At 51.4% G+C, this 133,172-nt stretch overlaps 46 protein-coding genes across 46 annotated transcripts; 21 read left to right on the forward strand and 25 right to left on the reverse strand.

Annotated features, from left to right (window-relative positions):
• Positions 1-1,351: 1,351 nt before the first annotated feature.
• KD926_009989 (uncharacterized protein) lies at positions 1,352-3,652 on the forward strand (the record flags this gene model as incomplete). The annotated part of the gene is made up of 3 exons (XM_053102490.1): positions 1,352-1,486; positions 1,552-1,838; positions 2,623-3,652. The coding sequence occupies 3 exons, from the start codon at positions 1,352-1,354 to the stop codon at positions 3,650-3,652; spliced, it is 1,452 nt and encodes a 483-aa protein (XP_052953986.1).
• Positions 3,653-4,580: 928 nt separating this feature from the next.
• On the forward strand, positions 4,581-9,522 carry KD926_009990 (uncharacterized protein; the record flags this gene model as incomplete). Its single annotated transcript, XM_053102491.1, has 12 exons — positions 4,581-4,679; positions 4,736-4,974; positions 5,029-5,146; positions 5,212-5,645; positions 5,713-5,857; positions 5,944-6,111; positions 6,540-6,851; positions 6,911-7,350; positions 7,426-7,806; positions 8,229-8,364; positions 8,417-8,647; positions 8,839-9,522. The coding sequence occupies 12 exons, from the start codon at positions 4,581-4,583 to the stop codon at positions 9,520-9,522; spliced, it is 3,387 nt and encodes a 1,128-aa protein (XP_052953987.1).
• A 247-nt stretch (positions 9,523-9,769) lies between these two features.
• On the reverse strand, positions 9,770-12,267 carry KD926_009991 (uncharacterized protein; the record flags this gene model as incomplete). Its single annotated transcript, XM_053102492.1, has 6 exons — positions 9,770-10,305; positions 10,360-10,665; positions 11,131-11,240; positions 11,290-11,612; positions 11,679-11,913; positions 11,975-12,267. 6 exons carry the CDS (start codon positions 12,265-12,267, stop codon positions 9,770-9,772), a joined length of 1,803 nt encoding a protein of 600 aa, XP_052953988.1.
• Positions 12,268-13,334: 1,067 nt separating this feature from the next.
• KD926_009992 (F-box protein) lies at positions 13,335-14,784 on the reverse strand (the record flags this gene model as incomplete). Its single annotated transcript, XM_053102494.1, has 2 exons — positions 13,335-13,456; positions 13,518-14,784. 2 exons carry the CDS (start codon positions 14,782-14,784, stop codon positions 13,335-13,337), a joined length of 1,389 nt encoding a protein of 462 aa, XP_052953989.1.
• Positions 14,785-15,764: 980 nt separating this feature from the next.
• On the forward strand, positions 15,765-18,089 carry KD926_009993 (uncharacterized protein; the record flags this gene model as incomplete). The annotated part of the gene is made up of 1 exon (XM_053102495.1): positions 15,765-18,089. One exon carries the CDS (start codon positions 15,765-15,767, stop codon positions 18,087-18,089), a length of 2,325 nt encoding a protein of 774 aa, XP_052953990.1.
• A 373-nt stretch (positions 18,090-18,462) lies between these two features.
• Positions 18,463-19,429, forward strand: KD926_009994 (DUF1769 domain-containing protein; the record flags this gene model as incomplete). The annotated part of the gene is made up of 3 exons (XM_053102496.1): positions 18,463-18,628; positions 18,683-19,207; positions 19,287-19,429. 3 exons carry the CDS (start codon positions 18,463-18,465, stop codon positions 19,427-19,429), a joined length of 834 nt encoding a protein of 277 aa, XP_052953991.1.
• Positions 19,430-19,566: 137 nt separating this feature from the next.
• Positions 19,567-20,554, reverse strand: KD926_009995 (uncharacterized protein; the record flags this gene model as incomplete). The annotated part of the gene is made up of 3 exons (XM_053102497.1): positions 19,567-19,755; positions 19,812-20,040; positions 20,247-20,554. 3 exons carry the CDS (start codon positions 20,552-20,554, stop codon positions 19,567-19,569), a joined length of 726 nt encoding a protein of 241 aa, XP_052953992.1.
• Positions 20,555-21,977: 1,423 nt separating this feature from the next.
• Positions 21,978-23,858, forward strand: KD926_009996 (uncharacterized protein; the record flags this gene model as incomplete). Its single annotated transcript, XM_053102498.1, has 1 exon — positions 21,978-23,858. The coding sequence occupies one exon, from the start codon at positions 21,978-21,980 to the stop codon at positions 23,856-23,858; it is 1,881 nt and encodes a 626-aa protein (XP_052953993.1).
• Positions 23,859-24,413: 555 nt separating this feature from the next.
• KD926_009997 (alpha-keto acid decarboxylase family protein) lies at positions 24,414-26,135 on the reverse strand (the record flags this gene model as incomplete). The annotated part of the gene is made up of 1 exon (XM_053102499.1): positions 24,414-26,135. One exon carries the CDS (start codon positions 26,133-26,135, stop codon positions 24,414-24,416), a length of 1,722 nt encoding a protein of 573 aa, XP_052953994.1.
• A 1,154-nt stretch (positions 26,136-27,289) lies between these two features.
• KD926_009998 (L-kynurenine/alpha-aminoadipate aminotransferase) lies at positions 27,290-28,710 on the forward strand (the record flags this gene model as incomplete). The annotated part of the gene is made up of 2 exons (XM_053102500.1): positions 27,290-27,794; positions 27,953-28,710. The coding sequence occupies 2 exons, from the start codon at positions 27,290-27,292 to the stop codon at positions 28,708-28,710; spliced, it is 1,263 nt and encodes a 420-aa protein (XP_052953995.1).
• A 133-nt stretch (positions 28,711-28,843) lies between these two features.
• KD926_009999 (fungal specific transcription factor domain-containing protein) lies at positions 28,844-30,537 on the reverse strand (the record flags this gene model as incomplete). The annotated part of the gene is made up of 3 exons (XM_053102501.1): positions 28,844-29,236; positions 29,301-30,016; positions 30,069-30,537. The coding sequence occupies 3 exons, from the start codon at positions 30,535-30,537 to the stop codon at positions 28,844-28,846; spliced, it is 1,578 nt and encodes a 525-aa protein (XP_052953996.1).
• A 792-nt stretch (positions 30,538-31,329) lies between these two features.
• Positions 31,330-32,949, reverse strand: KD926_010000 (uncharacterized protein; the record flags this gene model as incomplete). The annotated part of the gene is made up of 3 exons (XM_053102502.1): positions 31,330-32,597; positions 32,655-32,821; positions 32,912-32,949. The coding sequence occupies 3 exons, from the start codon at positions 32,947-32,949 to the stop codon at positions 31,330-31,332; spliced, it is 1,473 nt and encodes a 490-aa protein (XP_052953997.1).
• A 741-nt stretch (positions 32,950-33,690) lies between these two features.
• KD926_010001 (mitochondrial 37S ribosomal protein uS8m) lies at positions 33,691-34,191 on the forward strand (the record flags this gene model as incomplete). Its single annotated transcript, XM_053102503.1, has 1 exon — positions 33,691-34,191. The coding sequence occupies one exon, from the start codon at positions 33,691-33,693 to the stop codon at positions 34,189-34,191; it is 501 nt and encodes a 166-aa protein (XP_052953998.1).
• Positions 34,192-34,742: 551 nt separating this feature from the next.
• Positions 34,743-35,961, forward strand: KD926_010002 (NAD(P)-binding protein; the record flags this gene model as incomplete). Its single annotated transcript, XM_053102505.1, has 3 exons — positions 34,743-35,228; positions 35,281-35,826; positions 35,899-35,961. The coding sequence occupies 3 exons, from the start codon at positions 34,743-34,745 to the stop codon at positions 35,959-35,961; spliced, it is 1,095 nt and encodes a 364-aa protein (XP_052953999.1).
• A 4,835-nt stretch (positions 35,962-40,796) lies between these two features.
• KD926_010003 (uncharacterized protein) lies at positions 40,797-41,723 on the forward strand (the record flags this gene model as incomplete). Its single annotated transcript, XM_053102506.1, has 1 exon — positions 40,797-41,723. One exon carries the CDS (start codon positions 40,797-40,799, stop codon positions 41,721-41,723), a length of 927 nt encoding a protein of 308 aa, XP_052954000.1.
• A 1,773-nt stretch (positions 41,724-43,496) lies between these two features.
• bna4 (kynurenine 3-monooxygenase) lies at positions 43,497-45,275 on the reverse strand (the record flags this gene model as incomplete). The annotated part of the gene is made up of 3 exons (XM_053102507.1): positions 43,497-44,681; positions 44,733-44,947; positions 45,152-45,275. 3 exons carry the CDS (start codon positions 45,273-45,275, stop codon positions 43,497-43,499), a joined length of 1,524 nt encoding a protein of 507 aa, XP_052954001.1.
• Positions 45,276-45,722: 447 nt separating this feature from the next.
• Positions 45,723-47,058, forward strand: KD926_010005 (methionine aminopeptidase MAP1; the record flags this gene model as incomplete). The annotated part of the gene is made up of 3 exons (XM_053102508.1): positions 45,723-45,860; positions 45,945-46,346; positions 46,393-47,058. The coding sequence occupies 3 exons, from the start codon at positions 45,723-45,725 to the stop codon at positions 47,056-47,058; spliced, it is 1,206 nt and encodes a 401-aa protein (XP_052954002.1).
• Positions 47,059-47,579: 521 nt separating this feature from the next.
• Positions 47,580-49,511, forward strand: KD926_010006 (putative MFS multidrug transporter; the record flags this gene model as incomplete). Its single annotated transcript, XM_053102509.1, has 6 exons — positions 47,580-47,774; positions 47,834-48,091; positions 48,142-48,286; positions 48,347-48,380; positions 48,441-49,114; positions 49,168-49,511. 6 exons carry the CDS (start codon positions 47,580-47,582, stop codon positions 49,509-49,511), a joined length of 1,650 nt encoding a protein of 549 aa, XP_052954003.1.
• Positions 49,512-50,042: 531 nt separating this feature from the next.
• On the forward strand, positions 50,043-53,453 carry KD926_010007 (EF hand domain protein; the record flags this gene model as incomplete). The annotated part of the gene is made up of 1 exon (XM_053102510.1): positions 50,043-53,453. The coding sequence occupies one exon, from the start codon at positions 50,043-50,045 to the stop codon at positions 53,451-53,453; it is 3,411 nt and encodes a 1,136-aa protein (XP_052954004.1).
• Positions 53,454-53,899: 446 nt separating this feature from the next.
• KD926_010008 (WD40 repeat domain-containing protein) lies at positions 53,900-55,735 on the reverse strand (the record flags this gene model as incomplete). The annotated part of the gene is made up of 1 exon (XM_053102511.1): positions 53,900-55,735. One exon carries the CDS (start codon positions 55,733-55,735, stop codon positions 53,900-53,902), a length of 1,836 nt encoding a protein of 611 aa, XP_052954005.1.
• A 671-nt stretch (positions 55,736-56,406) lies between these two features.
• Positions 56,407-57,103, reverse strand: KD926_010009 (cornichon family protein; the record flags this gene model as incomplete). Its single annotated transcript, XM_053102512.1, has 4 exons — positions 56,407-56,499; positions 56,562-56,628; positions 56,705-56,860; positions 57,003-57,103. 4 exons carry the CDS (start codon positions 57,101-57,103, stop codon positions 56,407-56,409), a joined length of 417 nt encoding a protein of 138 aa, XP_052954006.1.
• Positions 57,104-57,936: 833 nt separating this feature from the next.
• On the reverse strand, positions 57,937-61,826 carry KD926_010010 (putative ATP-dependent permease ADP1; the record flags this gene model as incomplete). Its single annotated transcript, XM_053102513.1, has 4 exons — positions 57,937-58,173; positions 58,259-59,680; positions 59,734-61,423; positions 61,600-61,826. The coding sequence occupies 4 exons, from the start codon at positions 61,824-61,826 to the stop codon at positions 57,937-57,939; spliced, it is 3,576 nt and encodes a 1,191-aa protein (XP_052954007.1).
• A 254-nt stretch (positions 61,827-62,080) lies between these two features.
• Positions 62,081-63,433, forward strand: KD926_010011 (aspartate/tyrosine/aromatic aminotransferase; the record flags this gene model as incomplete). The annotated part of the gene is made up of 3 exons (XM_053102514.1): positions 62,081-62,113; positions 62,197-62,654; positions 62,710-63,433. 3 exons carry the CDS (start codon positions 62,081-62,083, stop codon positions 63,431-63,433), a joined length of 1,215 nt encoding a protein of 404 aa, XP_052954008.1.
• A 498-nt stretch (positions 63,434-63,931) lies between these two features.
• On the forward strand, positions 63,932-66,020 carry KD926_010012 (putative long-chain fatty acid transporter; the record flags this gene model as incomplete). The annotated part of the gene is made up of 3 exons (XM_053102517.1): positions 63,932-63,953; positions 64,015-64,799; positions 64,860-66,020. The coding sequence occupies 3 exons, from the start codon at positions 63,932-63,934 to the stop codon at positions 66,018-66,020; spliced, it is 1,968 nt and encodes a 655-aa protein (XP_052954009.1).
• A 353-nt stretch (positions 66,021-66,373) lies between these two features.
• KD926_010013 (putative purine-cytosine permease) lies at positions 66,374-68,112 on the reverse strand (the record flags this gene model as incomplete). Its single annotated transcript, XM_053102518.1, has 3 exons — positions 66,374-66,511; positions 66,651-67,643; positions 67,705-68,112. 3 exons carry the CDS (start codon positions 68,110-68,112, stop codon positions 66,374-66,376), a joined length of 1,539 nt encoding a protein of 512 aa, XP_052954010.1.
• A 1,555-nt stretch (positions 68,113-69,667) lies between these two features.
• sod4 (mitochondrial 37S ribosomal protein mS42) lies at positions 69,668-70,821 on the forward strand (the record flags this gene model as incomplete). The annotated part of the gene is made up of 4 exons (XM_053102519.1): positions 69,668-69,727; positions 69,797-69,977; positions 70,095-70,219; positions 70,285-70,821. The coding sequence occupies 4 exons, from the start codon at positions 69,668-69,670 to the stop codon at positions 70,819-70,821; spliced, it is 903 nt and encodes a 300-aa protein (XP_052954011.1).
• Positions 70,822-71,117: 296 nt separating this feature from the next.
• On the reverse strand, positions 71,118-71,921 carry KD926_010015 (ubiquinone-binding COQ10-like protein; the record flags this gene model as incomplete). The annotated part of the gene is made up of 1 exon (XM_053102520.1): positions 71,118-71,921. One exon carries the CDS (start codon positions 71,919-71,921, stop codon positions 71,118-71,120), a length of 804 nt encoding a protein of 267 aa, XP_052954012.1.
• A 209-nt stretch (positions 71,922-72,130) lies between these two features.
• KD926_010016 (putative C6 transcription factor) lies at positions 72,131-74,764 on the reverse strand (the record flags this gene model as incomplete). Its single annotated transcript, XM_053102521.1, has 6 exons — positions 72,131-72,226; positions 72,280-73,797; positions 73,846-73,877; positions 73,938-74,145; positions 74,199-74,598; positions 74,652-74,764. 6 exons carry the CDS (start codon positions 74,762-74,764, stop codon positions 72,131-72,133), a joined length of 2,367 nt encoding a protein of 788 aa, XP_052954013.1.
• Positions 74,765-75,436: 672 nt separating this feature from the next.
• On the forward strand, positions 75,437-76,635 carry KD926_010017 (hydroxyacyl-thioester dehydratase HTD2; the record flags this gene model as incomplete). The annotated part of the gene is made up of 2 exons (XM_053102522.1): positions 75,437-76,047; positions 76,155-76,635. The coding sequence occupies 2 exons, from the start codon at positions 75,437-75,439 to the stop codon at positions 76,633-76,635; spliced, it is 1,092 nt and encodes a 363-aa protein (XP_052954014.1).
• Positions 76,636-78,018: 1,383 nt separating this feature from the next.
• On the forward strand, positions 78,019-79,311 carry KD926_010018 (uncharacterized protein; the record flags this gene model as incomplete). The annotated part of the gene is made up of 1 exon (XM_053102523.1): positions 78,019-79,311. One exon carries the CDS (start codon positions 78,019-78,021, stop codon positions 79,309-79,311), a length of 1,293 nt encoding a protein of 430 aa, XP_052954015.1.
• A 337-nt stretch (positions 79,312-79,648) lies between these two features.
• On the reverse strand, positions 79,649-82,585 carry KD926_010019 (uncharacterized protein; the record flags this gene model as incomplete). The annotated part of the gene is made up of 4 exons (XM_053102524.1): positions 79,649-81,118; positions 81,182-81,631; positions 81,935-82,178; positions 82,242-82,585. The coding sequence occupies 4 exons, from the start codon at positions 82,583-82,585 to the stop codon at positions 79,649-79,651; spliced, it is 2,508 nt and encodes an 835-aa protein (XP_052954016.1).
• Positions 82,586-83,215: 630 nt separating this feature from the next.
• Positions 83,216-84,804, forward strand: KD926_010020 (hemolysin III family protein; the record flags this gene model as incomplete). Its single annotated transcript, XM_053102525.1, has 2 exons — positions 83,216-83,389; positions 83,479-84,804. The coding sequence occupies 2 exons, from the start codon at positions 83,216-83,218 to the stop codon at positions 84,802-84,804; spliced, it is 1,500 nt and encodes a 499-aa protein (XP_052954017.1).
• Positions 84,805-85,533: 729 nt separating this feature from the next.
• Positions 85,534-86,667, reverse strand: KD926_010021 (tRNA(Thr) (cytosine(32)-N(3))-methyltransferase; the record flags this gene model as incomplete). The annotated part of the gene is made up of 1 exon (XM_053102526.1): positions 85,534-86,667. One exon carries the CDS (start codon positions 86,665-86,667, stop codon positions 85,534-85,536), a length of 1,134 nt encoding a protein of 377 aa, XP_052954018.1.
• Positions 86,668-87,306: 639 nt separating this feature from the next.
• Positions 87,307-87,939, forward strand: KD926_010022 (uncharacterized protein; the record flags this gene model as incomplete). Its single annotated transcript, XM_053102528.1, has 1 exon — positions 87,307-87,939. One exon carries the CDS (start codon positions 87,307-87,309, stop codon positions 87,937-87,939), a length of 633 nt encoding a protein of 210 aa, XP_052954019.1.
• Positions 87,940-88,280: 341 nt separating this feature from the next.
• Positions 88,281-89,818, reverse strand: KD926_010023 (Zn(II)2Cys6 transcription factor; the record flags this gene model as incomplete). Its single annotated transcript, XM_053102529.1, has 3 exons — positions 88,281-89,111; positions 89,172-89,507; positions 89,588-89,818. 3 exons carry the CDS (start codon positions 89,816-89,818, stop codon positions 88,281-88,283), a joined length of 1,398 nt encoding a protein of 465 aa, XP_052954020.1.
• Positions 89,819-90,339: 521 nt separating this feature from the next.
• On the reverse strand, positions 90,340-91,070 carry KD926_010024 (NudC domain-containing protein; the record flags this gene model as incomplete). Its single annotated transcript, XM_053102530.1, has 3 exons — positions 90,340-90,371; positions 90,421-90,742; positions 90,825-91,070. 3 exons carry the CDS (start codon positions 91,068-91,070, stop codon positions 90,340-90,342), a joined length of 600 nt encoding a protein of 199 aa, XP_052954021.1.
• A 291-nt stretch (positions 91,071-91,361) lies between these two features.
• KD926_010025 (uncharacterized protein) lies at positions 91,362-93,613 on the reverse strand (the record flags this gene model as incomplete). Its single annotated transcript, XM_053102531.1, has 6 exons — positions 91,362-91,413; positions 91,715-91,807; positions 91,857-92,286; positions 92,829-92,961; positions 93,105-93,256; positions 93,466-93,613. The coding sequence occupies 6 exons, from the start codon at positions 93,611-93,613 to the stop codon at positions 91,362-91,364; spliced, it is 1,008 nt and encodes a 335-aa protein (XP_052954022.1).
• Positions 93,614-94,466: 853 nt separating this feature from the next.
• KD926_010026 (uncharacterized protein) lies at positions 94,467-97,037 on the reverse strand (the record flags this gene model as incomplete). The annotated part of the gene is made up of 1 exon (XM_053102532.1): positions 94,467-97,037. The coding sequence occupies one exon, from the start codon at positions 97,035-97,037 to the stop codon at positions 94,467-94,469; it is 2,571 nt and encodes an 856-aa protein (XP_052954023.1).
• Positions 97,038-97,773: 736 nt separating this feature from the next.
• KD926_010027 (2-(3-amino-3-carboxypropyl)histidine synthase subunit 1/2) lies at positions 97,774-99,492 on the reverse strand (the record flags this gene model as incomplete). The annotated part of the gene is made up of 1 exon (XM_053102533.1): positions 97,774-99,492. One exon carries the CDS (start codon positions 99,490-99,492, stop codon positions 97,774-97,776), a length of 1,719 nt encoding a protein of 572 aa, XP_052954024.1.
• Positions 99,493-99,777: 285 nt separating this feature from the next.
• On the reverse strand, positions 99,778-100,925 carry KD926_010028 (maleylacetate reductase; the record flags this gene model as incomplete). Its single annotated transcript, XM_053102534.1, has 2 exons — positions 99,778-100,325; positions 100,400-100,925. The coding sequence occupies 2 exons, from the start codon at positions 100,923-100,925 to the stop codon at positions 99,778-99,780; spliced, it is 1,074 nt and encodes a 357-aa protein (XP_052954025.1).
• Positions 100,926-101,486: 561 nt separating this feature from the next.
• On the reverse strand, positions 101,487-102,916 carry KD926_010029 (putative nucleolar protein Jip5; the record flags this gene model as incomplete). Its single annotated transcript, XM_053102535.1, has 2 exons — positions 101,487-102,369; positions 102,558-102,916. 2 exons carry the CDS (start codon positions 102,914-102,916, stop codon positions 101,487-101,489), a joined length of 1,242 nt encoding a protein of 413 aa, XP_052954026.1.
• A 672-nt stretch (positions 102,917-103,588) lies between these two features.
• KD926_010030 (glycoside hydrolase family 7 protein) lies at positions 103,589-105,079 on the reverse strand (the record flags this gene model as incomplete). The annotated part of the gene is made up of 3 exons (XM_053102536.1): positions 103,589-104,341; positions 104,417-104,803; positions 104,864-105,079. 3 exons carry the CDS (start codon positions 105,077-105,079, stop codon positions 103,589-103,591), a joined length of 1,356 nt encoding a protein of 451 aa, XP_052954027.1.
• A 2,572-nt stretch (positions 105,080-107,651) lies between these two features.
• Positions 107,652-108,943, forward strand: KD926_010031 (alpha/beta hydrolase; the record flags this gene model as incomplete). Its single annotated transcript, XM_053102537.1, has 2 exons — positions 107,652-108,058; positions 108,118-108,943. The coding sequence occupies 2 exons, from the start codon at positions 107,652-107,654 to the stop codon at positions 108,941-108,943; spliced, it is 1,233 nt and encodes a 410-aa protein (XP_052954028.1).
• A 215-nt stretch (positions 108,944-109,158) lies between these two features.
• On the reverse strand, positions 109,159-109,448 carry KD926_010032 (uncharacterized protein; the record flags this gene model as incomplete). Its single annotated transcript, XM_053102539.1, has 2 exons — positions 109,159-109,366; positions 109,420-109,448. 2 exons carry the CDS (start codon positions 109,446-109,448, stop codon positions 109,159-109,161), a joined length of 237 nt encoding a protein of 78 aa, XP_052954029.1.
• A 5,851-nt stretch (positions 109,449-115,299) lies between these two features.
• KD926_010033 (autophagy protein 5) lies at positions 115,300-116,414 on the forward strand (the record flags this gene model as incomplete). The annotated part of the gene is made up of 3 exons (XM_053102540.1): positions 115,300-115,419; positions 115,479-115,908; positions 116,011-116,414. The coding sequence occupies 3 exons, from the start codon at positions 115,300-115,302 to the stop codon at positions 116,412-116,414; spliced, it is 954 nt and encodes a 317-aa protein (XP_052954030.1).
• Positions 116,415-126,855: 10,441 nt separating this feature from the next.
• On the reverse strand, positions 126,856-129,572 carry KD926_010035 (SAM and PH domain-containing protein; the record flags this gene model as incomplete). The annotated part of the gene is made up of 3 exons (XM_053102541.1): positions 126,856-129,264; positions 129,321-129,500; positions 129,570-129,572. The coding sequence occupies 3 exons, from the start codon at positions 129,570-129,572 to the stop codon at positions 126,856-126,858; spliced, it is 2,592 nt and encodes an 863-aa protein (XP_052954031.1).
• Between the last annotated feature and the right edge of the window lie 3,600 nt (positions 129,573-133,172).

Here is a 133,172-nt window from a genome sequence, read left to right on the forward strand (position 1 = left end):
ATAGTCAAGCCTTGGGTTTGACGATACTATTGCCGATATTGGAAAACCATGACTATATAGTATCGTGAACAGCCCTACTGCACATACCAATATGTCGGTCTGGTGGACCGGTTGAGACAACTTCTTGGATGTGCCGTAGGTGGCCCCAAAGCAGTGAAGGTTTCAATTGAGGCCACTGGGCGAATTGTTTGAATCGGCACGAGTATGCCCATTTTATCAAGTATGCCGCCGAAAGTAGAGCCAATATTGCAATAACAAAGTACATTGTAGGTCTTCTCGGCTCCTCTGCGTCTGCAGTACTAAAGACCAAGTAGCTAGCGGCTTCTTTATATTGGGAATGCTCCTCGATAGGATGAGTGGATAGAGCCAATCTGGCGGTGTAATGATTCAAGACGATAGAGCCACCTGAATGATAGGTCGAATACGATTTAGAGATTTCCGCCAAAATTTTATTGCCCGTGATTACTCTGCGATAATATGCAACAGCATGTAAGGAGAAGTGTCGATCTCTCCTGCTTCTTTTCATGTCGAGCATTATCGATTCAATCAAATACCGAAATATAACCCTCACCCCCCTTTTTTTAAGAGATATAATAACACGATTTGTTCTTTTATGCTTTGGAGTGTGCTCCTTCATTCTATCATAGCCTCTACCTTGCTCGGCTCTTTGGCATCAGAAATGGGTACTACAATCTGCAGGAGAAGGTGATTTTCCAGTTCCTGTCCCGTTATTTGCGCACAACCAAGCTAATCAACGCGACAGTCTCTCAAAAAGTCCGCCCATAAAAGATGTATTGGCATCCTCTGACATAGGTGACCGACGAATTCGCACGTTTTGGATCCTGGTCTTATGGAGTCAGATGTCCTGCTTCGCATGGTTGCTGTATTTTTCTTGGAACGCAGGCCTATTAACAGACCAAAAAGCTCCTCTACCAGTTGAGGTACTAGCCAATGATAATATCTACAGTCGTACTAGATATGCAACCACTAACTGACTCAACTCTTCCAGCAAATCTCAGAGCGTTTACGTTATATTGATGTCTTCTTAGCGCTCGCCACCGGCTGTGCCCTCGACGCGACAGCGATTGTCTTTAACTTCAACCGTTTTCTTATTCAACAATTTCATTATTTTATAAGCTTACGGATTTTAATGCTGGCAATGTTAGTCTCAGTCTCGCTGCCTCTCGCCATTCATCACAAGACGCCGAGAATATGGGTTTCTGCGCTCATCATCTGCGGCAGTGGTTTAATATATGCCTTGTTTATTATCATTACGGACAGATTGCACACACTTTTCTCCGACAGGCGCCTCAGTGCTAGACATGGTTCCATGTCTCAATTCGTCAAGCACATGAGCTTAGTCGATATATCATGGACACGCTGCCTGGTTGCCGCATCTGCGAATTTGTTGCTATACCACTTCCTGGCTGCATTCGTCTCGCCTAGCTGGTCTCCGTTGATCCCCATCGTTCAGATTGCCTGTGAAGTAAGCCCTCTGGATGAAGTTACTGCAACCCTCTCCTCGAAAGTTTGACTGATTCTTTCGTGAAGCCCATATTCCATCATCTCGTGGGGGCTGAAAAAACCCCTCGCTATAACATGCTTGTCGCCCCCTTGCTGCATGCTAGCAACTGTTTCGAATGGGGGTTACGGCAAGTGGTTGAGGCCCCAAAGCTCGCTGTGGCGCCTTCAACATATCTCACATTAATAGTGACCAGCCGTCTTCTGCTAGACCTGCATCTGTTGACGGTCTTCCGCTACCGCAAGGATCTGCAATGGGCCAGGAGACATATTCTAGTACCCACTCACAATCTCGTTGGTTATATCATCGCAATACTGTTAGTGGAGAATGCGGGGGTCCCTGTTGCAACGTATATCAAACCGATTGTCGTCCTTTTCATGGATAGTGTAGGCTTCTTGCCGCACATAATCCCATCAAGCTACGCTATTGCTTTTGACCAGGTAAAAATTATCAAATCATAAATACCGTCAGCTGTTGCTGGCACCTCTCTTATCTACCATATTTTGTAGGGAAAGGTCTGGAGAATTAATTAGTTAAAACGTGCGTCTGCCTTGCGCAACCACTCTTGCTATCAATCAAATGAGCAATAGATCATTCTATTTACATAGCGTAAACCCTTGCGCCATTGATTTGACTAAATCTTAAATCATGGGAACTAATGCCACGGACTTTCGATAGTTGCTCCGTTGCAGTGGTGATCCTACATCTTCACTTGGTGGGCCTAGATACCCGCCTCAGAAACTGACTCTACATAGCTGCAGACTAATAGTAAAGTGTGATTTCTGAATAGGAATGGATCAATCACTTGGTCCCTGCAAGGGGGACAATAAAACATATTCGGCGATTCTCTATCTTGTGGTGAAACAGCGGTCAATAAATAAAATCAACACGTAAGAGATCAGCATACCTTGACCCATCGGATACGTCATGCATACTCATGAAATGGTTGCAGGCACAGCTAGTGAATAATTATATACTAGCGTTGGGGGTGCAGCTGAAGCAGAATTTAGAATTCTGAATTTCGCAACACTTGCAAAACATCGACCACACAGCTCGCGTTGGTTGGATGCAGGTAGAAACTGAAACTTAACTCGGGGTAGAAAAATGGACCCCAATCAGCCCCCTGCACGACTGTACTTCTTCACATATCCCAGAACCGGGTCCAATCTACTCACCCAGTTACTCGCCCTGGAGGATCAGCCCAATGTACACTGCCAGGACCAGCCCGATATTGAAGGAATGCGTTTCTTCCTGCCGCTGCTAAAGCTGAAGATCAGGAGCGGGCACTTGGGAACGAATGTACAAGCGCTTCCATCAGACCAAAGAGAAGAGCAAGTGCGGTGCATAAAAGCTTGCTACAGCCGTCTACTTCAGCATATTCGAAACGCCGAGCGAGAGGAGAGAATAGTCTGCTTCAAGGATCACGCCCACTACATCACCGAGCCAGTTGCAGAGACACGCCTGTTCCATGGCGAGAACAGCGTGACTGACGAACTTCCTTGGACTTTACGAGGGCCGGATGAGCTTGAACAGACCGGCTTCGGTCGCTCAGTCCTTAACGAAACCTTGTTTACCGACGACTTTCTAAAGACATGGAAGCCTATCTTTCTTATCAAACACCCCGCGGCGGCATTTCCCTCGTTTTATCGCGCATTGGTTGACACTGCGGGCTGCAGCTTTGTTGAATCCGATCAGGGCCGAAAGTTATACCAGAAGGCCATGGCCTTGCGGTGGGTATACAAGTTGTACAACTTCTACTCTCAGCACTTTTCCAATCTCTCTCGTGAGCATGGAACTTGGCCTGTGGTGATTGAGGCAGACGACATTATTACTCAACCTGAAATCTTGGTCAAACTCTGCACGATCACCGGCCTGGATAGTTCGAGGCTGCGCTTTACTTGGGAAAGCCAAAGTCGCGATGAGCCGCCGGAATGGGAGGCATTTCGGAGAACCCTTTGGAGATCTACGAAGATTGATAAGTCTAGAGCTGTGGGGCATGTTGACCTGGGCGAGGAGTCGGCCAAGTGGCAGCTAGAGTTTGGGGAGGTGATTGGCCGCAGGATCGAGATGTATGTGCGAGAGGCTATGCCCGACTACCTATTCCTGAAGTCGAAAAGACTTCGGATTTGAGGTACAGTCCAGGAAATTTCATTCTGAATTAGGCGGGTGATTGTACCAGACATTGTGTGTTATTGAATGGTTCTATATATTAGTATAGCGTGAATGGACTTTTGTTTTGCAATGGGATTACTCCGCCTAAAGCCAAGTGAAAGAGGTATTATATACAGCAGTAGATCAAGAGTCGCCAATCATATTTCTGCTTGAAGCATGGGATGAAAACTGCTTTACGTTAGCCAGTCTTCATTAGTTCCATGCATCTTTTGTGTATTATCAGGGAGCAAGTCCGCGGGGATCCCAGAATGAAGATCCAGTATGACTCATCTGAATACAGTAGACAACTCGATCAGGTATCTTATCAGACATGTCCCTTACCGTGAATTTAAAAGGAGCAAGATCTTAATTGACAATTATAGGTTCTAGTTATGGATGGGTCCTGCAGCTTTGTGGATAGTAACATGTAAGGGCAGTAGCTTACTGGGATTTAACATTCTACGTCGCCCAAGCCTTTCTTACTACTCAGTGTTTATTTTTATTCTCTTCTTCGTTGGTAAATTCATGATACTGTAGCCGATTTATCACAGTACTTCTATAGACGTTGTTAATCTCCTGATGTGTTACCCATAATGACAGGCCCCGACACCAGGAACTCAAGGGCCATCGTGGTAACAACTTCACCGATACCCTCACCCTCAGCCCCATGTGGCAATAACGAAAACAAAGAACACCATTCAAACAATGCGCAGAATACAAACGCACTCAGCTCAGCAGAGGATGAGAATTTGGTAGATTGGATGGGGCCAGACGATCCAAACATGCCCCTGAACTGGCCCCGACAACGAAAGGCCCGCATTATTGTCGTGATAACCGTATGCCGGTTCATGGTGTAAGAAACTCATAACCAAAGGAAAGTTGTTCTCGCTCATTTATTCGGGTCAGAATGCTCGCGTCTTCAATGATGTCTCCTGCCCTGGGGCAGATTAAAGCCGAGTTCAACGACTCTACCCAAACCCTTATCACCTTCACCGTCTCGATCTATGTGAGAGAGCCCCGATACCGTCCTAGAGAGAAGAACCTCTATTTAAACTCTTTTAGATCATTAGTAACGCCGTCGGTCCTTTGGTCCTTGCCCCGTTGTCAGAGACATACGGTCGCTGCTGGATCTACCACGCCGGAAATGTCATGTACACTGCGTTCTCGGCGGGGTGTGCGTTGTCGCCCAACGCTTCGGCACTCCTGGCCTTACGCCTCCTGGCGGGATTAGCCGGCAGTATACCAGTGACCACTGTTGGGGGAACTATTGCGGACATGGTTGTCCCAGAGCGACGTGGCTTGTATGCAGGTACTCGTCTTCATACCATGGGTGGATAAGGCTGATAGAGTGGTAGAATCAACAGCATCCTCGGGGCGACCTTGGTCTTTGCGCCGACTCTGGCGCCGGTGGCAGGCGGCTTCTTGGCTGAATCCCAGGGCTGGCGCTGGATTTTCTGGTTAGTCACAATTGTGGTATGACCGCTATCACAGACGGGGATGGACATGCGCCTATATTAACGCACGCATGCAATCAACAGAGCGGTCTGACTACCATGCTCGGCTTTGCGCTCCTACGAGAGACGTACAACCCCGTTCTTCTCCAACGCAAAGCTGCACGTCTGCGCCAGGAATCAGGAAACGACCAGGTCCACACGCACAACAGAACAGACGAGCTCCCCTTCATGCAAAAGCTCGGACGCGCCCTCCGACGCCCAGTGGTCCTGCACCTCGCCAGCCCCATCCTGATCATCGCATCTCTCTATCTCGCCTTTATCTACGGCGTCACCTACCTCCTCATCACGTCTATGCCTCTCGTCTTTCGAGATGTCTACGGCTGGGGTGAGGGAGCGCTCGGCCTCTCATCTCTCAGTCTTGGAGTCGGTTGCTTCATCGGTATTTCTCTAACCGGCCGATACAGCGATCAGATCTACCAGCGCCAGAAAGAGAGGTCCGGTGACGCCAACCAGGCGGAGTACGTCGATCCTGACTCTCGAAATCCTTTTCCCCCTTCCAGAGCTAACACTTTCCACCATCCTTAGATCGCGCCTCTTCTTCCTCCTCCCGGCAGCAGTCTCCCTCCCGACCGGCCTCCTCATGTACGGATGGACGGTGCACTTCCAAACCCACTGGATCGCCCCCCTCATCGGCACCGCGACCTTCGGCGCAGGCATGGCGCTCGGAACCGTAAGTTTCACTGCCATCACATATACACTTCTTATTCCGTCATTTCCAGTCCCAACCGCCCAATCTCATGCTAAAGTGTAGTATAGGCCGCCATGTCCAGCTACCTCATCGATGCGTTCTCCACCTATGCCGCCAGCGCCCTCGCCGGTGGTCTGCTCCCACTCAGCGGGCCCGGGATGTACGAGAGACTCGGCTACGGGTGGGGGAATACTCTTCTTGGTCTCCTATCTGTCCTGTTTGGGGGCGGCTCGCTGGTACTTTGGGCGTTTGGGAGAGAGTTGCGGGAAAGATACTCTGTGGATCTGGAGTAACCATTCATTTGCAGCTAATTCATGGCATATATACGATGAAAAAACCCGTAGATTTGTTGAATGTTATCATGGGAAGAGAGAAGGTTTTCAGAAGGATTGCAGAGCTCTTTAGATAGTCATGAGTTGAATAGATTTCTATATAGTACAGGGCTTTGAATTTCATGTGTTGGTAAATATATACCCATGCATAATGATAGGTTCTTTGCCTGCCCTTTACCGGCTTTCCCGATTGAAATATCCCTTACCTCTGATAGCTCCAAAAATGACCCCTCACTCTCATAGCAATTGCCAGCTTCTCAGGCTATTTAAGGGAAAGAGTAGGCACAATATTCGATTTAGACATGCGTCTCAACAAAAGACGCACAGCTTAGACTCGAAGTACCCTTCTTCCTCCTTTCCGTTCGCCTGAAGTGTCTAGCCCAACCAACACGATGGCCATCAAAGTCAGCCCCAGCGATCAACAAATCGAGCAAAGACCCGACATCGAATCCCAGATCCTCAACGCCCTCTTCTCAACACCATACAGCTGTCTATCGTTGAAGCAATTGAGCGGTGGGCTGGGCAATTTCACATTCCAAGGGACTTTAGAAGTACCACTCTCACATAACCGGAGAAGCGTTATCATCAAGCTAAGTTTGGCACACACCAAAACTGGCACCTTGGTCTTGCCGACAATCCGCTGCGTACGTCCCACATTCCTTACTGCACCCTTATCCCCCAACTTACAACGCACAACTATCAGGCAGCCGAAGCCGTATCTCTCTCAATCATTTACGGCTGCGACTTCACACACAACCACCTTGAAATTCGATCTCCCCGCCACCTTCATCTCGACACCTGCACAAATCTCCAGGTCATAGAGGATATCCCCAACATTGGGACCCTACGAAAATTCCTCTTTCTCAACAATGTGCTCCCTGACTCAACCGCAAGACTGATAGGCCACGGCCTCGGACGATGGCTCGCTGCCTTTCACGCGCGCGATTGGAGTCAGGCTGGTGATGACGCAATAGCGACATTCCATCGGAACACAGCTGCTCTACGGACACTAACAATGCCATACGAATACGCGATGAGTCTGTTCCCCAATGATTCGCTCGCTAGAGCGAGCGTCTTGCATGCGTTCTCTCCGGATCACCCCAGCCGGCTATGCATTATTCATGGGGATTATACTACGAGAAAGTACGTTATAACAACTCCCATCCTCCCAAGGGGGCAATCAAGTAGCTGTTCCAGCTAACTAATCTCCGAATAAAGCTTTCTCGTCCAGCCAAGCAAGAGCCCGAAAGACGTCAATTTGTCAATTGTTGACTGGGAACTCTGCCGACACGGCTGCATCACAGAGGACGTAGGCTCTATGATCACATCCCTCTACGTTCAGTGGCGGTTTGAGGGCTCGCCGTGCGCTGAGTTGATCCTGCGTGGGTTTATTCGTGGATATGGTCTGTTGGACGAGTCATTGGTCTTTAGAATGGCTGGTTTGATGGGAATCCATCTTCTCATGTGGGAAAAGCTGGGTCTGATGAGCGGGGGAAATGTGGACACACGGGCGCAGGAGCTCCAGGCGCATGCGAAGGAATTCTTTATCAACGGGGCCCAGAAGAATATAAAGTGGTTGATGGATTGTTTTTTGGGCCAGTTTCTGAGGGCTGAGTAACAGTCCTCGCTGGGTCCAGAGGAATATTGACTGGTATTCACATCTGAAAATCTGAGGATTCATATACAAAATGAATATCGGATCGATTTCTAGTCAATCCGATTGTATCTGGAATAAATTCCGTATACGAAGCTCTATTGCTTACTTGGTCGAGCCTCGAATCACAACAGTAGGATCCGGAGTAGGGCTTCGCAAATACACTGTACTATGTGTCTGACGGAAGTTACCTGGTGTTAGCAGACGATACTGCGAATATTCATCCTAAGGCTCGCACCCGAGACTGACAGGTTTCATCATTATAATTAAAGAAACTACTGGTCATACCTTAGAGAAGGAATAGATCCCATAGACCTAAAATGCCGCAAGGGGTTAGCCCTTACCCGTCTGATGCCCCAGTAGACAGGTCAATAGCCATCTCTTATGTCAGCATTCCCACCGACATCTTCGCGGCGGTTTCGGCCGCGAATGGTTTTGTTGAAGATGAACGAAGCAAAGTTTTCCTTGGGGACGCCACCGCGGCAGATCAAGTCCCGATACTTGTCCGTGAATCCTTCCCAGGGAGCGATGCACTTGAGGGACGGTGGCTTTTAGCACAAGCCAGTGCAAGCATGGCGAATGGCCGGAGTTGCTGCGAAACTTTGTCTCGAACTCGGTATCCACCTAGGACGCTTCTTTAATGGTGCTCTCGTACACCCGGATCGATTCACCGATGTGAAGCGGCTGTTCGCCTGTGTGTATGATGTGGACAGGCGATGTAGCTTTTACTCGAATCTGCCCTGGACACTTCATGATAGAGACATTGATATGTCCACCCTTCGACTAGTGCGTCTGGCTACCATCACATTTGATTATACCTGGCTAATCCTTTTTATTTAGGACCCACAAGAATCTTACCTATCCACCATGATATCCTTGGACAAAAGCCTCTCGGAGACATGGACTATCATACACGCTCCATCATAAAAATCGGATGCAAACCATGAACGCGTCGGTTCCTCAACTTTCAACTCCAGAAGCTCGTCGCCAGTCTACCGACCGGTGACTTCACGCCGTTCGAGCCGACAGTAAAGCCACCACCCTGGCTACAGACCGGTCTACAGCGGTTCTGTCGTCTTCGTGTGCACCACATCAAAATGCTGAATTACATTGGCTCGTTTGACTCACTAAGAGGTCTAATCTCCCAACCACAGGCAGCCAGAGCTCTCATCAGCTCTGCCACGGAGTCGGTGGAGCTCCATCTCGAAATGATGAATGACGGTGGAACGAGTCCGCTCCTAATACCTCTGGCAATCAAATTTCTTCTCTCTGCTGTCTCATTCATGATTTTGGTGGTCTCGCATTATCCGGAAGAGTACGGACCGTTATGCACCAAACCCTTTCACGCCGCCATTGAGATACTCCACAACGCGCAGCAAAGCCGTAAAGACCCGAGTCTTGACGTGAGCAGTACACTGGAAGAGCTACGAAGGATTGCCGAAGTAATTCAATTGCCATCACCGCCACCACCCAGGCAATTAGCGCCCGTGACTTTGACAAATGGCAAACAAGACACCGACAATAATGCTCATCTCAGTCAGGCATATGGACCAAATGTGTTTGATGAACTTAAACCTCCAGAATCCAGTCTCTTCTCCATGTTAGGGGATGTCAATGTGGCGGCAAATGATATGTTGTATATGGACGATATATTTAGCTAACTAGGCCCTGTCACGGATGGCCTAGAGTTCGGACATGTAAACCACGAATTTGTATGTATGCTAAAACCAATGAATTGGTCTAAACGATAGGCTCTGGTACAGGTCCATTGTTTACATCAGAAGGTCCCTTAATCACGAGCCCTCATTCACGCTGGCTGCTCTATGCGCCCTCTGGAACGAACATCCAAATGTCGTGACAAATGTCACCACCACTGACTCACTATGATTCCGACAGTCATTGCAGAGGCTATGTAACAGTCGAATGTATATCAAATGCGTGCCGCTGAAGGTGCATTTTGCACGAGAAGATCTCGTCGCAGACATTACACGTTATCTCAGATTGCGTGGAGACATGACGAAGATGTTTTCGCTTGATGTGCTTGGTAACATCTCCATGGCTGGAGAATTTGTACGTTCGCTTTCCAATATCTAAATCTGGCTGACCAAGACAGATGAAACAGAAGAGAGGTCTCTTAATACCCTTCTCAGAGGGCTTGTCCTTCATTACCGATTGAATCGCAGATACCAGTCCGTCATTCATCGGAGAAGAAGGCCGCGTCGATTGTATCTCTCCTTTGACACCGTCATCTGGTCCGGTGGCGGCGGGCTCTGTAGGGGAACGCTTATCCTGCGGAAGACGGCAGGTATCACCTTCTTCAAAAGGGGCATAAGCAGCTACGGCATCAATTGCTTCCGTCCGTCTAGTCACTTCCTCTTCGAGTGTCGGGCGAGGTAGGGTAAGGAGACTCTCAATCAGTCGCTTCTGAGGCAGTGGTATCGCTTCTGAACACTTGAGAGGTTATTCTTCCTCTGCCAGGTCGAATCCAGACAGCTGACGTCTGATTTCCAGCATCGGTTGCTCGCGGTCGTACCTTGCCTGAACCTGAGTGAGCAATGCGTTCCTTGCTCGCTGCCTGGCACCGGTGATCTCTTGGCTAAGCTTTTTGTACATTTTGTATTTCTCTGTCCCATGGTGATTCGACAATGGGCGCCCCATTTGGCGACTAAGCTCGTCACGTCGGCGGATTAGGCCAGCGATTTCTGGTTCTTGATTGATGGAGGACGACTGTGCGGTAGTCAATTCCTGAGGGCGATTCGGATCGATGGACCGGCTCATCCGGCATGCGGCACGCATGATGTCGTCTTCAGGGTCGAGACCACGAATCGAATGATGGCAGGGAGGTTTTTATTGATCCTTCTGCTGAGATAGTACCGCAAAAGGGTGCGGGTGTCGGCATGATGCATGATAAGATTGCGCAGTGAATCACTAACAGCTCCTAAAGACCGTTAGCCGGTGTATAACAGTCACTCATGCAATATAGAACACACTACTACTGTCCAATGCGGTTCCAGCTCCGTATCGCAAGCTATATGGACGCGTGACCTGCGGAAAGCCGGTAATGACACCCATCTTCTTAACCCAAGGCTCAATGGTCGTATACAAAAGCGGCCGATCAATGGATATAGAGATGCCTTGCAGCGTTCTTTCTGACCTTCTGAATATGGGAATATAATCCAATGCTGGGTCCAGAAGCAAAGGGAGCTCATTACATCCATCTGGAATCCGAAGGCATGGGATTTGGCTTCCGGAGATAAGCATCTCCTCACCTTCGACACGGTCAAAGGCACGGTCCGCAAAAAGAAGTCCTAGCAGAAAAACGTGGGGGCTGAGGACAAGGGAAGGGTCAAAAATTATTTCCGGTAAGACATATGTGTTTCTGAAGGACAGGTCAGAGGTAAATAATAGTATAATAACCAAGGACTTACGCATCCTTAGCACCGAGCCATTCTTTTGTAAACTCGAAAGTAAATTCAATGATAGTCCTATGAGGTCCTCCCTGGGGGTCACGTAGCAAGCTAACGTGAATATGCCGATATCTTAAACTCAGACTGGCCTGGGGACGGTTTTTTGTTAGCCCGGCAAGCTGCAAGAAAAGCGCAAGCTCAATACGGTGATGGCCATGTCCAAACTTCTTCTTTGTTGTGCTGACGGTTGTCTCTACAGCCTTGGCCAAGTCATCTACATCCATTGGAGGCTTATCACGACCCCTTGTGGACAATTTATGTTTTTTGGCCAGACTTCGGAGCACCTAGTTGTATATTAGCTCCACGTCTTGTGTGCATCTTGTATTAAGGCAAGAATTGTTTGAACATACACGGCGCATCTGACGGTTCATTTGGTTTGTAATTTTATACGAAGTTGCTCTTTCGAATACCAGACGGAAAACTTTCCAGAAGGTATCAAGTGAGCTCTTACATTTGATTCCTGGGCGCCGTCTTCCATCCTTTCCGCGTCGTAGATTGAGGACCCAATCCAGGAATGTATATATGATCGAAATCGACAGGCGTGTAAATTCTTCCTGGGGATCTTTTCGAACAACAGCACAAAACCTGCATGAACCGGAGTTAGAAATCAAAAAGCGCGATATCGATCGATGATGTAGAATCATACTGTGACCATTTCTCCTCCACTCGGTTGAGCAGGGCAGTGGTGCCCTTCCCATAGTCCTCCTTCGTGTAATCTGTCTCATTAAAATTCGTAAGCTGCTGGATATAGTATTCTGGCGGATGCTCGTTATCCGCAAATAGAATTGCCGCATCATTTAAATCGTGAGCTTGCGAGCCCTCATCTTCAGGTTCAGTTAGGTCGGTGTCATATTGACTATCTTCAGTGCTCTCTCTTTCGGAAAGGTCGCTGTCGTTAGACGAGTGATCATCATCTGTCGCTCGATGGCGGCGAGCCATGATAAAAAGTCTGCCTCGCAATGAACAGTGAAACACGTTTTGATGTGACGCTTCCTTGTAAAGGATCTGTGGTACTAAGTGCTCAGGCGTAGATTGGGTTAGAACAAATATAATTGTATTGATGAAGGGACACAAAGGTATTTAAGTGGACGGCCACCGTTTATAAATCACTTTCGAAAAGTTGCCATTTTTGGCACGCTTCAGAAAGAGCAGCGAAGTGTATGGGAGTTCACATTGGCCGGCCTCAGAAAAGTGTGCCTGAATGTATACTGCGCTGCGGGCAAATGAGATTGGGGTGGGTCTACTCTCGGGGCTTGGCGGTGCGTGGATGTAAGTCCACCAAGGCGTGGTGGAAGGCGTGGCAGATCGACGGCCAAAAACGGCGTCGAGTGCGGCCGTTTTAGGCAGCTTGTTTGCCGTCTTCTAGTTTAATCTAGTTATTTAACGATCGAGTTATTTGATATTTTCCTGTTTACACAGATACAGATAATAGGGTCTAAGCAAATAGGACTTTTTTTTATCCCTTCAATCTACCGTATATTTAAGATAAGTTGTTTACCGTTTAAACGTGTCAGTTATTCTACGCGACTAATCAGGAAACCCTTAAGTTAAAATTAAGTTAAACGGCTTGTTTATTGATTGCCCTACATTTATTGCGTTATGGTTTAGATAGAATATCCCTTACCCGAATTAGTCAATTTATATTTATAGGTAGGATAAGTATACTGAGGCCTAATTGATATACCGTTTAATCTAAACCCAGAGTATGTACTGACTTGTTTCAGCATAACAGGCTCTATCTCTTGGGAATGAATTGACAGCGACGAATGCGCCTCTAAAGAATGGACCTGTTCCTTCTTACTATATAGCCCTCGTACCACTCTCGAGGTCCTTGTCTCCCGGTTCTTACCAAGGAAACGTTGAATTCATATAAATATATAGATTAATTGCACCGTACACATAATCGCCCTGGTTCAGAATACCAATCACCGAGCGGCAGAAGGTGTAGACATAATTCGTTAGATTCGTAAGATCCGGGTGGATGCGTGGCGAAACAGCATTTCGTTTCATGTCTTAAGAAGTTCGTCGATATCAAGACGACGATAGTAAGAGATGTGTCCCATGTCCATCCAGTAATGCGCTATGCACTCGGGGTTGATGAGAATAAGTTGCGAGTCAATGAAGGAATCTGTGCGAGTCAGAACCAAGTTATAAACACCGCAGACACAAAGATATTCGGTGAGACCTACCATCCCTAAAACCGAGGCCAGCTACGTGGCCTCGACTCTGCACGATCCTTGCTCCTTTGAAGAGAGCTTCATCTGCAGTGCGAACAAACCCGCCAGGACCAATGTCGTTTGAAATAAAGGTAATCTCTCCTCGCGGGACATTAGGGTCTCCTGTGAGCTTGACCGCCTCTAAACTGCCCCGATGAATAATCTCGTCACTGTCGGATGGCGGTTGATCAAGATGTCCGCCGTCCGGGTCACGTTGCAAGAAGAGCAAAAATTCACAGCCGTGCGCAGAATAGTCCCCAACCCAGATTCCCTGGTAGGGCTTCTCCCGCGTCGGAGTATACAGGTGCGGATCGAGTGTCGAGTAGGTTGACAAGGTTTCACTACGGCCTGCCGTGAAGATGGGCATGCCAAGGCGGAAATGGGCCCATCTTCTAATCCGGAACGCATGTTCAGACATCGTCTCCAGATTCGGAGGGCGACATGTGCCATTTGCCAAGTGAGGCTCGACATCTCGGTAGACGTGGTAGTCACTCGGAATGGTAAATGGCGGCCACAATTTGTTGGGATCCGGCTCTGACGGGTTTTCCGCGGAACAAAGCGAGAAGGCGTTAAATACATGCTGCGTCTCAAGAGCCATAGGCATGCGGGTTTCCCCATTCAGATAACGCCGTTCGCCCTGGGGGTTTTTAAGGAAAAGGACGGGGTCGTCCAGCCAGAGACTGGCTTTGGGATGGAAGGGTTGGACCATGACATCGGGATTCCAACTCCACATGTGGAATGGTTGGCTCCGTCGTTCCGCAATGACACGATAAGCCTCAATGACACCCCGTCGATGATCGTAACGGGCCAAAATCAAATTCCCCGTATGCTCCGTGTCCGAAAACCAGACCTTCTTCTGCGGGATGAACCAGCACGGGTGGTGGGCAATGTAGAGACTGCGAAATGAGTCGAAAGGGCCCGCATCCTGGATCTTCGTGGGCAAGTAGGAATTAATCAGATCCGCCCATAGAAAGTCGTAGGTAGCATGCTCGGCGAGAAATCGACAGGTGGCCGAGACACGAGCGAGATCCAGTGCCGAGAGATGAGATAGGATAAAATGAAGGATCTCCGGCGGGAGCTGCAGAATAGGAGCTTTTCCCACGTCGAGGGGCTCTTCAGAGAGAGGTCGAGACGCTAGCGACCGTGGCTGCTCGTTCACTTCAATTTCCACCGTTGATGTCTGGTGATACTTCCTTAAAGCCGGGTCTTTGTTGTCCAGGTCCATCGACGCCACGGCCATCAGGGTCGTCTTTGGTGGAAGACGAAGAGGAAGAGACAGGGGGGTTAACAAGGAACGGACTCAATCCCACTGGCCGAGTGACCAGGCGATGAGCAATATAAGGTGTCGTGGAATGGAGGGGAGGAGACGGAGGTGCACGGAGAATGATAGGTGAGAATCGGCATAGGTAAAGAAGACAGCTAACAGGCTTGATACGAGTCAGGAATCCCAGGATGCAGGTGGTACGGTGTACTACGGTGTTGGTGGTAGTAGAAGGGAAGTAAGGTCGGAAAGGAGGAACGACTCGGGAGAGCTGACTGGATTGTGTGCGTGCACATGACGTCATCTACAGCACTGTCGACACCACCCAAAAGGCGACTTGGGTAGAGAGTCTAGGGTTGTAAGTGATGCATTGTGCTCTGTGTTTTATTCCTTGATCTCTCATTGTGCTGCTGCATGACAGAAGATACATGGTCGGTGACTCTCCACGAGGAGGGCGACCATTTGACAAACCTCGGGCGAGAGGGCGATAAGATAACGAACCTAAGAAGCTAGCCAGACTCGAGAGATCCCCACGTCTGTCGGGAGACAAAAGGCATTATTATGATTTAATCTGATTTATGCAAGGGTGAGTGCTGCCTGAGGGTTCAGGCGTCCCCGTGGTCGGGCCATTTGTTTACGTCCCAACGAGGCAAGAGCGAGGGAGCGCGTAAGGAGGCCGTAATCCCGATGGGGACTTCCGGGGTAACCAGCCGTGTTTGACTTTTTAGTTTAGGCAGTCTGTTTGTTTGTCACTTCTGCCTGCGGAGTCTCTCGAATATGGAGGATATCTTAACTTCTTAGCACCCCGTAGTTTTTGTTGTTTATTGTTTATCAGACAATCTGCAGCATTCTGGCCGCTCCTCGTTCCATGGCTCCCGTCGAAATATATTAATTAACCATCACTTCGGTCTTGCTTGCAACCGCATCTACCACCGCCTCACACCCCCACATTTATAACCATGGTGATGGATACCAGGCAGTCTCGTCGAAAGAGACGAAACAGTGCGATTTCTGCCTCGGATCTATGCTCCTCTACTACCTCATCCAAGAACACTCGACAGACCAAGGCGTCAACCTGCGAGACTCCCCGCCAGTCAGCCAAGAGGGTCCGTTTTTCCGATCCCGGTCCTCAGCTGCAAAATGACTTGACCTATTCGACCGGGCTCACGCCTGCGATGCTTCGCACGTCGTTTGATGACTCGGCAAACTCAGACGTGCCTCGTACCCCGAGTCGGGCGGCGCGACGACGCTCAACGCCGCTCCCGCGGCGCCGTTCGTTGGATCCTCTGATGCCGATGGACCCTGTTACTTCCGAGCGCGTGGTGCAGTTCACCCCGTTGCGGCAAATCCTGGACTCTCGGACCCAACGGCGAATCCGTCGGGTCGGGCTAAGTGATGAGATCAATAATCTCGAACGCGAGAAGCGGGAGGTTGCCCAATACGAAAAGTCCCTACAGACCCTGTTGCAAGAGAGGGATGCTCTGAAAAAGGAGCTAGAGTCGAGTAAGAGAACTCGAGACACTCCCGACAGCCTTCCCTCGGGCGAGGATACTGTGTGCATGTCACCCCAGGCGAAAATCGATCATTTGGAATCCGAAAACGGTCGCCTGCGGGAGGAGATCTCCTCGTCCTTTATCCATCGCTCCGATACCGCGCCGTCTGAAGGTGACACTATCAGCATCGAAGATAGCGGGTTCGAAGGGGATACGATACTCATGTCCTATTCTCCGGATCTCCGTGGGTCCGACGAACATCCGACGCTTGGCTTACATGATCTTCCTCCTCTAAGTCCTGAGCGTTCGGTTCATGAATCCTCTCCCGCGGCGCCCGGGTCTGGACACAGCCGAGACGGAGAGATCCTTGCCCTTTCACGGGATCTCGAAGCCGCGAGGAAGGAAAAGAAAGACCTGTTTAACGCGTGTCGAGCTCGGTTTGCCTCTTTGGAGGGAACTCCATTGGAGCATCATCTGCGCCAAACCTCCCCGCCACCAGAGTTCTTCGATCAGCTTGTGCCTAGTCTAACAGAAGCCGTCTCACGGGCCTCTAATGCCGTTGGCGCTCTTGATTCAGTCAAAAGGGTAATCTCCGGTCTAGGTTTCCCTGGCGAGGACGTGGAAGAGATCGTCCACGAGATGCGTGATAGGTTCCGCTCAGCCCGCCTCCAATTAGAACGTGCGGTTCCCGGTGAAACCGCCAACGCTGGCCTAAACGACGGGAATGCTACCTTGGGCGCCTTGGTGAAGCGCGTCGAATTACTTGTCGGGAGTCTTAGGGAAGAGCAAGTGCGCCATGAAGGCACCGTTGGCCGCGAGAAAGCCTTGCGTAGACAGTTCGACGATTTGTTAGTGCGGTATGAGGGCGCATCGAAAAAGATTGGAGACCTCGAAGCCTCTATGGCTGCATCAGCCGGAGATATGCTCCATACGAGAATGCGACTGCAGGAGCTTGAACGTGAAGGACAGGAGCAGATCGTCGGGATTGACCGACTGAACGTGGCGCTTAGCAAGTATCGCGATGAGGTCAAGAGTCTTGAGCAACTTGTGACGGACCTAGAGAAAGAAAAGGTCTCGGTCAACAAGAAACACAATGAACAAGTCTCCGAACTGGAGACTAAAATGGCGGGCGAATTGGAAGCCCGCCGTGCAGCGGAATCGGCTCTTGCGGAGCGAGAGGCACGGATTCATGGATTGGAAGCGACCGTCGAGCAGAATCGGATTCGCGCGTGCGACCTAACCGCGAGGGTTGAGTCAATTGAGCGAGAACGTCGACAAACCATTGAGAGCCTGGAACAACAAGCGACCGACCAACTGCAGCGCCACCAACAGGAAGTGGGATCGATGAACGTCCGTGTTTCAGAGCTTACGACATCGCTTGAAGGCGCTAAATCGGAGATGGACAAACTCCGTCGCGGCAACACAGATTTGGAGGAGCAATTGCGTCTTGAAGTCGAGGCCCGAGATAGTCTGCTAGACAGATGGGCTGCAGACCAAGCGCGGTCCTTTGCCTTTATGAAGGAAACAGTCAATGCAGAGCGGCGGAGAGCGAAGGTCCGCACCGCCAATTTCGAGCTCAAGTCGGACGAGCTGCAATCCGACAGTACGAATCCAGGCAGTGAGCCGATCACTCCAGTCAGCATGACACGGTTTGTCGACGTGGAGGTCGGACGGGGAAAGCAGCGGAGAACATTTGACAGTGGAATTGGTATTCTTACCGACGACCTCCTGGATGAGGCTGGTGAGAATGACGATCGCAGACTGCTTCCTTCTGATCCAGCCGATCTTTAATTCTCTTTGTACTTTCTTTTCTTTTCTTTTTCTTTTTCTTTTTTTTTGGAATGAGCAATTTGCGATTCTTTCCTTTGCTGTATGAGCAGTGTACTCTTGCTGTAAACTCGGGCTTGGATCTCGGGTGCTTTGTAAAGATAGCCAGAATAGTTGAACAGAGAATGAAAAGTTCGTTGATCTATAACTAAAACCACAGTACCGGAGTACTCCGTAAGTACTTTGTTGGCGTGAGGGCGAACCATGGATGATCTGTCGATGACGTCGTGTCGATCCTCAGTCAACTGCTCTCCATGGGTCTCGACTCTTGTTTCTAATGCTCTCTTATCAACTGTTAACCATTAGATCCATTCATACATATAGACATACAGAAACCATGTCGGAGTCCGGCGACGCCCAGAAATACCGATTAAAAGTCACCGCAGGCTCCGAATACAACCCAGACAGCCATCGCATTGTACCCGTCAACGAAAACCAACCGCTGTGTATCGACAACGAGCATGCCACGATAAGCCTCTGCGTGCGCATCCAAGACTACACCGGTATTTTCTGTCTACCCTCATCCCATTGTAATACCTAACTAACGTTATCAAAAGGCTATCCCGACGATTCGCCCCGAACTAACCCCTACTTCACCCACCCTCTACACACATCCGACCAATACTCCATCTCCTTCGCCATCGTCTTCAAACACCCCGTCCCCGGCACCGACCTGCTCTTCGGGAATAACTTCGACCGCCCTATCCGTGACCGTCTGCCTCCCGGCTTCAATGCCGCGCTGCGTCTCGTCCGCTGGTCTATAGATCCGACGCTTGACGGCGATGCGTACGCCGATCAGCCGTACTTGTTCAGCCCGGCGCTGGCGACGTGGAACCAGTTTCGGGTTGGAGAGAAGGTAAAAGGGGGCGTTGAGGTTCCTGTCTTGCATGATAAAGAAGGTGGTGTAGTAGAGGAAGGAGCGGATGGGGATGGAGTCCAGATCAGAGAAGAGCTGGGTATTCCTGGGGATGTGACTGGGAGGAGGAAGTGGTTTCAGGATGAGGAGAAGAGGGAAGAGTTTGTCTTTGAGGAAGGAAGGGCTTACTGGGTGGACTTTGGGAATCCATATTTAGGGTTTAATGGTATGGCTCTTTTCTTTTTCTTCCTCCTTGATGTTTTGTTGGAGTGGAGCGTTGGATGAGTGGTTAATTTGCGGAACAGATTTCTCATTACGTCTCCCCGGTTTCAACATTCATATTCTACAGTATATAGACGAGGATAACCACGAGTTGCGATATGTACTGAAGAACAAGACTACGGATGAAGTCTACTTGGTTGTGCTGTTCACGTTGGTGCTGCAGTGATTGTCTAGCCATTGCTAAGCTATCTGCGGGCATGTCCATGGCGCAGTGCCTTTATGAAAGACAATTGAATTGAATGAATGAGCCCAGCTTTCAACAACCGCTAGAAATCCCGCATCGTTCCTCTCTCGAAAACAAGCCTAAGTAGGAAGCTCGTGAGTTTCACCGTCGGCGTAACTGGCCAAATATCGCGTAACCAAGGACATCGAATCCACGTCCTGGGAAAGAAAACGGTATAACCGCGACATTCGGACCACGAGCTCAGGGCCTTTGCAATATGCCGTCAAAATCCTCCCTCGCCATCGACCCATGAACGAGATCAACATCACCTTGAGAAATGTTGTTAGATATGTCGCATGCAGACAAAGAATTTTTTTCGACTTACTGGAATAGCCATATGATGCTGAAAATCCGCTTGATTCAGTAGGGTTCCCATCGTAGCAACGATCGTAAGGAGTTCAGTACGCAGGATTTGCTTCGGATCCCCGTCGATACTGCTGCACATGCATATCTTGATATGCGGCTGCCCTGGCAGGGTCCAGTGAAATTGGGATTCCCATTGGTCATTCCATTGGGGTATTTGCGAGAAATACCTTTCGCTGAACGGTATTGTCCTGTAGAAGCATGAACAAGGTTAGCCAGGAGGTACGGTTTCGGCTTTGAGCGTCTTCACCTGGCGCAACGCCACCCAGTCAGGTCGCTTAGAGGCCTTGCATTCTCCAGGGTTCCAATCCTTGGTGCGGTCTCTACCTCCCAAAACAGACGGTCGCTCATCAGATTACTCCATGCGAGTATTCCTTGCGGAGAATATACAACGCACGCATCTAGCCGGTTTTCTCGGGTTTGGTGTTCGGCATGTGTCTCGCCTACTCGCAGATTCTTCGCATGCTTCGCCATCTGCTCGGTCGTCCATGGTGTGAAGTATCGACCGCAATCTCCTGGGCTGTTGGCATCGAAGTATTGGACATTTATTATCATGTTCTCAAGATCATTGCCGGATACGAATGCCTGATTGTGGTCTTTCAGCACCTGGAATAATTGGCGGAGAGCACATTTGATGAAGAATCGATCGAAAACACGTTTTCTCTGTTCCCGCGCGTCGTTGGAGTTTCCAGGGGAATAACTCATGTTTGCAGATGTATTCGATTGTGTTAATTAGAGGGCAAGTTGGGGTTGATTTGAACGAAGGCAGAGGAATATACTAGAAGGAATGAAAGTAGACGGCGACATCTATATAACATGATGAAGGCCTGGTTTGTAGTAAAACATCCGGCAGGGACCAAATGGCAAGACAGCTGACAACAAACCGTACCGCTGATGGTCCATTTGTTAAAACAAAGATGAGTATAAACTAGGGCAAACGTAAGTTTCTATTTTTTGTTGGTCGGGGCTCTGGATGCCAGATGAACATACAGCTCAGCGCAGCCCGACTGGCAGACCATCGTTTGCACCCCGGTGGGTCAGCTCCTGCTAGGAGGCGAGGACGTCCTTCCGACGCCCAATCGGCATTCTGTTCTTGCGTCTGCAGGCTATCGGAAGTGGGCTTGACTAGTCCGGACCGTTGATTCGTCCAGGTTTGCTGCAACCTGGCCTCTAGGGACTGGGGGGACCGCCCACTGCAGGGACAGGAGAATAGTGATACATGGTTGATGGATTGCGTCCTACCGCAGGAGGCCGTGTATGACAGGGGTTCGTTCCTTGATCTGATCTCTGACGATGCCCGATACAGAGAGCGAAAGGCCAATAGGAGATCAAGAATCGGGCCAAAGTAAAAGGTACTTCGTGCAAGGGGTCTGCCGCGGCTAGACGACGATCAACAATATGAGGCACTAGGGAGGCGATAAAACGGCGTCAGGGCTTGAAAGGAAACCCACCCATATTGGATGTAATCGTCATAGCCATTCTAGAATGCCCGGGCTGAGACGGAGGGAGCCACGTAGGGATGACCACTCGTAAGTGGTGAAGGGAAGGTGAAACTATTAAAGTGAAGCCGCGGATCCGACCCCTGAAACCGCTGCCTCAGGCCTGCCCCCCCGTGTCCCTCCACTTTTTGTCTCTCCTTTCCACTTTCCACTTTTCCTTCTTCTTCTCTTCCTTCCTTCTTCCCTTCGTCTTCTTCTCTTCTTCCATTTCTTGTCTGTCGGTCCTTCTGCTCAAATCCCAATCCCATCATTGATCCCATAATGTCCGATCCGTACTTTGCCCTGTCGAATTTAACTTCTTACTAGCTTTGTTCTTTCTCCACTTCCACTCCTTTGGATATCTCCGCGTTGATTGTTTGGGTCTGTTTACTCTGTTGATATCACGTCACCCGCTCCCCTCACGTCAAGCGCGTCCCGTCCTTGTTGATTTATCTGCATCCCATCCGCGTCCCAACGTTGCGACCTGACCAGCGGATTCGTCGGGCCCTCCTACTTCCGCTGCAGACACGCTGCATTTGCTTACCCCTCAAGCTGCGACCTGCCGCTATCCCACCTCGTCTCATCACCCGCCCTCCTCTCTTCGCCTGAATACTTCGCCTGACGTGGCTCTCCCTTTCAAACGAGACGTCATGAATGACACTGGCGCTCACCCAGGCGTGAGGAATCTCCTTGCCCGGTTTGAGACCAGCCAGAGCAACACCACCTCGCCACCTGACCGCGGTCGGTCTCCTGTCGATTCGGAGTATTCGGGCTCGGCCAGACCACTCTCTAAAGTGCGTGCCAGCTTTGTCGCCGTCGACGGTTCGCAGTCTCCGGCTGCTGGTCTGCGGAAGACTAGTGGTCGCAGTGATAGCCCCGCCGCTCCGCTTCGGGTCAGAAGCTTCAATTCCGACGACGTGCCCAGCCTGAAAAGTCCGCTGTCGGCATCCTCCCCCACCAGCAGCGGCTTTCCAGCGGAACCAACTGCGATGGAGAATGGGAACGACTCCAAGGATACCGGCTCTCAGGGACCGTCTGAGTTCCCGGCCGTTGTGGTTGAAGAAGGCATGAAGTCTCCGGTCAAGGAAGCTGTGTCATCGCACAACAAGGAAAACCAGCCTGTTTCGGAACCTGCTGCCCCTGCCCCTCCCGTTGCCTCTCCCGCAAAGACCACCAAAACCGTTACCAAACGACCCTCGACAATTCAGGTGGGAAAGGCCGCCGCTACCAATAAACCGGCGTCTAAGCCGGCCCCTGCCACCGGTCAGAGATCTTCGGCTCAGCCGCGTACTCCGACCTCGCCAGCAAAGACCGAAAACGAGAAGACCCGGACGGCTCGCTCCCCGAAGCCCCCTACTACTGCGGCCAATAAAGCTTTCACGCACAAGTCCAGCCGGGCGTCCTTGAACCCTGCGGCGACCAGGACTACTACTACACGCCCTGTCCGCGCTTCGATGCCCGCGCGCGAGGCCACCCAACCAGGCGTTTCTGAAGCGTCTCGCACCACCAAGCCCCGATCCCGATCCCCGGCCAGGTCTACCCGTCTGCCGCCCTCCGCCACGGCCCCAAGCTTGTCCTCTGGCGCGAGCAAAGCAGGCACCACGGGAACGGCCACCTCTCGACTTGCTCGCAAGCCGTCGACCCTGAAAAGTGCCAAACCTGGGACCCAGCAACGCGCAACTACCCCCACTGCTTCTAGCGTGCGCAAAACCTCCCGCCCTTCCCCTCCATCTGGAGGCGAGCGGCCCCAGTCCCGAGTGAGCAATGGCAGCTCTAAGCCTGTCGACGAGAGCTTCTTGGCTCGGATGATGCGCCCCACCGCCAGCTCTGCCAGCAAGACCCACGAGAAGGTCGACGTGAAAAGTCCTCCCCGGACCTCTAAGCCGACTCGAGCACCGGTGAAGAAGGTTGCTTCCAAGGCCGAGATCCGCGCGCCCCGTGCCAAGCCTGTTGAGAAGTCTCAGCCGACCCCCGTTGAGAAAGCGAACGATGCCCTGCAGAAGAAGATCTCCACGGAGCCGGTCATCAAGGAAGAGGCAACCGAGGTCGTTTCCGCCGAGCCTCCTAAGCCCGTTGAGCCTACTGCGGACTCTCAGGAGAAGCCTGCCGAAGCTCCCGTGGAACCTACCGAATCCACCATTGAGGAGCAGCCTGCCGAGACCCCTGCCGAGACCCCTGCTGAGACTTCTGTTGAGACTTCTGTTGAGCCTGCTGCAGACTCCGTCGAGCCCGTTGTGGAGGTCTCCACCGAGGAGCACGTTGAGCCTACCGAGCCTTCGGTGGAACAGACCACTGATGCTGTTAAGTCGGCCGTTGAAGAGAATGCGGCTGCTCCCGTTGAGCCCACCGACGCTCCTGTCCAGCCTGTGGACCTGGATGAGAACGACTCGCATGTCGAATCCCAGGAGGCTGCCGAGCCCGCAGTTCCCGAACAGACTGTGACTGACAAGTCCGCCAGTGACCTTGTCGAATCTGCACATGAATCGAAGGACACTGACGAGATTGATATCGCCAAGTTGTCCCTGACCTAGATGAGACCCTCAAGCTGCTAGCAGTATGGATCCCTTTGTCAGCTTGAATATCAAACAGAAAACCCCATGTTTTCTTCTTTTCAATCTGCTCCCATTATCTTTCAATTCTTGTCATCTACTTTCTTCGTTATACCCTTTTCATAGTCGTGAAACGATCAGTAGACAGATCTTCGCGCAACTTTTCTCTATTTCAAGCTGGATTCTTTTTCTTTTTCTTTTTCTTTTTTTTTTTTACTTGATCTGTGCCTGCAGGTCTCGGTTTCGGGAAAGCATTTGTGTTCTATGGTTGGAGCAAGGCCGACAATGTGTGCAAGCTGGAGCATCTGTATGGTGGAGTTGTGTTTGGTCCCATTTGGTCTTGTCTTAGCGTTATATACTGCATCTTGCATACATCAGAGTTCTCCAGGACTAATTGTTTTCAATTTTGTTTCGAGATTAGTGTCGTCTTTTAATTGAGATTTTGGGGTCAACTACAGTTGCTCTCATGTTCTGAGTTTCTTGATGGGTCCGATGAAGGCCTTAGATATTTGAATTCTAGGATACAGCCCTGGCTATTTATTGTTTCTGTTCCTTCGCGATTTGACGGTTTATCAGGCGCTCCAAAAGGCCCGTCACGTCTTCCCTGTCCATGAACACTTCAATGACCCTCAATCCAGTTCCAGACTGAATTCGATCATCGGAAAGCACGGTTTGTAGCTCCTGATATGTTCTGGCACTGAAGTTGTTCCCTAGCTGACTCTGGTCCGCCCCAAAGAAGCCCAGTGCGTGGTCATGCCGCCACGCCGCAATGTCGTTATACGCCTGTTTTCTTCCGTGGATCGCCCGCTCGATGGTATATCCCGCATTATTGATGATGAAGAGAATGACGTTGAGCTTCTCGCTGAGTATCGTGCTGATTTCCTGCACGCTCATCTGCAGGCTTCCATCGCCAATGAAGAGAATGGCACGGGCGTTATCATCCTTTTTCAATTCTCGCTTCGCAATCGCGGCACCTAGTGTCGCAGGGAGCATGTATCCGATCGAGAGCCAGGTTACTGCGCCGAAAAGACGTGTGTCTCGAGGGAGCTGGAACTCCCGTCCTCCGTGCGATGCAGTCCCTGTCTCGGTGAGGATGAGATCGTCTGGGCGGAAGAGTGGGTTGACGAAATCATAGAAAGTCTTCTGCGTGATCGGTCTATCAAGGTTCATGGTTGCTAGGTCGGTATGGCGGAGCTTAGGGGGGCCGGTGACTCCGGCAAGCCGAGCGCCGTCCAGGTTCTGCAGCAGTCGGGGCAGAAACGAACGTGGCAGTTCACGGAATGTCTCCTTGCCAACGAGGATCCGGTCCGGTAGAAACGAAATGGAAACCGATTCCCGCGGGATGGTCGCGAAGCCCTGCGTGTTGGTGTCGCTGTAATGCGGACCTAGGTTGATGATCAGATCGGCCGTCTCGAAATACGTCTTCCATTCTTCGCTTGCGAGTGGCCCCGAGTAATGGCCATAGACATTCGGCAATTCTTCGTTCACCAGGCTTTTCCCGAAGACCGTGGTCCATGTCGGCCACCCGGTCTTTTTAACGAGTTCATCCACCTCGCTGAGAATCCCCAGAGGTCGACACTCACCGTCGACCAGGATCAGCGGCTGTGTTGCCTGGTAAATGCGCTCCTGGACCTCCTTCAGCAGCCCATCGTCCTCACCATCCACTTCCAACAACCCCGGCACCTCCAATTCAAACTCCAGCCTCTCCGCCGATACCAACACATCCACCATATCGTCCGGCACCTCCACATAGACCGGCCGACTGTGCAAAATCGCCTGCTTCAACGCCCAATCCACCTGCTCCGGCACCGTCCTCTCATCCACCAAATTTGTCTGCGCCACCGTCACATGTTCCGCCATCTTCCCGAACCGCCGATATTCACCGTCCGCAAATGTATGATGCATCAGGGTGCGCGAGTCCTGCAGCGCGCGCGCCGGCGTCCCGACGATATGAATCACCGCCGCCTTCTCGGCATATGCGCCCGCGATGCCATTGATGGCGGACAGCTCGCCCACGCCGAAGGTCGTGATCAGCGCCGATTGGCCGTTGATGCGCGCGTACCCGTCCGCGGCGTAGGCGGCGTTCAGCTCATTGCATGTCCCCACCCAGTGCAGACCTGAGGGGGTCACGAAGTCCAGGAGTCGGAGGTTGTAGTCGCCCGGCACACCAAAGATCGATTGGACGCCTAGCTGGCGGAGACGCGTGAGGAGATAGTTTGCGACGGTAATAGTTTTGGTTGGGAGCTTGCTTTGCGTCATGGTTCTTTCTGATCTAGATCTGGACTGGATTGAGATATTATTCCAGCGTAGATGTGAGTGCGACGTTGAACTTTAGGAGTAGATGGTAAGTAGGATGAATATATGATAGTCTAGAGAGAGAAATGAGCTAAAGAAATAAGAGGAACAATCCATGTCGCATTTGGAGTATGTATGTAGACGTAACTCACGCCCTGCGGGAGACCACCTGACTCTCTTGACCGAGGGTAACCTCATCTAACCCCTCCTCCAATTCCATTTGCTTTTAACTATTTCTTTCTTCTCTATTTTTCGATTTTGATGAGATCCGAATTATAATTAGTCACACAATGAGATCAATATTTACTAACTCCTCCTATTGAAATATGTACGGTCCATATAGATATAGTAGGTGTATATATGCCCTTCTGAAGTACTACCGGTACCCGAGGGCGGCCTAGAGGTGGCTAGCATCGGAGTAAAGTCAATCGGATCGGAGTGCTCGGCGTAAACCCAGACCTATCGGCACTTACCTAGCGAATGACGGCGCTTCGAGTCGGCGGTGGCATATCGACTTGGGGTAGCTAGTCTAGATAGACGTCATGGGATTGGCCAACACCGCATATATAATGAGTGTCTTGGGGTTATCGCATGCGGGGATGATTGCGGGTCCGGTTCGGGGTGAGGATTGATAGATAACTAGGGAGGCTGTTGATTACGTATTGATTAGGGAGATTGAATTGGATTGGATTGTGGTTCTGGTAATGGTTTACAAGTAATTGATTCTGGTTGCTTTGTACATAGTAAGTGTTATTATTGTTAAATTTAGTGTTGTAGGTACTGTGATTAAACTATGTAGTTTTGTAGTATATCAGTGATGCTAATGCTAATTTGCTTTTACTGAGGAATCCAAGCATACAATAGTTATGTTAAGGAACTCATGTTACGCGAGGTGAAACGATCACAGTCAATGGTTGTCGAAATTGTAGGAGCTATAGTTGTTTAGTAAGTAGTGAGATCTCGCCGACTACTCCGATATCTCTCCGTATGAACTAAACGGGCTATATAGAATTGACGTTTGCCTTCAAGATTAGAAACATAAATTCCTAACTGCTCAACTGTTAAGCCTGATAATATGCTTCAACGGCATTGTTACTCATGATAAAAACCCAGTTACCATGTCTCGTCTATCAATCGCCGACATTGACTCTCTCCGGGCCAATTCCGCCCCTATCCCCTACACCGTCGCCCCAAACACATCCTCCGAGTTCTTCAAGTCTGCGCATAACCATGAGAAGCCCAAATCAACCCCGCTGGACCACCACTTCAGCCTCGAGGGTCAGGGGTTCCAGGGCTCCGCGATGAAGAGATCCGCGAGTCCGCAGAGTTCGCGCAAGATCACCTCGCTTGGGACGGGGCGGCCGACGGCGGAGTATTATCCGTGGGATGCTCTGGCGTTTGAACTAACCTCGATGGCGTCTTTGCGAAACGAGAATGGGATCGAGAATGCACTTCGGAACGGGTCCGGTCCGGAAGTGGCCACGCAGACGATCGGCAAGCACGACGCAGGATATAACCTATCTCTTGCCTTGAACTATGGCCATGCGGCTGAGTCGCCGCACCTGCTGCGCTTTGTGACCGAACACGTTGAGCTCGCACATAACCCTCCCTATGTGGACTGGGGTACGGCCCTCACGGCGGGATCGACGTCTGCGATTGAAGATTGCGTTCCGCATTTTCTGTAACCGTGGGGATACGATCTTGATGGAGGGGGTATACGTTTCCTGGAGCGGTTGAAGTGGCCGGTTTGGTGGGGGCTCGTATTCAAGGGGTGGACATAGATTCGGAGGGGTTGAGTCCGGATCATCTGCGAGAGCTCTTGCGGACTTGGGATGAGGAGGCACGGGGACCACGGCCGACGGTCTTGTATACAGTTCCGTCGGGGCAGAATCCGACGGGTGCAACGCAGTCGGTGGAGAGACGGCGGACGATCTATCAGATTGCCGAGAAATATGATCTAGTTCTGATCGAGGATGATCCGTATTATTTTCTCAGACTGGGAGATCGTCCCGACGGTATTCCTTCTTATCTGCCTCTCGACCGGGCAGGCCGCGTTGTTCGACTTGATTCTGCATCCAATATTCTCGGCCCGGGGCTGCGCGCGGGCTGGGTGACGGCGAGAAGGCTGATAATCGACAAGTTCCTGGCCTACCACGAGGTGGGCACCGTTGCGGTGAGCGGCCCAACGCAGTTGATGTTGGGGAAGCTCCTGGATGAAACGTGGGGTCACCAGGGTTTCTTCTTCTGGCTTGATCGTCTCTCCCTCAGCTATCGTTCCCGCCGAAACATTCTGCTGGAGTCCTGCGATCGGTATTTGCCGGGGGAGATTTGTGACTGGATGTCGCCGGAGTATGGGATGTTCCTCTGGATCAAGTTGGATCGGAAAATGCACTCGCAATTCCGGAGTCAGACTGAATTTGAAGATGTGGAGTCAAAGCTCGCGGGTATAGAGGACCGGATACTGAAATGCGGGCTCCAGGATGGTGTACAAGTCACCAAAGGGTCTCTTTTTTCAGTGCAACAAGGTCCTCACGGATGAACTGCACTTTCGACTGACCTTTGCGGCTGCCCTTGAGGATGATCTGACCGAGGGTGTGAGAATATTTGGCAATGCTGTGATAGAGGAGTTTCGTTAGTCCTGATGCAAGTACTTAATTAATTGATAACACCACCTAAACCTCTGTTAACCCTGAATCAAAAGCCACCAAAGAAGGGTGGTCTGCCAAGCTCTGCCAGAATCCGGTTTCAAAATCCCAAAGATCTTGTCCTAGAACACTTGCCCAATCATCGACCCGTTGTTCATCTGCTGCCATATCAGGCGCTGGATGTAGCGGCTCTGAATAAAAGGATTCGAGAAATCGTTGAATCGTTTGTGTAGCCTTGGTGATCAGTCCGTAGATCGGGTCTGCCTCCCTTACAATTGCTCCTATCTGGATTTCAGCCACGAAAATGCTGAGATCTTGCAATATTCTTGTCCTTGATTTGCCGAGCGGTAGTGGCGTACTTTGCTGCTTGAGCATCGCAAGCAGGACTATACCAGCGGCGGGTAGACCATAGTGTGCAATCTGACTTGCTTAGCTATATCTCCCTAATAGACATAAGCATATCTTGGGGGAGTTCCAAGGTTACCTTCCAAACAAGCCCGGTGCCAGAGTTAGTAAGTTGGTCTCGATTGAGAATAACCTCAACGACCAGGGCAAGCATCTCTCCGGCGATGGTGACTACCGAGGAGTCGGGATCGACAAGAGTGGTCAACAGTAACAGGCGAAGCAGAAAGAGAACATGGAGCTGATTGAGCCGTACACTAATCAAGAAATCTTGGTCGAATGGTGACTTTCGAATGTACTGTCTGATGCTGCCCTCTAGTCGGAAATGCGGAGGCAGTGCCCGCCACTGAGCCTCGGCCCGATCTTGAATAGCACTACTGCTGTTAGCCAGGTTCATTTCGACTATCCGAACTGTTAGGATATACCTGATCTTTTCTGCACTTGCATGTGGCTTGTCTCGAGCCAGCTCGAGAATTTCCTCCTTCAAGGAAGCGCACAGAGCAGACCAGCGTGTTTCTTCTGTATAACTAGGCTTTGCATCCGGGTCCCATTCTGTCTTGTCCTGTGAGTCTGGAGAACTTGAGGGAATTTGAAAGTGGCAGAAACGCTTGCTCATGCGTGGCGGCCTCCCCAGAAAGATGGCAATATTCTTGTCTGCCGAGTAGATCCTCGCAAAAGCCGTCTCTCGCACCTTCATGAGAAAGGGAGGTGTCTCTGTTTTGGTCTCGATGTTCTCATGGTAACCCAGCGCAAACATGGAAGACATGACATCCCCGAGTTTGCGCCAAGGATGATAGCCTTGCTGCATGAGCCGATGTTTTCTCCACATGGGTGTGATAAGTCAACTTACTTTGAGCGCCGTCGACATACGAGTGTATGATGAAGTTCTCGTATTGTAAGATAAGCTGTACATCATTCAGACAATCGAGAGATAGAGCGATTTCCAGCGAGGCGTCACTGAACATCGTACAGAGCTGACGGAGAGCATACTGCTCTTCCCGTGTCATATATAATTGGGGAAAGAAGGGGATATCGTATGTTGCTCGACTCACAGCCGAGAAAAAGATGCCTAGAGCCTCCCATCGCAGATTATTGCCCACAGACTGAGCCATGAACTCAGAAAGGCTTGTGCTAGAACCAAACTCCAAGGGCTGTGCTGAATTCCGGAGAAGACGCCTTGCGAAAGCCATATACCAATCTTCGTCTTGTGAGAGGGTTGACAGCGAGTGAATAATGCTTCGCGAATATCCTTCCACAAATGGTTCGGCAAGCGCAAGGTTCGCTCCTTTCGCAAGCCATAGAAGGACCAGACCGTTCATGGCTGTCAATGGAAATGTGTTTAACAACTGCCTGAGGATATCGAGTCCTTGTAGCAGACAAGTCTCGTCGGCCAGGTGGGGATATGGTGATTCTAACAGAGTCGTCTCAGAAGAGTGTGGTACTCCTGCAGTAGGGCTTTGATCTAATGAAATGTGGTCGAATATCGTAGCATGACTCGAAGACCCTAGATACCCAGGGTTTGGGTATACATTAGGCCTGGGGTTGAAAGAAGATGTTGGAAGTCCCGATGAATGAACCCTTTTGGAGACGCCTGGGGATGATGGATTGGCTAGTCGTTTCTTTTTGAACGGGGCGACTCTGTAGATACACATGGCTGTTTTATTGTTGTTCTCACAACGCGTGCATGTTGGTCGCTTGTGGTCGCAGGCGAGTTTGGCCTTCCTACAGACCTCACAGGCTGCAAGTCGTGATGCCATAGCGAGCTAGTGTAGATGTAAATCCAGTTTACTCCGTATGTTTGAGGATGGGTCGGTGAGAGAAGATCGGAGGGATCGGAGTCATCGGAGTAGATGCGGAACCGCTTATCTTATCGCGCTAATAAGCCCCAAGCAGGAAATGTTAACAGCATAAATATCTCTGACTCACTAGTTCCAAGCTAGTATGGTATACTGTGTTAGTTACGATGGAATAGTGGATTATTCGACCTGGATATAGTGCACTACAAGTGATTGACCTCCGTACATTCTGCCATCAAGCGTACAGATAAGGACAAACCCTAGACAGAAAGAGAAATATCACAATAAACAACTTCATTCGCCCGAATGGAGGATTCACAACTTCTTCTCCAACTTTTTCAAGAATCTATTCACGCCACTTTCAACTCGCGAGGCGTTTTCCTCCAGCTTCCGAGGCCGCTGCCCGGGGTTCTGCATCGCTTGATGCGTATATTTTTGGGCATGAGAGGTAGCCTCTGCCTCCGTAGGTCGATAAAACTGTTTATGGATGTCGTACTCGCTATTTGTCGATTGACGTCTTGGCGCTGGGTCGTAAGAGTAGTTCGAGTAACCACCTACCGGAGGTGGAGGGGAGGTCGGCTGGGTGTGAGGGTGTGACGCGTACATGTTTTGTGTTTGACCATACAGATGTGTGTTGGGGTCTTTGGGAGGAGGTGCGAACGACATCGTCTGGACAGGTGGTGCATTGACAGCTTGATTGGCGCTGGCGACGAACGAGGGTGTATAGGACGGGACTCCGGGCGGGCTCTGGATGGAGGATCGAGAGGAGAATGAACCGGAGTGTGTGAGCCCCGCGCTTGGGGGTGGAGAGGCGTAGCTTCCCGGCATCGAGAAAGGTAATCCCTGGGTCGCAGGAGGAGGGGATGCAAAGTTTCCTGCGCCCGAGAGCAGGGACGGAGGACTATAGGGAACGCCGTTGTCGGCAGCTACGGCTGCTGCAAGCCCGGTTCCATCGGCACCGTCGGCTGGCGGGGGAGTTTTCTCACGGTGCTGAATCGGCTCGGGCGCGGCTGGCGCGGCCGGGTTGTATGGGAGAGGGGTGAACTGCGCTGGATCTTTCTGTTCATCGATCGAGGGTCCTCGCCCGGCGTTCGATGACGGAGGTCCGTTGAGCGGAGGCGGAGGGGGGAGAGCGCCCGGCGGTATCATGGATTGGAAAGGGCTTGCAACAGTTGCTTCGGATTGAGAATTCCGAGTTTGTCCGTTCTGGTAGGCGGGATCGGTAATGGCTACACTCTCCAGCTGTTGTACCACCGTACTCGTGGCCGTCGTTTGCGGTGGCGGTGGAAACGGACGACGGTCTGTCTCGATCTGGGAGCGGGACAGACAGCGCTCCGTCAAGTCTAGGAACTGGGTTGCGTCGTCCGACGTCCAAAAGTAGATGTCCAACGTGTGAAGAAGCAATAGGTCGTCGCTCTTCTCGCGAGGATCACCATTCGGTAATAGCCATTCGTAGGCGCTGGTGCTGGTGCAAGGCGGCGGGGGGAAGGCTTGCTGTCCCTGAGACTGCACTTGTCCGTCCACCGTTAGTGTACATAGAGTCGGAAACCTGGTTGAGTGGCGGACATGAACCCGATCCAGGGCTGATAATGACAAAAGTCAGCGGATGGCGGCGTGCCAAAGCAGTGGTAGTAACTGACCTCCATTGAACGAGTCCTGCTCGGGGGCCCCGGGGTTATTCGCTACTTCAATCCGTATCTTATGGTGGGTGGCATTGTAGTACAGATAAAGGTACGAGCCCTTATCAAACCGATGATGCAAAGGCTTCGGGGTGGGAGCTGTGAAATAGTAATGAATGTCGGCGAAACTAGACGTAGTCAGCCCAGCTCATGACATGCGATCGCATGCAGACATTTGCAGCGCAAATGGCAGCCTGCGGGGTAAAGTGTATTCTCACACTGTCAGCATTCGCTCTTCACCCTGCAATGGCGGCATGGTGGTCTGTCGGATGTCGGGGCTGGTTTGCGCGGGGAGAATGTAGAGACAAAAGAAGCACGGGGATCAGGAGGAACAGAAATCGGGGACATTGTGGTATATATAGGCCTCAAACGAGGGGAAACAAGGAACTGGCCTCTGAGATGCAGCGTCGAGACCTCGGCGGCTACGAGGGCGCTTGGAGATGCATGATCGGCCGGTGATTAGTTGATTAGCTGCAGCTAGCAAAAGGAACACCACCACTAGAGGGTGGTAGTAGACTACCATCTGAGGGACAAGGGAGAGACAAATTCTTCGGCATATTGCATTAAATGATAGGGACACGGCCAGTGCCCGATATATAGCTATGGAATATTCAATCTGGTCAGAGTATGGTAAAGAATTAAAGAAGAATGGAGACGGAGAAAGCAATGTTGACAGCGGTATTACATAAGCACCCCCGGAGCTTGCGCCGGCGTTTTGGTTTGTCCGAAAATTTCTCATTCGGGCTTCTGCAAGATCGACAACTTCTCTGCCATCGTCCGCGTCCCGTTCTTTCGGATTGTCCTTGTGCTGGGTGTTGTTTGTGTAGGAGCTTGTGTAGGTGCCGTGGACCTGAAGCCTCTTGTTTTGCAAAGTCCTTGCAATTTATACCTTGCGGGACGTGCTGGATGTTCGTGTCGCTGATCTCTTTTCGCTCATCAGGTACCGCAACTATCAATCTACCGTCAACGTCAACAATCTCCCAAGACCCGTCCCAACATGTCTCTCGTCAATCTCTCCCACGTTTGTTCGCATTTGAACAATGCCTCCAAGGCCCGTCTTGGGCTCACATCGATTCCGAACTCGAAACTCCACCTCAAACTATGCCTTGCCCTCCAATCCGGTGGCTACATTTCTTCGGTCGTTCGGGGCGGTCCGACTCCTCCCCCTCAGCACACTCTCCTCGGCCACCCAGACACTACCAGCGTGGAACCCGTGACACAAACCAACGTTGCGTCCAGACGACTCTGGCTGGGGTTGAAGTACTGGCAAAGCGAACCCGTGCTGGGCAAGTTGAAAATGGTCAGCAAGCCTACACGACGAATCTCGATCGACGTCGCCGGTCTTCGGGAAGTGATCCGAGGAGACAAGAGCGGCTATGTGGAAGGTCTGCGGTCACCCGGTGAAAGTCTGTACCTGTCCACGGACCGCGGTATCATGGAGGCGCGAGAATGTGTGGAGAAGAAGGTCGGAGGCCTGGTCCTTTGCCGGATTCAGTAGATTATTTCGGCCAAAGATGGAGCGTTTGTTTTATGAATGTTGTGGGATTTGCATTTATACTGGAGTTAGGATTGTCGCAGTGTCTTATCCCATAATTTGGTATCTGATATTTGCGATTGCTGGGATAGATACCTTTGTACAGTAACATAGGCTCGACTTCATGTATTACTTAGATTTACGGACCTTTTCCTTCATTAACTGTTTATTATTCACTCTCTCGTATTCTGTTTTGGTGCAGACAGATGTAGCACATGTGGAATGTTCCGTCTCGATGCGATTGTCATGTGTCTCCGCCCTTCCGCCTTCCGCCTGCAACAACGGCGGTCAATCGCTTCCTCTTCTATGGAAAAGCATTCAACGCCTCCTACACGAGACCGATCTTTTCTATTCCTCTCAGTCATCAGCGCTCCCGCCATGTTCACTCGCCTTGGTTTGTCTCACTAGGCTGATTGGCAAGCGTCGTTCTATACCGCACGTGACGTGCGCCAGGGGTGTGACGCAAGGAGAAGCGACCTCAATCTAAGAAAGCAAATCGAAGAGGCTTTTGCATCATGTCTGGAGATGGACTTGCATTGAAAAAAGTCCTGTTGTCCGGGGGCAGCGGCTTTGTGGGTGCCGCTATCGCCAGAGCACTTGTCGAGAAACATCCCCAATGTTCCCTGACCATCATCGACTTGAACCCTCCTGGGTCTACTCATGTTGTGCCGGAGGGTGTTTCCTTTTTCCGGGTTGATGTCACCAACAAGGAAGAAGTTCGCCAGACAATTCAACAGATCAAGCCAGACATTGTGATTCACACAGCCGGGATTGTCCCACGCGTCAGCGAGCGATTCGCTAGAAGATTAGAAGGTCTCACTCAAAAAGTCAATGTCGAGGGAACCAGGAACATGCTGGAGGTGGCGAAAATGAGTGGAGTCAAGGGCTTCATTTACACCAGCACTTGCTGCGTTGTGACCGACTATCTCGACATGCCGTTTCCGAACATCGACGAAAAATGGCCGGCGTCTCGTTCGTCACTGATATATGGCGAATCAAAGGTTTGTCGTCATCTGAAGTAAAAGTTCATTACTGACATCTGGCATTCAACAGGCTGCTGCGGAGTCGCTGGTTATCAAGGCTAACGACGCGATGGCTACCTGCTCCCTCCGGCCTTCCGTGCTATGCGGACCCGGCGACAGCTTGCTTGTTCCTTCGATTCATGCATGCATTGCCAAGCGCGAAACTCCTTTTGTCATCGGGGATGGGTTCAACCTATGGGACGTCACCTATGTCTCTAACGTTGCAGATGCCCACGTCTTGGCTGCCGAGAACCTGATGTCGTCAAGGACTGCCGCCGGCGAAGTCTTCTTCATTCAGAACAACGAGCCAATCACTTTTAGGGACTTTTGCCTCTCTGTATGGGCTCACTTTGGCCATATCCCACCTTTTGAACTTCCAGTTCCCAGGGCATTAGCCTACTTCGCGGGTTTGATGTCTGAATGTTTGACCTGGGTCATGGGGACAACAGCTACTCTGAGCCGCGGCAGTGTTAAAGATGCATGTTCCGTTCGCTATGCTAGTGGAGAAAAGGCAAAGAGAATTTTGGGATACGAAGCTCGTATTGGACTGGAAGATGGCATTCGCTTGAGCTGTGAGGTACGTGCAAACTCAAAGAGGCCTGCAGTTGTCCAATCGTCAAACTAATCTGGTTCTTACCCGGGGTTCTAGGATTATGCCCGGCGTCTAGGCGTAAGCTTACCGGCTCAGAAGCAATCCGAAAAGGAAGAATAGTCATCAAATTGAGCCAGTTTCCTGGACCGTAGTAGCCTCGTGAGGCAAAGAAGATAGAGACAACACCTAGTAAGGTATCTATCTACTCCTATCGACCAATCGATCCCCACGGGGTAACCTGATCACCCAGGCGCGGTGGCACGCGTTGGGGTTGATCAGACCATTTCGCCGTCGCTTCCCACTGTCGGTTGAATGAACACTCATATATTTCCTTTAACTTTCCGATTGTCTACTAGATAGTCACAATACTTCGAGACTTCAGAGTATCCCGCTGCGTTATATTCAGTACCTATCTGTATTAATAAAGTACTACAAACCCTCATAAATAACCTAAAAGATCTGAATAAAATCATTGATCTCAAATCTTCTTGCCTAACTTTTACTAGTATAGTAAGGATTTACTGGCATCTATTAACTCTATTCTATTCATAGAGGGATTATAACTTCGCGATCTCTATCGTGAAGAAAGCTGGCTGTAGTATATTAACTGAGGAACAAACCCCTTTTTTATTTGAATAGATTTGAAAGAAGAATACTCTTCCCATACCTCATTAAGAGGATCGTCTTACGTTGTAATTGCATCATAGCCTCAGTAGACAGTACAGCGAAACGGCACCGAGATCAGTCTCCCTGACGAGACCCGGATATCACGACAGTTGGTAGCAGCTGCAAGTCGAACCGTATAATCCCCGGGAGTGGAGTGCTGCGGCGCGAGCGTGGGACGAGGTGCAGGAGCAGAATGCCAAGTGCCTAGGCCTCAGTCTTGGCCTACTGTCCGGTGTAAACAAAAGCCCAAATTCCTGGCCACCAAGAACAGAGAAAAGGGTTGTTGATTGGTAAAAGAGGGAAGAGTCGCGAGTGAGGAAGTTGCTACCGGAGACCAACATTCAATGTAGGCAGGTAAACAGGAGATACCTTCTGCCGGTGTCCCTTCTTCCCATAGTACATTCAGTAGGTAGGCCATTTTAATGTCGGGTCTTTTCGATGAGCTATCTTATTTTCTTTCTTCTTCTGCTTGAATCAGTCACATGTTAGAAGCCATTCGGCACTCAATACACACACACTATTGGTCATCCATATCGTCATTACATAGCTGATCTGCGAGCGAATTCTGCTCTCTTAGAATTCAGATATACCTTATGTTTCCCAAGTTTGCAACTTCATCGTCGAGATCAGACGCCTTTTGAATAAGATCTCGGTTCGCAACTTCCTTGCCTGCTGCGTTGGTCCACCCATCTCCGGTCCACTTGTAAATCTAATCTGTCATACAGCCAACTGCATATCTAGAATCAGAATAGATAATCACATCAAGTCTCGGATATGTCATCAGATCCTGATGCGTGTCAAGAACTTGGTCAAGTGCCATAATTGTGCCTGTAATTTCAGCCCGCTGATTTGTAGGTGTTGGATATTCAGGCAATGATCGGGTCCAAATTTTATTTCTTCCGTATTTTGGCTGGAGAACAGCAGCAGCAACGCCTATTGCTCCTGGTTGTCCATTGCCTCTACAGCCACCATCGGTATAAAAATTCATGATATACACCATGGTAAAGGCAAGCTCTTGACAAGGACACAATTGATTAGAGTATACACAGGAGTGTGTTGGCGGCTTCACTATCTCTTGTAAGTGTCTTGAATAATCAAAAAATGAACGACCATGCTTTTATGATATTTGACACATAGTCTGGAGACTAGGCCAAATGAGATCCTCTAATAATTTCATGGAATCATCGTAACAGGATCTTCCATTATCGTCAGGATCGACATTTCACGCATGCTCTGTACATGGATTGGATATGACGGGGTCAACAGGCAAGGTGCCTGCCGTTTTGTATCCCAAATATCTTAGACACTCGCCTTTTTTGAGGTTAATTATGTGTTCTCTAGGACCCGGAAGTACGGGCAAATGCCTCTTCTGCTCTAGTGTCTGTCACCTCTGCTATCTGCGAGTGTTAGAATGAGAGCTCCGTCGCTCAGAATGCAATAATTGTATAATACCGTACAAGGATCAGGCCCGTAGAGTACCTAGGTAGATAGTAGAGCTCAATCTTGTTCCAGGTGACTAAAAATTGCGCTGGGTGGGTATAGTCGCAGTTAAGCTGGCATCACTGTTGTTGCCGCTAGGGTAACTGACGGAAGCCTCAGGCTACCCACATATTCCACGTGACTAAGATCACCTCTGTAAGTAGGCGGTAGGTTTGGTTAGTTACTTGAGCAGCGGAAAGCTACATTCTGCCATCTCTTCTAAATTACTACTTTTCTAATCATACATTCTAAATTCGACTGAGCTATAACTCACTGAGAAAGCAGCTGAGCGCAGATTCCATTATTGGCAGTCACCTCCTTTTTTAGAAAAAAAAAAAAAAAAGGCGCTTATTATTCTGGCTGCCATCTCAGGCAATCCGGAAAGGAAGAACGGTTCCACGTATATCAGACTACTTGGCCGGTGTAACCCTGTCATTGATGACGAACAAAGAACGTGTTGATCTGAACACGACATGCATAGGCGGTTGCAAAGCACGGGTGTGTCTCGACTTTGCGCTCACGAGATGGTTTCCTGGGGATCCTATGGACTCTTACAATACTGACCATTTATGCGTACATGATGTTTCACAGGTTGCGCTGGATCGAAAGACAACCCCCTGTTGGACCTTTCATCTTCCCACGTCCCCCTCTTCCCCGCCTCGAACACTATTATTCTTTGGTTTTTTGTTTTTCCATATCCTTGATGCTGAGTGGCGACACGGGACGGCGGTTTCTACCTTTCTACATGTTCTGTTTCGGGGTGGGAATCGTCTGGTCTGCTCAGAAAGACCCCCTTGTTGCACAAAGAAATTTCCAATAAGCAAAGCTGAGCGAATTCGATCATTGGGCTGTTTTCTCGATCGATGACCTGATTTCGTAGGATTCATTTGCAGAATCGTCCACCCATAGGACGAGAATAGGCCAATACGATGGCTTGCAGTTTGGGCAACAAGGCCTGCAGTAATGTATGCCCAACTGTGTCGAGAAGTATCAGAATCCCAACAGGACAGGTGAGGATCCATGCTCTCCACAGTAGGATCCCAAATTTAGGCCGCCATCAGTCCGACTCTGGCGCGTGCTCCATATCCACAATTGCCATTATCCAGACATCGTGATAATAACATGGACTAGTAGCCCGTATGCCTAGAAGTCTGCTCTAGATGGGCCGGTGATCAACATCAATTCCGGTAACCCACAACAGCTGAGTGAGGGAAAACGATTTTCGGTGAGAAGAGAGCAATTGTCTAGATCACCAGGAGAATCAGATGGGATGATGGAAAAAAGAAGGTGTGATGGCTTGGGGGTTCTGAGGCCGACAACCCCTTAGGCCGCACGGGATCTCCCGAGGGTGTTTCGCCCTTCCATCGACGACCCTTCCTGATCTTCCCTCTTTCTTTCCCTTTCTTCCCACCCCCGCTGTCAACTCAATCCCCAAGACCCTCTCTGCGATCTCATTGATGAATGATCTCTGATGGGGCCAAGCCTCGAAACCGAAAACCAAACAAAAAATTGACAACTTGTCGTGGTGCCTAGTGGATATGCAATTATGCATGCGCCCAGCTGGATCCTGACGGACATTGCTGCCCAAACCCCCCCCCCAACATGCAGCCGCCAATCCTGTGCTCTTCTGCTCCTTTTTCTCCATCTTGTTGCTCTATCTCCTATGTGGTGGATACGATCAACAGCGGAGACCGATGCTGTTCTCCTCTTAAACGATGATTCCAGTTCTCTACCGGGTTCATCCATGGGGTTGTCATCCATGCACTTGGTTCGGCAGACTACTGGCTCATTGGTCCCAGGTTCTTCCCTGACCCTTACTGACCGTCAGATAAGTAGTAGTTAATGTCTCATCTTCATGCCGTCACCGAAGGCCCTGTTTAGCCTCCTTTAGCTACCCTTGTCTGAAGGAGACTTCAGCGGAGAAGATCCGACCTAAATCGATTGGTCATCGTCTACAGCGTCAACTCTGTCACCTGTATGGTATTCTGATATATCCTCCGGAAGGCTTGTCCCCGACAGGAACGGCATCTTGCCTACGGAGTACCAGCACGCCTTTGCCGCTAGTGTGGAGTTCAACATACCCTGCCTGCCCTTTTACCTTTTTTATTATTATTATTTGTTTTAAAAATTATTCTATTCTATTTTATTTTTAATTCTCAAATTATTGTCTCCATTGTTTTAATTTTACATATCATTGCTCTTACTCCGTACTCTCGTGGAACCGGGAGAAGTCAGAGCTTATCTGGTGTCCCAACGATTGGGCCTTCAATTCCTGCCCTTGTTTGCCTCTCCTCACTATATTAACCCGCGGCCTTCCACCCCCCCCCCCCCAGTGAGGTGTCAGTCGAAGTCCTTTGGAATAAACCAAAGGCCCTCGGAACTCTTTACAAGAACTCCACATATTCTATGCCTTGCTGCTCGCAACACGTCTTTTAGTTCCGCAACCTCATGTCGCCAGTCCTTCCACCCCAAATAATACCAATGTCTTCGGCCTTCAGTTATTTCTCTGGAACATCCGGGAGTGGTGGCTCTTGCACTCACTCGATAGGTAGTGATTCTGACACGTGGTCCCGTCATAGGTTAGCTCTAGCGATGCATTCCCCTCCTTCGTACCGTTCTGGCATACTTTCAATAAATGTGGTCTTGAGAAACTCACCATCTACAGCGGTATTTTACCCCAACGCTCGCAAATTTATGGAACTTCCGGCGAGACTCCCGTGATTTTTCATCCAAGGTATCTAGACAATCTGTGTGCTTTGCCCTCGTGCTACATTACTGGAAAGAGGTCATGTCGTACTGAGACCGCCTGCATGGCTTTTCCCAGCTCAAAACAATACTCGGCCCATCGTGAATGTGGTCCAATAGAGGCTCAGATTGCTGTCGCAAGACCATCGAAGCACGTGTCGCCCGATCTCGAGTTCCCGATGCCCTATAACGGGCTCCCAGTAACGGCACACACGCCAAGTGGGATTGTTGCATCGTCGAACGGCTCGCTGCCACGCCCACCTTCTTTGTACCGCGAATGGGATCATCCTGCACGCCTCCCCGCGGAAGTCCTTAGACCAAACTACGACTTCGGAAAGCCCGACAACACAGACTACTTAGTGGAAAGAAACGGTCGACGTGCAGCCGACAAATTCAAAGGCAGCACTCGTTATCACTCGCAGAGACGACCATCCAACCGAGATGAATTCGATGGTCCCCATCAGCTTCTGGAGATCCCATCTCCACGCATCGTCGCGGCGCAGGCAAGGGACTTACCTCACCTTCCTACTAATCTTGATGTCTCAGAGCAAGACCGCATCTTGAGCGCGGTCAATGAACGATTATCGCAGTGCGCATTTGATTTCGTTGCGAAGTATCAGTTTCCGATTCCATTGGAACCGGATAAAAGACAGGTGAGGGTCCCCTCAGACCGTGAATGGACTGAGTGGGTATATCTCCTAAAAAGGTTGGCCACCAAACGCCGCATTCCCGCCAGGGTGCTCTATAATGGCCAGATCAAACAATTAGTCACCATACTGGAAAATTCCCTGGAAATGAGACATGCTGCCAAACATCAGTCTAGACCCATCAAGGATGACCGGAACGTACTCCAGCTCATTTCAGCTGGGACTCAGGTGGCGAAAATCCTTAAAGATGCCAATGCTATGGAATATTTGGACCGTCTATATCTTGATACGGAGAAACGCATCCACGATCGACGCAGTCGTCGGGTAAAATTCGCTAGCCCTTGAAGGGGGGTTGATTTTCTCTCTACCAAACCTTCAAATGATGAAATTCCCCCTTGGAATGGCCAATTTGTTTCTTCAGCCTCAACCCCGGACCCTTTTGGAACCATCCAGCCGTTTATGATCACTTTATTTTGGAATACTTCCCCTCTTGTCCCTTGACAAGTCCTTTTCAGGATTGAACCTTATGGACCTTCAACTTTTGAACCCTGGACCACCCGGACTTTCCGTTATCCAACCGGTTGGAATGGAGGCCGTTTTTCATGTTTCAACGGACCCGCATGAATGGAGCAATAATCCTTGCATTCCAAATATGGAGTTATATTTGCAGCCCCTGAGTTATCCCGGAAGGGCCGTGTTTGCCGATGCCTACATGGGTGATGTGATGATGAATTTCGAAACCGTTTCGGACACCGTGTAGTGTGCACTGTCATTGCGTATCTCACTCGAAAGATATTTCGACCATGGCCTATTCTTACTATAGTTTTATTGCTGGCCTGTTGCTGGCCCGTTATTCTCGTGGAATTTGTCGCAATATTACATGTACCCACCCACGTTTGATCAGGCAGGGTCGGCCTCTGGAAATAGCTCTTACATGTACCCACGTCTGATGTCAGTTGGTTTTAGATTTGGATTTGTTTATTTACTTCTTGATGATTGACTTCTTTTGTTATTTATCCACGACGCGTTGAAGATTCTTGTTATGGTGATGCTATCTGATTTTTGTTGATTGACTATGTGTGCGATGGGATATGACTTGTGTGAATCCGATGTATGACCCTGGAAATTATCTTGGAACCCCCTGTCCGGCGATTCGGTGTTCTGTCTCTGGGATAGAAGTCACGACCAAGGACAACCCACTGCTTGAGAAAGCGCAACTTTGCGCCCCATGACTGTTAATTAAGGAAACGGAGAAAGGAAGAAGACCGATCAGGTGGGCTCTATTTTTTTGTCTCGGCCGTGTCTTACAGTCTCGAGCTTTTCACCCTGGAACTGAGCTCGACACCTATAGACAAGAGTTTACAGAAAGGATCGTGTCAGGCGCATATCCTAGACAGAAAGGAAATGACAGACCCTGATCCTTGTTTTCTCGGAACTTATTAGATTGGTTGAATCCACGAAGGATCTGCTGACGCCTACTTGATTACTACCAGCAATCTACTTCAGGTAGAGCCATCCAGCAGGACACATACATGATGAGGTGTCCATATGTCTCGGCCCTCGGAACTTGCGCCATAGTGTTATTGGGTAATATATTTTCAACTAATGCCAGCAGCATGATAAATGTTGGAATTTGAGGTATTGAAAGCAGTATTGAAGATTAAAAACTTATGAAATCAAGTATCACTATTCTAATGATCATCTAACTACATAGAAAGAAGCCTTATATATATGCGAAATGCAGTGATCAGAATGGAGGAATCCTCCGGTTCGATTGCAGGAACTCGCCGGCAGGAAGATGGAATCTCCCGGATTCATGCGAATACCGGGATCTTCCACAATAAACAGTTGTTGACAAAAAGATATACATAGGTTCTATGGTATAAGCACTGCATTCTAAAAAGAAAGTAGCAAAAAGAAAGTAGCAAAAAGAAACAGGCGATAGCAGCGACAGTATGTTCAAAATCAAAAACAATATACATAAGAATCAAAAGAAAATGGTAGCCGCGCGTGCGGAGAACAGTTTCTCTCTTTTATTTCCCTGTTTTCTCGCCCTTGCCCTCAACCAATACAAGAGGGCTCGTTGATCCACACGATCATTATAATAACCATGTCAGATTAGGCAGTACCTCGGGAAAAAACACCCCCGAGGCGTCGCAGCGAACACCGTAGCACAGACAAGGGCGAGTAAGAACCGGGATACTTCCACGCCAGAATACTGACGGCTGCAGCACCAGAGACTAGCGCAGAGACGAGTCCGTAGCCTAACAGGCGACTCTGGCGTTGGACAGCTGTAATGACTTCCGAATAGCGCTGGTTGCTGAAACTGACCCGGGCGTACTGCGTTTGCCAGCCCAGGCTGGGGAAATGGCGGTCTAGCGACTCCTCGATCGTCTTGCGCAGTCGGTAGAGCGGCAACTTGACGCCCCAGCGCATCTCGAGGTAGTTTTGCTTGGAGAGATCGTTTATGGCGTGGGTGTCGGCTGAGCGCTGATCGGTGTAGGCCTGGAAGGCGGTTTCGCGGGACTGGCTCCGTGATTCGAGGGTTGCATCCAGATCGTAGACCCCGTGCTGATCCAGGGAATCGAACAAGATGCGGATGTCCTCGAGACCGGCGTTGAGGCCTTGGCCGTAGAACGGAAGCACGGCATGGGCCGCGTCGCCCACGATGACCACGCTAGACCCGTAGTGGTGCGGCTTACACTTGATGCTGATCAAGGGGAGGTGGGGGTTGATGGTAAATTGCTCGCGTAGGGCCTCTGGGGTAATCAGGTTTGGGCAGACGCCGGGGAAGTGAAGATCGAAGAACTCCAATAGGTCCTCGGAGGAGTCGGTCAGTTGCGCGTAGTGAAAGGCCGGGGCGAACAGCGTGCAGGTAAATGATTTGTCGGCGGAGGGGATAGCGATGAACATGAACTCCTTTCCGGGCCAGATGTGCAGATGGTTGGGCGAGATGCGGAAGTCGCCGGTCTCGCTGGGTGGGATGCGAAACTCGCACCATAGGGTGTCGATGTACTCCTGCTGGTAGTCTACACGCGAGAACTTCATCATATGGTATCGCGACGCCGAGTGCGCGCCGTCAGCGCCAATGAGATAGTCAAAGTCCACCTCGATCTCGGGGACGCGATTGCCAGATCCCGACGGGGGAGTCTCTCCCGGCGTCCGCCGTTCGAACCAGGCTTTGTTGGTGCGAAAGTCGGCACCTGTCAGTTTGTGATTGAAGTGCAGCGTGACGTTTGGCGTGCTCTCAAGCTCGTCGAGGAGCGCATTGTTCAGAGCGCCTCGATCGACAGCGTTGATGGCCTGATTGGGTAGTCAGCCCCTGTACGTTTCCTCTCCCTCCTGGAGACATACCCGGCCATGAACGTCATACTGCTGCGCATCCTCCCAGAGCTTGCCATTGCCCCGACCATGGATCATGCGGCCGTGCATGGGAATCGACTCGTCGAGGACCTTGTGGATCATCGATTCGCGATTCGAGGACCGCATGGACGTAATGCCTCGTTCAGAGAGTGCGAGGTTGATGGACTTCGTGAAGTTCAATGGAATGGTATCAGGGTCTCGAAGATCTATGGTACCCTGCAGTGTGAGTTCAATTCAGAATGATGATATATAAGGCAATGCGAATGTGACATGTCGATTCGCGATAACTGCAAGTGGGGTACATGGCAGAGTCAAAATGCTGAATGATTGGTCGCAACATATGCAAACTGACAATTAAATGCAGTGCAGCCAAAGACATGAACTTGCATCAAGTCCAGAGGGAGACTTACCCCCTCGCAGTTCATATAAATCAACGTCGTCGCCTCTCGCCGCAGCGTAGAGTGCCGCAAGCGAGCCTACCGGCCCCGCTCCGACGATGACGACCTTTTGTTTTCTCGACGAACACCGTGCCATTGTGCTTGCGGCAGTGAATTGAAGATTAGGTAAGGGGCTGCCCCTTGCGTCAAACAACAGTCGCTAAAGAATGGAAGAGATCATAAATCCCCAGAAGTTTTCGAGTCACGAGAGATCGATAAAGTTGCGTCACGCCCGCCGCCCCACCGGATTCCTGATTCCGCTTAGCGTGCATTATCATCCCAACCAGCCGGATTTGGCTGCCGCAGAATCACGTGGTAATTGACGCGCGCCTCTGGATCCGCGATAACACCATTCCCGTACGCTAAGCGCGATAAGACAACGACACTAAGCCCCCTTGGGCGATGGCACTAACCTAGTTGTGGTTAGCCCATGGGTAATCGTGCCAGCGCGAGGAGTTCTTTAGTTTTTTTCCCTCTATTCGCAACTTTCCGCCCTTTCTTGACTCTACTCGATCGATTACTTCCCACCTGAGACAGTCTCACCATGACAGCTGAAGTTGCGTCGCGGAAATGTATGGGGGTGGAATGCGAGAAGAATGCCGGCACTCTCCAGTGTCCGACATGTCTCAAGATGGGCAACGAGAGCTTCTTTTGTTCGCAAGACTGTTTCAAGCGGAGCTGGGTAGGCTGCCTTGCGTGACCATTGGGGCTCACGTGTGTCCCCCGTGAGCTTCTTCCGAGTCCTTGCTAACCGCCGACAATCCAGGGCGAGCACAAGACCCTCCACAAATCGAAGAGTAATTTCCTCACCAACCTGTTCCCTCCAAAGGTAGTTTCTGAACCAGATCCAGCAACGGGGCAATTCAACCCTTTCCCATCCTATCCCTTCGCCGGATCTTTGAGACCCGTTTACCCCTTGTCGACCACGAGAACGATCCCCAAAACGATCCCTCATCCCGACTATGCCAAGGACGGCATCCCTCGCTCGGAGCAGAAATTCCTGGGCCAGCGGAATATCACGATCTTGAACAAGGACCAGCAGGAGGGAATGCGGAAGGTCTGCCGCCTAGCTCGTGAGGTTTTGGATATCGCTGCTGCGGAATTGAAGCCCGGCGTCACCACCGACTACCTGGACGAGGTGGTGCACAAGGCCTGCATCGAACGCGAGGTAAGTCTCCCATAGTCGAAACATGACGGGATACTGAAGGATCCAGTCCTACCCGTCGCCCTTGAATTACATGCATTTCCCCAAGTCCGTCTGCACCTCGATCAACGAGACGATCTGCCACGGCATTCCCGATCAACGCCCTCTGGAGGACGGCGATATTATCAACATCGATGTGACCCTGTACCACAACGGCTACCACGGCGATCTGAACGAAACCTACTATGTCGGAGACAAGGCCCGAGCGAACCCGGACGCCGTTCGCGTCGTCGAGACGTCGCGAGAGTGCTTGGATAAATCGATCGATTTGGTGAAGCCCGGCATGCTATTCCGGGACCCCGGAAATGTGATTGAGAAGCATGCGAAGAGCCGCAACTGCAGTGTGGTCAAGAGCTACTGCGGTCACGGTATCAACCAGCTGTTCCACTGCGCGCCCAACGTTCCCCACTACGGTAAGAACAAGGCCGTGGGTACCGCCAAACCCGGCATGTGCTTCACGATTGAGCCGATGATCAACATCGGAACTCACCGGGATCGCACGTGGCCCGACGACTGGACCAGCACCACGGCCGACGGGTCGCTCTCTGCGCAATTCGAGCACACCCTTCTGGTGACGGAAGACGGCGTTGAGGTTCTGACGGCGCGTTTGGAAAACTCGCCCGGCGGTCCCATCCCTATGCCCGTCGTTGATGAGGCCTCGAAGACCGAGGCGTGATCCTCCTTATTTGATAGCGTGTGATTAGATTCGGCTGGATAGAGTGCTAACTAACGACTGTTTATGCCTGGTTGGAGTATTGATTGGATAAAATCTTGGACGGGTTTTCCATTCGCCTTTGTATTCGAAACGTAGTATTGCATCATAGCGAGAGGTCGAGATTTTCAAAACAAGCTCTTTATCCCATGGACAGTCCTCAGAGGTCTATAAAAAGCGCACTGACCTACTCCGTCGAGCGGAGCCAATGATTCAATCTCATACAAATCCCGCATGGACTCGGGCTCCCGAAACGGGCTAGTGCCCTGCCGAGCGAGGGGCCGAACAGCCGAAGCAGCCAATCAGCAATGAAGGATTTCCATCTCTTCCGGGTTTGTCAGCCAGGTGGGGATTCTTATCATCACGTGTACGATAAGGCACAGCGGAGTCATCTTCCTTCTGCTGAATCTACTCTTCTCATCCTGATCACTATTCCTCTAGGCCTTGGATGGTAGTGCTGGAGTTTGAGTGAGTGTGTCGACAGCATGTCTCCAGAAAGGTCTCCCACAGAGACTTCCCCATTGCTGGGGCCTCAAAGCAACGGCAATGCTGGTCAGCCTCCCTCGACCGGGGCAATCCCCAGGGATCCCGAGTCCGCAACACAGTCCGATGCACAAAACAAGGATGCCGCTGAGAACAAAAACAAGCTCGCATACATTGTCCCTGCGGTCTCACTTGGGGTATGACCTTGTATGTCCCTATGGCCTCTGTGTTGGAAAATACTGAAAGTTATGACTAGATTTTCTTGTCGGCAGCCGACCAGACGATTATCATGGCCAGTTACGGTCAAATTGGGAGTGATCTCCAAGCGCTCAATTTGACCAGTTGGATCGCGACGTCATATTTCTTGACTCTCACATCTTTTCAACCTCTATACGGTAAATTGAGCGATATCTTCGGCCGGAAGGCCTGTTTGTTGTCGGCGTATGCCATCTTCGGCACGGGCTGTTTGTTCTGCGGTCTGGCACAGAACATTCATCATCTGATTGCTGCTCGTGTATGCTCGTTTGAAAGAACTTCATCTCGACTACGCTTACATTGTCTTAGGTTTTCCAAGGTATTGGAGGCGGTGGCATGACTACCGTGGTCAGCATTCTCATGAGCGATCTTGTTCCCCTCCGAGATCGGGGAGTGTGGCAGGGAGTCGTCAACATCATCTACGCAAGTGGATCAGGAATCGGCGCACCCCTAGGTACGGAAGAGTTTTACTGTTGATATAAGGGCCAACCCAACTGACTCATTTTTTGTCTAGGTGGAGTCTTAGCCGATTATGTCGGTTGGCGATGGTATGTGCTTCATTTCCTCATCTAGCGCGACGATTGCGCGATCACTAACCCCCAAATTAGGGCCTTTATTGCTCAGGTTCCACTTTGCATAATTGCTTTCATCGCTGTGTCTATCATGCTAGATCTGCCTTCGCAGGAAGACACTCACTGGAAGACTAAACTCCAGCGCATTGACTTCCCCGGCGCGATCGTCCTCGTTGGGGCGGTTTTCAGCTTTCTGCTTGGTCTTGATCGAGGCAGTAATGTATCGTGGTCTCTGCCTATCACCATTATTTCTCTGAGCGTATCGGCGGTTCTCTTTGTGCTCTTCCTCGTGATTGAGATCTACTACGCCCGGGAGCCCTTCGCCCCCGGGCACATTATCTTTGACCGCACATTCTTTGCCGCCTACTGCTGTAACTTCTTCAGTTTCGGCGGCATTATCGCGTGTCTGTTTTACATCCCGCTGTATTTCCAGGCCGTCGATGGCGTCTCGGCCACTGCTTCTGGATTACGGCTCCTGCCGAGTATCCTTACTGGAGTTTCTGGTTCGCTATTTGCTGGGTTCTTGATGAAATGGACTGGGAAGTTTTATTGGCTTACCGTGACTGCGTATGCGTTTCTGACTTTGGGAGTGACACTGATCTTCCTGTTCTCAGGAGGAGTTGTCGAGAACCTCGTTGCTATGATTATAGGAACAATGGTTCAATCCTTTGGTAATGGCATCGGTGTCACAACCACTCTGATCAGTCTGAGTAGGTCGCCCTTTCAGTATGCAGGTCTCCGCATCTTCTAACCGGTCCTGCAGTATCCAACTCGACACCCGAGGATCAGGCAGTGGTCACTGCCTGTTCGTACCTGTTCCGATCTCTGGGATCAGTGATTGGGCTGTCCCTGTCCTCCACAGTGGTACAGCAAGTCCTGCGCAGCCGACTGAGATACGCCTTGCGCGACAGCGAAGACATCGATCGTATTGTCGAGGGCGTGCGTCAGAGTCTCGATTTCATCAAGACTCTTGACCCGGCCGTTGCAAAGGTTGTTCGCAGCTGTTACGGATGGGCAACGAACACGGGGTTTTCTCTCTTGATTGGCATCGTGTTCTTTGCCTTCGTCAGCAGCTTCTTCATTCGTGAGAAGAAACTAAGTCGATGAGTTATAGTTATTTGAAGGGGTTGTGTAAACTTGCTAACACAGGTTTATACCATGCATTAAAATGCTTCGAGTATACTGCACATAAAAGCAACAGAGACAAAAGCAACAGAAAAGAGTATATACAATTTCGATTTCGAGGATTAGCGTCTTGCTCTGCATCTGGCTATAGATGTGTTTTCCCGAGATATACCAAGTGACTGGATTTTTATTTGCGATGCATTTAGTCAATTGAATAAAAGTATTGTGACATGTTCTGCCATCTGGTCGTAGAGGATACATCGTAGAGAGATAGTCGAGTCGACGATCAGCGCGGCGAGAAGGCGGTCGAGCCGGAGCCCGGCCGCCTTCCTCTTGCGGGAGAGAATAATGACAGCTTCAGCTTCTCCCATCTCTGACACCACCCCTCCTTCCCAAGGGCCTTCTTTTTCATAATTAGCGAGCCTCCGAATTCCCTGCCTCGCGAGTCCTACATGAGAGTTCGATAATAAGAATGAGCTCTGTTCCCTAGTTGGCGCACAACCTTGGACTGCCATGTCGGAATCTCACTCTCAGCCGGACTTATCACGATATCGCCCGGTCCTCTACCTGCTCACGGGGGTTGTAGCCGCATACGCTCTGGTCTATGTGAACAATCAGCTTTTGTCATCTTCATCGTCGCAGTCATCTCTTCGCCGCCGGAGAGCCGTTCGCCGCTCGAGACGCAATGAGCCCGAACAACCCGCGGCCGTCGAAACGCCCTCCTCCCGGGCGATTGCCCATCTGGAACAACTGGAACGTCAAAATGGGGTCTATGGCACATTCCGCATAGAAACTGAAGATGGACGTCGTGTGGAAAGCGGACTGCTCCCGTCGCTACTGGCAACACGGGACCAGCTGATGGAGGAAGTCGGGGTCCCTGAAGCGCATGCCGAGCGGATGCGCGAAATGATGGAAGACACATTCTTGGAGTCCTTTCTGGCGCTGGACTTCCCACCGACACATACGTTGACTGACGGAACTCCGGAGCGGGAATACTTGACCGAGCAGCTGCAACAGCGAGGGATCTCGCGCGCCGGTATCGAGCGGGCATTGACCCGGTTTAACGAGGACAGCAATTACGGAGAGGAACTGCGACGGCGTCGGCAGAATGGCGAGCGAGTCACATTATCCACGTCGACCTTCCCGGATGAATCGTCGCCGGCGATAAACATGGATGGCGGCGAGACGGTGGTCGATGATCAGAGCGTTTTTTCGTGGCGCGACGGCAACAACGAGACTTCACCGACACGCGAGGGCCAGAACTTGCTCAATCTACTGTACCACATTGCGGAGGACCAGGCCCGGAGGGATGGGTATATCCACAGAGGGGTGACGTGTAACAGCTGCGGAGCCATGCCCATCCAAGGCATTCGGTATCGCTGCGCGAACTGCATCGACTACGACCTCTGCGAGACATGTGAGGCCATGCAAGTACATATTAAGACCCATCTATTCTACAAGGTGCGCATTCCAGCACCGTTCTTGGGGAACCCGCGGCAGTCCCAGCCCGTCTGGTACCCCGGCAAGCCATCCATGCTCCCGCGCAGCCTGCCTCGTTCTCTGGCAAAGCGTCTGATGAAGGAGACCAGCCTGGAAAACACGGAACTGGATGCACTCTGGGACCAGTTTCGTTGCCTCGCAAATCATGAATGGATCGATGATCCAAACAAACTCTGCATGGCGATCGACCGCAAGACATTTGACCGGTGTTTTGTTCCGAACACCTCGATCCGCCCTCCCCCACCTAGTCTCATCTATGACCGGATGTTTGCATTTTACGATACCAATGGCGATGGCCTTATTGGCTTTGAAGAATTCCTCACAGGTCTCGCCAGTCTTAATAACAAGAGTATTGATGAACGGATGCGCCGCGTTTTCCGTGGCTACGATATCGATGGCGACGGTTACGTCGAAAGAAAGGATTTCTTGCGGGTTTTCCGTGCCTACTACACCCTCAGCCGAGAGCTGACCCGGGACATGGTCGCAGGGATGGAAGATGACTTCCTGGAAGGCGGCGCTCGAGACGTCGTGCTAGGTATGCAGCCCATCAGTTCCGCGTTCCCTGGCAACATCCCCTCGGGCGAAGCGTCTCGAACTGGAGAAGGAAAGCGTATGAACTTGGAAGGGGATATGGATATTGTCGACAGCGAGGGCGTGCTACGACCGGATGGCACGGACACCGGGAATCGCCACTCTGTCGTCGGGGACTCTGCCGTTCGAAACAGGTTCGGCAACGTGCGCCCGTTGTTTCCGTCTGTACGGCTATCGACGCCTACTGGGCCCCGCGCCGCGGTGAGAAGGAGTGAAACTTTCGATCATGGTGATGATGGCAGTTCCGACGATGCGTCCAGCTCGTCCGTGGCCACGGACCGCTGGCCTCCCGCTGAGCACATCCTTGAAGAAGATGTGGTCCGAGCTCTTGGGGCGCCTGTTCCCCTCGAAGAAGTCACCGACCCGGTCGACAGAGCTCGCATCGACACGGCCGTGTACAACCGGATGTACGATGATGACCAGCGACAAGTGAACGATGTCCGCCGGCACGGCATCGATGAGCGGTGGCGACGACGAGCGTTCTATACCGACGAAGAAGACGGGGCAGCGGCTCCAGAGGGCTACGAAACCGACCCGGATGCCGAACGATTGTCTGACGAGGAGGCGCTCGATGATCATTTTGAATCTCACCCACCGTCCCCGCGATCTCGATCATCATCCAAAGTCCGCTTCCAGGACGATCTTACAGACGACTACGATGTGAGATCCAATCCGTCCACGTCCTCACGGAGCATATTGGTTGGTGAGAGGTGGGGAGGGTTCGAAGTTCCCGAGGTCGAAAAGGATGTAGGAAAGGAGATCCTCTACCAAGTCACCCAGCAAGGCTTCAACGAGTTACTGGATATTCTCTTCAAACCCAAGGAAGACCTGCTCATGGAAGCATACAACACCCGCGTGGAGCGCAAGTTCTGGGCCCGAGAGATCGAGCTCGCCGCGCAGCGTCCTGAAAATCAATTTGACCAGATGTTGAAGCGGGAAGAGAAGCAGAAGGTGGACGAGGAGATCAAGGAAACCGAAGACGATGAGAAGAATCCATTCAGCGACCGACCACTGGAGGAGCTCCTCGACCGTGCGGGATATTCGATCCGCAGCCCCCCTCTCCAGCCTCTGCGAGACAGCCCCATCTTCGCTCCCCGGTCCCCCGAGTTGCGACTACCGGATGACGACGTACGACCGACAGACCTCGCCCAGCCTGACGAGGTGGAAGAAGGAGAGGACGACGACGACGACGACGACGACGAAGAGGATGCAGAGAGCGAGGACGCCGATCGACTTGTGGTCTCGAACCCGCTCGAGATGCAAGCCAACGAATTGGCGATTCCCCCAGCTACCCTCCCACCAGGCTCTTTGACAATGGAAGGTAGACAACCTGCCGTCGTGGACACGGATTTCGATCCTACGCTGCCGCACCACCGTCCGAACGAGGACACTCTGCATGCCTATGACTCGGGCTCCTACTCATCCTCGGTGCACACCATCTTTGACGACGCTCAGCAGCACAACCTTCCCCCCGAGCTGCGCTTCCCACCCCAGGGCCCGACCTCTTTCTTCGGAACCTCGTCAGCACCTGCTTCTCTGGCCGCGTTCTCGCCCGAAGCCGAGGCCACTGCGCCTAAACACTCTCCCTCGCCCATCCATCCCCTCCCACCCACTGCCAGTCCATCACCTCCCCACCGAACCGGACCTACGCAACCCCCCTCCCAACTGACACTGTCCCGGTGGGCGTACCTGAACTATATCGAGCGCCAAGCGCACCTGCGCGGCGGCAGCGGTGCCAAACTGAACTTTGATGAGTTCTCGCGGCGCATGGGAGCCGATCGAGGTCGTCGGTTAGCCTTTGTCGCCAGCTGGATCGAAATGGCCAGCTTTTAATTAACTGGGTATGGTGCCTCCTGGTTTGACTGATCTTTCTGGAAGAACTTGGGGATATTTGTACAGTAATACTTAGTTAATATCGAATAAGGGAGATTGATATTCATAAATCAAAACAAAGTTTATGTTTCGTGCACCCACGTCATATGGTATCGCTTGTTCTGGGCTTTTGAGCGGACCTGGAGTAGGTCAAGCAGTGTGCATGGACTTTTCGAAGCAAGGACCTTCCCTCGTATCGTTATATGATGTTTTATGCCGAAAGAAGATATCCACATTCTATTTTATATCAATTTACAAAGCCATACATTTAGACGCCCAAATCCACATACCTCGATGGGTGGTTTATAGTATCTAATCAAAGATATCGTAACGAGGAAAAAGGAAAAGAAAAGAAAAGAATAAAAGGACAAGTTTGATTGAGATACCTTCATCGCCAACCAAGCCAATTAATCCCAGTATTTAATCAACCCATCCAACCCACCCGTCACCAGCTTACTAGTTTCTTGAGGATGCCAATCCAAACAAGTCGTCGCACCGCCCTCCTTACCACCGGCCATGATCTTATGATACATCTTGCCGGTCTTCCAGTCCCAGAAGCAGACGTAGCCGCCGCTGTCGCCGGAGGAGATGAACTGGCCATCGGGCGAGATCTTGAGATCGATGGCGTAGCCAGCGTTGTTGTGGCCCCGGAAGCTCTTTTTGCGGTTCTGTCGGAACTTGTCGGTCGCGCCGTACACGACGATCTGGTTGTCGCCGGACTGGAAGGCGACGTATTTGCCGTTCGGGTGCGGGGTGGCGCGCGTGAGCGCGAACATGTACGGCTCGGCGATGAATTTGATTGGCACCGGAATGCCGTATTCCCAGGCGCGTAGGGACTTGTCGTCCGAGGTGGAGATGAAGCGTCGGTTTTCGTCGACGAAGGTGATGGTGTTGATGGCTGCCAGGTGGTGGTCGTATTCTTGAACCAGTTCGCCCGAGCGCGTGTCGAATTGCACGATCTTCTTGTCGGACATACCGGCCAGGAACTCGTGCGAGAGGTCGGGGTTGGGGTTGAAGCGGACGACGTGCGGCGTCTTGCCCGTCGAGAAGCGGCCCAGGCATTTCCCGTACTCGGTGTCCCAGAGCTTGATCTGGCGGTCGTAGGAGGCCGTGAGGAAGGTCTTCCCTGACGGGTGGAAGTCGGTGTCGGTGATGGCCTTGCTGTGGCCCGAGAAGGTGCGCAGCAGTTCGCGCTGGTGGTACGCGTCCCAGAGCTTGGCCTTGCCGTCCGCCGCGGCCGACAAGAGCAGGTGACCGGAGTTGGGGATGAACCGCAGCGACGTGATGGCCTTGGTGTGGGACTTCCAGGTGTGGATGAGTTTCTTGGGCACGTAGTTTTTGATGCTGCCCACGTCCTTCTTCAGATCGATATCCAGGTCCTGCGGGACGTGCATATACGTGCGGCCCATGTAGTCGAACTGCTCGGTGCCGTGGAACTCGGTCGTTTCCACCCGGGAGGAATCGTTCTGGTAATCCGTCGCCTCCTTGCTCATGGCGGGCATCTTCGACGGCGCGATCTCCTCCACGTATTCTTCGTCGCTGGCGAGTTCCTGGTCCGCCAGTGCGACCTCCTCGTCGTACACGTGGTCATCATCCTGATATTTCGCCCACGGTCCGAGATATGCGCCCGCACCCTCGACAATGCTCGGATCTCCCTTTCTCTGTCGCTTCGCTCGTAGCGCGGCCGACGTCTCCTTGGACGGTTTCATCTGAATGACATCCCGACCGCCAAACTGTGCGGCCTGGTCGAGATTGCCGACAAACTGCTCGGGGAGCGTCGGGTTGCGCGAGTACCCTAGACTCTGGAACGTGCGATGTTGCGCCGCGAAGGTGGCCTCGCTAATGGCGGCCTCCTCGGCGAATCCCGTCGGTACGTTTTTACGCTTGAGGCCGTTGGCAGGCCCGTCGGGTTTGAAAGGGTTGGAGGGACCTTGCGTAGGCCGCGCGAGGTCATCGTAGGTTGCGTTGTAGGTGAGGGCCGTTGACGAGGTGTTAGCCAGCATCATCTGCAGGTGCGCCTGGTCCTGTAAGATTGTTAGATACCGGTGAACATTAAAGGTCGATTGGGCAAGGAAAATGCAAATGTCAAGGGAAGTGTGAGCTAGGAAAAGCTGGAGGGACCAAACCTCTGTGTTCACTTCTGGAGCAGCGACAATCTTGGTCGCCGAGGGGGCAACACCCTGGATCTGGGGTGTCGAATCATCATCACTGGAATCGTAACCGGCACCTAGTAACGAAGCCATGGTGGATGGGGGGATATCGGGGAGAATTGAGGAAGAGAGTTGGAAGGGAAGGAAGAAGAATACAAGTCCGGCAATTTTACGGGCGGCGACACCGCCCCGTTGCGAAGATCCCGCAGTTTCACACCAGAACTAGATAATGTCTACCCCATGAGACCGATTCCAGTTTACTCATGAAATACTGTCATTCGAGTCTACATTTCTATCTTATGGTCACTGCACATCGAGGGTATCGTACGCTCATCGTTTGTCACACCGCTAGAGGTATATACAGCACACATTAAGACATCAACATGAAATAGAACAGATCAATCAAACAGGGACACGCAATAAACATCCATGCCACGCCATCGTGAATAATGTCGTGTTTCAATCTCCAGCAATCATCATTAGTATCCCAAACCAAAAAAGGCGCAATCTCCAACATGCCGTTCCAGTTGCTCCTATTGCTACATACTCCGGCCAGTCCACGCGGCCCCAACGATCGATCTACGGGAGAAGCTCCCATTGCTGAGATGGCCACAGTGGTAGACGGTTACGGAGTCTCAAAAAGCCAGATGGAACCGTTGTCGAATCCTTTCTCTTCCCCCACGACAGGATCGACCTGCAGCACATCACGCGACACGTCCGCCGGGACGCCCACCGCGCATCGTATGTCCCGTCTCGCCGCGAAGTCAGTGGGATTCGTCGCGGATCAGGGCGACGATCATGCTGTACAGGTAGAAGAAGAACATCAGCAGGTGGAAACCCAGTTTGATGAAGGATTCCTGTGCAACAGGTTAGCGAGCCGTTCCCTGTCGGTATGACGTAAACCCGGGTGCAGACTGACCTTCTTGTGCACATTCAGCTTGCGGAAGATCTCGGTCGCATCCAGCAAGTGCTGGTTATCGTAGATCCTACCCGACACACGTCTGGTTAGCCAACTATCCATCACCCGCAGGGAGGTCGGGGTGTCCGTCGAACAAAACGTACTTCTTGGCGTTGAAGGCCAACAGAGGCAGGTTCAGCACGATCGCCAGCCAGTAGCCATTGATCACGAAGAGGAAGGTCAGAAATCCATGAACGGCGGCTTCGGGCACAATGTAGGCGTTGAGACGGTTGCAGAGGTCGATAGGGTTGATGTAATCGCTGTGGTTGGGAGGACCGGGTTAGCTTAGCTCGCTAACTTATCACTCCGGCGCAATCGAGTGCCAGTGGCCGATTGCGGCGCAAAAACACGCGGCCACAGAATGCCAGGATTTAGAAGAGGCGGAATGCAGGGGGAACTTACCATTCAAGATCGCTGTACATAATAGTGAAGAACACTTGCAAGAACAGGTTGACGGCGTTGATCAACACCGCCAACAGGTAGAGCCACGCTTCACCGGACATGGTGGGAAGAAAAATTGTAAACTCGGAGGGATGTATTGGGAAACTGATAGAGGAAGAGGAGAAAATGAAGGAAGATACCCAAGGAGCAGGGAGACGGGAACAAGGAGAGCAAAGCTCGGAAACGGAGAAAGAGAGGGAGAAAGATGGAGAGAGGAGAGGGAGAGGAAGCGAGAGAGCGAGAGAAGCAGAAGAGGAGCAGCAAAGTTGGTGTGAATCCCAAGGCGGTGAGAGCCGCGGCGAAGATGTCACGATCTTCCACCCCTCGACCACTTCACGTGGTGCACACTACTCTGTAGTAGTAGTATACCTTCTGGACTACGGACTACGGACTACAGGCAGGATATAGAAAGACATGGAAAGCGATCGAATGTCCAGACACTGTGTAGGTTGTGTAGACACCGATCGGAGCCCTCGAGGTCGATCCGCCCCCCAGCCACCGCAGCGGGACAGGCTACTATGGGGGAGAGAAGCTAATGACTAGTTATTCCTGGGTGGCGGGTTTGATCGGTCGTTTTCCTGGTCACTCAGTACAGCATAAGCAGATGGATTCCGCAGATGCTTCTGCTGTGGATGGAATTCGATCCGCGATGAAACGATGACGTGTGCACGTGCTCTCCGCACCAACACATTCCTGAGGCATCCCAAGTGACATCTCGATCTTGTCATTAATTGCATTACCAAAACACACATTATTGGGTGGCATTCGCACAGCTGTTACCGTCAGGGAACTTGGCAAATGTTATGCGAGAAAATGACAAACAAACAAAAACATAATAATAGCACAAAGGTCCTTGGGACGGCGTATATACACTACATTTGGCGATCCAATTCATTCACCGCTTCTCGACCAACAACAGATGCATAGCAGCGTAGGCAATCACAATAAACGCCCCCGAGATGATGGCCAGTCCGATCACGTCCGTCCACAAGGCGAGCGTGTCGAATCCGAATGCGCTCAGAATAGAGGCTCCTGGAACTTCGATGTCTAGTCCGTACTTATGATCGATGAGGGTCAGGAATGTAACCTCGTTGACAATCAGAGCCTCGAAGCCGTAATGGAAGATGGACAGCTGAAGGATCATTAGCATTTTCGTATCGAAAAAAGAAAGGAATGAAGGAATGAATGAAGGAAAGGGGCGGGGTCAGAGAACGTACCGTTTGCAGCCACAGAGCAGACTTGGGAATTGCATCGTGATTAAGCAGCAGGCCGGCAAATAGCAGACTGAAAAGCATCACCAAGCTGCCGATCAAATTGGCCACTCCGCCGTCGCGGCAAACGATGCCAATGAAGAGACAGATGTTAGCCGCCGCCAGGTTGAAAAGCACCAGGACCAAGAGGAATCGGAAGAATTCGGGCCACGCCGGGATCAACCCAGTCATGGGATACACAATGATGCCCATGATGATGGGAGGGAGGATTCGCAGGGGCACAATGTCAAAGACCACCTTGGAGGCGAAATACGTGATCGGGTGGTAATAACCGTTGGCTCGCTCGCGCACAAAGAGCAGGCGTTCCGTAGAAAAGACCGTCAGGCTGGTGAGTGTGCTGAATCCGAACAGCGCCAGGATAAAGAAGAAGAGACCTAGTCGGTTCTGGAAGCCCTTGATGTCGTCCGTCAAACCGTAGAAAAGGTACCCACATAGCACGGCCAAGAGGATTGAAATTGCGTAGTGCGTGAGCATCAACATCGGGTTACGATATAAGTTGCGCCAGGTCCTTTGCGAAAGAATGAGAAACTGTCGGAATAGACCGACCCGGGCATAGTTCTTCGGCACTCCAGTAGGGCGGTCGGACAGTATGTCAGAATTGGCCGATCCGTTCGCTGCGCGTGCATTTTGAACTGCGGCGACGATCTCGTCGTGAACGGAACGGGCGACATCCGACGTCGTATAATTGGCAACGAGGATGTCCAGGTCGGTTTGGCCGGGAGCCGCCGGCGGCAGCTGATCCGGATCGTCGAGAATCTGTGGAGGAACGTTGCCAGGCTGACGCGAAAGACGTAGCCACTGCTGTGTATTCTCCGCGCCGTCATCAATCGGTGCGTCCTCCTCATCTGTCTTCGGCGTAGGGGGCGTCTCCATATCCTTCTTCCGGGAATAGAGCTGTTTGTCCTGGCGTTGCTTGAGCGAGACCCGTCGCTTACTCTTGGGTCGGCGACTGGCATCCACAGTGCTGCTAGAGTTGTCCTCAATGCTCGCATTCGACGCACTGGCGACAGACTTGACGGCTCTCAGGCTACTCGAAGCGGTCTTGGGAGGATCAGTACGAACATCCAACAGAGGCGACTCGATTTCCTCGTGATGGGACCGAGTAACACTCGCATGCATGGTCATGTCGACGAGATAATCCGCAATGTTGAAGCCTGGGGGACAAGAGTATCCGGAATTATCGAAATATCGCTGACAGGTTGAGAAGGGGCCGGAATACACAGTCTTGCCTTGCGCCAAAAGAACAAGGCGGTCGAAGAGAGCGACAATATTCGATCGGGGTTGGTGAATGGTGAAGATGACCGTCCGGTTGTAGGTCTTCGCCAAAGTCACCAAGCATTCAACCACGTTGAAAGCGTTGTAAGCGTCCTATCGAGTCATGTTAGTGGGCTGACTCGACGAGGGTTTAAGAACAAACTTACAAGTCCGCTGGTCGGCTCATCGAGGAACAGGATGCTGGGACTAGTGACCAGTTCGCAAGCAATTCCAACCCGACGCTTCTCGCCACCGGAGATACCACGACCTTTGCCCTCCTCAGACCCAATAAGCTGGTCTTTGATGTGGAAGATTCCAAGCTGCTTTTCAACCTCGAATACCCGCTGCTCTTTGGCTGCGCGGCCCATGTCCCTCGGCAAACGCAGGAGCGCGCTGGTCAGGATGGTCTCGTGGACGGTTAGAGTAGGAAGCATCGTATCCTCCTGATCCACAAATCCGATCATACCCTTGAAGTCGTTGTCATTGAGCTTTTCGCCGTTAACGTAAAAGTTGCCCTGAACAGCACCCCGCTTGTTCTTTCGTGCCAGGATGTCCAGAAACGTGGTTTTGCCAGCGCCCGACGCGCCCATAATGGCGGTGATCTGGCCCGGTTGCGAGGCACCCTGAATTCCAGAGAGAATCTCCTTTCCGTTCAGGTAGTATGAGACGTCATCCCAGTACAGAGCTGCCGGTCTGTGTTCCGCCAGAAGCTTGGCAGCCTCGTCATCCGAGTCGTCGGTAAGAGGAAGATGAATGCGTCCACGGTAAGACCGGCGTGACAAGTACCACACAGTCAAGATGACCGCAACAACGAAAAGCGCACATCCGGCGATGACACCCGCGATCAGCGGAGTGTTGATCTGCTTGACCGGGCGGGTATATCCTGGAACGTCGGTTCGGTACAAACATTCGCCGGCGTCGCAGTTCAGAGTGATGCTTTCGTCTCCGAAAACACTTTTGATCAGATCATTCATGGCTGGCTCCTGGAACTTGCTACCATCTTCCGGGCCTCCGCCTTCGGTTGACACGGTCGAAAAGGAAGCCGGACCTTGGATAGACTCCTTGAGGAAATCGCCAATGTCGATAGAGCCTTCCTCGCCGCAGAGCATGCGCCCGGGGATACATTTGCACTGGATGGTCTCGCATCGGTAATGGGTTTTGTTCTGGTTGTGGGTGGTTTCCAGGCCCCATTCACACTTGTCCAAGCCGCAGTAGAACGATTCCCTTTGATCCACCCAGAACTGGAAGTTACAAGTCTCGTCCTCTGCCTCACAAGAGAAAGTCACTTGAGGCTTTCGCTCCTTCAGCTGGTCAAGAATCTTGCGGTTCGTAACATCACACATCTGGAAGTTCTCCTTGACCGTGACACCTTGCTTGTAACAGACACCCCCTTCGCTTTCCGGCATCATTGCATTGCATGCATTATCCGTCTGACAGACGTTGCAGTTGATTCCACCCCAGCCATCCTCGCAGGAGCAATACTTGTCCTTCCGAGGAGCTCTTTGGTGGCCGTCTGCGAGCGAGCCGCAGACCGGTTGCGAACAATCATCACCGCCAAATCCCGGAGGACAAACACATTTTCCGGTAAATTTGTCACAAGGAGCAAATTGGTTGCACTGGAAAGCGTCTAGTTGGCAGTTGAAGCAGGGCGGACAGTCCTTAGGACGGTCGATGAAGGAGAGAAGCGGAGATTGGAGGTCAGCGGTATCGGTGTAGTTGCTCTGGGCCGCGGCGATCGATGCGGAGAACGAGAGCAATGTGGTCACTGAAACCCCAACTGATGCCTGTAAACGCATCGTGGACCGGCCAAAATAGTCGTGCGTTGAAAGGCAATCGCCAGTCTTATCGCTCGTCGGGCTACCTGGGAGAACGGAGCGGAGAGCGACCAATGCGGAGTAGCCCGATCACTGGAGGAACTGGTCGGGAGATTGCACGCCGCGAGATCTGAATGAAGACAGGCTCTAGAGTGGAGAGAGTATGTGTGATGAGTGATGGGAAAATAAGCCGAGTAGTATGAAAGGCAAATGACTTACCGGGGCAGGTAGGGGGGAAGGAAAGGAGCGGTGGATGGCGAAGTTGGCAGTTGGCAGTTGGCAGGGGACTGGAGACTGGAGAGGCTGATGGATGGTGAAACGGGGGCGATGACGATACCGCGGTGCCTGGCAGCCTGGGGCATCCCTCGGGGTCCCGCCGTCACCTGACCTGTCAGGGCCGGCCTGGGCTCCAGGCCTGAGGTGGTTCTCGACGTCGTCGTCTTCATACGTGGGTGCGTACGGAAACTGTCTCTGGTCTATCTCATCTCCTTCCTACGAAGTCGTCCTCTGTACGATCCTCTACAGAGTCCTGGCCCTGTCGATCGTTCCCCCTTCCTGTCCCCATATCTTCTATATCACATCACGTGACTCGTCCCTCATCTGCCCCTTGACAGTCCCCAGAAAACCCTCCACAATTAACAATCCCCAGAGAATCAGAAAAACTCCGCCCAAATACTGCAAACCCCAGCTTTCTAGCGCCATGGTCCAAGCCAAGGAATTCGCCGTAGAACAAGTACGTTGCCCCCGGTTCCACCTGTCTTTTTTATCTGTCTCCCCCGCACCGAGTCACATCTAACCCCGCGGTGTCAATTAAAGTGGATGGACAAGTATGAACTCCAGGCCAAATACAATGTCGCGGAGACCTGCTGTGCCTCTGTTTCCGTGAACGACCTCCAGGAAATCTCGGAAGACAAGTCTACAAGCCCATTGGATCTCTCCTCGAAGCTGACCTACGGTGCCATTCGCGGGTCCGAACGCCTTCGGAGCACTTTGGCCAACCTCTACTCCGTCAAAACGCCCACGCCACTGCCATTGGATAATGTCTTGATTACACCCGGCGCGATTCAGGCTAATTTCCTTCTGTTCTACTCCTTGATTGGTCCCGGGGATCATGTCATCTGCCACTACCCCACGTACCAGCAGCTCTATTCGGTCCCTGAGTCGCTTGGCGCAGAAGTGAGTCTATGGAAGTCCAAGGAGAAGGATGATTGGAAGCTGGATATCGATGAGCTGAAAGGACTCATCCGGCCCAACACTAAGTTAATCATTCTCAAGTATGCCTTCCCCGCCCGCCGTGTTTGGTGTCGTACCTAACGTTCCGTTAAACAGTAATCCCCAAAATCCGACCGGAGCCGTAATCCCTCAAGCCACACTAGAAGGGATTGTCAAGGTCGCGCGAAGCTCATCAATCTATATTCATGCCGACGAAGTATACCGCCCAGTTTTCCACTCCATTACCCCGATGGACCCGGACTTTCCGTCGTCTCTATTGTCTCTAGGTTATGAACGAGCAATCGTGACCGGATCGCTGTCGAAGGCATACAGTCTGGCTGGGATTCGGGTCGGATGGATTGCCTCGCGCGATCGGTCATTGATTGAAGCCTGCGCTGCTGCCCGACACTACACCACGATCTCCGTGAGCCAGGTGGACGACGCGATTGCCAGCTATGCCCTGGCACCCGCCTGCATCCACGGACTGTTAAGACGAAACATCGAATTGGCGAAGACAAATCTGGCGATTCTGGAGAAATTCATCGAGTCCCATCGGTGGGCATGTGAATGGGTCAAGCCGCGAGCGGGCACGACGGCATTTGTGCGCTTCAACAAGATGGGAAAGCCCGTAGACGACGTTGCCTTTTGCGAGACGCTGCTCCAGCAGACTGGGGTTATGTTCGTTCCGGGCAGCCTGTGCTTTGGCGAAGGGGAAGACTTTATAGGGTACGTCCGAATCGGGTTCGTGCAGGAGACCGAGGTGTTGGAGAAAGGGTTGGAGGCACTTGCATCGTTCATGGACGACGGATACGATGAGGTGCCGGTGGTGAAACGGAAATAGTTGGCCTCATCGCCGTAAACGCCATGGCGTCATCATCCACATGTGACGCCAAGAAGGGGTCATTCTTCTGCCAGATGAACACAATGACAACCCTCAGGGACAAGGTGGACGATTAAACTCCTGCAGGTGGGACCAGGGGGACACTAAGAACATGGAGAGTGTTATGAATCTGCTGGTGCCGAGCATAACTCGCTCTCTGCTTAACCGCATCCGAATATGCCGCGAGCGTTTGAAATAAACCGAGGCAACTCTTCCTTCATTTTCCACCCGCCGAACAGCCACCCTGCCTTTACCATTTGCTCTCTTCATGTTTCCCCTCATCTTCCGCTTCTCCTATTTATCTGTCTCGCTTTCCTCTTCCCCGTGAATTCCCCAGGGTGTTTGCCGTTGCTACGTTCCCTCCTGCCGATCCCTCGTTCTGACCCACTCCTTGGCACTCATTCCTTAAATTTCTCCGTCATACCACACTCTTGAACATCAGTGTTGTCGTTGTTCACCATGTTACCCATCTCTATTCCCGGTATGTCGCCATCATTAGGACCTCCAAACTGTATTCCGTGACATTAATTTTGGCCCACTAGACATTCCTCTCTCTCTTCTTACGCCCGCCGCCGCCACCACTTTCGCATACCTGAATGCCAAGTATGCGCTATTCTATGATGTCAAATTGATCGGTGGTTTGCTGAAGGGCATGGTCAAATCCCGCTTTGCTTTTCGCCAGGATAGCGTAAATCTATTCTACACATTAGAGCAACATGCGCTCGCCCCCGCTACAAGAGACTCCGAATTCATCGTCTACGACGGACGCTCGTGGACCTTCCACGAAACGTATGTGACGGCCCTGCGGTATGGTACCTGGCTGAAGAACGTTCACGGAGTCAAGCCGAAGGAAGTCGTGGCGATTGATTTCATGAACTCCTCGACGTTCGCGTTCTTAATGCTGGGCCTCTGGAGCATCGGTGCCGTACCCGCCCTGATCAACTATAACTTGGCGGGGAAGCCGTTGTCGCACTGCATCCAGGCCTCGACTGCTCGGCTGCTCATCGTTGACGAGGAAGTCCAGCCATCCTTCCCACCGGACCAGATGGAGATTTTAAATTCGCCCGGTTTCCGTCCAGGGAAGGGCTCGGTGGAGGTAGTCATCTTCACGCCCGAGGTGGAGGATCAAGTCCTTCAGACGGAAGCCACTCGGGACGACGACGAAGCTCGTGGTGGCGTAGCGCTGCGAGACATGGCGATGCTGATCTACACCAGCGGTACCACCGGTCTTCCCAAGCCAGCGATCGTCAGCTGGAGGAAGTGCTGGAGCGGAGGCGCCTTCGTGACGAACTGGCTTAGTCTGTCGAAGGGTGATCGATTGTTCACGGTAAGTGGAGCCTGCGTTTTTGCTCCGAAGCTGTGATGCCTGCCACTAACGCTAGCACAGTGCATGCCGCTCTACCACTCGTCGGCCTGCATATTAGGGCTCGTTACCTGCATGATGAGTGGCACCGCCATCATCATTGGCCGCAGATTTTCCGCCCGGAGCTTTTGGCGTGAGGCACGTGAGAACAACGCAACTATCGTCCAATATGTCGGCGAAACCCTTCGATATCTACTGGCCGTCCCTCCTTCAATCGATCGCATCACCGGGGAGGACCTCGACAAGAAGCACACGATCCGGGCGGCGTTCGGCAACGGCTTGCGACCCGACATTTGGAATCGCTTCAAAGAGCGATTCAACGTGCCCACCATCGCCGAGTTCTACGCGGCCACCGAAGGCACCTCCGGGTCCTGGAATCTTTCCTCCAACGATTTCACCACGGGAGCCATCGGGCGGAACGGTGGCTTGAGTTCGCTGATCCTCGGAGGTGGAATCGCGATCGTTGAAGTCGATCACGAATCCCAGCAGCCCTGGCGCGATCCCAACACCGGCCTCTGCAGGAAGGTTCCACGCGGCGATCCCGGCGAGCTCATGTGGGCGATCGATGCGCGCGACCCCGGCGACAAGTTCCAGGGCTACTTCGGCAACTCGAAGGCCACCGAAGGCAAGATCCTCTTCGACGTGCTCCGCAAAGGCGATGCCTATTTCCGTACCGGCGACATGGTCCGCTGGGACAAAGAAGGTCGATGGTACTTCAACGACCGTCTCGGGGACACGTTCCGCTGGAAGAGCGAGAACGTGTCCACCAGCGAAGTGGCCGAGATCCTAGGCGCCCATGCCGACGTGCACGAGGCCAACGTCTACGGCGTCGCCTTGCCCAACCACGACGGCCGCGCCGGCTGTGCTGCCGTTGTCATGGAGCAGCAGCTCCAGGCGACCGACCCCTCCATCCTGTCCTCGCCCAGTCCGACGACGCTCGAAAGCCTGGCCGCCCACGTCCTCCAAAACCTTCCCCGGTACGCAGCGCCGCTGTTCCTGCGCCTCACGCCGCAAATGCAGGCGACGGGGAATAACAAGCAGCAGAAACACGTACTGCGGACCGAAGGCGTGGATCCGTCCCTGGTCACGTCCTCCGACAAGCTCTACTGGCTCCAGGGGAACACCTATGTGCCTTTTGAGCGGAAGGACTGGGACCGGCTTCAGGCTGGGCAGGTGAAGCTGTAGATTCACCTGCTCTTTTCCCCAGTCTCGGATAGGTCACCGTTAATGTGCTTGTTTTACGTAAATTTCATGATTCCTATCTCACTTTATCTGCACCCGAGCTTTCGACTTTCCAGCTCCGCCCCCGACAATCTTTAGATACCCTGCCACTTTTGATCTTTCAATTTCTCTCTTATATTATCGATAGCCTAGCTGTATGTCTATATATTCTTTTTCTATCTCCGACTCGGCTTCGCCTTCAACAGATACACGAGTAAATCAGACATTTTATCTTGCGTCGCTCTTATGCATATCATACATATTCGTTCACGCCTAAACAGGACATTTCTCTCGCCATCGACATGGACCATAAAAACTCACCGTCCAGTCATTCGTAACTCGACCAACCGAAGACCCGGATAACACACGGCCGTCAATCCCAACGCAAGCCACATTCCAAGGTCACAGTCCCCGGAGAGCGATCTGGCTATCGGTCCGACGAAGTATGATTGCGACTGCATTGCACGTACGGTCAGTTTCTTCTTTCCAACCACAGCAAACGATTGTATGGATAGTGAGGAACAGCAAGAGAGGGTGCAGTTGAGAGGAAAGATAAGCAAAGAAATCGAAGAAAAAAAGACAAGGGAGACGTACCATCCCCAACACCGCGCCTACACAACCCACCACGAAACTCACCCCAGCCGCCAATCCCATCGGCAAACGGTGAACATCGTCCACAACGTCCCAATTATACGTCTTACCCCGACGGAAAACACACCCTTCCTCTACAACAATCACCAACCAGACCACAATCCAGTAGCTCATCAATGGCAGGAAATTCTCCATGATTTCGCGCAGGTAGTCGTGCGCTACGACCGCGCATGCCGTGTACACGATCACCTCGAGGGTGGTCAGTAGCGGGCGCGGGATGCGCGGTCCGTACCGGCCGAGCATCTGGAGATTCAGGCCCGCGGAGTAGGTGCAGGGAATATTGTTTGAGACCATGCCGAGAACGAGGATGACGGAGCAGAAGCGGCCGAAGCCATGGAGCGGGGAGAAGGAGGTTACGAGGAGGCTGCCCTGGGAGGTGAGCGAGGCGTCGAGCCAAGTGCTGTTAGTAGAGAGGCCGGTGGCGAGACCGATGCCTAATAACGTGGTCGTGACCATGGCGAGGCCCATGCCTGTGCTGACGGAGAGGAACATGCGCCATTGACTGGTGGCGGATGAGAAGTAGACGAAGTAGTCGGCGCTGGAGGGCGCCCAGGTGATGGCGGAGGCGAAGCAGAGGGAGAAGAAGGAGAGGCGGTTTGAGTTGCTGGTGGTGAGGGGCTTAGAGGAGACTGGGGACATGGTGGTGTTGAAGATGGGACCGGCACAGCCGACCATGACGAAGAGGATGGACAGCTGGACGATCCAGGCGTATCGCGTGTAGAAGTGGAAGAGGTGCATGCCGAAGGTTGCGATGAACCAGGTTAAGACGGCCACCACGATGATGCCAACGGGTGCTGCTGTATGGCCGTCGGACACGGCGAAGATGACCTGGCCTCCGAGGATGACGTTCACCATGCCGTAGCCCAGCATCGTGAGGACGTTCAATACGCAGCAGACCTTGCTGAGGTAGTAGCCTAAGAAGTATCGAGTCGCTACCTGACAGTATTATTAGCGATGGCTATAGGAATCGAATGCTCTGAGCTGGACAAATTCATACCAAGGTGCGGTGGCCACTCTTCGGACCCCATGTGCTCATGAAGCCTACTACCATACTTCCCAAGATTCCTCCAAGAGCAGCACACATGGCGGCATTACTCCAGTCGAGACTATACCGAGCGGGACCGTACAGTCCCACTATCACGTTGTTTGCAGTCAATGAAGAGTTCAGCCACAGCAGAAACATCCGATTGTAATCATCGGGCCGTGGAGGGTGCCGTTCATCCTCTCCGACTCGCTCAATTCCTCGCGTTTCCAACCCGAAGAGCCGAGTCAATGTATCCGCACATTTGCGGTACTTTGATAGCAGCACGATGGTCCCTTCGTGCGAGATTTCGACTGCTATCACTTTCGTCTTCGTCTCTTTAGATGGTGACTGCAAGTCAGAGCTTGGCTCTGAATCCGCCATTAAAGTGGTATGGTCAGTGTTCAAGTGGATAAGACAATATGTATAAGATCGACACGAGAGGATATATAGAGTAAAATAAGCTCGCGGGTCTCTCGTGTCTAGTACGTCATCAAGCCGTGAAACATTGCGTCTTCTCCTTTTTGCACGGAGACGTAACGTCGATCGACGCCATTATATACCTGCTGCCTCAAGGCGCCAAAAGCCCGGGAACTCGAGCGGGTCTGTCAAGACCTGGAATCCCAGAGAAGACCGCACATTCAGCCATAAAGCATACCAAGAGAAAGGACCGAAAAATGGATGCCTAAGCTGCAGTGGCATCAATTGTCAAAGAAGCCAATTGAGGTACATGCTCGTTCTGGGCCCGCGCCCTCTCTCTGCGGATTGTTGGCCGAGGTAGCCTAGAACTAGGGAAGCTGCATAATCGTTTGGGTTTCTGCAGATTCCCTTGCTCAGATGTTACGCTGCATGCAAGGAACTCCCGAAAATGCTGGGTCATGTGTTCGATGCTACAGTCACCCTGGAACTGCAGCACCAACGGCAAGGAAGCATACAGACTTTGGGGTAGCAGAAGACACATGCATTCTATGTGGTCGGCTGACTCAATTCAGTTTGAAAGTATTGGTCAAACGGTGTCATATCCCATTTTATCAAGGGGTTGCGTCTCTCACACCTGGCCAGACCAGACTGTTTATTCTTTCTTGACAGCCACATGAGGTCTGGGGCTGAAAGGCGCTCCCGGATAGGACATTCGACAGGTTTTGAACATGACCAAGTAAAATGGGAGCTGAACCAAATGCCCAGGAGAGTAGGGTTTATTGCATTAGCCGGTGCAAGCAAGTATATAGGCTTGGTCCAGAGTTTTTCAGCAAGGTCAACGCTTGGTTTGCGCCTGGTTTGCGCCTGGTTCTAGGCTGATGCATTTCGAGAAAGAGCAGCGTCAATGCATTTTCACAACCCTAATTTCAAAGATTTCGCCCGTTCAAAGCTGGGCTAGTTGCACGAGAACCTGTCAGAATGTGGCGATGTTGGATGCTTTCAAGCGTTTATTGAGTTTATTGTCTCAAAAGGACCTGTCATTAATTTGCTTGATTGAGACCAAAGATGACAAGTCATTCGATGGAAGTGATCAGTTCATAATCATTGAAGACGCCAAGGTTCAATATAAGGTTCAACAATAGTAGTGAATTATGAGAAATTGAATTTCAGGTATTCTGGTATATATTCATGCAGTGGGTTCGAGAACTGCTTATGCTGCTCTGATAGATAGAGTGTGGTGGGAGGGAATACTACTTAGCGGACCGGGGTCGAGTCATCAGATGAACATCTATGCAGACTCAGAATATTTGATCACGAAACCAGGAAGATGGATGATAGATGATGGAAGAAAGATGGGAAGAAAGAAGAAAGAGAAGAAGTAGATGAATCGATGCTGATTGGGCGGGCTTACCTCAGCCACGCTAGGCCCGAACGGGGCGGACATCGGCGATGGAAATTCTGCGGTTTTGCTTCGTCTTTGGCCGCTCATATCAACTCCCCAAAGGTCCAATCCGCCATCATGCTTCCCCGACTCCTCCGGCCGCAGAGCTCGCTGCGTGCGGCTTCCTCCTTCGTTCAGGTAAGACTTTTCGGCTCATTCAATAACCCGCTCAAGCCGTGGCTGTTCCTGACCTGAATTCGTTGCTAGAAACCTGTCTCCGCCCTCCCACGCTTCCAGTACCGCAGCTTCCACCGTGTTCCCAAATTGACGCACGATGACCACTTCAAGACCAGTGGCATCTCGGAATTCCTGTCTCCCGAGGCGGTCGATTTCGCCTGGACGCAATATCAGAGTCTCCTTGTCGACAAGCTGAACCTTTTGACGCAGGGTGAGTGGTCTCGTCCTCGCGTTTTCAAACCGGGAAAGACTAGAACAGCTATGTTCGATCGAGTTTTTACACGGGGGAATTGGAGATGAGGATTCAGTGGCTGATATCAACTGGCAGACACCCCTGATGCCGACGCGAAACCCGGAGAACTGCTGGTCAAGTACTCCCGCCGTCCGGAGATGGCCTCCGTTTTCAACTACGCCTCCATGGCCCACAACAACCACTTTTTCTTCAACACCCTGGTGAGTAACAAGCAGACCGAAACTCGACCATTCGGAGATCAACCTAACGCGTCGATTGTTCAAAGGCTCCCACCCACACCCAGATCCCCGAGAAGTTCGCCAAGGACATCATCGATACCTGCTCCTCGGTTGAGTCCCTGAAGCTCGACTTCCTGGCGACCGCCAACGCCATGTTCGGACCTGGATTCGTGTGGCTGGCCAAAAACCTCGAGCGGGAGGGCCTCATGCACATCTTCTGCACCTACAACGCCGGCTCGCCCTACCCGGCCGCTCACTCCCGACGACAGTCGGTCGACATGGCCACCCACTCGCCGGACGCTCCGCTGGGCAACCAATTCGCTGGCGCGATGGGCGCCCACTCGCAGAACCAGAAGAACCTGGCGCCCGGAGCCCTGGACGTCCAGCCCATCCTGTGTGTGAACACGTGGGAGCACGTCTGGATGATGGACTACGGAATCGGAGGTAAGGCCGAGTACCTCGAGCGGTGGTGGGATCGGATCAACTGGGAGGTTGTGTTGGATAACTACAACGCGGTCAGCTCGGTCCAGGGAGGTCGGCAGACGGCCAACTGGAACCGCAGCCTGAACATGCTGCACTCATGAGAACCCGGAAACAAGGAGCGGGGAGCATAAATCGATTTTTTCTATTATGTCTTGATAATTGTATTATATACTACCAACTTGCCTGGTTTTTCTCTTTTTCTGCTTATTATCATGTGTCTAAAAAAAATTCAATGTACAGCGAATGATCGCCCATAGAAAACCAAACAATATCAACCAAGGAAGAACTCTTTCTATTCTACACAGATCTAACATCTACTTGTTTATCTATACAAATGCTATTACTACAAGCCCTCAACCACAAGACCAGTAACTCAACTCAACCCAACGATCATGAATCACCACCGCTCCACCTCCCTTATCCTCTGCTCAAACGCATCAATCATCGCGGTCGCCATCTGATGCTCCACAGCCTTCATCATCGTCGCATGCAACTGACTCTTGAACTCAAACTCAATGCGCAACCGCACCGTCGTCCTCTCCGCTTCAGGAACCAACTCCCACTTCGTACTCAAATACTCAAAGATCCCCTCATTCGCACCGGGGAAGATGCCCCCGAGCAGGCCACCGGACGACTGACCCTGGCTCTGCGTGATCCCCTGCCCTCCTTGTGGTTGCCCATCCTTTGAATCCACCCCGAACTTCGCTCCGCTGCGCGCCTCCACTACCCACCGGCTCTCGTCGCAATCTACCTTCGACGTGAATGTCTCGCTGATCGGTCCGTATCCGACCGTCAGGAACGCGCGCGACGGGTACCCAGTTCCCGGGTCGCGGTGCGTGACCGTCGATGCCGACAGGAAGGGGAGGAAGTCGGCGTAGGATTCGACGGAGGAGATGACGCGGAAGAGGCTGGCGGGCGCGTAGGGGAGGGTGCGGGTGGCAGTGAGGACGCGGTCTTTGGGCTCGTTGTTGTTGGAGCCGCCCGAGGGGAGGAAAGAGGAGAGGAAGGGGCGGGTTTGTTGCGCTGGGGTTTGGGGTTTGGGTTGAGTTGCGAGGCGTGGTCGTGGTACTCGTAGGTTAGATGGGTTGGTGATGGTGATGGTTGAAGGACGAAGGCATTGCGAGCTGGTGCTGAGGTGGGATCGGGACTCAACGAACGAGTGGATGCGCCGGCTTAAGACGCGCGTTGTGGAGGGTTTCATTTTGGATGTGATGCTGGATTTGGTGGCGTAGCAGTGAGGAGGATGAAGGAGTGGCTTTTCTAGTATCCGTGGTTTTTTTTCCTCCCCGACTCCGACTCGGGTCCACGCGGGTCGTGCCGAGGATTGGATCTAAAGGCAGTAGAACTATAGAATTCATTTCACCTCGTTATAGAATGGCATTGATCTCATCTTTTCTGTTTACATCAAGACTACACATTTTCAAGCATTTTATCTATCTCCCCCGGGTCATTCCAGAAACTCAGTCCCCGGTCCTCTAGACCTTGTATCTGCTGGTCCCAAAGACCCTGTGAACCGGTTAGCATCAACAACGAGAACAAGATCTGAAAAGAGAACTCACCCAGTCAAGGTTTGTCGGTGCGTCAAGCATGTCTTCAATAACATCCAATGAAACTAAAGGCGGTTGCATGATGCTTGTTGCGTCGGCCATCGCGTCGGCGTCCAGACCAAGAGCATCAGGCGGATTCCGTATATCTTGCCAGCTTCCATATGGTGGAAGTTGAGCTGAGAGATTGTTAATGTCCTCTTCCTGAGATTTCAATTCTGAGAAGGAAGAGTTCTTACTGGATGTTGCTCCGGGAGTTGGCTCGCTTGCCATGCCGTGGAGCTGGGGTCCTCTTTGCAGAGAGAGAAGCTGGTTCTCCTTCTTTACCCTACGCAGCATCATTGTCAGAGCAGTGTGCGCCTTCTGTGCATCTGCTGACTGCTGCAGGGACTTTTCCAAGATGCTATGAGACATCTCGAGCGATGCGAGGAGGTCTTCTCGGCCCTTGATAACCACTGTGACATCGTTATTTGCATGGCTCAGTTGCGGCCCCGTGATTTGGTTGGAGGAGAGTTCCAAGCAGATGATCATCGCAGCGAGCAAGTAGTCCGCATATTGCAGAGAATTAGGAAACTGCCTGTCCCGATACAAGATCCCCCCGGGCTGGGTCTCGTGGTACAGATCTGCCTGGTGTCGAAGGATCTCCTTCGACGCACTCATGCAGGCCCATCGAGAGTACGCATACCGAAGATCGGTGTGAATTTCGCCTAAATACCTCCGATGCAACACGCATCGCGCCTTCTGGTAGAGTAGCTCTAAGGTATACCGTCGGAGGATCATCTCCGCCGGGTCGGCGATTGACTGGTCGAGGGGGCGCAATTTGAAAGCCGGTGTGATCATGTTGTGCGCTTCTTCGAGACGTCGGTCAATCTCGAGAGTCTGCTCGTAGGTGACTGGTTCTCGGGAATACGCCAGGTCGGAGATCTTCCCAAATACCGACATGATCCTCGATTTCACTCGAGTATACGATGTGGCCGTCACCTCGTTGTCCGGTTTGGGCGGCGGCAGCTGCTCCATATCCTCGTAGATGTCTTCATCCGAGAGGTTTCGTGGCGGTTCAACGTCGTGCTGCCAGTCTTGGATTGTTCGAGGCACGCCTACTTGAAACGAAATGAGGCTGTCCAGTTGACACAGAATCGACCATACCCGCCGTCTGAGTTCCCCCTCGAAAGGGGAAATACTGGGAAAGTGCTGTGGGTCTCGATGGTATCCCATGCGCATGGCCAATCTGATCGTGATCCCGAGCATGAATGAGACGCCCACCTGGGCGTCGTAGGTGCGGTAAAATTCTCCCATCGTACATGTAAACAGCGCTTCGACCTTGTAGCGCCCGGGCTTGGTATAGTTCGACTGAGCTAGACACTGCGCAGTTCGTTTGCGAAACGTAGCAAGTGTTTCCATCGGGCCTTCGAGAGGGCTAGGTAGCGGCTCTTGAAGACGCTGATGGATGGAAACCGACAAGGTTAGAATACCGTAGAGTAAACCGAGCCATGGTAATGAAACACTTTCTGGCTTTTGCCAGAATGCATTATACTAAACCATCGTTAGCTACGGAGCTGGCCAAGAGAACGTTTGAAGTACCTCTCTTTGAAAAGTGATGATATGAAAAACGACTGCGCATCATTCCGACTTGTAAGTTTCGTGCGTAATAGGCATAGTTTGCCTAGGCTTACCTATAAAAGGCTCCTTGCTAGTGAAGAACTGAGAGATCAGCCGGTCGGCTACTGGTCGCGATGGAATATCTGCGAGCAGCTCTTCCTTGCTTGCGGGCTTGTTCAGTCCAAACAGTAGAGTCGGCGAGGCCATATCAAAGGAGTCTTCTTCGTCCTCTTCGTCAGATTCATCGTCACTTCCTTGGAGATATTCTTTGACCCCGTTGATCTTTTCGCCCAGTCTCATTAGTACAGTATTCACATAAGGAGAGGGCTACATACTTCCTCAAGTATGGCACTCCAGTGCGCCCCGTCAATATAGCTCGTGCCCGTATCTTTGACAAGAAGCTTACTAGACGCACCACTAGGTGAGTTCTTCGTTTCCAAACTCTCATGCGACACGGGCGTCTCCAGCATGGCCTGGTTGCCATCCTGGGAACTACCGTTCTCCTGATCTACCAGGAGCTCAGCATCCTCTGAGCTATGATTATTTTCCTGTTTTTTCTTTTGCGTCAGAGACAGGATAAGGTTTTCCAAATGCTGTAAACGGTCTTGAACTTGAGTTGGACTCGTATGACCGCTCAACGCTCTCCCTCGAGGACCGCGCCCGATAAAGGTGCACGCATGGGGTTCGCCTCGTTTCTTGCAATTAGTGCAAGGGTGCGTCCGACAGCATTTCAACCTAGCGGGTTAGTTAGTGTTTGTCAACCGCACTTTAGGTGGCGTATGACTTACTTTCGGCTTCGGCATGCCGTGCACGACAACTGGACTCGGGTCCTCTTTTTCTCCTTGCTAGCAGCAGCCGAATCTCGAGATCGAATGTCAGACATAATTTGCGAGTTGACCATTTGAGAAGTAAGTAAATTTAGCAATTCAACAGATGCCAGGCTGGTGGAAAGAGATGGACGAGGCAGCGACATGACGGCAACGTATTCCTCCGGTTTTTGGGGGCTATCTCCGACACTAACCCCGATGTACTCCGTACAGTGTACAGCCAACAGCCAACATCCTTGGTGGTTGATCTTCTGTTGGATTACGAAGTACAGAAGTGTTGATTCCAATCGGCTGCATCATGATCTCATTTGTGAAAACATTCATACATCTTTCTTCTGCATTCTCCAAGTATGCATCCACAGGGACTCAGCCTTCATTCATATTGTAGCGTCTGAGTCCTTGGTGCTTAATGGGAAACCATAAGTGCATTGACAACAGGATATCCTCAAGTTAGCGACTTGGCCAATTGCAAGATACAGACCGTAAAATGTGGATGAAAGTGAGGATGAGGATGATGAAGAAAAGAAGAAGAAGCCGGCGAAGGGACAAAAAGCCGAGACGGCTTCTTGCCCGAAGCGGCTTAGTGGGCCTCGGAAACGGCGAGGGCCAGGCAGTTCCGAGACCGGGGCTTTTCGAGATATCCTCCTGTCTTCTTCTTTTTCTCTCTTCCTCTACTTCTATATACTACCCAGAGCGATTGCCTCCCTCACGATTACCCTCTATATAACCCTTTGAACTTCTCAATCATGTCCCTTTTCACTGCGACGCGATGCGCCCAGTTTCCATGCTCCTCCCGGCGCGCTTTCTCGGTCTATCACCGTCTCCGCACCGCAACTACATCTACATCTACACCTGATGCCTCCTCCATTGCTGCCTCATTCCTCTCTCGATTCCAATCCCTAGGCCCCCAATCCCGCACCCAAATCCTTGACGCCAACCAGCTTCAACTTCTCTCTCTAACTCTTAACCGCCCTTCTCTCTTCCCTACCTCCACTCCTCTTTCCAATACATCCCCCTCTGTCTCCGTACCCGCAAACACCCCCGTTCCCCCCGGCTACCACCTCGTCTACTTCACCCCTGCCTTCCTTGAGAATGAACTCGGCCCCGACGGCACGGACGTCTCGTATAACCCGTCCGCGCCGTTCACACGACGCATGTGGGCTGGCGGCGAGGTACACTGGCCGCGCGGCGCAGATGGGAACCCGAACCCGTTGCGCGTGGGCCAAGAAGTGCGCGAGACGACGAAAGTACTGAGTGCGGAGCCAAAGGTGGTGAGGAAGACGGGAGAGGAGATGATCGTGGTTGGTGTGGAGAAGGAATTCAGGAATGAACACGGCGTGGCGCTTTTAGATCGCAGGTAGGTCTTTCCCCCCTCTCTTTGATATACTCACTTGAGCCTCCCGGGGAGCCATCGGGAAGGAGCTATATATAAGGTTCTTAGTTTGCTCATAATATACATAACAGGAATTGGGTGTTCAGGAAGGCATTGACCGCCCCGGTGGCATCGACCTCATCTGCCTCGGCGCTGGAGGTCTCCTCCAAACCGGCCTTCTCGTCCACCACCGCATCAGGGAACACGCATACTCGCACCCTGAGGCAAACAGCTGTCACGCTGTTCCGCTTCTCCGCTCTAACCTTCAACCCGCATAAGATTCACTACTCAACGCCTTGGGCCAGAGACGTAGAAGGCCACAAGGACATCGTGGTGCATGGGCCGTTGAATCTGATCTCCATCTTGGACCTGTGGAGGGATACACGGACCTCTGCACCTGGTGCTGATGGCGATCTGGTTATTCCGGAGAATATTGCTTACCGTGCGACGAGTCCGCTGTATGCGGAGGAGGAGTACCGGGTAGTCTTGGATGAGGAGCAGGGAGATGGGGTTGCTCGGGTGAGGATTCTGAGACCGGATGGGGAGGTGGCTATGAAGGCGGAGATCTCTTGATTGACCTTGAATGCTTTATTGCCTTGCTTTGGGTATCTATATAGGACACAGAAACCGCAGGTGGGTTGAATATCCAACCCGAGCATCTAGATGGGACCTTGAAAAAAATGGCAGTGCCAGTGGTCCGAACTAGATGATCTGGATAATCGAATACTTGTTTTCATTGATCAGCTCTAAAGCTTGACTCATTAATGAGTCTTCATTATTGTATATGCTAGCGTTATGTATATGAAAGACACCTTGGTGGAGCAAGACAAAGTGACCCCTCAGGAGCGTAGAAAGAGCCTGTCTGGCAACACGACTTGGTCTTTATTGTTCTTTCCTTTGTCTAATGATATCACGGGCAATGCTCTAGGATGATTGATTAAACTTTTCATAGAAGCGTTATCTGATGTTGTACAGGGTGGCAGGGTGTTGGTTTATCGGTCGCAAACAGAACTATATACTTACATTGAGGCTGGCGGCAAAAGAAGTTACAAAGTGAGAACTTTTGGGAATCACTCCCATTATGACCTAAAACCAGGGGAAAACTAAATTAAGAACTGAAAAATATTCAAGAAGAATACAGATAGTAAAACACCGTCTTAGAAGATATTTCCCTTATAAAATCGAATGGCTGTTTGGATTGAGATACTGTTGGCCATTACCATCCGAGAAAGCAAATGACCGTCGTGCTTGTGATAATCAGAGAATCCTCCTGAATGACATGCCATCAACTACGTAAATCCAGAGTCTACTACCCAAATCAATGAAAGGCTCCTTTGACACTAGAATCAGCGCCCCGAAGCCGAAAGACAACTTACAATGGCCGTCTCCCGCTCTCCCAAACCAACTGGCTCTCCTTTCATTTCACGCCCTGAAGACGAAACAGACTACAAACGAGCCATTGTAAGCTCCCTTCTGCAGACAAATAAACATTTGCCTTGTGGACCGTGTGAATTGATCGCCAGCAGCTCCGGCGCGTAGGTCGATCGAGCTCATTAGGCGATTTGCTACGAGCCCCGTCGGACCACGGCGCTTCCAGCTGCATCGCATCTGCACGGGATTTATTTTGGGCATCAGGTTGGCGGCTATAGTTAGAAGGCGGATGGATTTGACAATTTTGCTCGCGTGCTTCTCTCTCTCTCTCTCTCTCTCTCTTTCTTCTGTTCTCTCTTCTCTCGCAGTTCATATACACACTCTTTGTCTGCTTCATTGTTCGACAGTTCAACACTCCTTTAACTAGTCCATTGTTGTCGATACCCTTGTTTTATACATTCAATTTCTCGCTCTTTGTATACAAAGTGCCACTGCCATATCCTTTGACCGTCATATAATTCAAGATTCGTCCTAAAGTCCGCCATTTGGCGATTCAGACCCCCTTTAGAGAAAGTCACCGCCACCATGGCCAAATCGACACTCAGTAACATCCATCGAGCGCCGTCGACCACGACATTCCTATTGCTTGCTCTAGTGGCGATTTCGATAACCCCGAGCCACGCACTCAGTGTACTCCTAGAGCGTGCCGCAGGCACTTGTCCGAAGTCATATTCGCGCTGCGAGAACGCAGGTCTCCCAGACTCCTTCTGCTGCCCGTCCTCGTCGACATGCGTGAGCCTGGACAGCGGATCGTCGGCCATCTGCTGCCCCAAGGGTCAGAGCTGCGAGTACATCCAACCCATCACCTGCGACGTGCAATTGCAGAACGCAACGCTGCATCAGACCAACGCCATCAAAACCACCCGGCTGGATGATAACCTGCCCAAGTGCGGTGATTCCTGCTGTCCCTTTGGATACAAGTGCAAGGGAGGCGAGATGTGTGAGATGGACACGGATGCGAAGTCTGCCTCATCCACGAAAACATCAACTGGAACGCCCACGACGACGTCTGCTTCGTCCAAACATTCCGCCACCACGGACTCAGACCCCTCCTCGACATCCGACCCAGCAGTTCCCACGCTCGTATCGCCTACCAACCCTAAGGTGTCATCCTCCCTCTCTTCCGACTCCAACTCCACTGCCGCCGCCCTAGCCGCCACATGTCCATCATACCCCAGTAAAGCCGTTCTGGCAGGCTTCTTCCCCGGCGCAATCTTCGGAGCCGTGCTCGCCGCCCTAGGCATGATCCTCTTCCGACGCTGGCAACAGCGACAGCTCCGGGTGTCCGAGAAAGTCGCTCAACACACGCAACGCACCTCCAACGGCACCTTAATCGGGATCTCCAGCCCCATCCCAACAGAAGATACGTCGTACCGCACCGATTTCCTTCTCCGACGGTCGCGATCCTCAAAACGCAACTCCGAGGGCGCTAGATCCGTGCTCCAACGCACCGGCACCCGCGTCAAGAGCCTCTTCGGTTCCACCCCAAAGATCACCGTCCAGCCGCCACAGTCCGACGACGTGCCTCAAGTGCCTCCCATCCCGCCGATGCCTGCCCCGCCTCCCCTGCCTGTTACGCCGCCGCGTCAGGTCCGTCCGGCCCGTCTGCCCAGCACAGAGAGTATCCGCGTGTATACGCCCCCTGGTGTGTTTGCCAACACGGGCGTGCTGAAACCAGACCCGTATCCACCGTTTCGTCCGGACACGACATTCACGGATATGATCGATCGGGTGGGGTTTAAAGATAATAAAGGGGATCCGTCGTATCGGGTGACGGCTAGCTCACAGGATAGTCCGGGGACGAGAGGGAGGCTGTAAATTCTTTGTTCTTGGTTTTGTTTTTTGTTCTTGGGTACATCTTCACCCTTATTTTTTTCTGTTGCTTTCTTCTGCATCTGCGTGCTCGTTCAGTTGAAAGACATTGCGGTTGCGTGTTCCTTATGTTTATATAGATTCCCCCTGGAGATATCTCCTGCCCGATATAATATGTGCATAGGTGTGGGACGAGTTGCCTTCGAGATATGAGCGAAATGAAACTCTTGTCATAGTTAGCATTCCTTAATGATATGTGTCGATGAAGAAGAACAAATTCACATTAAGCAGCAAGTATACTATATTACAGTGCGAAGAAAATTATATAGAAGAGCATCAAACCTCACGAACGCGCTCTCTTAGCTTTCCAGCTGGCCACTGCTCGTTTGACTTCCTTGAGCAGCCCAACAACTAGAGGTACCCCGATGGGTCCCAACAAGGGGAGATAGACTGCCACCTTGTGTTCGTCGGGGAAATAAACCTGACCGACCATGCTTTTCTCGAAGAAGCTGCGCTCGGCCTCCGACTCGGCAACGCGGGCGTTGCTCAATGCCGCTTGGAAGCGACCCTCTTGGAGATGAGTGCATGCGGACGCTAGATGACTGAGGGTCGTGGACACGGAGGTCGCGACCGAGGCGGGGATGGGAATGGAGGGCAAGGACTCGGTAAGACGGGCGAGAGAGCCCATCGTGGAAGAGGCGGAGAAAAGAAGGGTTGCGGCGCGAATGCGAATGAGGGTTTGCAGGCGAAAAGGAAGGGAGGATGGTGTAGTAGGCGCGCCCAGTAGGGTCAAAAGCTGGTGGGAGAAGGTCAAGAAAGCCGGGCGGAGAGACTCCTGGGGCAGATATGAGGGATTGCTGGGATTCTCGGTCATCCTGGACAAGGGAGGGTTGAGAAGAAAGGCCCCGCCCCATTGAGGGATGATCCAGCTGGTGGCGCTGCTCTCCTTCACAACCATCGGGGATTGAGAGGGATCAGGCACGTAGAGAATGAAATTGATCGTGGGGCCGCTACCAATGCTAGGGCTCAAGGGCCATTCGGCTGCGTTGATGAAAGCGCTCAAATCTTCCGTCTTGAGGGTCCACGCCCCCTGCGACTCGTCGTATTCCGGGAGAGGTGCCGTTGGCGAGAAGCCCGCGTAGAGCTGCACCTGAGTGTCGACGGTAAAGTTGCTGATGGGGGAGTAGGCATCAAGGAGAGGCGAAATATACTCCTCCACGGCAGCCTGAATATCCCACGACGAGGGTTGCGAGCCTGGCGTAAACAATGAGAAGGCCAGGTGATACGTGTCTGCGTGCTTCATGGAGCGGCGCAACCGCCGGCTGATACTCTCTGCCAGCTGCGGAGAGATGGAATTGAGAAGCGCAGAGGGCTGCTGATTGTTCGACGAGGCCGGGGTGTTGGTATTAGCGCTCACGACATTGTTGTCGGACAGCACATGCGCCACGATGGCTTTCTCTTCCGTGAACAAATTCTGGAGCGTCCCTGCGATGTATCCCGAGAGTGGCGGGTTGGAGGACGACGGAGGGGGCACCTGGCTGGGCGGGTAATAAACATCCAGCTGCGTAGTGTCGGCATGAAGCTCCGACTGAGGAGCAGTCAAGTTATCGCGCGCGAGTAGACGAACGGTTAGCGCGGTATCGGCCTTCCCCTCTTCTCTGTCGTTGGACAGCTTGAGTCGGAGATGATGCGCGGAGAACTCATTCAGGTCATCGAGGGCGTGTTGCGTGGCCCGGAGAAGATGCTGCGCGTCGAACTCTGGAAGGGATGGGGTATCGAATCGAATATCAAGAGGGAAAACTGGGCGACAAATCTATCGATTGTTTGAAAGTTTGATCAGCACGGTTCTTCGTCCATCATCAGGTAGGTGTCCTACCTTTCCATCGGCCCAATCCACCATCTCCTCGACAGGCAATCGAGCGCGGTAGATGGACGTCGTTTTCCACCAGATCGGAAATCCCAGGAAAATTATGACGGCCCAGAAGGCAGCGATCACTTTGAACCGCGTCTGAATGGCCTCTGGCTTCTCCGGGGGAGGAGCTCGCGGGGCGGACGGAGTAGCCATGGAGTCGGCTTGGGGAGTCAGCGAGGAAGACCCCCGGTCTTCATTCTTATCGGTCATGGTCAGGACATGCTTTGGCCGGAAACTAAGGGGCGATCCGGTTGCACTGTAGTGTGCAGGGAGTGATGATGGAGAGGAGGGGGGAGTGGAAGAGCGACGGATGAAAGGTGACGATGGTGGAGGACAAGTAGTCGACGGGCGGAACAGCCCTGCGATCGCCGAAATCACCGCAATGTAACTCCGCCATCCATACCCCGTTGTAGACTATCGTATTTGAAAGAATGATTGAGATTATTTGGTTACAAGAATAATTGCGATGTTCAATATTTGGTTCATAACAGACACACTTTATTCCACCTCTAATTAGAAAAAAAAAGAAACCAAACAATCCGGGTATCTTGATCTACAATATAAAACACGCAAAATGACAAACCCCAAACACCTCCGCAAATTTTGCTCTAGTACTCCTTTTCGAATAGCTTCTGGATGGGTTTTGCGGCCTAGTGTATTGCCTGTTAGTTACCAATCTAAAGGAGGATCCATACGGAAGAAAGGGGGAATGCATACATCGATAAACCGCTCCAGATCCTGGTCTAAGCTGGCCAAATCATCCTTTCGCTTGTTGTTTTCAGCGATCAAAGCCTGCTTGCGCTTGAGAAGCTCCTGGCGGGCTTGCTCAAGTTTCTCACGCTCGGCATGTTCATGATTGATTCGGGCCACCATGAGTTCGTGGGCATCGGAGTCGTTGTGTTCGGGGAAAAGGGCCAGAAACTCCTCGACAGGGATGAGCGGAAGGGCGAGATATTTGTGGCTAGGAAAATAGGAATTATATTAGCGATGACAAGGCGCGACAGCTGTGCAAAAGACCACCTACTCATAAGACTCGCAGGCGGCGATTTCACCCGTCAAATGCCGTTGCTCATAGTACAGGTTCTGCAGCTGAAGATGTAACCGGTCGATCTCCTGGCGACCTTCGGCGGTGGATTGTTTCGTCTCACGCACGCGGAGAATTGCCTCACGATTCTGACCACGCAGGCGAGCCAGCAGAGCAAATAACCGTTTTTGTTCCTTCGACGCGGTCAGGGCTGCTTCTTGCGGGTCGGGGTCTGCGGTCGGATCCAAGGCAGCCAGCAAGCGCTGGCATTGATCGCGGGTCTCGGCGCTGGTGGACAACACGGGCAATAGCGAGGGTTCGGCGACTAGGTCACGGACAGCCATGGCGGCAGGTTTGGATCAGGTAGTTGAGGATTGAATTCAGGGAGGGGAGCGAGAGGCGGAACGACGATGAACGTGGATGCAATGCGGTCGCTGATGGGCTGGACGGCGCCGCTGGTCCGGAGGGTTGAAAGTTTCTTCAGTTCTGTTGAATGCAGGTTGAAATCCACGAGGATGGAAGCAATCGCGAATGAACTGGACGGGTAGCAAGTTGGAATGAGGGCGAATCTATCATTGGAGGAGATTGGGAAGGAGAGAAAGAGGGCGGCGTCTCGGCGAGAAATTAATTAAATGTTAATTGACGCCCCCCACCTGACTTCCCTCTCTCACTTCCTATCTCTTCCTCTCTCCTCTCCTCTTCTCTCCTTGTCGGTACTCTGTTCTGGTCCATTTTTAAGTCTTTCCCCTCCTTTTTTTGTCCAGTTCAATATCTCTCTCCTCTCCCTTGCATTGTATTTGTTTGTGTTCTTGGCTCTTCTTTTCTTTCTTCTCTCCAACAATCTCCGACCTTCGGGCCCCCAACCACTCTTAGTTTCCTCAACCCAACAAACACTCTTTTACCCTCGCAGTCGTGACATGTGCAATTAGTCTCGCCAATTCCTGACCGGTGGGAATCTGTTGGACGGTATCATCATGACCTGCTCGGCACAATCTATGACCATCGAGTCTTACCCCGAAGCCTCGACAAGTGCGTACGCCACTCCCTCCGAAGAAACCGCTCTTCTGCGGGACCGACGCCGAAGACACTCCTTTCATACGGCGAGGAAGCTTTCATGCGACTACGATGCCGACGCTGTGTTTCTAAGAGTGAGTACCCTGGCCGGGTGGCGCTCTCTTCTCCCGTCCTGTCCTTCCCGCCACGGAACATTTCCCCCTGACCCAGACCTTTCTTATAGGTTGAACTCTTCCTGGCGGAGCTGGAACGACGTATGCACTGGATCGAAGAATATCGTCGCTCTCATATGGTCCAAGTCGATTCCAGTCTACGCCGCGGATATGCAACGCTCGAAGCCGTTCGTGACTCTTGCTCCCATGCCTCAGGGGAACTCATGGGCAGTGGCAAGAAGAGAGCCAAGATTTTGGTGGAGACCCTCGAAGATCGCTATAACGATGCTCTGGCAACCAAGGAGACCCTGGAACAGAAGGCTCAGGTTGGAATTCGCCTGATGGAGACCTTTTTGACCGAACTTGAATCTCGAGCCCACGCCGTGCGGGACCGAGGCATCTACGGCGCCCTGGACGACGGGTGGAAGGCGGTCGATTCGAAGCTGGTGCATGCTCGTGAGGTAGTTGATGAGGGCATGGAGCGTGCCCGGAAGGCGAGGGATACTCTGCGCGAAAACATCGACCAAGCCATCTTGCTGGCCAAAGAGCAGCGGCTGATCACTTATGCGGATCTTCCCCACCCGTGGCGAGTCAACCCGCACATCTTGCAGGGTTACCGGTTCACTTCCTCCAAGGTGGAATGCTTCACTTCGATGTTCACCTGCTCCAATGAGCTGGTCAATATCTGGTCGCATTTGATCGGCCTGTTTATCGTTCTGTCGATCGCCTTCTACTTCTACCCCCTGAACCCCAACTTCCATCTCAGCACCAACACGGACGTGTTGATCGCGGCCGTATTTTTCTTTGCCGCATGCAAGTGCCTGGTCTGCAGTACCCTTTGGCACACCATGAGCAGCATTGCCAATCAAGGTCTGATGGAGCGGTTTGCTTGCGTGGATTACACAGGCATTTCGATGCTTGTGGCGGCCTCCATCGTGACCACCGAGTACACGGCCTTTTACTGTGAACCCGTGTCCCGCTGGACTTATATCCTTCTCACCATGTCCCTTGGGATCGGAGGTGTCATCCTGCCCTGGCACCCGACGTTCAACCGGGCGGATCTCGCATGGGCTCGAGTAGCCTTTTACGTCTCGCTGGCCCTCACCGGATTTGCACCGCTGTTCCAGCTGACCTACACGCGAGGCTTTGAATGGTGCTTGTACTTTTACGCGCCGGTCGTGAAGAGCGTCATGGTATATTTTGTGGGAGCCTGTGTCTACGCTTCTCAGGTGCCCGAGCGGTGGAGTCCCGGGCTCTTCGACTACGTCGGAGGCAGCCACAACATCTGGCACTTGGCCGTTTTGGGTGGCATCCTGTTCCACTACTGCGCCATGCAGGATCTGTTCGCCAATGCTTTCCAGCGTGCAAAGGGAGAATGCCCCAACCTTGCTGGGTAGAGCAGATAGAGCTACAACCGCTTCACATCGACGGTATCTGAGCAGACGCCTCTGCGTATCCGTCCCGGCCTTCTTGGCCTTTCTATGCCACACCTGATTCCACCATGGTCTCTTTTTGGTTGTCGGCATGTCACTCCGTATATTCATTCCGGTGCCCCGGGTCTTACTCTTCTTGTACATACATTTTTGAATTTGATATGCCTGAGAGCCGTGGTCCTTTGCGCCCATGCTTCCCAGGATATCAAATTGGTACCTTGTATCTACGGTGTCCCTTCCCTCTGGTCCCCTGGGGTTAGTCCTTTATCACTAAGCGTTACGTTTACGGTAAATAGAGAGCATTGTCAGAGTTCATCAAAAGTGTCATTCGTCGGCAGATGCCGAACTGTTCTTGACTTCATGGAGATATTCTAGAATCATGTCTATACTGCATTCAAACTGATTTCTATCCGTCGTGACATCGTGAAATTTACCATCTCTATCTTGGATGGTTTATACGGTTGGGCGAACTTTGAACCCGGAGCATCTCGTGGAGATCGCAAGTTGGCACAAGTTCAAACTCCGCGCCGGCAAGCATGGTTCTAGGCCTTGACGGAACGGCCAAATGCGTGGCGACGTCTGTCGAACAGGCTTCGTGGAAATAAAGTTCAAATTCGAACCCAATACTGAAAATCCGTCTGAGAGCGTGAACTGACTCGCAATGGACTGTAGGCCGTGCACAATCTAGGCAAATCACGATTCGCTCTTCTCATCACTCGCAGGAGCAGCATCTGCCCGCTTGAGGAAATGGCCCTGGATCCAGGCCCGATACATCTTCAGTTTCTGTTGGCGGTTGACAATCAGACGGTTATCCACGGCCAGTTTCTGGATTTCAAAGGCCCCTGGCTTTGCCGAGTCATTCGTCGCAGCCGACCCCGACTCCTCGTCCCCTTTCTCCGGCAGGCCCTTCTCGGGAGTCCACTGACCCCACATCTGACGCAGTTGCTCCTTGTCAAAGAAGTACACGCGCGTGCCGTCACCACGGATGTAGAAGTTCTCACCCATGTACCGACCCTTCTTGAATCGTACCTGGGCCAGGTCACCCCGGCCGTAGTCACGGAACAGGACCCGACCGCCGGGCTTCAAGACACGGTATACATTGCGAATAGCCTGCTCCCATTGCTCGGGTGCCAGGGCGGAGAAGATGAAAATCAAAATCACTACATCCACCGACCCCTCGGTCAATCCGGGCGGAAGGCCGTTCTGAGTCTCGTCGGGTTGGGCCGAGACGTCCCACACGTCGGCGGTCATGAATTTCGGGTTATAGTGCTCACTGTCGCGCATGACCTGAACGGCGGTCTTGGAGAAGTCGCACGCATGCACCATGAGCTCCTCGTTGGCGTTGTTCAGCAGCAGCGGGAACGCCGTGTTTCCAGCGCCAGCGCCCACCTCCAGCACGACCTGACGACCGGCCCCGGCGGTTGTGACATCCGCTAGAACGGGGAACTCCTGGCGCAGCCATTTGCGGTCCTTGAAGAAATTGGCCGTGTTGTTCTTGTAGAATAGATTCCACCACTTGGCGGGGTCGGCGTTGAAGCGGGCGCGGTCGAAATCGGAGACGGGCGATTCGCGCTGCTTGGCGTACTGGGTTTCGGCGAAGGCCTTGAAGTTGTCGTCTGGTTCGACGTGGTCCCAGGCGTTGAATTCATAGACGTCGTCGCCTTGTTCGAGGTAGCGCGAGCCGAACTGGAAGGGATCGGTGCGTTTGAGGTTGTTGGCGGGGTCGTGCGAACGATGCGGGGGGACTTGAGGCGGTTGCACGATCTGAGCAATGCTCAGGATATCCTGGGGATCGGGAGGTGAGATTGGAGCTGTGGAGTCCGACATGATGGTTTCTCTTTCTGGGAAGGGGATCGAGGGAAGAAAGAGAAAGAAGGTCTTTGAGGGGTAAGAAAAGGTGGCCCTGAATGGAAAACCTTGCGGAGAAAAAAAAAAAAAAAAAAAAAAAAACCCAAAAGGCAAAAAGTTAAAAACCCAAAGGGAAATTGGCGGGGCCCCTGGATGCCTTAGGCAATGAGCGGGACTGGACCCGAATGTGGGTGCCTGAGGGATCTGCATGCTCGACCCTGGCAGGCCTCAGGCAGCAGGATACGAATCTCACGGGATTCCCCAGTCCCTCCGTGTCTGTCCTTTGTCCTTGTCACTTCTGCTCTCTTCCTCCGTCTCACTCCCGACACTCCTCACTCTACTCTGCATTCCTGCCCACAGCTGGTAATAGGCTGTGCGTTGTGTGATATCTGGCCTCTTTGTCCATCTCGGAATGACCTGACCTTTCGTCATTCTTATTCTATTAGCGCTGGCATGACCTACTACTTACGGACTACATAGCCGTACTATCACCATTCATATACAACCGTGCATCGCCATTGATTCTCTACATTTCTACACTTCTGCTTTATACACATATTGACAGCCACAAGAGTCAATCCCACTATTTAAACCTAAATCTCCTCTAGCCCTGAGAACATGGTCATATTCAGCTGGCTCTGCTGCATCCCCCCAAGCCCATCTCCTCCCCCGCTCTCAGCCTCGTCTCAGCCTCATCCTCATTCCACCACCACAACCACCAACGCAACAAATCATGCCTCAGGGGAAGAAATTGGCTACACCTCACCACCCGACCTCCCAGCCTACACGCCTCGCCGCGACAGCATCCACGAAAAGACACTAGAATTCCACATGCGCGATCCCTCGATCTCATCTGCCTCTGCTTCGTTTGACCAGAACCAACAGAGTCAACACTCGGACTACCCCGACGAAAAAGCCCACTACCAATACGACCAAGATCCTTCTCTCAACTCTCCATTACGGAATAGCAACCGCCCCGAGGACCTCTCGTCCGACGTCTCTTCAGCTATTTCGTTTACTAGTAGTTACGGGAATACGTCCACCGCTACGAGGGAGACGCCGCCGCCGCCGTATTCGCCTAGGGAGGGGTCCCCTGTCCCGGGTCGGTCGAGGTCGGTTTCTTCGGTCTCTGGACGTGGGATGGGGTGGGCTGTAGGTGTTCCGACGCAGATGATGCAGATTGCGCAGCCGAGGCCCGTGTTCCAGAGACGGGAGACGTTGATGCGGAGTTTTGTTGCGAGGAGGAGGTAGAGGGGAGGGGGGATTAACTTTGAAGCTTTTCTATCGTGATTTGGGCTTTCTTCTTTTGTCGGTTTTTGTTGACAATCTTTGATTGGATGGGATGGATATGCTTGGATATACTAATGTTTACGATCATGATGGATGGATTATGTGAGGATAGTCAAAGTGCATGGGTTCTGGCGTTTGAAGGAGGGAATCGTTCGTTATTCTATACTATACTATACTAATACCTTCTGTCCTGGTTTAAACCCAGGATCGATATCAATCAATATGATATACAGTTTGTAAATGATCATAGAACCCGAGGTTTCATCAACCTACCATAACCCCCTAATTCCAGCCAATTTACATCAAGATCTACCATTCAATTTAACCATCATCATCCGCTCCTGCACATGACGCAGTAAATACCCGCTCACCTGCGCCGGAAACTCTAACAGCACCAGAACACGCGGATCATCGCTGTATTCAAGATACATGCAGATAGCGGCACACTCGGACTTGATCCTCGTTTCCATCCACCAAAAATGCGCTGAGTCGACCATGCCCAGCCACCAGGCCAAGATGAGCAGAGCGGGCGGGTCCTTCGCAAGCACCCGATCGTAGAACGGGCCCGTCAGCCGGCCCACGAAGTTCATGTATTTGCTGAAGCTGCGAGTGGACCTTTCTGCGGACAGAAGTGGGGTGAGCATCCGGACTGGCCAGTGGTAGGGATTCGTCTCTTCGGTGTCGGTCTCGTTGATGTCGCAGAGGTCGGCGAACGCGGGGTCCAGGCCTTCGCGACCGGTTCGGTGGTCGTCGAACAGCGGGTTCTCGTTGCGGGATGTCATGAACATGTCGAAGTAGATGCTGGTGGCGAGCCAGCGGCGGCTGAGGCCGAGGAGGTGGCGCAGGCCGCTCTGGAGCAGGAGCCAGTTTAGGGCGTTTGGGTTGTCGGAGAAGACGAAAGAGTTGTGGGGATTGTAGGTCTCGAGTCGGAATGAGTGCACGGTCATTAGGAAACAGGCCGAGAATAGAGGGTCCATGTTGTGAGAGCCGACGTGAGAGATCTCTTGCGAGTACTGGTTGATGGCCTTTTGCCAGTGGTATGCCTCGACGGCTGTGTAGGCGCTTTTATCCGGGAGGATGTGGCAGAGATGCGTTGTAGCGATCCCGATGATGCCGTGCATGAGGAACGGGGACTGGGTGATGGTTAGGAAGGGTATGAACTTTGATGGTTACTATCTCAAGGGGGCGCTGACTTGAAGTGCAAGTTGAATCGTTCTACTCCAGAGAAAAGCTTCGGTGCTCCCGTCGTCAACTGTGGGCATGGTATGTTCATGGAAATGATGCAGTGAGCGAAGGTTGTCGGACAGCTTCCCATCCTTAGGGTTGAGCTGTAGCAGCTCATTGATCTTCTTTGAGATTGCCGATAGTGACAACGAATGTGCGCTTGAGTCTGGCGACACCAAACTGGGCACTTTCTCGACTAAGTACGTGACAATGTCTTTGTCATGCTTGTGGACCGGCTGTGGCTCATAGAAACAGTCCACGCCGTGCTTGCGGCATCGCAGACAGTGTGGTTTAGTTTCGTCACACTAAGAAGAGTCAGAAACTGCTACACAAAACAAAAGTCTTTAAATAGAGAATCTGGCAAAGTAGAACGGCTTCATAGTACCTTGATCCGTCGTTCCTTACACTTCGCGCATCCACCACGAGACTTCCGATGGGCCCGTCGAGCATAATAGACGTTTTTTACGGCCCTACCAGAAGGTCCAGTCCCAGGCTTGTGCAGGGTTACTCGGAAAACACTTTGCTGGCCCTGCAGGGCCCGGGATGACTTTGAGGGGCAAGAGCTGCTGTGCGACGACGTGTTTTTGGGGGACGTGTTGTCTGAGGCTGTTGACATTATGGGCTAAACCAAGCGGCTGATCTAGACAGTCACCTTGCTGCTTAGCGATCATAAGACGAGGTTATCGATACTACTAACCCAGAAGAATTAGGGCGAGCCAACAGACAGGCGTGGTATGCAAAATAGCCGAGATGCTGCATCCCCATTTGCCCACCGGACAAGATGTGTGGGGTAGCCCATAGAATCCAAGGTGAATAGACCCCTTGTTATTGTGCGAGCACAGAAAGAGGGTGTCAGATTGACAGCTGGGACAGAGATGAAGGAGCAGAGAAACCAACAAGACGTTGGGGTGACACGAGGCTGGCACTAGTCCCAACCAAGTAACCCTCGTATCGTAAACCGGGGTTCATCTACAAAGACCAGACAGACATTCAAAGTATTCTGCCAAAGAACAGAACGGTAGGATATTAATTCAATGCAGCTCATATACTATGCATGGTCGCGGGACTCCGTTCCCTGAGAAAGTAGACACGCTCATAACTTCATACACCATTCATAAGGGTTCCAACACGCTAGCTTCAACCAATCTGGGCGTTCGAGAAGTCCATTTCTACAAGACTTGTTAGAAAAGCTAAAAATCTGGTAATTGGACCACATACCTGGGTGTTCGGCCTGGAACTTCTTCAAGATTTCCATCTTGCGCTGCTCGTCGCTGCTCGGTCCGCCCATTTCTTTCTGGCGCTGGTCGTACATCATCTTTTCAACCATGGCCCTCGTTTCTCCGTCGAGATCGCTCAACTTGGAAGATTCGGGGGTGATCTTGCTGACATCGATCTTCGGCGCCGAGGTCACAACGTGCGGCCACCATTCCACCTTGTTGGCCTTGTCCAGGTGGACCGCCACTTCCTTTCCGGGGGGATTCGACGTCGTCTCCAAAGTCCACGAGCATTCATCCACGAGAACGGGGTGGGGGAAATCGCCCTAGATGTTGCATTAGCCTTGTGACCTTCCCTCCCTACACACGATAGCGTATAAAGTTGAGAACGAGACGGAGGAAGAATACCTCAATGAACGGCTCCTGTCCCTTGATGGCCACCTTGATTTTAGATTTGGTCAAAACCACATCCATATCCCGCCCCTTGATGTTTCCGGGAATCGAAATCGTCACGTCCACATCCTGAATGCTCTGGGTCCATTTGTACGGCAGCTGGGCCTGTTCGGCCTCCTCCTTGGCCTTGCGCTCTCGTTCTTCGCGTTCGCGCTCGGCGGTCTCGGCCGCGGTGGGATCACGTTCCACGTCGGTAGACATTTTGCGGTGATCGGGGTTATTGAGGGAGAGAAGGGGTAATTATGGTCGTAGCTCCGGAGTAGCTGTGGAGGGGTAATAGTGGGGTAAGCGAATGTTTCGATGCGGTGAGGCAGGAGGGTGGATTAACCTTAAGTTTGCCAAGCAGTCCGCTGCAGTACAACGGAGGTCTGAATGGGGGTGTAGTGTGTACGGAGTAGTGTGGAGAAATGAAGGGAGTCGTGACGGAGAAAAGGGAAGGTCTGGAGGTGTTCGAGCATCTTCGACTGTGATTTCATCCGCGGGTGGACCCGCTCAAAATGCGGCCTCTAAACTGCTTTGGGCTCCCACGTTGATTTCCCTCGATCTAACTTACTGTCAAGTTGTCAACTCATGCCATGTATTATACATTAATGTCTTGACGGGCTTCTTGGTGTTATCTCTGATATGCTCGTCTTGGTTTTGGTGTCAAGTTTCTCATTCTCCCCGAATTAGCACCCCGCGATATCGCATCTTTCCTTCTCTGAGCACCTGCATCGATTCCTCGATACCCTCCCCAGTCAATGGGAAGGTCTGGGTAGTTGGAGCAATATTTTTCTTTGCGGCAAATTCCAAAAGAGCCCGAATACTATGGCAAGATGCGACTAGAGCGCCTTGAACCTGAATACCTTGGAAGCACAACTGCAGCGTGGGGATCGCAGATGGCAAACGTCACCGTCAGCGGATAGATGGAGCTGGGCGAGTCCATCAGGGGAACCAGGCTGAGATGGGGTTAGCCATGGTCATGCAGAATCTCCTAAGATCACATACAACTGGTAGTCCGAGCTGCCACTTCCACAAAGCAGTAAATGCTTGAGGGGCTTCAGGTCCTGCGGCTTCTCTCCTGAGCGAAACACATGATACTCAGAGGCACCGTACTCCGTGGCTTCCTGCATTTTTGACTCGGAGCTGGAAAGAACTACAACATGATATCCCAGCGCAGCGGCAAGCTTGATGGAAATATGGCCCAGTCCTCCGACCCCCATGATACCCACTCGGTCTCCAGCTTCGATGCCAAACCGGGTCAAGACAGTCCATACCGTGGCGCCAGCACACATCAGCGGTGCAGCATCGACCGAATTCAACCCTTCCGGGATCGGGAAGACACAGTTAGCATCCCACACAGCGCCTGAGATCAATGTCCCATTATCGAAGTCGCTGACTCCGTACACCTTCCGCTCTTGGCAGTATTGATCCCAACCTGGACTGGCGTTAGAGAGGAAAGCCGATATATCTTGAAAGAAGAAGCTCCTACCGGTAGCGCAGTTATTGCAAGAGGCGCATATGCTGTGAGTGAGTTTCAGGCCTTGCCTTTTGTTATTTAGTATGCTTGAAGCTGCACTTCGGAAAGTGTCACTTACAAGGCGCGCGGTTAGTATCGCAATGTGGGCAGTGACATCACGCCCTATGTGGACGATTGAATAATTGTTTCAATGCAATCATCAAACAGAGGCTGAATCTCTGTGTGTAGTAGACTATAGCGATTGAGAAATAGACAGTATGCTAGGAAGCCGGAACGTTGTTCGAGCACTGCCTACCTGAGTTTCTCTAAACGTAGAGCTTCATAGATATTACACACGCAAGTAATGTATTCAATAGATAAACATGACACTCATCAAATTACCTTAGGTAATTCAACTCCAATTCTCTCGTCAGACTAGCTATAACCTATCCAACCAACCATCAACTAAACGCATCCCATCAATAGTCATACCTAACAACATTCATTGTCCCAATGCGTACCACAGGGGCAGTTATGTAAATCCTCCCTCCTCTTTATCTCCTCCAGCAACTCGATAAAATCCTCGTCTCCCTCTCGCGCGCGCTCCTCGAACAGGGCCATATTATCCTTCAACCAGGTCGTATCGCCACCGGCCTAGAAAGAACCCAGCAGTTAGCATACCCACCGACCCCCAACAAAACGACTTCTAACAAAGCAACACAGATATCAAAAAAAGTAAGACCTGCAGGAAGAACAAAAAGGAAAAGGAAAAGGAAGTGGGGAAGGTGAAAACAAACCCTCGGCAACAAAACCCCACACTCCAACCCCGCCGTAATAGCACCCAGAATAAACACACGATTCAACTCCGTCTCCTTCCTCTTTCCTTTCTCGGTCTGTCCGACGGATCCGATATTCACAATGTCGTTCCAGGCGGATTCGATCTTGCGTGCTAGATCTTCGAAGTCAGATGTTGTTCTGGTTCCGCCGGATCGGACGTGTGCGAGGATGCGGTTTATCCGTCTCTATATTCCCCCAATCCCGGTTTTCCAGGACGGTTCTGTTAGTTGATGCTTGGGCTGGGATGGGCTGTAGGGGATTGGGGAGGAATCTAATGTAGGGAGCAGGTAAGAAGAACCTCTTTCCCGGCGATGTAATTACACTGGCGAGTCGAGTCTACGAACTGGACGTTGACGAAGAGGCTTGGGGTCGTGAACTTGCGGGTGTGGATGTGCGTGATGGATTGGGCGAGGGCGTCTCGTTGGGGTTTGGAGAGTGGAATGGAGTGTTCGATTGTGTAGAGGGGCATTTTTACTATGCTTCTTGAATGGGGATAGGTGCTGTGTTTCGGGGGGTGATTGATTGATGTGAGTTGGGTAGAGAGGTAAAGTAAGAAATGCTCAGGATTTATGTAGGATACATCTATCTACGGGTAGGCGAAGGAGTATGCACGAGTTCATGTGCCGAGAAACCCCTCATTGACTCGATGCATTGAGCTAAAGCCCCGACAGTCGGGCGAGACTACATACCAGCTCTCTTCCGGCCGATATGAAAGTCTCCGAGTCTGACGATCCGTCCGACCAAGTCTCTAAGAAACGAATGAAGGGGGAAGAAGGATTCATTATCACGTAATTTAGATAGATGCATTTGTGCAGGGCAAATTGTCTTACTGGAGTTTGTTTGACTCTGGTATCTCACATATGGCAAAGTAATTCGACTCTTGGGGTATGTGGCTCAAACTAGCGCTGGATAAATGCTTTCAAATCAGGACCGAAAGATGGCAAAACACATGCATTGAGTTCTATCATATGCCAGCAGACAGAATATTCTGTCATCGAGATGCTTGGTGCTTGCAGTTGAGAGTGGTGTATAGGTATTCTTTGTCAACCCGACGCTTTGATGCTTCCTGCGCATTCAGGTCGATTGAAAGCGAGAATAGGGAAATTTCGAAAGCGAAATCCAGAGTCAATCATCAACTCGGTAGTAAAAAAAAAAAAAAAGGAAAAAGAAAAAAAAAAAAAAAAATTAAGAATAACAAATAAGTAAATAGCAAAAGATGCGTAAAAAATTCCTCCACAACGCCGGTGAAATAGACAGATCCGAATACTGCTCAAATGCCCGAACCGAAACACCGAAAGTAAATGCAAAGAAATCCCGAGAGCCTACTCGGTACTATCTGTAAAAATATCCTCCAAAAAAATTTCTGTCCCGGATGCATCGACGTGATTGCCGGACTGATAGGTTGAAGAAGAGGCGTGGGCGTTCTGGGAGACATCCTCCACTTCCTCCACCATAATATCCGGCTGCTCAACGGCGTCGAAGAACTGACCCGCAAATTCGGCAACTTCGTTGGCCATCTTGGTCTCGACGATGCCCTCGAGCATTTTCATGTCTTTCTTCCATTGCTGCTCCCGTCGCTCTCTCTCTTCCTCCACACGACGGCAGGTTCCATCCCGCTCCCGGATCCTTAAGCAGTTGGGGCAGAGGTAGTTCACTTCGCAATAAGTGCAGTTGCACGGAGGGTTCGCTTCGATGCATTCTTCGCATACATGCACCGAGCAACTCGTGCATTCCCGCAGGACACTGGCGCACCGTTGTCGCTGATCGCCGACGGCGCGGTACTGGGGACAGAAGAAGGACTGACAGCCCTGCCATTTCGTAGGTTCTATCGACCACTCGCCGTAAACCGACGCGGGAGACGAAGAGCGCGATCGGTTGGAGTTTGAGATGGAAAAGCTCCTAGATCGATGAGGCCCGATAGGATGAGACGAAACCTCCGGCTGGTCGAGACTCTCGGCGATGCCATCGGTGGGTACATCCTCAATATAGCTGCTAGCTGCCGAGCCGGCCGCGCGTTGAGTACGATACGGCAGATCAAACTCAGGCGGTGGGTCAGCGAACTGAAGGGGTGGCGAGACGTAGGATGGGGAGCCCAGTTGAGAGACTCCTCCAGTCCGAGTCTGAATGGCCATTTTCTCCAATGTCAAGTCACGATACCCGCAGATCCGTAGGCGAAGACCGCGGAGGTCGTGCTCAATGCACAAGGGCTTAGAGCAGCTCTTGCAGTGAACTTTCCATTGCGGCGTGTCGTAGCATTCCTGGCACAGGTTCCGCGGGCAAGCGGTCGGGTCTCGGTCTGGAGGGCCAAGCAACCATTTCATCATGGCCAGATGGCCTGCTTCCAGCGTGTAGTCCGGCTTTTGGGGATCGCCGTAGGCGTATTTGGGAAACGTCTTACTCCACTCGTTGGCTGAGTACTCCATATCCTCCCATCCCTGCCCTCGGGGAAGAGGTGCTGCTCGAACTTGATCGACATCCCTGTTCGGCGTCCCGATGCTGATGCCACCGCCGCCCGAGAATATGGGCTCCGTGCAGCACCAGTGAAAGTTCAGGTTCGGGTACGGAACCGCGGTGTGCTGGTTCACAGCGTTGGTTCCCGTCAGGTAGCTGGGAGGATCTTGCATGAGACAAGGTGAGTGAACCGCACCCGGCGCCCACCACAATTCATCCGGCGTTTCCTCGGGGGTAGAGACCCGGGGACGACAGCGAACATATGGCCGATCGTAGGCGCAACTGGCGCAGAGGGTTTTCCGACAGCCAACGCAGTGCATCAGAATACTGCACTGCTCACACCGCTCCGAGATTGGCTCGCAGCAATGATCGCATCGGATATTTTCCACGAATCGCCTGTGGCTCCAACGTCGGTGCGCCGGCAGGGTCTTGCCTTCGCCATAGTCTCTTCCTTCCCCGGTCCCCAGAGGTTCGCCATGGCACCCCGTCTCGCGGTGCTCCCACAACTTGCCATCCTTCTTGGGCGGGCGAAATCCATGGTCAACGGGGCCTATCCAGTTCTTCGATCTCCATAGCCGATCAAAAACCACCCAGACCTCGGGCGATCCCTGAGGAACCCTCATGGACACATATCCCCTTCTTCTATGGCATCTTCCCGCCGGGGTAGAGCACCACGCCGTATCAGTCCAGATCCCTAGCCTGTGGCAGAGATTAACCAGTTCATGCGTTGGCTCCGAATCCGAGTCCTTCCGCGTTAGAGACGACGAGAGATACGGTCGTCGCCGATGATGGCGGCACCGGTAGGTATACAAACTTTTAAGGGCGAGATGTTTGGTGCACGGCGAGCTGCCGATGTTCTGCTCCACACTTACATCGTATTGCAGCCGAAACATCATCAGGTAGGGAATAAGATGGTATTTGAGGGAGACATTTTTGCATCCACGGACCGACAAATGTTCCAAGGTTTCGCGTCGCGAGTGTAGGACGGTCGAGATAAGATTCTGCCCGGATACCGCCGTATTATCCAACTCCAGACTGGTCAGACACGGGCTAAACGGGATGACCACGTGCATCAACAGCTGGTCCAGCGCGTAGGGTCGTGACTGTCGAGAGACGATCGCATCCGAACTGCCTGGGACCACCACGCGCAGCGGAGATGGGTTGCTGGATGGATAGAACAGGCGAAACGATAGCTGCTTCCATGCTGTCGGATACGATCGGAGGAAGGATCGGAGGTAGGCTGAAGAGTGGTAGAGCTTAAGGATGGTATTGGTCGGGATTTGAAGCAGCAGAGATTCGAGGATGGGGGCGTGGGTGGTAAAGACTCGCTCAAAGGTCGACAGCGTTCGCTGGGCTGGTATCACCGACTGCTCCAGCGCGGATGCTACCAGCACTTGGCTGGGGCCGGTATCGTCCATGGCGCCTAATCCGGGTGTATCCATCGCGGGTCGGGACACCGTTCGTCTAGTATTTCTTTGCTTCCACCAGATATCCAGTCACCGTGCGAGAAGTCCAAGTGACGCGAGCTCGCGAACGCAGCGGAGAATGCGGGAGGCGCAGGGACATCATAAGGAGAGAGGAAGGGCGACCATGCGCAAGGACAGAGCCGGGATCGAAGCTAGTCGGATGCCATGCGAGGCGATTCAAGGGAGGGAACGACGAAAGCGAGAGGAAAGGCGAGAGTGGGGGGGAGGATAAGAAGAGCAAGAGCAAGAGCAAGAGAGGAGAGGAGAGGAGAGGAGAGGGGAGGGGAGGGGAAGACTCCGTAGAGAGAGAGAGGAGGGAATAGGCGCTGAGGGAGTGTGACAACTCACGGTTGGGAACAAATCCAACTCATTCCGGGATCTGCCCGGGGCTGCATCATGTGATAGGTCGCCCCGAATGAGGAGGGCAGGTTGGGTCGGTCCTTGCACAAGAGGAGTTTATTATTATTAGTTATTGGGTTAATCTATTGCTTCGTGATGAATCCTTGCGGTGGCGTGGTCTATACCCTGTTCGAGTTCGGCCCTCAGTGCAATTGCAAATCCAATTGGGGTATGATTGACTTCTATCCGTAAAATGATTCCCGTTTCCCTCATAATCATGGCCAGACTTTGGGTCCACCGTTTCGACCCCTTCTTCAACGGGGGTTCCTCACTACTGAAAAGTAACCCCAACTAACCTCCCTTAGGGCCGAGTCTAGTGCTTGTCTATTGATCCGCCCACCGTATATCCCCTTGCGATGCCCTTGCGCCCTTCCACCACCAGCGTACTATCCGGGGTTTCCTTCTCGTCGTCTTCTTCATACTGGATATCGAAATCGCTCCCCAGCCCCTTCCAGGTCCGATGCGACCGTAGGAATTCCGCCCCTGGCGAGATCGTGTTGCCGATCATGGCCACATCCCCCTTTGCGCGCCGGGCGAGTGCTCGCGCAGCCGACGGTCCGCCGGTCGCAGAAACAGCGTCGTCGGCGGTAACGCGGGGTGCAGGAGTCCGCATGGGACGCGAGTGCGAGACATACCGTCCTGTCCGCAGGTCGAACTCGGGCGGCGCGGATTCGTCTTCCGACATCTCGTCCTCGTCACCGTCCGCGTTGGCGTTGGCGTCGGCGGACGAGGCATTAGGGTCCTCAGCGGGCTTGTCCAGCACGCTTTGGAAGTCACTCTGCCACGCTCCAGTCCAGACCCGTTCGGCATCTCCCTGCAGCGTCATTTCCAACTCAAACGGCGTGATCACCGGCTTCCAGAACTCTTTGCTGTCGACCAGCGAGCTCTCCCAGCATCCAATCACCACCCAGCCCCCAATCTCGCTGAAATTGGCCACCTTGGCGGCGTTCAGCTTGCCCACCACAAACAGATAACTCTTCTTGCCGGCCGCCGCGATCCGTTCCCGCACGTGATCTACGATGTGCAGGTAGTTCTTCACGCTGAGCGTGTTGACCAAGATGCCGAAGATCGGCACCGTGCTGAGAGAGGTCAGGATGGCGTACCGTCGCGACAGGGTGGCGGCTGTTGACGCGGGCAAAGGCTTGACATTCTCGTTAGCTAGATCATTCGTGGGATAGATGTAGATGGAAGCAACGCGGGATGCCAGGGTCAAGAGGAGCGCGGTAGGAGGGTCGGAGATGTGGAAAAGCTGCCACTCCGACAAGGTCTCCGACGAGTCGCGCACCGAATCGGGCACGGTGCGATTGGGGATGGCGGACGACGGATTGTGGAGCAACTCCGTGGCGAACAAGTTGGTGTAGCCCTCCTCTACCAGCCGGGAATACAGCGAAGACACATGGTCATTATAGGTGACGTCGGCTGCAAGGATGACCTTGGTGGTCGGGTCGGGGTAGGTCTCCTTGAACGCCCGCACAACCGGCTCCAGCGGCAGAGGCTTGTGCGTAAAGACGTGAATCACCGGCAGTCTCGCGGTTGGAGATAGGCACGATCGTCCGTAGTGCACGACCACGTCGGCGTCGACATGCTCGGCTGCCACCTCGTCGACACAGCAGGTTCCGTAGGATGTGTCCGCCAAAATGTACAGTCTAGGTGCCGGGTCCTTCGCCTCCACGCTGAGCTGAGACACCCCAGGGGCTAGTCCATTCGCATCGCCGGTCTCCGTCCCATTGCTCTGAGCCTGAGAGCCATTGTCCTCGCTTGTATCGGCGACGTCGCGCGTGTCCAATCCCCGACTGAGCAGCTGGAAGACTCGCGGAGCATCGGGAAGCATGTCGTCGGGGAACTGGAGAGCGATGCGCTTATACCGAGCCTGGCGAATTTCCTTCAGCGTGCGATCGATGTCATAGGTAATCGACAACTCATGGTCCGACAGCGATCGAGTGGTATCGTGCGATGTGACGGGGTCGGTGGCCTCCAGGATGCGATCATCCGGAGTCGACAAGACGGGCGCTGCCTCCATTTCGGAGCCCATTTCGACAAGATGGAGAGGCTCTCTAGGATAGGGGAGGACTAATAAAGGCAATGCGATTGCAATCGGCGGGGTTTGTCGAATTGGCGAAGCGTAAGAAAGTGGCGGATATTTTTTTTTTCTTCGAGGCCCAAAGAAACTCCCCACTTCACCCCGCCATCCGCGGAGCCAATGATGCGGTCGCCAATTACGGATCCCCTTATGGCACCATTCTTTCAACAGGTAGGATTGAGAGTGGAATTTCCTGAACTTATATACATGAACGAAAACCATCATGGAATTCCCTCCTCAGAGGTCTGCTCGTGCCGGCTCGCCCGCCCAAACACGCCGGATCAATTCACGGATCGGAGTGCGCTCAATCTCCCGCGGGTTCCAGTATGGGTTGCCCACTGCTATATCGGCTGCCTTGTCAACGTCTTCTTCCTTCATACCAAAGTCTTTCAGACCTGTCTTGACCTTCAGTTTCGCTAGAAGGACATTGAGACCGTGGATAGCATCCCCGTTGCTGTCGGGAAGGGCCTCGGCCAGCTTCTTCATGGCCTCGGGGGTCTTAGGAGCGTTGTAGGATATCGCATGCGGAAGAACGGCCGTGTGTGTCTCAGCATGAGGCAGATTAAAGCTTCCTCCCAAGGTATGGCAGAGCTTATGATGGATGGACATCCCCACGCTGCCGAGGCAGGTTCCGCAGAGCCATGCACCGTAGAGAGCCAAAGACCGCGCGGATGCAGACTGAGGGTTCTCGACAATCTCCGGCAGAGCGGATGCCAGTGACCGAGTGCCCTCGAGCGCCATCAGGTTTATGACGGGGTTCGTGTTACGGGCGTAGAGTGCCTCGACTATCTGTAGCATCAGTACTCGGGGGCTTGCGATACTTGGATACATGATAGGTATAGGACGGGAACACACTCACCGGCATGAGCAATGGCATTCACACCACTCGTCGCGCTCATTGCCGTCGGCAGCGTCATGGTCAAGTCAACATCGTAGATCACCGTTCCAGGAAGGATCTTAGGATCCGAGCGAGTCTTCTTCAGCCCGTCGGCCGTTTCGCCCAAGATCGGGGTCATTTCGCTTCCTGCATACGTAGTCGGGATGCAGATGTGCGGTAGACCAGTGCGAATGCTGATAGCCTTTCCCAGTCCAATGGTGCTTCCTCCACCGATGGAGATAGCCACGTCCGCGCCCTGGGCTTGAGCGTACTCCAGCGCCTTGTCGGTGATATGCGTCGGCGTGTGCATGGTCGCCTCGCTGAAGATGCCGGCGATCTGACCCTTCAGGACGGCCTTGACGCTCTCGGCCTGGCTCACCTGCTGGGGCGTCGTGAGCACCAGCGGCGCTTTCACGTTCAATCGTGCGATCTCATCGGGCAGTTTCTGAAGGGTGCCGCTGCCAAAGATGACACGGCCGGGGTTGGCGTTGTATTCGAAAGCGTCCATTTCGTGGTTGTTACTGAGGTAGTATACTCGTGCGGGAGCAAGATCCTACTATGTGCGCTGCAGGATTCCTAATCAATGAAAATGACAAGGCGGAAATCCTCCGCTGGTTACCACCTCTAGATATATGCAAGCCGTCGCATACGGAGTACTCCCCAGTAGCCGACGCAGCTTGATCATCATGATTAATCCTCGCAGCTCCCCACACCCCACCGGAAAACGCCTCAGGTCATTGGGGCAATTCATTCTACCGTGGGTCTGCCTCCACGGGACTCGGCAGTTGCGCTTTGGTCGACTCCGGATTTCAGATGAGTAGATTATTGTTTCATTCTGAGTTCTATGGAAATTAGGAAGGTCGACAGGATAATCTCATTGAGAATCCTCTTGATTCGCTATCATTAAATATGTAGGCAGGCATGATGCATAACAATTGAACTATTTTGTTGAATGTACAGCTGCGTCCCCATGGGTATACGCACGCATTGCTTCCTGTCGCTTCGTCGTAATACTAATGATATCCTTCCTGTCCCTGTAGAGATGGTACTCGGCTTGTAACCGATTCATTTAGTCCATATCATGGAAGGCCATGATACCAGGAGCCCCTCTGCGTTCATTCTTGTTCTTCTTGCGTTGCTTCCGGCGCGACTGATCGGCGCGGCTCTCTTGCTCGCTATCATCGGAATCATCGCCGTCGTCATCGTCACTGTCGTCGCTGTCGCCCATCATGTGTTTGCCGTGGAGAGCTCCGTTCACCGATCCCGCAGCCTCATGCCACACCTTGACGATCTGTCCTCCTCCAGTGACCATGCGACCTTCGACGTCGAAGTCCACACCGACCACACCCTCCGTCTCGTCGTGCATCACCTCCGACACAACCTTGTTGGGCCCGATCTTAACGAACTTCACCTTTCCACTGCCCATACCAACGGCCACCATCTTGCCCTTACCCATATCCTCAGGAATGACGGTGAGAGTCTCCAGCGCCTCGCCGCCGTCGGCGTCCCGTTGCACATAGATCCGTTCGTCCTGGTCGTCCCACGCGCCCTTTTCCCAGAGCGTCAGCACCCCGCTGGAGCCGCCCACGATCACCTTCTCGCCGCGGCTGGTCCCCGACGACGGCAGTCCGCCCATGTATGTCGAGCTGGTCAACTCTTCGCCTTGGTCTTCGCTGCGCACCATGACGCCGCGTCGAAGATCCGTCACGGCCAGCGTCGTGCCGCCCGTCGTTACCCATTGCTTACTATATCCTGACGTGCTGGTGTCGGATGCCGGGAGAGGCGTGAGAGAGGAGACGTAGTCGTCGTGGGGGTGGTGGCTCTGCTGCGGCCGGGCGGACACTTTCGAGTACGGAATGCGAAGGTCGTAGAGGTGCAGGGCGCTCGAGTCGGTGGCTAGGAGAAGGGTCTGGTTGGAGAGAGCGTGGACAATCGTCGGGGCGTCAACGGATCTAACAAAGAAGGAAACAAGTTAAGCAATAAGACCCCAAGAAAGAACTAAAAGCCAATTGGTTCAAGACTCGACATGAACCGTCATTGAAGCCGCAGAACAATGAAAGTACATTGACCGCCATCGCAACCGCAACCCTCGAACCTATCCCAATGGCATAGCGAAATAGCAAAACAGGGTATCACTCACCCATCTTTTTCGGTAGGAATTGCGATCTTATTTTCCACCACCCCGGTCTCCGCCTTTGCGGCTTTCACAAACCCGTCCGTGCCGGCCGAATACAGCGTTTGTCCGTCGACTCCGAACGTCAGAGACCGACAGCTGCCCTTATGCCGTCTCGTCCTCCACATTGTATCGATATGTCCGCGGCCATTGCGCGACGAGGAAGTCGGGGCTCCGTCGCTGTCGCTGTCGCCTTCGTCCGACGGCAGCCGGAAGGTTTGCACATGGCCGGAAGAGAGACCCACGGAGACGACGGGCTCGTTGGGGTGCACAGCCTGGGAGAACAGGTCTGCCGACAGGGGCAGGGTACAGACCGTGTCGAACATGGCGAGTGGAGAGGAGGAGGAAGAGGAGAGATGAGGATAATTCGAAGCTGTCTACGGAGTAAAAGAACAGGTCTTCACCTCGCAATCAAAAGCTCTTTTTTCATTGAAGCTGCAGGTTGGAAAGTGGGGCGTCGGGATGGTCACCGTTCATACACAGTCGATACCTTTTTACGGTTGATTACCCGGAAATATGGCAGAAATTCAGACATCCTTACCGTTTTGTACTGTCATTAGGGTGAAAGGCCAACACGTGCCTGACCCACCCTGGCCTGGAGAGGCTTAGCGCAGGCTGATCAAAGGCTCCACGCTTTGCTCTGAATACTTCATTCCCTTCATACTAAATGGGATCAAATAATCAAATGCATCACTTCAATTCAATCTAACTCAGTACAGAGCAAGAGACAAGAAAAGAAACAGAAAACTAAGAACGAAAGGCGACTGACTACCAGAGGAGTCAAAAGAAAGGAAACAACCGGCAAGAAAAGAAAAACAAAAGACCCATGATCAAAAGGACAAGCTAGGAGCTAGCCTGGCCTGCCTTGAATCAAGGTCTCTGTACCCCGTCTTGTCTTGCTTTTCAATTTATGTACATTGTCTTGGTGAGGGAAACACTTTTCTGATGCAAGACTTCTGCAAATATCGGAGTTTCTCAGAAAATCCGTTCTTCTTCATCTAAGAAGAGGGGGCATCGAAGGTCGATCCGATGGGGCCGAACTTGATGTTGGAGAAGGTGACGGAGGCGTCGGGGTGGGCGGACCGGACCTTGTCAGGGTCACCCTCGCCGGGCTCGCAGGTACCGCGAGCAGTGCCGGCGCCGGTTTCACCGTCGGGGTAGGTGCTGTCGAGCCACTTCATGCTGGAGTAATGGTCATCCCAGACACTCATGATGAGGACCATGGCGCCGAGAGCGTCACCCATGCCACTGAGACCGTTGTGGTCCTGGAAGATGGTATCGTCACCGAAGGCCTTCTTCTGCGCGTCGCAGAAGTCCGAGGTGATGGAGTTGCCGCTAACACCATCGATGTTGGACTCGGAGTTGGGGATCACGGTACCACCCTGCACGTAGAATCGCTTGATCTCAGACAGAGAGCCGGAGGAGCCGGAAATGAACTGGGTCACGACGGTGATCTTCTCCTTGGTGTCAACCGTCTTGCCGGGGCCGTAGAAGGTCTCGTTGCCCATCCGGTAGGAGTTGAAGTCACATCCATCGGGGTCGCAGGTACCGGCGTAACGCTCGCTGGAGTAGGTTCCGCCGCAGTTGTCGCCCTCGCACATGGTCTGCTTGACGTCGTCGCAGGGGTGAGGAGTGTAGGCGCTCGAGATGCTGTTGGCCTCCCAGATGTCCATCTCGGGGCAGCAAGAGCCGTGTCCACCAACACCGGCGTTCTCGTCGGTCTCCGAGGGCTCCCAATCTTCCACGTTGGCCTATTTCCAGTATGAGCATTTCTTTATATCGCCATGAGTAGACCCTGAAGGGTGGGGGTGGGATAGAAATCATACCAATCCGTTGATGAACTTCAAGTCCCGAGGGCACTGCGAGTCACAGTAACCAGTTCCGTACTTGGCACCGGCCTTGTTCTCGGGGTGCGCCTCGACACCGCCGTCGGCATCCATGGAGGTGAAGTACAGAGCACCGTTCAGGCCGCAGGGAAGCTCGGAGACGTCCACGTCAAAGGTGAACTCGTTATCGATGAGGTTAAACGTCTGGTATTTCTCATCGCTGGTGTCCATGAGGTACAAACGAGAGCCAACGTTCTCACCAGTGACGAACTTCAGGGTGAGGGCATCACCACTAGTGGTCACACCGTAAGTGCCGCTGTAGTCTGCGCCATCCAAGGCACAGTTCGTGGCACAGGCCTCGTTGTCTGGGCAGAGGGTTTCGTCCCACTATTGAAAATCATCCTGGTCAGCCTCCTCTTTTGCTCTCGGGATAATTGGAATACTCACGGTGTTACCGGTGTAGCAGTTGGTGCTGCCATCAACGTCGTGAAGCCAGCGCCAGTTGGAGTCAATAACAACAGAGCCCTTTTGCTCCGTGCAGCTACCACCAGAGGTGCATTTCGACCAGGTCAAAGCCGGGTGGCTCTCTTCTGTCAGCGTTCCGGCCTGTTGGGCGTGAACGGCCGACCAAAGGGCAGAGAAAAGAAGCGCGCGTTGATGCATTGCGGAGTGTGATAGAGAGCGAAGTCAATTGATATTTGCTATCTGTCTGTCCTGCAGAGATGATGTCCAACCCTCGAGAGGATGGTGCCTCTTTATATGTCTGTCGAGACAGTTCAGAATACATGGCTAGGGTATATCTGGATGGCTCCGAATTCATCACGGGGAATCCTGAACGCGTCGTCCTGCCCGGTGCTGCGGACCGCGATACCGCCGAACTGGCTGTTTCATGGAGATAGACGAAGCGCCAGGACTCTGGGAAGCCAAAGGAAGCCCCATACGGAACTATGGCCGTTCAATGTGTTACAGATGGACCCCGATTTAGATTGCCAGGGTGTAATAAAAAAATCCCCTGCGTGAGATGATTGGTGTTTAAGATCCCAGCATCGGTAACGGAGGCGTCTCCGGATTATTTCTGTCCAGGGGAATATATTGAGGGTCTAATGAGCTATTATCGAAATATGCACTTCTTTCTCCACAGACCCTTTTCTTCAACGAAATTTCTTGTCAGGGAACAGCGCACGGAGTAACCTTCCTTGCTCCTTTCGGCAGATTCGCACTGTACAGGGTAGCATCCTGTATGAACTGCTAGCTCTTCATTAAGACAAAGCATGTGGTTCATAGCTTTAATTGATAGGTTCAGTATGGATCCAGGAACCAGAGTATTAGTCACTTACTGGGAACTTGCACTGTGCTCCTCAACTGGGGGTGAACGATGGAGCAGGCCGCATCACGAATGGAATTGCACGTTCCAGTTTGCCCCCTATAGCCGTTATAGCAATCTTCTAATTTTTCCGGGCACTTTGCCTACAAAATTCGACCTCGAATTGGATATAGGCTGGGAAGCAGGGGAAGATTTCAATTGGGGATTGACCACGGTCCAATCAGAACGACACGAGACAGTCGACACGACGTCAAAACTAAGCGCTAGATGGCAGAATGTGGCGCTCATTGGGCGCAAGCCGGAATCAGAGGCGTCGACACTTGAGATGAAGGACTGGGAAACATCCAGGATGCCCCGTTAGCCTTGCCGATCCACGGAGTGCGGGGAGAAGATCCATCAATGACCATCCTTCCTGATCCTGCCGGCATTTCGTGACCTGTCATTCTCCATGGCTTTAGGGCTATTTTGGACTGCATAACTGTCGCCAAGGGTCATTCATTTAGGCCTGGTCGGACATAATGTCCGGAGGCGGGTGTTCTGATCGTCGATAGGCCAAGAGCCGAGTCGGCTTTGACCGTTAACTATGCTGTAGCCTTTTCGCTCAGATGATATCCTGATTGAAGCCAACATATCACTCCGTGGACTTTAACCCTGGGGATGAGTAGTGATTCGGGCAAACCGCATCCAGGCGTGGCCACGGCTCTCGGCTTACATCCGTCAACATTCTCTCCACTTCAAACGCATGTCAGCTGTCTTCATCGTACGACAGGGAGTGTTACAGCATCCTGGGCCCTCTTTCCAATTCAGAGCAGATCCAGACGTCCAAACTTGTGGCGCTGTACCTTGCAGATCGTTTCCGGATCCCATCGTGTCTGCACAGGTCGCAGCTTGATTTAGCCGAAATCAGGCCATGAATAAAGCACACGGGCAATCCTCCGCACCGTGGAAAAAGAGGATATGGGGCCTTTCAAGATGGCTCCACGGCGGTTTTAATTTAGGAGATTACTTACTCTGTCTCTTATCCACTACCAATCTGTAGTATGTACAGTCATCTGATCCGAAACTGGGCCGTCGGCGCGTACGAAGATAATCGGCCTGCAAATTGCCATTCTGGGAAAGGAGAAGCCGCGAGATCTTGGCTCGTAGGTGTAGCGATCTTTTGCCTTTCTTCTGGATAATAGATTGTTGTCTGAAGTTGCATCTCAGTTCTTCTTATCCGTTATCCGTTGACCCGAGGCATTTGTCTGGTTTGGGGCGTCCTGCTGCTGTTGCGGAACCTTTCATCGACCTTGGACTTCTTTTCTCTTTCCATTGTTTTCTCTCGTTTTTCACTTATTTATTTATTTATTTATTTCTCTCTCTCTCTCTCTTGGTGTACTACTTATTCAATTTTTCTTAAAAAAAAAACATTGAAACTTGTTGATAAATCAACTTGGACGCTGAAGCCGTTAGGTATCTTCAAATCGAGATAGATCGATATCTTGCGCTGAACCAAGATATATAGTGGAAAGGGAATCTGACAAGTTTCGAAAACATATTTCCACAGAAGAATTAGTACAACATAGCAGCATGAGAACCCTGCATGAAGTTGTGCAGATACACAGAGATCGCGGAGATGATCGTAGGAAACAAGCAGAGGGGTGAAGACAAGACGGAAAGGGGTCCCTGGGCGCCTGAGGCCAACCTCGGCAGCTCGGCAGGTGACTTTCCTCGCTCATCCGCCAAATGTCGACCACCGTTCATCGTCTTTTTCCCCATCACTTTCACTCTTTACGTCGCTCTCTTTTGTGCTATTTTCATTACATAGACTCTTATCATTGATTTCTTTTTTTTTTCTTTCGTCTCTGCATTTGCGTTGTAGATTATAGACTTCTAAACCCATAAACCGCCAGATACCTAACAACCACTGTCATGGCCTGGTATACTCAAACCGTCGATCTTCTCTCCGATTCTTTGACGAATCATCGCTCCCAGCTTCCCCTTCTTGCTGCAACAGGGGCTTCACTAACGCTCGGTCTTGCGCTCCGCTCATTCTTGTCGGACGAGCATCCCGGCAGCACCGTCCTGCCGTCTCCGCGCGCGTCGGTCTTACCGTCGGAGTCGCCTGAAAGGAGCCGAGAGTTGCCTCTGCCACCCGATGTGCTTCCGGGAGCTCGAGATGTGCCAACGCCTTATGGCTCTGTACGAGTGTACGAGTGGGGTCCCGTTGATGGCCCGAAGGTTCTCTTTGTCCATGGGATTACCACGCCCTGTATTGCCCTTGGAGGGGTCGCCCATGCTTTAGTCGACCGAGGCTGCCGAGTGATGCTATTTGATTTGTACGTGACATTGGCTTCCCTTGATAGAGCTGTCCGTGATAACTGAATGTTTCTATTAGGTTTGGAAGAGGCTATTCAGATTGCCCGTCCGATCTACCCCAGGACGACCGGCTTTTTGCGACTCAGATTTTCTTGGCTTTGAGCTCGTCCCCAATCTCCTGGACCGGAGCCGGCTCTAGCAAGTTTTGTCTCGCTGGATACTCCTTGGGTGGAGGCATTGCGGCTGCTTTTGCATCTTTTTTTCCTCAACTTCTCTCGGCTCTGGTGCTGCTTGCTCCGTCTGGCCTGCTTCGCGACTCTCAGATCAGCTTTCAATCACGTCTTCTCTATTCCCGCGGTCTTGTCCCCGAGCGGGTTTTAGGATTTCTTGTCGGTCGTCGTCTGCGTGCTGGACCATTGGTTACGCCCAAACATAAACAGGACAAAAAGCTCACTGCTGCTGATGCGCTCACGGAGGAACTTCCCTCCCAAGGCGGCGAGGACGTTCAGTTGTTGTCCAGAGCGTACCCTCACGTGAACGTTCCTGCTGCCGTACAGTGGCAAGTGAACCAGCACTCTGGTTTTGTCCATGCGTTCATGTCTAGCATGCGTTTCGGTCCCATCCTACAGCAACGCCAAATAGCGTCGTGGCAACGACTGGGCCAATTTCTGGCTAGCCAGAGAGAGCTTACACCCCAAGAGCAGCCTGACAGCGGCCTTTCACCCAACAAAGTTCTGATAATGTGTGGAGAACATGATTCCATTATTGTGAAAGATGAACTCGTACCAGATGCCACCTCGGCTTTACAGGGAAGTGTGAGGTTCCAGTACTTCAACGCTGGGCACGAGTTCCCGAGTACGAAATATGAAGAAGTAGCGCAGGGTATATGGGAGCTATTGCATTGAGACTGTGTTCGAAATCGGAGTGTCTGGCCTGCCAAATCTGCTTCCTTTCATAGCCCTACGTCTGACTCTCCTCGGACTTGCTCTTGTGGGACTGGCCCATAAATCTTGCCCGACGACACTTCCACTCTAATGAGATTGTACATAGATGTGCCCATTTCCTGGTTTTGGGATGATTCTATTGTTCCGGGTATGTTTTGGAATAGACCGTTTTGTCTTCATTTTTTCATGATCTTATCCGTTGCGTCAAGCTGAGTCGAGAGTCGCGACATATGCTCAGATCGACTCGGCATGCGCGCGCGAGCGAAATAGGGCTCATCCTCAGCAGCAGCCTGGATGAACCGCTCGACAGTGCCGTTCTTGCTCTCATCTGGCAGATGGCTGAGATTTCCTGCGTTGAGGCTGCTGCCCGCGCTGTTGGAAGTTCTGTTTGATGGTAAGCATTGTGCTTGTGGCTCGACTAACGAAGAAACCCTTACTTCTGGTTCTGTCGATTCTCAGAAGACATGATCGGTAAATTTTCAAACCGGGTGTTATGATAGGAAGCAATCGAAATACGGTGGTGTTTCAAATGATGTGTCTGCTCGGAGGTGCGAAGGGGGAACGAAGATGAAGGACAGCAAGAAGAGATACAGCTGACAGTTTACAGTTGCAGGCTGCCCTATGGCCGTGAGACTCGTGCTTCGCAATGTGAGAAAGCTTTGTCTGAAGGAATTCGATGGTAATTGTTGATTAGATGAGCCAGAAGACTGCACCTCTTTATACCTGAGCAGTGAGCTTCGCCTCCACAAACAGGTCAGCCCGAACGATGTGTGCGACAAGAATAGGTAAATGTGTATAGACTCCCAAAATAAATTCAATCTCAAGGAGGAATAAACCAAAAAGGAAGGCACCCGAGGGTGGAAATGAAAAGATGACACAAAGAGTTGAGATCTTCAGCAATTGGGTCTTCGGACACGCTGCCTCTCAGCTGCTTGGTTGCACAACCCTGAAATTCTTTTTTGCTTGGAGTGAATTTTAATGTCTTGCCATTTCAGGGTCAGTCACTGCCTTGTGATTCCTTGGTGCCTGCCTGTATTTTCAGACTGGGGTCAAATAAGGATCTATCACGACCGGACATACGGAGTTCGTTACATTACGCCGAGCTCCTGAAGAGATTGGCATCGGTAATCACGCGAGTCAAATTTTACTTCAAGCTTGCGCTCTAGGTGCAAAAGCATCAAATACGGAATGGGCACTCTGGGGAATGCTGTACGTCGGACGCATTACTCGAATTTTTTTTATTTTATTTTAATATGTGACCTAGGGTCTAGGGCGGCCCTATGGGAGACGAATAAGGAGTATCTCCCGCTAGTCATCATGCGATGTACGAACCGTTCATGAAGGGGTTAAGGCTGAAACCTCGACATCAGATTTCTACGCCCAAGACTGAAAGCTTCGTCACGAGTCTAGACCCCAGTTCTCCTTGGAACCCATGGTGCACCCAGTCTTACGATGTCATAGTTCAGAATGAGGGAGAGATCGAGGGTAGAAACCGTTTAGATGATCGGCTGAGACTGAACTTAGGTGGGCAAACGTGGTTGATCACATCGAAGTGGTTTACGCACAGCCTCATCCATCTATCTCCGTGCTCCTGCATCTCTCTGGACTCTTGAAATTTTATTTATTTTTACCCCTTCATTTACCCTTTCGAGTGAGGATCTGCGACAGCTATAGCTATGCTAACGTTCCATTTTCCGTGTCCGGTTCGCAGTAATGCATGGATTACCCTCATACCTTGCAGGCTAACAATGCGTTCTTCTGCAAGATGCATGTATCGTGCAGAACATCCACCAGTCTTTCTCTTTCTCTTACACTTCTCCGATGAAGAAATTGGGGGAAAAGATGAATGAATGAATGAAAGCAATAATTGAGTAAACGCGAAAACAAGCAATTCATAGTGGAAGAGCCACACAAAAAGGCACGATCGTTTGCTCCGCTATTTGGTCAAAATACTGATCGATCATTACATCCCATTGCCCTTCACCAAAATTTCTCATCGTCACAGCCCCTAGGAATGTACGGAACATGTCCATTTGGGCACCTGGGGCTGAGCAATGTCCCTTTAATCTCACGATCAGCGAGTGCATTACTGAAAAAAGGCATTCAAGCTAAGCCTCACTCCCCTGAAAAGTGCCTTTACTCTCGGAAAGGGAGAAATATTTACCAGTCAAAAGGGTGTTAATTATGCGGCGCACCGATGACCTGCGATCAGCCCCGAAAAAGCAAATTGGTTTCCTCCCATTAATAGGACCAGTCCTTCCGACCGGTGGAAATTAGGAGATACGCAAACATGTATCGATTGGGGCCTTCTATGTGTGTCCTGTGCGAACTACGACAGGATCAGCTACTGTACTAGTTTGCTCTGAAGATGGGTTACCACGGAGCCGGGATGTACCGTAAGTGCCGGCTGCAATGGCGCATATCTAGTGATTTTGGGCGAGCGGATGCCTAATCCGACGCAAAAAGGGGCGTGCTGCAGCCCTCGTCTTGGCACCTGAAATGGTCTCGTCGATTCGCGATTGAAGGCTTGAAACAAACCCTATCCGGACACGGTCTCCAAGTACATTCTCGACCATGATGTCTTCTGCGGTGACTCCTCCGCGAGGTCACAAGAAATTCCCCAATAAACGAGATGGCGATGTCTTACGTCGGAGTTTCCGGATCAGTCACCATCTCGATGGGCTTGATTATTCTTTTTGCTACATAGCGCTGTTGCGCTATTGACACGGGGTGCATGGGCTCCACTGTTAAACATGCAAGGCACGCCTGGCCCAAGCGGCGCCAATCCAGCAACCTTATCGGCTCACTCCGCCAGGGCTGTCTCTGTTTGAAGGGCTGCTCGCTTTGGGGCGAGGAACTCCGATCTGCATTCCTACGGTAACCTAGGCTAGTCCTTTCAACGGATATTACCTCATTTCCCCCTTGACCGGTCAGGTTCCTCATCTCATAATTTCATGACTGCCAAGCATGCCGCCCCGCGTGGTCTTTGACTTCAGACCGCGACGTCTTGAACCGGCCCGAATTATGGCAGCTGCATGGACCTCGAGTTTAAAAAAAAAGGTTGATGGTTGGTGAAACGCTAGTCCAGAAAGAATCCAACATCAGTCGGCGTTGTCATCGCTAGATTGTACCAACCATCATGGCAAATCAATGCGATGACTGAGCGAGCAAATCCGCAGACACGATCACGGCCATGTTCTGTAGGTACAGCCGCCGGGCGTACATAGTGCGCATCGGTAACTGAACTGCATCGCGTCGATCTTTCTTGAAAGGGGGTGATATGAATCAATTCGAAACAGGCTACTTGAATTCCGGGGAATAAGCTGTCTGTTTTTGTCTTGCCGTTCCCGCATAACTCCTGTCTTAATCCACGCCCCCTTTCTTAGCCTCCAAGTTGGGCATGACGAACGGCCGTCACCCCACGATATGGCCGCAGAGCAGATGTGAGACAGCTCCTAGAATCCGCAATCTTACGTCAAGCGTGAGGAACGAGGTTACGCCAGCTGCTGATGAGTACACCCCAACGGCTTTGCCTAACATTGAGACGGCAAACATCTCCTTCGGTGTTCCGAGCCATTGCAGTGATGTGTGCGTACCCTTTCCCCCGTTTTTCCTTTTTCTTTTCCGGTGTGGAGCGCAGTCCGGCTCTTCAATCCAGGATCATCTCCCAGTTCAAGGAACGGTGTGTTACACAAGGTTCATGGAGCCTAGGCCAAGATGCTCGGCTTGCTCGTATTCCTCTCTGTACCGTTCAAAGCCGAGAACCATGTGGGAGAAGCTATGACCAAGGTCTATTTTAGGACCCAAACGAAACAGCGGAGCCACCAATTTGCCCGTCGGCATCAATTCCCGATCACTTTGACACTTAAAACTAAAAGAATGCAGGCTTGTGCTTCTGCATGAGCCAGTCCGCTAGCCTCCATGACTCGGTTTCAGGTGATTGTGCCTTCGGCATGCAACGGCTTCTGCCCTAGGTATTTGTGGGTGTTCGCCGTGCCTGTAAGCACAGGCACCAATAATCTTTTTGATCCAAGTCCTCTAGATTTTTGTCTCGGCGTTCGGCGTTTTGGTTCTTAAAGGACCCCGAGGACAAGACACAGAAGGCGCCCCCCATCAGGCTATCAAATCACAACCGATGTCTCCGAGAGGCCCACCCCCCGGGATGTCTTCATACGGTCTCTACACTTCTCCACGCATGTGGAACAGGTGACAGTGCAAAGATCTATTTCCCAGATGAATTCAGAATACGTTCCGAGTTTCCCGACTTTGGCCGGGGATAACGGGGCAAGGTCTTAGCAGCCTTTGGATATCTAATTTAACCGTGCAATCTTGGCTGAGTTCAAACTACAGTGGATGCGGCTTCGACGGAAGACTCCGATCGGCTCCCCTGGAGATGGCCAGCTTTGCCTTATCCTAAAGCTCTTGAACACGAAACAAATCAACTATTTTCGACGTTACTTTATGCCCCTCTGGCTTCCAAGATGAACTGACTGGAATGACCATGCTGGATTGAGATTCGAATTGTAACCAGGCGATACAGGTTACGGTTACGGGATACGGCGATCGGTTGGCTACTACTACGGCTTTTTGCCCTTTTGCCAAAATCGGGGGACCATGGAAAAAATTCCGACCAGCCAGTCAGACCCACACTGTGTCCTTTCGATGATCATTAGATTGGTATGAGTCCTTTCTCGTCGAAATAAATCCCCCAAAACATTCCCGTGAAAGGATTGGAGAATCAGACAACGATTTGAAACTGAATGAAGACCCTTACTTTTACCTTTTGCTGTTTACTCTTCTTCTAGTTTCTCCGCTTTGTCGGGCACATCCCAGTATCTCAACGGCAGACATTCAGTCAATAGTCAGTTAAGATTCTAAAGTTTACTGAGAGTCGACTGCAATCATCGGTCAGCGTTGGCTCTCCGCATCGCGATATGAGCCTGTGTAACCCTGTCTATTCTATCTAATGACGAATGACGTTTCAATCCCTTGTGGGTCGAGAAATGTTTACCCCGTGACCTCTTCAGGACATGCTCGACGGGCTTCTATTGATAGGGGTCGGGATTTCATCGTTCTCAGGAGTTCTTCTCAGTACCCCAATGCGTAGTGGTCCAATGACGGCAAACCCACGGTCAGTCCTAGTACTCAACTCAGAGAGGCATATGGGGGCAACTGAAACAAGATGCAAGGACCTGAACATGCGTTAGGGCGCCGGGGAGGGGAGGGGGCGTTCTTTGAGTGGAGCATCAGCTCATTTATACCCACCTCTGACCAGGCAAACCTCAAGGCAACCAGGCTTCGTAGGATGGCTATCATCGAAACAAACGAACAACCAGGCACGTCTGGTGTTTGGGATTATCATGACTCAAACAGGTGTGCCACGTCATTTATCACATTTCTTTAATTGATTCGGGCGGTGGATCCTGGTCAGTTGGGCACGGACAGAATGATGAACTGTCTGTCTATGCCGATGAAGTCTACAGATGCGCCGGCTGCGCATTCCTGGCTTGATATGGCAGGCTTAATGACGCAATGTTCATGATAAAGTCATGGCAGATGACCCCTGTAAGGCGAGCAGATCAATCCGTCAAAATGAGAATAGTGTGATTGAGAGTCACTTTTCTTAATGGAATCCCTCCTGGATCTGATTGATTTCTTACTTAGCCCTATTTCCTCTTTACAGTGGAGCCTGCTGGATCATTGTCAAGATTATATAAACAACTTAGTTAACTATTCGCGGATGGATGACAGTAAATAGAGAGGGCAGTCCCAACCGTTGAAGGCTAGAGATATGTTCTGAACGCATTCAACTTCTGGTGACTGCATTATCTCCGATGCAATTAAAAATTAAATTGCTGGTCTCCTGTGGATGGTCCTCACATTTCTCTCATATGACGAAAGTTGGTGGTCCGTGGGCCATGGATGCCTCAGGTACCCGACACATCGGTTCACGTGGACGCTGTCCCTTTTCAGGCAATCCCCATCAATGTCTCCGGCAACTTCCCCCCTCCTTGTCTTCTCGTCCATCCCCACAATTCCCTGTCCTCATCCTTATAGTCTGTGAACTTATTGAATAGATGAGACCTCCTGTTCGAGGAGCCCCATGAGCCTGTAGAGGAAGCGCCCTCTGATCATGCTGCCGAGGGGTAGCGTCGTTGTCTCCAATTCCCGCCTGCATTTGTAGCTCCACAACAACCATCGTTTTGGTCTGGTTGAAGACGCCGTAACTCATAGTATGTTCAATCCTGGGAATCTAGCCTCAGCGAGCTCGATTAACAGGTCACAGTCGAGATCCCTCGGTGTCAATCACACACGCCATGGAGAACTCAGCCGCTCTAAATGACATTCAAAAAGCCGTCTGGGACGGAAGGTTGCCGTTACAAATAACCCTGGCTCCAGAGGAGAGTCGTACATATGATCAGACAGACCCCTATCTCGTACCACTTCCCACTGTCTACTCCATTCTGCAGAACTAGACGACTAACCTGGCCATTAGATCTCCTACCCGCGCATCTCATATCTACCATTCTTACTACCCAGGTTAAAAGCCTTCTTCTCGAGCTCTTTGATAGAATCCAACGTGGAAGCTCACGAAGCGTGGCTCTCGTTTGAGAGCGTTCCACTCAAGTGGCATCTCCCTGCCGGCTTGTTGTATGACCTGTATGCGGGAGCGGACCCGGCGTCTCGAGGGAGTAACTCCAGCGACGCGGATTCGAACGACGAATATCTTCCTTGGAGGCTGGTGGTGCACTTCACTTCTCGACCGAATGAGGAGCTCATCAAATTAGATGGCAATGGAGGTGTCATGCATGATACCTTTATCAATAGTGTCAAGGAAGCGGATTTCCTGCGTAACGGGAACGCTAAGGGCATTATGAGTCTTTCGAAGGATGATTCGTCGGGCTTGTGGGATTCTGTTCAGGATGGTATTTTTTCTTTTCATTTTCCCCCCCATTTTCCCCCTCCCCTTTGATTCTTAGACGTAAATGTGTCAATGAAGACGAAAAGCAACTAATGAGATCGACAAGTGAACCTGTCCACCTTCCAACGCATCTCCAACATTCTTCTCCCCCCTCCCTCTCAACCTTTCCGCAACATCCCCATTCGACTCTTCCTCCCGCTTCCCCCTGACTCGGGCTCCCTCTCGTTAAAAGTCGTCCAGTCGCTCGTACCTCCTACTCTCTCGGCCGGCAGCGTAGCGGCCAGCCAAGCGACTCTCTCTCGCGGTAGCCCAGCCCCACAGACCCAGACTGTAGGCACCGCGTTAAACTCTCTCCTTCCGCATCTCTTCCCTAGTCGCAGGACCCCCATGCTCGCTAAACCGGTATTGCATGGCGCAGCGGTGCCTATGTCTACGCCCGTTGAGGAGTTAGTTAGGAGTTCGATGTACGCGGACGGATGGCTCTATGTTGTGATTCGGATGATGGGGTGATTGGCTTGGTAGAGTCATTACATGTCTGTCCGTATGTAGCAGTTTGGCTTTTACGGTTGGGAAGTGGCATCTTGATGATGATTCTGGTTTATATGATCAGATAGCATGGTGTATATAGAATCTGTCAATGACCCGTTTTATTCATGGATTGTTTCTATCAAAGCAAGCAGTGGAAGAATCATTTCGAATGAGATTTATCTAAATATTGGACACCATGCGCAATTTCTTCATTGTCATGGCATCGTTTAATGCCTTCGATATGATGGTTTGATCGCTCTCTAATCGTTTAGAGAGGTCAACAACTCGGCCAAGCCAAACTTAGATCGATCTCAATCAATAAACTATAGAGTAAAACGACAACCCGGCCCGCACTTTAAGCTAAACCATTTCGTAAAAGTCATTTTACCAGTCAGCTTCTTCATATTCTTTTTGAATTTGTCCAAAGCGATTAGGATCTGGTCATGACCATCATCTGATCTAAGCAAGTCGGTGATAAAGTCGACTATAAGTTTGTCAAAGGGGGATTGTGGAATGATCACTTGGAGACTCTGCCAAAAGACGAAGATCTTATAAGAAAGTTTCTTAATCCTTAGCTTCATACCAACAATTTTTATAGCCTTATAATATCGTCAGTCTATGACTTTCAGAGAGTTTTCCAAACAGAATATTCAAAACAGATTAAGGGACTAAAAAGCCCTTAATCAATTCGTTAAGTTTGGCGAGAGAGTTGTCTAACAGGTACCGATAAAAGATATTGTGCACTTGCACAGGCGGCTCTTGCTCTGCAGATTTGCTGAGATCCTTTTTAATGTCCTTGCCTTTGGCAGGCTTAGCCGTCGATGCGGATGTCTTTGTATATAAAAAGCAATAACCAGCTCATGCCGGATGATAGTATTTTCTTAAGGAGAGAGTGCACGCAAGTCGCCAGGTTAGAAAAGGTTATTAATACCTCAATCCATATGAAAGTCATGTTCTGTTTTTATGATGAATGTTGAATAAACCCATGGCGTGGTTCATTTATTAAGCTTGATCCACTCCCGAATAATCTCGTTAGCATAGGGAAGTTCTGACCGAACATCCGAGGACAATAAGGCTATACCTTTATCGCTAAATGTGGACGTGTCATGAATAGTTTCGAGAGAAATGGCGTTGTTTGCCCACGGGTCTTATAAAACTCAACGCGGTTATATTCTTCAAGACTCATAGAATATATATAGTATATGACGACGAGCTCTTTTTGATTCTTGTTGTTATCAGGGAAGTAGATATCGATAATAGTAGGAGCAGGTGATATATTCTCAAATAATATGTCGAAAATAAAGGTCTCATACAAGAGTTTCTCAATCCTTGGCTTTATAATGCCAATGCTCCTGTCTCATTCGGTTTCATTACGGAATATTCTGGACATTGTACAAATTTCTGGTAAATACCACGATTGTAGTGGATTTCATAGTAGATCATACAATGCTACTCTTGCCATGTTTTTGATGGATCATGTTCATGGAAATATTGTCCAATAGCTAAATATTATTAGTATTATGTGTGACAACCTCAAGAATGAAGATACGATCTTTATTGTAGGTTAGTTACGAGACACTAGATTGAGGAGAGGAGAAGAAAACAGCAATTTACTGCATGAAGCACCCACTGTGTGGGACAGTGTAGGGCGTTGCTACACGCTCAGAACATCACATTACCACCCCCCCCCCCCCCCTTTCGATGCGCAGTTGCCCTCAACCGCCAGGTTTCAAAGGTCTGCCATCATCCGGATGGTCAGGAAGGAACTCGTCATCTTCAGCAGACTTTATCCACAGTTCCAAGCGAGACGGGGATCCTGGAAGATCGGGATATCGGTCATGGAAGTCGCGAATTAAGGCCGGCGAATTCTTGAAGTTCTACGCAGGATACCAAGTGTTATTATTATCGTGACCAGTCCATTTCACTCGATATTGGAGTTTCCTGTGATGCAGGCGGCAGGCTAGGATTTGCTCTACCTCCCATTCCTCCTGGTCGTTAACTTCAATCGATTCCTGCGGTCCTGAATCTGTCCTGTCAATGACTTGGTCTTGCTCGCACGTCGGAGCTTCTTAGATACAAATATCGGGTAAACTCTTATTAATTCCGGTAAATCGAGAAGGTAGGAATGGTCTTTCCTCTTTAGTATTTTAAACGGTCTTAGTACTTGCTGACCTAGCTTCCGGCTCGGACGTCCTAGATCCCAATCTTTCGTTGTTACTATAACCATATCTCCTGGCTCGAAGTCGACCTCCCTGCGGTAGCGATTTGCCTGGGTCTGCTAACGTTGCTGAGTTTCGGCAACCCGACCCTTCACGTAGTCCCATTTTTTTCTAACCGGTAAGCCATGGCTTCTGCTTGCTGTCTTTCCACTTTCAGCTTTTGAGGGTCGGAGGCTTTCTGCCAATCGAAGGACATGCGGAGTTCGAACCCTTTTTCTACAAAGAATGGGGACACTCCTGTTGACTCATGCGGTCGTGCTGCGGCTGCGAAATCTATCATAGGCAGTAGTTCCGGCCAGTTATCTTGATAATAGTTCACGAAAGGACGCAGGCGCTGCGCTGTATACTGGTTAACCACTTCTGTTCCCCCGTTTGTCTGTGGGTGCTGCCCGGAGGATAACTTTAGTTTCACTCCTAAGATCTTGCAAAGTTCTGTCTAGAATTCAGAGATAAACTGCCCTCCTCTATCCGAGACTATGCTGTCAGGGAGGCCTGTCCAGAGGTAAACTCGTTGCAAGAAGAGGCTTGCCATCCCGGTAGCCTTGATGGTCTTGAAACAAGGTATCGAGACTGCACGCTTGCTAAATCGATCCACTACCACTACCACGTTGTCGTAACCACTGTCCTTTGCTGGAGGAAGGGATCGGAAATCCATTCCTGTGTTGCCATAGTCGATCCAGGATAAGGAGCGATTGAAGCAAATCAGGGGCAAGTCCCTCCAAGTGTGATTCCGTTCGCATATCAAGCAGTTATCAACATATTTGTCCACATCTTTGTTCCATGAGGGCCACCAGTATCGGGCTTTGATCAGTCGTCTACTTTTCCCTTTTTCTGGATGAGCTGTAGAGGGTTGCCGATGAATATCATCGAGTAAACGGGCTCGGAGGTCGGCCTCATCGGGCACCACTAGGCGGTTTTGGAAGAATAGTTTTCCATTGGTCACGTTCCAATCGGAATCTTCTGTTGCAGCCTTCTCGCGGAATTCGGTAAGCTCGTGGGAGTCGCAGTTAGCTCAGAGACGATCGACCAGTTCTAATTCCGTGTTAAGGGAAGCTATAATATTAGGGAAGACACCTTCCTCTACCTTGGGAAAGAAAGTCTGAGAACGATGCTTTTGGTCTACAGGTCCGTCTTGCCTGGTCAAAGCGTCTGCTGACGTATTCTGCTTTCCAGGTCGATACTTGATCAGGAAATAGAAGCGGAATAGGAACTCGGCCCATCTAGCTTGCCAGGCATTTAGTTTTTTTGTCGTCACCAAGTACTCAAAAGCTCGATAATCCGTGAGGATCTCAAAACGTTCCGTTTTCCGCAGGCCTTCTAACTCTGCCCTCCATTCCTCTAGCGATCGGACAATAGCCAACATCTCTTTATTATATATTCTATGATTTATTTCTGCAGGTGCTATCGTCTTCGAAAAAAAGGCTACTGGATGCTAATGGAGGTCTGCTTGATCCTGTTGTAACAGTATTCTGGAAATTATTCCGTCGCTTGCGTCTGTTTCCAGTCTGGTAGGCAGTCCTGGGTCGCACTAAAAGAGGATGGGGGCGAAAGATAGTACTATCTTTAGATTTTCGAAAGTATTCTGACAGTCTTCGTCTTATATAAATGAAACGTCCGTTCGAATTAATTGATTAAACGTTTTTGCCCTCTTGCTGTACTGCCTGATGAATCTCCGGTAGAAGTTACAAAAGCCTAAAAACGACTGTACTCCTTTGACAGTGGTAGGCGTGTTCCAGTTCCGAATCATAGTGGTCTTTTCGGGATTAATCTTGATGCTGTCCGTGGAGATAATAAAGCCTAAATACTTGGTCTTTGTCATATGGAATTTACACTTCTTAATAGATGCCTGGAGCCTAGCATCTCTGAGTCGCTGCAAGAATAGCTTCATATGTTCTCGGTGTTCGATCTCATTATTGCTGTAGATAATCAGGTCATCAACGAAGGCGGTCATGAAGCGGTCCAGGTAGTCCAAGAAGATATCATTAATCAAGCGTTGGAAGGTTATGGGTCTGTTGGTAAGTCCAAATGGCATCACTTGATACTTGTAGGTCTTGTATTGAGTTCGGAAGGCGGTCATCTCTTCAGAGTTAGGATCCATGCGAATCCTATAAAATCCTTGCTGGATGTTGATTTTGCTAAATATCTTCGCACGACAAGTCGATCCATGATCTCGTTAACTAAGGGGAGTGGATATCGATCCTTCCTAGTAATTATATTTAGTTTTCTGTAGTCTACGCAGAATCGTAACTCTCCTCCTGGTTTCTTTGCCATTAAGATCGGGGACGCGAAGGGCGCGTTTCTCGGTACGATAAATCCCTTTGTAAGGTTATCTATGATATATTGCCTTGCTGCTTTCAGTTCTTCCGCGTTAATTTTGTATAAGGGTGAGTACCCTAAGATGAGCTTGTTCTCCAGTTCTATCTTATAATTACAGTCCCGGTGTGGTGGTAGGATATCCGACTGCATTTTTGAGAAAACGTCAGCAAACTTGTAGTATTTCTCGGGTAGTTGTCTCTGAATCTTGTCTAACTCCTCATTTTCCGTGGGCCTTTTCTTATAAGCGATTAGCTTGTCGATCTGGTGTAATGACGTGGCAAACACTTCGCTGTCCTTACTGCGGATGTAACGCGAGAAGCCAGCCGCTCCAATCATGGCGATATCTATCTGGCAGGGGACCTGGGGCCCTTGTAATGATCCATTAGAGGACGGTTGGGGCGTGCACTATTCCTTCCCTGCCAGGGCCCTTTCCATCTTGGCCTGGGATAGCAGGGAATCTTTGACCTGGGTCCTAGGAGGCTTGTAGTACCCCTTCTCTTTTCGCTCGTCCCTCATATCTCTTTCCATAAGACTTTCTCGGCGAGTCATATCTCTTTGGTGTGTCTGGTCGACTTTCGGTCTCTGCAGGATGTTTTTAGGGTACACCTATAGGCTCTCGGTCTTGACTTGCTCCTGTAGAGATAGCTCTTCTGGCCAGATCAGCCGTTTTTGATGGCAATTTGGCAAAACTTTGTGCTTTTTTAGCCAGAGTTTTCCGAGGATGATATCGTGCTGTCCTAACTTAACGAGTATAAAAGGGACTTGCTGTTGACGTCTTCCATCCACTACTAAACCCATTATTATCGCATGCGTGATGGGTGTTGACGGTTTGTTATTGAATCCGGCTACCGGAATCTCCTGTCCAAGTGATATTGTGGGGATTTGGAATTGCTTCGCCAGTGTCACGGACTGTGACCAGCCTCCGAAGACGTTCCTTCGCGATACCCTATGACCTAACTACCCGATCGGGACTAGCTTAGTTTCTTCGTTGAATGCATATCCTACATTGAAGCGATTTCTTATCGCCAGCGTAGCCGTTCGTCACAGCCAGGAGGATTGCGGTGGGGACGTTTATGAAACAAAACCCCATTTATTCTAGTATCGATCAAAATTTTTATAACAAATGACATTCCATTATTTGCTACCTGAGTTTGAACTGTAAATCCATTATTTGGTTTTCTAAGCAGTGTCCGAAAGTCAAACTCAGTCTGTTTCTCGATATAAACTTTACCTAGAATGAAGACTTCTTCTAGGCATCTTCTTTTCCCTGATAGTTCGGAGTCTCTAGCTCCTGCACTTTCTTCTGTGGTTCTAAGGTCTTCAAGTGAGTTGAGGCTCTCTCAGGGCATTCAGCCGATCGATATCCGTGCTTAAAGCAACTGAAGCATTTGCCTTACTCATCAGTCTGGCTCGGGTGTCGGGATCCACGGTACGGCGGGATATAGGAGTCCTGTCGTCAGGGTTCGGAGTCTGGGCCTTAGATAATTTTGGGTTTTCCTTTACCGCTGCAGATGGGTAAGGGGTTCTTAGTTTGAAACGGTTCCCAGCCGCTTCGTAGTTTATGATTTCTAGGCTGTTAGCCATTATTGAGCAATACTCGGAGAACTTGCTGAAAGTGTAAGTATCCTTTGTACTTTCAGTAACAGTTATCTCTTGTAATTTGCACCGGAGTTTTTGGTAGAGTTTCTCCTTCATATCTTTATTGTGTATTCCGGCTTTAGAGGCAAGATAGAGGAAGTCAGACAAGAACTCATGGAATTTGTCATATTTTTTTTATCTGTAAGTTCCTGAACTTGTTCTTTACAATAATAGTCCTGTTAGGGTCATAGTAAATACTCTTTAGGTATTCCAACATCTCTTTCTCGTTATTTTATCTCTCGCTCTTGGCCTGCTGCCTGGATACCAGATACTGCAGGGCCTTTCCTTCGGTACGACTCTGGACATAGGTCATGCGGAAATCAGGGGTGCTGTAGTGGTCCTGGTTTACCTTCAGCTTCGCGTTCATCAAGATGATCCAGTCATTAAAGCATGGTTCCTTTCTATCCGACAAACAAGGGGGGTCAGGAAACTTAATCGATCTCGCTGGGGTAGATTCTTCAGTTAGAGTCCTGACGCGAGCTCGCAGCTCCGTCATTTTAGTCGTTAGGAGGTTGATCTCGGTATCTCTCTCCTGCAACTCCTGGTTTTTTTGGATCGCTTCTTCCTTGAGCGAGGCGGCCTTCGCTTCCCATTCTTAAGAAGTAGGTAAACTCCTGCTCGCCAGCCAAAGTTTCGAGTCATCTATTTTTCTCTAATGCTTTAACAGAGAGACTCTCTACCATCTGGTATAATCGGTTCGGGTCGTCCTTGCAGTATGCTAATGTCAACCGTATGTGACCGCTAGTCACATAGGAGACCTTCCTATTCCGGATATCGGTATTGGTAACTACCGATCCCCGAGGATTATACAGAGTTTTCTATTATTTCCATAGTTCAAAAGTTATGTCTCTTCTAACTACCTTTTTAGGCTAGATTGCTTATTATTCTTCATGTATTTAAACCACCGCTTGCAACTAGATTGAAAGAATTAGACCTTCATCATTCGATATTCCTACGCCTAGAGAGACGGCCAACAGCTAAGAACTCGTCCCCACTCAGCAGAGCGATCATGCGGCGGTAGGGGTTAAATTCCTTTCGGCCTGGGCGCGCTATGGCTGATCTTAATCGTATCCGGTCATTTTCGTTTTGGTCGATGTAGCCGTTAATTCGCCTCTGCGCGCGTGGTGGGTCGGTCTTTAGTCGAAGACGGTCCAACGGGTTGGGGTGTCCGTATCGACTAACAACTCGAAAAGAAAGGTAAAAAGAATGATTTGTTTGAACCTAGTGTAATGTGACAACCTCAAGAATGAAGATACGATCTTTATTGTAGGTTAGTTACAAGACACTAGGTTGAGGAGAGGAGAAGAAGAAAACAGCGATTTACTGCATGAAGCACCCACTGTGTGGGACAAACGAATCAAACAGTGCAAACTATGCAGCCACTCCAGTGTAGGGCGTTGCTACACGCTCAGGACGTCACATAAATTTTTTTTTTCAAAAAAAAATTAATAATATTTTTTAAAACTTACCACTTGCTTCTTTTGGGCACACCTGTCTCTTTATCGGTGATCTCTGTCTTTTTGTTTTCATAATACGCGGTTGTTTCAGCGGTAGTCTTGATATAAAAGACATGGAATTTGCATGTTCCTCGCCCAGTCATAGTTGTAATTTCAGAGTCTTTTTTTTTCTCTGGTTAAGGAGATAAATTTCAATCTTCCTGTGGAATAGCTGTGGGAATCTTCGGTCTTCCAATGCTGGGGGGAATGACACGCCCGTACTCCCCGTGAAAAGAAATTAAATTGTTGTAGGACTGAGACGGGCAGATCTAGGGACCTGGGATCATCGACAGCGCCATCGCTGTAAAGCAGATGACACAAATGTCCCCATTTTTCTGTTGAGGTTGGAATAGCATCTACCAATAGTCGTTGGATCTCATGGTTATCGCCAATTTCCTATTATAGAGTAGCATGCACAATGACTGCAATATCTAAGAAACTTGCTGAGATACTCTTCTTGTCGGATGATTGCTTGGATGCGTGCAGTATTTCCGATGGTCGTTCCAATTTTCTGTTGAAGCCACTCTTGGAAATTTTTCTTGGTAAATAGCTCAGCTTGTCGTCCCTTACTGAGTAATTGGAATGCTTCGATGACCATGAGGTTATTGTAGCCTTCATTGTTGGCCTCGTAGACAAACTTGGGGTTTTTGATGGTCGCATACACATCTCCGAGCTCTGACTTCGAAAGATCAAACATGTCGCAGAGATAAGCAGCAATGTCAATATCACCAGAGAACAACAATTTATCGCTGTACAAAGTGCTTTTATCTGTTCGAATATATTTTATTCATGATATTCACGATATATCCTCCACTGATGATATGTGCAGCACAACGCTCGTCAAGCAAGACTTTCAAGTGGTGATTGCTTTTTCCTCTGGCAGAGAACAAGAGATCGATCAGAATGTGCAAGTTCAGAGATGCCGTGGATTATAAGTCCACCTAGAGCCGTAGTCTGTATAGACACGTTCGGGAATTGGAATGTCTAGGCATAATGATCTGATAATTGAGACCCCAGCAAGAGGCAAAGATGCCAATTGACTATAGGCATAGAATAGAGCGGAATATACGATCTTAATCGATGAGCTTCAGTGCTTGTATATTGTGCAGGAAGATGTTGGGGAGAAAAGAGAAGAGGAGGATGGGCTGGGCTGGGGCCAATTAAATACTTCTCAAGATACTGGGGAATGTAGAAGCCCTTCACCTGGTAGATATTCACATTCTTACGATTATCATCAGTCACTACGAAACTTAAGGGAATGGTAGGTTTATTCACCCTTCTGAAATTGAATCTTGTGATCCAAGAAATAGGTTGGCAAAGATTATTGAATGAAGCTTACCTTTCTGTATGTTATATTCCCATATCAATTCTCTTGGAATTCCTTATATACGTAGGGGAAAAAAGTAAAACAAAGGAAAGTAAACTGTGATCATAAGCCAAAAGGACACAAAGAGAAAGAAACGCTGTTGGTGTATCATAGAATAATGCCAATGACCCTCAGCAAAAAAGATCAGGAAATACCGATAATGTAACTTTTTCACGTTAAATGGTGAGAGTATAGGGAATGTACTTCGATCCAATTGAATGGAGAAACTTAGTTAATCCACGACCGAAACAACGTGGCTTGATACCACTGATCCCCACTGTGAATCTTCTTCCTCGACCAGTGTGGACCCACTGGTCTCATAGTCAGTTTCTGAGTCGGTCTCTATCTCTATCGGTTTCGTTGGGGTTCCTAGCTGATGATCTTTGAAAGAGATGTGTAGGTTTCCGGTATCATCAAACCAGAGCGGGCTGCTAGGATGCTTCCGAGCTAGGTCTAAGGGTGTCTTGCCTCCATCTGATAAATTTTTCATGTAGGGGCTTGTGGGTATTCTGATGAACATTTGAATTCACTTTCCCACGTCGGATGCTTCTTGATCATCACTATCCTGAAGTATGCCTAGTGACCTGGTCATTCCCAAAGACAAGACCCCTTTTCACTCTCTTAGGTCCAAAGTACCAAGCTGAATCTGGGTCCTACGCCAAGGGATACCAAGAAACAAGAAAAGAAAGTTAATGAAAGAATTGGACTTAAGAAATCAATTATTTTGACAAAACTTCCAGCGGAGAATGCGGGCATCAGGCCATCCCCACGTCGTATTCCTCGCGAAGGCGCCAAAGATTGCTCGAATCAGCACAAGTCTTGGGAGCGTCGCCAGAGCGGGGTTCCAGCGAATCCCAAAGGGAAATATTCTTAGTAGCCAAAAACTACTTGGATGTGGATCTTGTATTTGTAAGATTCTGGCGGTTGCGGGCGAGAACTGTGTATGGGGTTTCGCTACAAGGGAGGTCTCCTGCGCCCAGAAGGGGATTATTCAATTTTCTGTACAGCTATTCTCACCAGTACACCGATGCATTATTTAGTCCGTCTGATAGTATGAGTAGAAATAAAGCAAGCCCATCAAAAAAACCAAATGACAAATAGAGAGGTACTTGGGGTATCTCACAAAGTCGTCCGGCGACAATGCGTCTTGTTCGTTTGATCGTGACAAAGGAAATACCAAATATCCATATGCAATCCCAGACAAAAAGGAAAACCCGATCCTGTAGAAATGCAGTAGTAGACCACAAAATGGGAAAAGGAATGACAAAGAAGATTCGTTTCATGGACTAGAGTACACAGCATCGGAAAAGACAATTTGATGGATCTTTTGAGTTCAACCCGAGACAAGAAAAAGATATATGGGGGTATAAACGAAATTGTGGTCAGAATTAGATAAAGTTGCCGTTGACTTGCATCTCGGCACCACCCTCCTTGCCCTTGCGGAGGGCCTTGGAGAGCATCAACTCGCGCATCCAATCGATGCGTTCGTCGCGGGTCTTGACGGCAAAGTGGTGGGTCTTGATGTTGCTGTTTCCGAACAGCATCTTCTTCTCGTGTTCCTTGTTAGCGGGAATGAGCGAGAAGGCGAAGGCTGCATCATCCTGGCTCAGGTTGTGGCCATTTCGGAGAATGGACTTCTTGAATGCAGCGCTCAGCTTGGAGCTTGTGGCAAGCGACGAGCAGGCAACGGCGTAGTTGTCGACGTCGATCGTCTCCAAAACCTTCGAATAGCGAAGAGCGGCAAGCTCATCCTTGTGCATAGCAAGGTTGGTTCCACGCAAGGTGAAGTGAGCATCCTGCCATTCATGGCGAAGGAAGCGTGCCTGCTTGCGCTTCTTCATCCAGCCGCAACGAGTAACTTCAGGGTCGGCAGCAATCGACGAGTTGGTCGAGCTACCTTTGTTAAAGCCGATACGGGGGCTTCTCTTCTTCAGATCCGCGGGGTCGTCGATTGGGGTCAAAGGTCGACCCTCGTTGACGGGGCGAAGCGCTGAATTGGCTCGGGGCCGGGTAGGTGTGCCGCGAGAAATAGCCTCCTGATATCTCGGATGCATAAGATTGCCGTATTGCATGTCAGGGGGAACCGACTGGGACGTATCGCGGGCAATCGGGTCATGAGGAATCGCAGTGACGGGCACATCCATCTCTGAAAAGGGGGTACCCAGGCGATAGGTGTCAGGCATGGGCCGGGAGGAGGTAAAGGGGCCATATGCTTGGGTGGCAGTCGGTGAGCCGTTAGCCGTGGTGATAGTGGCAGTGGTCAGCTCATCATCCTCCTCCTCCTCCTCCTCATCCGATTCGGTGGGAATCCTCAATTTTGGAAGGCTGCGGAGGTTTGCAGCCATGTGCTCCGTGAACTTGGTTGGGGGAGACAGAGTAGTCACCGGATCCGATTCGGGTAAGGGTGGTGAGCAGGGGTCTGAGTCGTAGTCAAACGGACTAGCAGGGTCAACACGCTGGTAGCTCAGGAAATGTCGCACGCTTTCTTGCGGGTCCACCTTCGACACCTCATTGAGTACATCCTCACTCAGTTGCGGTGTGGTCTGGGCCGGACCAAAAATATCCGACGACGCGACGATGGAGGGCTCAGCGTCCGACTTGGGCCGTAGCATGTTCTTTGCGGTCTCGGGGTTTCCAGGGTTTCCAATGAAGATGGAGGTCCCATTTAGGAGGTTGGCGCCGGGAAACTCGGCCGCAAGTCTCTCCAGCTGACGTTGACGTCTTCTGAACTTGGGGCAATTTTCGCCCTTGGAGCAGCTGTGAGGCTTGGGAAGCACCTGCTCGATACCCACGATCGACACAGCCTCGGCGGGAGTGATCTGAGTGCCGTCGTATTTGGTGAGGACTTCACCCGTTGGGGAGACCGACATGGCGTACGAGCGTCTCTTTTCCTCGAGCTGCTCATCGGTAACTGGGGTTTTCATCATGGTGTTGCGCAGATGATCAATCGAAGCCATCAGTTGATGGCGCTTGCCAAAGGATTTGATCCCCAGCTCCTTGAGGTCATCAATTTGCAGGTTGAGCAAAACGGTACCGGTGATGTCGTTGATCAAGAATTGATCAATAACGTACTCGTCATAGCCAGCGATGTGCATCCAGTGGGCTACCTGACTTGGCACCCAGCCTCGGATTTCACTCTCCTCCACCTGGGAAACATCAGGGTACACAGTCGAGTAAGCTCTGGGAGTGGGTGGTGAGAACTGGTATCGAGAGCTGTTGTTGGTTCCAGTTTCGGGCCCAGCAAATTGGGATCTCGTACTCGGCATTTGGGTCCCCGAACGAGAGAACTGAGTCCGGGCGGAGCCTGGGGTCTGAGCATAAGTCCGAATGGATTCAGATCCGATGCTCAGGGCTTCGCTTTGGGATTGGAAAAATTGAGATCGAGAACTTGGAGTCTGACTAGCCGAGTAGAAGTACTGAGACCTGTAGCTTGGGGTCTCGCTGTCAGACTGGATGAGATAAGATCGCGAAGTTAGGGGTGGTTCGCCGTCGGACTGGGTGAATTGAGATCGCGAGCTTGGGGTCCCGTTGTTAGACTGGATGAATTGAAATCGCGGGCTTGGGGTCTCGCTGTCGGATTTCTGGAATTGAGAGGCCAGGGGTGATCTCTCGAAGTAGAGGTCGATTTCGGTTGATGGCACTGAGCCGGCAGAGCCAATTGAAGACCTGAAGAGATGAGGCCCAGACGGTCCTTTGATTTTGCCGTCTGGCCTGAAACTGAATGGTGCTTTGGGAGCGTGGTCCGGGGTGGGCGGCAAGTCGGGGGTGGAAAGAGAAGAGTTGCTGTCATAGCCAAACTGCGGATTCTTGTTAATTTATCGATCTGCAGCGAGAGAGGGAAAGAGTAGCTTACCGAACCCATGCTCATCCGAGGGGATTCAGTATCCGAATCACTAAACTCGAAGTCGGTGTCGTCAAAGTCGGTCGTGCTGGATTGACGGTTCTGTACTACCGTCCAGGCCGGGTTGAATTTGGCGGTATGCTTCATGTTCAGCGAAGCAGGCGGTGCCTTGCGTCGGCCACGTAGTGACTCCTATTGAGAGACAATAAGGTCAGCCCTGGAACTATGGACGGTGTTATAGTTTGCGGGCATTTTACTTACCATGGTGGCTGTGGGAGGCTCCGGCTTTCTGGATCTCAAAACGGGGTAATTATTTGGGATTATAATTGGTAATTAGAGAGATGGAGAAGCAAGTAGTGCTTCTATCTCAATCACGACGTTGCTCCTGGTAGCAGAACAGGAAAGAAAAGACAGGAACAAAAGCAAAAAGGGTGGCCATGCAGCCCTATTATGGAGGTGGCAGAAAGGTGCAACAAGAAGTAGGGAAACACGGGGACCTTGGGCCGGTCGTAGTATAAGTATCGTCAAGCGGCAGGTTTGTGACAAGTCTGACCGACAAAAGTGGCGGGGGGGGGAGGGTGTGAAACACGGTGCCGACAGCAGGATGACGGGCAGGTCGAATCAAAGCTCGCAAGATAGAGAAACATAGCCCCGGTTCGGCAGGGATGGTGAAACGTAGTGGCATTGTCTTCAAGCCCGATGGCTGGGCAGGATGAGGTGACCGTCCTGAGAGGGTGATGTCGAGTGACGACCTGGCAGTAGTCTGGAGCCCAATGCAGAGACGAAAAGTGTATCTCATCCAATGAATTGGCGCCGAGGGCGAGATGCCTCAGCAAGCGGACGCACCGAGCGCCGTGACAGGTGCAGAGCGTGCAGAGAGAGCAAAAGGACGAGGCCGTTACGCGCCGGGCTTGCGGGGATCCTCATGCTCGCGCCGCCCGTGACTGGCCACGCCCATTTTTAGCGCCCGCAGATCGCCCTTCTCTTCTGTACTTCCTCAAATCGCATCTCCTCTCTAGCCGCCCATCTTCTTCCTTTCTCCCATCCGAACCGACAGTCCAATCGTTCTATTGGTGGCTGGACGTCCTCTGTCCCCTCCAGGCAGCACATGCCATTCGTTGATTCGCGAGTTGTTGGGCGGCACCGTGCGAAGAACTGTGGACCAACCGACTCGATTCGTAACCACCCGAGACGGAGCAGTTATCCAGACGGAGCCTATATAGCGAAAGCCATCCGCCGTTCTCGAGTTGGATCCTTTCGGCGCTCCTATTGAGTCATTTCTTTCGCGCCCATTTCCTCCTATTTCTACCTCTCCCTCTGCTCAATCCCATAAGACACGCGCCGGCCTGGTCATCCATCCTGTTTTCCCCTGCCTCCAGCTCACGTTGCTCGGCTACCATTTCGCTGTTTGTCGCTGGCTGCATGTCATCACCTTCATCTCATCCTGTGGTACAGCTTCCTCACCGTTCCTTTCGGTCTTTGGTCTTAGTCTTGTCCGGTGGGAGCTACCACGGTGGCTACGGGTTAGGTGCTCTTGGTATGGCGGTTCGTTGGCTGTAGCATCACTCAACTTCTAGACTACTGTAATGTGATATGTGAACCAACTGCATTGCAGCCATGTGCATATTCCCCCTCACTCGTAGTGGACTCCAATGGCGTAAGCTCCCGGCGTGCGGAAATTATTGTAGTTGGGACGGCAACCACGGCACGACCGGTCAATCGTTCGGACAGCGAACTTATGATTAGAGATCAGGAATGAACTGCTGTAAAGTTCCGACCCCCACGAGCAGCTAAATAAAGTAGGCTTCTAGCTGTGACCGTAGAATCTAAGGCGGGTGGGAAACCTTATCAATCAGACGAACGTGGTGGATTTGGATTAACAAAGAAGAGAAAGCAAATAATGGGCTAATTACATAGGCTGGTGCGAGATGAAATTAAATTAAGTGACCCAAATTATGAGGAGAAGCAGAGAACAAATTGCTATTAGCACAAGGGAGACAGACCATCAGGTGATGGGGAGCGGGGTAAATGTGATTCGATTGTAACAATCACATTGCGGTACTCCAGTCGATATGGGCAGTAAACGCTCCTCGCAGGTACCGGTTCGTTTGACCCGGGGCGAGGAGTGTTAGTTCCCAACTCTCCAGGACACAGTAGGAGGGTATAGTTCGAACCATCTCCTACGCCTTGTTGGAATCTCCATCTACGGATAACTCGGAGAATTCCTTTTTTTAGCACGACGCGTTTCATGATAATGTCAAATTCTAGAACGGCGTAGCAAGGCCAACAGTCAAGACTCCCAGCAATAGGTGGTCTAAGAATAAACTAGAGATATCACTCTATCCCGAGCGCTTCCCATGCGGCGCAATTCCACGTTCGCAACATCAAGTTTTGGGATGCAAAATTAGAATCACATTGTCACTTGTGCTTCAGAACGCGGGCTAACATGTGGCTTCTGTTTCACGATAGAAACGCGGAGTCAAGATTGTTCGAGATATTCTATTAAAAGAAGCGCTTTCAATCTACGCAGCGGTTATGGTTTGGGTGCGGAAGAAAGTGCAAGAAAGAGCTTAATTTAGAATTCCAGCAAGTCGACGATTAGATCTTGTTAGCGACGTTGGTGATAGGCTGCATCCCAGGTGCCAATGGAACGGACGATAGAAGATTCTTACCGTAGCTGCGGTAGTTGGATCCGGGCAGGGAGACGGCGGTCTGTTCCTCAAAACCCTTTCCCGAAGTGACCCCTCCGCGCTTGATCATTGGTGACCGTGAACGATCCAAATGCAGCAGCAGCAGTAACCTGCAGGCAACCTGCAAGTCCGAGCATTGTGTATACCCCGCATAGGGTACTAGATGGGTTGCTAATTATGACAACTTCTGGGAGTTATTCTTAGATACTCGTGGTGGTTAGAGGCATTTAGCTAAATTTAAACACCGCTATATTGGCGCCGGGCCAATGGACTGACCGGGGGGATGTCGATAATTACCCCAAGCCGCAGTAATGGTGGCTAAAAGTTGCTAATTAGGGCTGGCTCATGCCGAGTTATCACGTCCAAGCGTTCCCGATCCGCCCCGCTTCTGCACGGGCCGAGCTCCACCGTCGCCGCTTCCCCGTCCACTGATTGGCGCTGTCCACGCGGGTCGTTGCGGTTTATCTCCCACGGCGACTAATTCGAGAGGGTGTTTGTATAGAGCTTGGGGGGTGTACCTCCCCCTCAAAATCCAGGGAAAATTGGGAAAAATACACGGGAAAAAGGGGCAGCTTCCTCCTATTGCGAACTTTACAATGATATGCGAATCGTGCGGGAACGTCGAGGTTGAGGGGTCGGTTTTCACAAAGCGCCGAGCTCATCATTCAGGGACGAAATTCCAGATGATTGGGATGAAATTGCCAATCAGCGTCCAAGACCGTCACCCTCGACCGGTGCGCTAGAATGATCATTCTCAAGGCCCTGGCAGCACCCTAACGTTAGCCATCCGCCCAAAGTGATCCCTGCAGCCATCAGTTTTAGTCCGCGTCTAATGGCGCAGGCGACATGACGGCATGGGTGATCAACACCACAATCCCAGGAACCATGCTGTCCACCACCATCTTTCCTCCATCTTTCCTCCATCTATCCTCCCAATTTAGACTCCTGGCTCTATCATCGATCCTAATGCCGACATTGATTTGCTGCTTGGCTTCAGGCTCCACTCAGGGTTCGCATCGTCGGGAAAGCCTTGAAACGATATCCTCGTCTCGCCAATCCCTGAGTTGGAAAAAATAGAAGCACGGGGTTCTTGGTCCTCATTTTAGGATCAATCTTCGCAACCATCATATCTCATGATACCGCGCCGCAATTGATTCATAAAGGACCTCCATCC

Source organism: Aspergillus affinis (assembly GCF_023601865.1).
Source record: "Aspergillus affinis strain CMG 70 chromosome Unknown NODE_75_length_177070_cov_86_291390, whole genome shotgun sequence".
Classification (NCBI taxonomy): Eukaryota; Fungi; Ascomycota; class Eurotiomycetes; order Eurotiales; family Aspergillaceae; genus Aspergillus; species Aspergillus affinis.